At 41.9% G+C, this 144,179-nt stretch overlaps 2 protein-coding genes across 2 annotated transcripts; one reads left to right on the top strand and one right to left on the bottom strand.

Annotated features, from left to right (window-relative positions):
- Nucleotides 1–18,014: 18,014 nt before the first annotated feature.
- SGCB (sarcoglycan beta) lies at nucleotides 18,015–27,649 on the bottom strand. Its single transcript, XM_065405421.1, has 6 exons — nucleotides 27,584–27,649; nucleotides 23,314–23,523; nucleotides 21,839–22,024; nucleotides 21,518–21,709; nucleotides 18,879–19,010; nucleotides 18,015–18,215 (listed from the first exon to the last, which is right to left on the bottom strand). The coding sequence occupies exons 1-6, from the start codon at nucleotides 27,623–27,625 to the stop codon at nucleotides 18,015–18,017; spliced, it is 963 nt and encodes a 320-aa protein (XP_065261493.1). The 5' UTR covers nucleotides 27,626–27,649.
- Nucleotides 27,650–45,776: 18,127 nt separating this feature from the next.
- SPATA18 (spermatogenesis associated 18) lies at nucleotides 45,777–91,665 on the top strand. The gene is made up of 13 exons (XM_065405619.1): nucleotides 45,777–45,863; nucleotides 54,286–54,391; nucleotides 54,511–54,626; nucleotides 56,720–56,838; nucleotides 65,873–65,968; nucleotides 75,738–75,872; nucleotides 76,621–76,858; nucleotides 77,978–78,136; nucleotides 78,696–78,871; nucleotides 86,891–87,014; nucleotides 87,372–87,461; nucleotides 89,673–89,718; nucleotides 91,607–91,665. The coding sequence occupies exons 1-13, from the start codon at nucleotides 45,777–45,779 to the stop codon at nucleotides 91,663–91,665; spliced, it is 1,551 nt and encodes a 516-aa protein (XP_065261691.1).
- The last annotated feature ends 52,514 nt before the right edge of the window (nucleotides 91,666–144,179 follow it).

The raw sequence follows: 144,179 nt of genomic DNA, 5'->3' as shown, positions 1-144,179 counted from the left end.
TTCTAGTATTTTCTTCTTTACAATCAAACTCTTGAATACCAGCAGAATTTTTCTGTGTTTGGTAGGTGTTTGAATTCTCAATATTTATATCACTTTCACAGCTAGAAGGTAAAATAAAATTCTCACTGTTATTGAGCATATCTATGTTGTCATTTACATCAAGCTCTTTATCACTGTTATGCCTTTTGAGCATAAATTGTTGAGTATTCAGTGGCTGAGTGTGGGAAGTTATTTGTCTCGTATTCTCCTGAAGAGAGACTGCAATTTCAGACTGCAACAGATTAGATCTGTTGTTTACATCATTGTATTCAGAACTCTGTGCGTTTGTTTGTATTTGTGCTTCAGAAAATGGAAAGTTAGTTTCTCTTGCAAATGGTGAATTTAAATCTGAAGATTCAATGTGGAGTGAGTAAGAGTCCATGTTAAATCTATTCGCTATAGGAGAGAACCTGCTTTTTCCTGAATCCTCATTAAAAAGGTATTTTGAATCATCACATGATGAAATGTCATTATTTGATAATTCTCTTCGAAAGGCTTTATTGCTACACTGATGATCTGACATTGCAGAAAAAATGTCATTATTACCAATGTCTATATCTGCTTCACCAGCAGAATTAGTTGCTTGGCTATTCTGAGACACCTTTTCTTTCTTTACTTTGATATAGTTGCTGCTTTGATCTTGGTTTGCTTCTTCTGTATTTATTGCAAGTACTCTGTTATGAAGGGCAACTTTATGCAAGCTAGTAGCATCCACAATGTAAGAGCCTACATTTCTTGAAGAGTTTCCACTACAAAAAGACAAATTTTGCTGTACGCTTGTTTGTGTGTTTGAAGTGTTCTCTGTTGTCAGGGTTTCAGCTGAAAATCCTTGATTAGAAAATGTATTTTCTGAAGCTGAGCTTTTCTTTCTGCATATTTGTCTCCAGAGTCTGCCAATGTAAGGTCTAGTGAAAGCACCAAGACAAAAAGCACAAACAAACGTAATTAGAACTGAGAGACAGACTGCCAAGGTGAAGTCTCCTTCTGTTCTTCCTTGTCTAATAACAGCATTGATGTCTCTGGCATTTCTAACCAAGGATGGTGAATATTTTTGCTTCACATATATGTCATAGATGAGATATTTCGTCTTCATTCTGTTACAAATACATGCATATAGCTCTTCTGCAGTTTTCCCAATACTGTATATTATTAAGTTTTTCATTTCATACTGTCTAATATGAGGAAGACAGTTATCCTTGGAAATTCTGCCATGGAGTGTCCACCAATAGATATCTTCATTCCCTGAAATGAAAAAAGATAATGAAATACATATTTAAAAATGTAAATCTGTTGCTTCTTAAGGCTAAATAGTCTTCAGTGTGGTAGCCATTTTTATAGAGACACTATATCTGATATATCTTTAACAATTTTAGATGTCATTAATTCTTAAATAAATAAAGCCCATTTTCTACTTATCCCCCAACAGTACCCTAATACCCTGCCACCTTACTGTTAAACCACCATACCTCCTCATCCACACTTCCAATTTGGACCATAGTCTTTCAAACTTCCATACTGTAAATACTATAAAAATAGAGGGGGAAATTACTGGAGTTACATCAATATGCTTTTGGTTCATATTGGAAATACTTTACTATTGAATTATAGCAGTATCTTCCTGACAACCACTTGAAACTTCAACTGGTGCAGAATGTGGCTGCTTGTTAATTACTGGCATACCTTTCTGGGGACCTACTTATGCATCTGTTCCAGAACCTGTGTGGGCTTCTACTTTATCTTTGGGTGCAAGCCAATGTATTGATTTTGATCTATATACCCTTTATGGTTTGGTTTCTGCACATTTTAGAGATGGCCTTTCTCTTTGTATCCAACCCTGGAAGTAGATATTGGCTGGCATACCTGACAGTTCCTATCAGTCCATCCATCCATTTGGGGTAAAGCATTTCAAAAGGAGGGTCCAGAAGCCTTCAATTTACTTTTGCATTAATCTGTCAGAACCCATCTTTGTTGAACCTTCAGGACCATTGCAAAACTTGTTTGTTTATTGGGCCCTATCTTAGAGAGAGGGCTAAGTGGGAAAAGTCTTAGCCCTTATGGATGTCGTTAATATTGAGAGGGGTTAGTGTTGATTAATGGGTCAAGAATAATTTGTTTACAACGTGAATTATTATGCGTTAAAGCCTTGGGTAGCCACACTTATAAAATAAATAAAAATAACCCTTTCCCCTTCACACACGTTACAGACCCAAATAAAAACCCTCTTTCACTTTACCTAGTGAGAACAAAAAACACCACTACAGTGTTACCTCTCATTTCTCTACAAACAGTCCAGAAACATTATTCTGCCTCCACCATCCTCCAAAATATGAACTGATTTATAATTCACCACCTGTTCTTAACTTCCAGGTATGACTGATTCTGCACCATACATTTGTTGGATGAAGAGGTCGAATATGACATCAATATTTTAAAATAACTTCAAATGTTTGAAAGTCAAGTTCCCCCCAAAAATTTTAATCACAACATTCTAATGTTTTAATGTATCTGAAATCTATTTATTGTACAACTATTCTTAATGAAGATTTTTTATCTGAGGAATTGTTCCCTTTATTGTGAATTAAGCTTGATTATCATCCTACATGTATTTTACAGGAACTTAAAATGTTGGATGGCTATAGTAATTATTACACATACCCCAGGTTTTATCCAAGCCACAGTCTAGCACAGCTGTTTCTCCTATTGGGACAGCAATTTTCTTAAATGAAACGTTGTCTATACGCATTTCACAGTTTAAATGAAACCTTTTGAGAGACAGCAGAGGTTGACCAGAGTTGCTGACCGGTTCACTGCATAAGATACTCCACTTTTTCCTCAAGGATTCAGAAAGAAAACTAATGAAATGTTTGAAAGCAATGAGCCTGCAGTCACATATCCAGGGATTGTTTGATAAATCCACTTCAGATTGAAGTATGTTCAAGTCAATGAATATCGCTGGTAGAAGGGTTGTCATAGCATTGTTGCTGAGGTTCACAACTTATTTGAAAATAAGTTACTCAAAATTTAATTTATAAAGAGCTGTATAGAGCAGAGGTTCTCAAACTGTGGTCCGTGGACCACCAGTGATCTGCGAGCTCCATTCATGTGGTCTGCGGATAGTTCCCTCTAAGATGTGTGCCTGGGCGGCAGCACACAAGAGAATGAAGGGCCACCCTCCTAATTAGTGGAGCCGCGCAGGCGTGGCTCCACTAATTAGGTGCCTGGACCCTAGAGAAGACGCACATGTAAGGTGAGGTGGTGGCGTTGGGGGGAATAGGGGGTAGGTGGGAGGGGGCAGTGGGGTGAAAAGAGGGGGTGGGGGGAATTTGGGGTGTGCAGGGCTGCAACAGCTAGAGAAAGAGGCGACGTTCCCCAGCTTCAGGGCTGCGGCTGCTGTGGAGAGACCTCCCTCCTTCCCAGCCCCAGCTTGGGGGCTGCCATGGCAGGGGAGAGAGAGCACATCCATCGCATTAGAAAGATAAGACTACTGATATTAAAATACGAGTTGTGTGGTTTTATTTGTAGAACCAAAAAATGTTAATTATTATTAAGGGTTTTTTTTATATAGTGCTTTTATCCAAAGTGCTTTACAATAGTTAGCTAATGGTACAAGCAACATTTGGAAAGATCATTAAGTGGTCCGCCGAGACCCTCAGCAATTTTCAAGTGGTCCGCGGAAAAAAAAGTTTGAGAACCACTGGTATAGAGCGAATGGTGTCTAACTTATGCATCATTAGCAATAACATTTATTTTAATAAATCAGTTTTTATGTGTTAAGCATTTTTAAGGAAGAAAGGAAAAAATACCTTCCAAATGTTCCAGATGTAACTGTACTACAGCATTGTTTATTAAGTGATTCAAAGATATGGAAAATTCCAACATTAAATTAAGAATGAAGGTTTTTGCCCACAAAATATGACGACAGTATCTTTAGAACTGTTTCATCCTCGATGTGACTACTCCTGCACAGGGGCCTGGAAGCTTCATGGGGTTCTCTCCGTGAAGTTTCCTCCATAATGTAGAATTGTATCCCTCCTTTGGCAGGGAGGAGTCCTGTCCCTTCAGTGGTGTTAATTTCAGATGCTCCAAAGGAAGGTAATTCTGCAGTATTTTCAAATATCTTCCTGCCTGATCCAACTGATGAACAGTTTATGCTCTGAAGAATGTGTGTTAAATAGCTAGGATTAAACTTATAAGGGTAACTGTATATTAAAAATAATTCATCTCTGTTTTCAGTGTACTGTTTTTAATTTCAGAGTGCTTCTTTGCTGTTATGTTAGGGAGGGAAATAAGTAACACACCTTAGCTAACCATCCCCACCCTACATAACCATGGGCTGATTATTTTATATATTTCCGTCATAGCTCTTTCTACTCGTCTCCTTTCCAAAATAAATAATCTTGGTCTTTTTAATTTCTTTATCTGTTCATGAAGCAGACGTTGACAGGAAAAAAAATCCTGAGATATATATGCACTGAACTGAGGGCTTAATTCTGGAAATACATGGGTTGACCACTAAGATGGGTGCGCGTGTACATACGCTGTAAAAGCAGTGTTAAAATACATCTATATTCTGGTCAATACTAGGCCCATGCACATTGCTTGTGCTTTTAATCTGCACCTGTGTGTGTGTGTGTGTGTGTGTGTGTGTGTGTGTGTGTGTGTATATACAGGCCTTTGCCATGGTGTTCATGTAGCCTAAGCAATGCCTAGTGAGGGATCCATATAGCAGGGAACCGGGACTAGGAGATCTGCTCTGCATGCCCCCTGCTGTGCACAAAGTGCCCAAAGCACTTTGCCTCCTGTTAAATTTGGTCCAAATTGCAAGTGAACCCATAAAGGGCTCTGTTCTGATACTTGTTTTCCACTTAATTTAAAAGGAGCTGTGTAACACGCACACTTATTTAAATTATGCAATTATTGATTTTCTATCACCTTGAAATTGGTGTGTAAGCACATGTCCTAATAAGGGTTAGGAAATATATAAAGAGTGGAGTTAGCCCAAAAGAGAAGATGAAAGGCTTGCCCTTAAAAACTAGAACATTTATGAAGGTTTACAAGAAAAAATAATCTGTACATTTTACAACTTCCCCCAGATAGCTATGGTTTAAAGCTGTTGTCACAAGACTGTTTGAGGATTTTTTCAGATATACCCCATTTCCTTTAGATTAATTTTTACACTTGTATATTGATGATTGTGGATTAATATCTTATTGCTTAAGAGTTATGACACTTAATGTCCTTAATAAGTGTTCTATGCACACCATTTTCATTTGGAAAATCATAATGCCACATTTACAACCTGCAAGTTTTTGAGATTCTTGAAGGCATCAGGATGAATTTTGGTTATCTTGTTGGTCTGTAAGTAGATGTTCTTTAGTTGGGAACAGTTCTGAAAATCACTCTGATCAATCTACGATATCTCACTGGATGACAGATGCAGACTTTGTAAAGATTGCAGCTTCCCTAGTCCTGAAAATACAAACAAATTGTCTAACGTACTTGGTTAACATACACGTAAAGCCCAAAGTGCTTTCTCCATGTTTCACCAATTTTGTCTGGTAAAAATGGTTTTCTGTTTTCTTGACAACAAAGTTTGTTTTAATTACTGGATATTACAAATGGTTGCTATAGTTTTTGGTTTTTCATGCATATTCTATTGAGCATTATTGTCTTATTTTTAAAAGGGTACAGAGTATCAATACCATCATTTTAATCTTTTGGCAAATCAATAACATCTGAAATGTTCTTTCCAATGTGCGAGTTCATTAAAGTAGTAACATTCCTTAGTGCTGTCAAAAACATGCATATTTCCCATCTGCTGCCTGCTGTAGCTTCATGCAATTTATAATTTTTAATTTACCTAGTAAAACATAACTAGTTCTGGACCACCTGAGCTCCAGAAAAAACCCCAAAACAACTTTTGTGATATCAGTCTTAAATTTGTGAGAGTGTGAATAGGTTACATGAGTATCTCTGGCTTCAAAGAATAAGCACTATGTGGCTTCAAAGGGATGCTTAAGTTAAGATGTACTTCCCTGCTTGGGGCACAGAAGGGATTTAGCTCAGGGGTAAAACTTTCCAAAACATTAAGTCCAATTCTCAAAAGTGACTTAAACACTTAAAAGCCTAAGGGAAAGTCTACACTGGAGCCGGAGGTGTAATTCCCAGCTCAGATATACATACCTGCGCTAGCTTTGATCCTAGCATGCTAAAACTAGAAGTATAGCAGCTATGGCAGGAGTGGCAGGACAAGTTAGTGGCTCGAGTATGAACCTGAGGTTACAGATGGGATTGTACTTGAGGCAGCTATACTCTATTTTTAGTGCGCTAGCTGCATCAGAGGTAGATGGGTATGTCTACCTGATCTGGAAATTACACCTCCATCTGCAGTGTAGAGACACCCTAAGTCTCACTGAAAGTCACCAGAACTTAGGCTCTCCTACATGCCTGAGTAACTTTTGAAAAATTTACCCCAGAGCTCATACAGCTCATTGGATCCCTACATGAGAAAACCCTTGGGCTGAATGAACAGTTGCTCAATCCCATCCTCTGGAACCATTGTGAAAAATAGTTCCATTCCTACCCAGGTACTGACTTGTCCATTCCTACAGTAAAGTCAACCAAATCTTGTCATTGGTATCAAAGGCTCTGTCTTATTTATAATAATTAACATGAACCTTTGAACCTTTGTCCTTTTGACAAGAAGAGATATTCAAACAGAAACGTACATAGTCTCCTTCCTGTACTCAGGTCAGAAATGCAAGGCTTCCAGAAATGCTGCCTCACTGTCACTTTCAGTAATGTCCCTATAGGGCAGATTAGAATCAGGGCAATAACTTATGTGTTTTCTTGAACAAGACAAGAGATAGTGGGAGGTTTTCCTGAACAGAGCCTAACAGCTTTTAATTAAGCTGGCACCCTGCCTTCCTAAACGGAAGCATTAATGATGTCTCTAGCAGTAGACACTATAGCTCCTTGCTCATGTCCACTAACCATGAGGGACATGTGTCAGACTTACAGGCAGTGGCCTCTAAAGGGATTTTCAGCAGTGCTTAGGGTTGGCCTAACTCTGCTCCCAGTGAAGCTAATGGAAATTTTACCATTCATTTTATCATTGACTTCAATGAGAGCACAGTTAGGCCAATCCTAAGCACTGTTGAAAATCCCACCCGGAAGCTGTCCTATCACTTCTAGAACCTGGTTGGATGAAACTGGCCAAAACTCAACCAGAGAGATTTGAAAAAACAAAAACTATAGCAACCATTTGTCCCCACCAGATATGGTAGGGTGCCTCAACTGAAATGGCCAAATCAGTCTGATTATTATTTTAACTGGGAAGATAGAAAACTGTTCAGAGTAAGAAATGTTCACAATATGTTTCAAGGCAAAAGCAGCTCTGCGATTTCAGAATGTGCATCACTTGAAATAGTTCGGTTGAGCAAGATCCTCTGGATCAGTGGTTCTCAATCTTTTTTTTTTTTTTTTTTTTTTTTGCAGACCACTTGAAAATTGCTGAGGGTCTTGGCTGACCACTTAATGATCTTTCCAAATGTTGTTTGTACCGTTAGCTAACTATTGTAAAGCTGGGGCTGGGAAGGAGGGGGGTCGCTCCCTCGCTCCCCTACTGCAGCAGCCCCCGAGCTGGAGCTGGGAAGGAGGGTGGTATCTCCCCCACTACAGCAGCCACAGAGCTGAGGCTGGGCAGGAGGGCCGTCTCTCCCCGGCAGCCACAGCCCTGGAGCTGGGGAAAGTCACCTCTTTCTCTGGCTACTGCAGCCCTGCATGTCCCAAATTCCCCCCAACCCCTCTTCTCACCCCACTGCCCCCTCCCACCTACCCCCTGTTCCTCCCAACACCACCACCTCACCTTACATGTGTGTCTTCTCCAGGGTCCAGACATCTAATTAGTGGAGCCACACCTGCGCGGCTCACTAATTAGATGGGTGGCCCGTCATTCTCTTGTTTGTGGCCGCCCAGACACACATCTTAGAGGGAACTATCTGCGGACCACCTGAATGGAGCTCGCGGACCACTGGTGGTCCACGGACCACAGTTTGAGAACCTCTGCTCTGGATGATATATTGAAGGAGAAGAAAACTTTCTTTGCCTCGATGACAGCCACAGCACAGAATTTAAAATATCCATTCAAAAAGTATTTATCCTCTGAACCGCAAACCCTGATGACACTAGTGTTCTGAATTCCATCTGCTACATTGTTGTTACTATGCCAAATTGTAACGTCACTGCACATTCAGTGCAAAGGGTGTCAACCTGCAGCCAACCTCTTATCAGTTTCTATCCAGAAGATCTGTAGGACAGTCACTTGGAATTCTCTGAACAACTTTATGAAGAACTTTATTGTTTGGCTACCTCCTTGAAGCTATGGCTACCTTAGAAACTATTCCCAGTATAGCACATGTCAGTTGGGGGTGCCATTTTTGTGTGTGTCTTTGACATTGATGTGCCTACAAAAGCCCTACTGTAGATGCAGTTATACTGGCATAAAAGTGCATTTGCTGATATATGCACTTTTATGCTGATATATGCACTAAACTAGGGAGGCTTTGGCAAAGCTTTTCTAGTGTATACCAGACCTCTAACAAGAATTAACGCTTAGCCTCTCCTACTGCAAAATCTACTTATGAGGTGAGAGATCCCTAGGTCTACCCTCCCCCATTCACCAATTTTATTTTATTTTTAGGATGCCTTTATTTTGTTTTCTGTTTATTGAGAAGTTCCTTGGTCTTCTCTATAATTAAAAATCAATTTTTAATGCTTGTCTTTTTAAAAAAGAAGTTGTTTCTGTTTATGGTATATTTACTTTGTATCCCCTGCTATTTCCAGTGATATTTTGAATGTTCCAATATTGCTATTGTTCGGATGTTTATATTTACAGAGAAAGATGGTGGAGCAATTCAGGCTCCAGGCTAGTCAAGGCTCTTAAAGTATTTCTCTTTGGAGAAAAAAATGCCTGTAATTGGTTCACTGATCACCACGTGCCCACCTATCTCTCCTTCAAGCTGAAGGTTCCATACCCACTTTTTGTTGCATCTTTTTAAACAAAGATTTTATTTAGTTTGTATCCACCGTTTAGCTTGAAAGGAACTGATGACAGCATGCAGTGTCCCCGGCTGAAGCTACTAGCTCAGAGATGAGCTATGGGACTTCCCTATCCAATCTGTAGCATATTGGCCAAATAGCAATCTGCTACAGTTAGGTATTTTTGGAGAAAAACAATTAAAGGCAAGTAATTATTTCTTCTTGATGTCTTAAATATCAAACTTTAATGCAACATTGTTACTGCACATTTATTATTTAATTATTTGTATTGCAGTAGCACGCAGAGGCCCTATTGTGCATTCACTTTGCACACACACAATGAAGACAATTGCTGCCCCAAAGAGTTTACAATCTGTGTACATTCATATTTATGCATTTATTCATGTGGAGAGACTTGTAACTTCCACATGCTTAGCTGAAGGACTTGGGCACAATTCCCCTTCACATCACATGATTCAAGCAAGAGCCATGTGTGACAAACCACCGTATAGCCACATTCTTCCAGGGAGTGTAATGTTAAGTATTCTATTTAGGTAGAAGGCACCACCACTGTGCTCATTAAGTAAGTGTGTGCTAGCTGCCATTCACTGCTGCTGTCTCATTGTTAGGACTGGAGAGTTAGGAAAGGGGCGAGGACTGAGGAGCTGCTGATAAAGTGTGAGTTACTTGTTGCAAAAGTTGCAGAAAAGAGGTAATCACCCTCCATCTGTCCATAAACTAACAATGATGAGTATTAAATTTGTACTAGGACAGGTCTAGTAGCAGATCAGAAATACAAAACTATAGTTACACAGCCCTCTTGCTAGTGGTTATGTATGAGACGGAATTGTTTTATCATTTATAATTTATGATCCTAAAAAGGATTTTCAGACAATAGAATAGAAACAAGTACATTTGGTTAGCCCATATGCCAAACTCTGGCGCTCTACCATCAGTAATGTACTAGACATGGTCAAATTTTACTCTCAGGTTTGCATGCATAACTTCTATTGAAGTCAAGGGTAGCTGCATGCATATATCTAAGGGTATAATTAGTCAACATTTACCTAGCTGTAACTTCCAACCACTAATAAATTGCACAATCCTGTCCTTATGTAAGTATCATTAATTTCAATAGTTTTTGCAAATATCCCAGAAGTGCAAAACTACATTATATTCATGTAAATCATGACAAAGTTCCTCTACTGGGCGTTTGCATTTACCATACACTAAGAACCCAGTATGATCTAATTCAGCGGTTCTCAACCTGTGGGGTTTCAATGGGGGTCACCAGAGCTTGTGTTAGACTTGCTGGAGCCTGGGGCTGAAGCCTGAGCCCCACCGCCTGCAGTGTAGAGACACCCTAAGTCTCACTGAAAGTCACTGTAGCTTCAGCCCTGGTGGCAGGGCTCAGGTAACAGCCCCCCCATTTGGGGCTGAAGCCTTTGGACTTTGGCCCCCCAGCCCAGGACGATGGGGCTTGGGTGGGCTCAGGCTTCAGTCCCCCTTCCTAGGGTCATGTAGTAATTTTTGTTGTCAGAAGGGGGTCGCGGTGCAATGAAGTTTGAGAACCCTGATCTAATTTATATATGTTCTACATTGTAATTCTATGCTAGTGAGTTTTAATACTGCATGCCAATATTTTCATCAAACCAGTGTTCCTCTGTGATAGGGACAGCCAGATCCTCTCTCCCATTTATGACATCTTATCAAGCATAAGATTATGTTTATCTAGCAAAACAATCAGTAAATAAACCCAACAATGCATGTTCTAACACAAGCTGTGGCTACAGCCTTCACAGAAAAGCCTGATTGGTCCAACAAGATAACAAGGCAAAACATCTTACCACATGCTATAGAACTGTTTGGAGACAAAAGGGCAGATTAGTGGGGTGAAAATTAACACACTTGCTGCTGAGTAGTTGCTTCTTCATGTGCTGAAGGATTTGTATGACTTTAGGCTTGTTTAGCCTTCTGTACAGGGACTTTTCCCTATGCACGTAAATCTTTTTCTCTGCAGACCATACACTGATTGTGTCTAAACTGCATGCTTCTTTCAGCCGCTGTGGTGTACATCCCTGGGTAGGCCCCTTCCCTTGCATGGGTGTGATTAGCAGTGTAGCTTGAGGCATGGCTTTGGCAGTGAAGACGAACCTGAAGGGTATGGGTATTTATTTGAGTACATACTGTATGCAACTCTGGATTTGCCCAAGCCAGGTCTCCCTGTCTACAGTATTTTTAGTAGTGTGGTGTCCTACTGCCTCCTCGCTGCTGGAGTCTTTCCCTGGAAAGACTGGCAGTGGGGAGGCATCAGGAAAAGGCTTCAATAGCTCTTCATGATTGGAGCCCTTCCCTGCTGCAGGGGCTCCTCAGCAACAAGAAAAGCTCTAGCAGCAGGGAAACGTTCGGGGGAGGAGGAGACGAAGGAAGCTGCTGAAGCCTTTCCCTGCTTCCTAGCCTCTGCCAGAGCGTTTCGCTGAAATGAGTAGCTACACACCACAGCATGGACGCAGTGCACTTTTCACTGCAGCGTGTAGCTACCTGTATCCTATACTCTGCCAAAAGTGTTGTGAAGTGTAGAGATAGCCTTAGACACTAAAGTTTGTGAATCTGATAGCATGATCAGAAAATTCTGTCCAAAAGACACGCAAATTAATTTTCCCTTTTCTTCAACACACCAGGAGCATCATGAACAACAATACATATATATATATTCTTCTTGGTTACTTGCTCTTGGCTTAAATTTAAATTGTGGGCTCTTTAGGGTAGGGGTTATTTTTGTGTCTGTATGGTGCCTAGCATATTTGAGTGCTCGGTGACTAAATATAGCTGCAGTAAGTATCTGAGCCTTAAATCCTTTCCCTCCTAACCACAGTTAGGTTGAACTTTTTATTGAACTGCATTAATATACAGCTAAGTGTTTGGCCAAATATTTGTTTTGAAAAAAAAAAAAAATCTCACACTTTGCTTGTTTTTAAATTTGTGAAACTTTGAAATTACTGAACTATTTCATGCAAATTTTTCTCCATCTCTTAAAGTACTGTATTATAAAATTCCTCACCTTTCTCCACTGATGTTCTTGTGAATAAGGTACTGGACTGGGACTCAGGAGATCTGCATATTTTCCCCAATTTTCCCAAAAGCTTGCCTCAGTTCCCTATCTATAAAATAGGGGACAATAATACTTCTGAACCTCACAGGGTATTGAGGATAAATTCATTAATGTTTGAGGCATTTAGCTACTACAGTGACAAGGATCATAGAAAAGCCTGTAAATCTTGTTCTGATCTCTTTGTGGATGAATCTTTCATGTCCACTATGTATAAGACAGAATTAAATGAGATTCAGATTTAAATAACACAATCAATTAATAAAAACAATCTATAAAATTATATATTTGAAGTCAACTCTCTTAGGTACTACTCACCTCTTGGAATTGCAGTTAAGATTATTTCTCTCAATGGACAAGACTTTTAAAGAAGGAAGGAGATCATAAGTATGAACCTTTCTATGTTTATCAGTCCAGTGTGCAGGTTTATGTATATCCAGTGTGACGTAATGGATGGTATTACCACTGAGATTTAGAGTTTCCAAAAGTGGTCAATTTCTAAAGCTATTTAAAGATAGCTCAGAAATCAGGTTATTACTAAGATTCAGATATTTGATATTCCATTTTTCATCTCAGACCACAGTAAGGTAGTAATATTATTATAACTTAAATCAACTATTGTTACTGTTTGTGATATGTCTGTGGGGATAGTAGATTTTCCAGTGAAAGAACAATTCATCAAGAACTTCCCATCCCACCAGCAGTCAGAATTGTAATAGATACCAACACCAGTCTGCTGTGATTTGGTCTCTGACAATCCGGTAAAATTCAGGCAAAGGACCACAACTATGACTTTCACATAAGGCTTTGCCATAATATCTAGAAATAAATATGCAAAATTATAATAATTAAGGACCAAAGAGAAATCAGAAAAACCTTAAACGTGTTTCTTTAAAGTAAAGGAAAAAAAACTCACTGCCAGATCATATTAAACGTATTTCATTAACAGAGTCACAATTACTTTGAAAAATGCACATTTAGTCTGAAGTTGCTAAAAACTTATTTTCAAATTTTCTTACTTTTCTCACAGATGATCAGTCCATAGCGCAGCCACTCAGAAACTTGTGAACTACTAACATCAGGGACTTTTGAACTCCAATTTCCTCTATTGTACATACTTATCAGGGAGCAAAGTCTACGAGTCATAATATGACACATAGATGTGGAATGATTCTCATGTTTTTAGTTAATAAAATACTTGTATCATCAGTAAACCAACAACATATTTTAAACTACATTTAGTACATACTGTACTTCCAAAACAATTTAAAGCAGAGTCTAGATTTTTAGAATTTATTTGTTTCACTTCAAAAACATATGGATTAAAAACTCAACACTCTGTTTTACATATTGAAACAACAATCAATACAAATGCTGAGAATAACTTTTTTCAAGAACAAGAGGTTTTGGAAGTACATAACACTATCTTACACAGAGGCATGTAGTGTGTACTTCAATATTCCTAGAATCTCAAATGTATCTAGTAGTTAAATAAATACAGGAGCACACAAGAAATCTTCTACTTTAAACAAAAACATCCAGAAAATATAAAGGGATGCAGTTAGAAGTTAAACCACAAATAAATGCACAACATAGGGTGTATATGGCATCAATATTTTTTCAATCTCTGTAAAGTTTATGGAAGGCAACCAAATATATTAAGAAAATTTACAAATAATTAGCAAGCACCATACATATTAATCCTTATATGAATAAGGATTATTTTTGCTAACTTTAAATTACAAATGGACATTTTAAACAAATCCAAAGACATAATTTAACACTATTACAGGTTTTTGAGACAAGTTCTTTCAAACACCGTTTGCATTTAGTACCTCAGTGAGAAGAACTCAACATCCAGGTACTGTATGCAGTCATGTGGTCATGCACATAACTAGCCAAAGTTATCAATATTAACCATATAATGGCCACAATGCGCCCGTACAGATTTTATATATATCTTTGATAGAAAGTGCTGCTGAAAACTTTTTAAAATGAAACTTCTATAAATTGAAGCCCACAAAGTATCAATCTGCCATTAGTAATATGGAGTGAAAATACAAAAAGCTTTTCATTTTGTTTCTTTGCCATGTTGAGCATGTTGAGAACACACAAGTTCTATATACCAATACCTAACACAGCAAAGGAATTTGTATATTTCAGGGGAATTTGTATGTTTCAGGGAAATGTATATTTTAAAGAATATTAATAAGGATAACAAATATCCACCTCTGTAAAGCAATTTAAGCTCCATGAATGAAATGTGCTGTGTATGTGCAAAATGTTATCAACATTTATTCCATGTCTAAAGTGAGTGAGACAATTACTTTCATTTTTTTTTTTTAAACTAAACAACTGGAGTAAAAATCATCTTGCTGTTGCCATCATTCATCTTAACACCATCTCCTCCCTCCTGTTTGACACACTCAGTTGTTGCATCATGTCTAAACTAAGGCCCCAATCCTGCAATCAGCTCCATGTAGGCAGGGCCGGCTCTGGCTTTTTGGCCACCCCAAGCAAAAAAAACCCAAAAAACAAAAAACAACCTGCGCGGCCGGAGCCAGGATGCAGGGACTCCCTGCGCTTCAGATGTGCCCCAGCTAGCGGGGGGAGGGGAAGGAAGGAAGGAAGCGGGGGGAGAGAGAGAAGGGGGGTGGCCAGGGCTTCAGCAGGGCACTGCCACGCGGCCCCTCCCGCCACACCCCCTGCCGGGAGGGCTCCGCGCTGCTCCAGTCGGCTGGGAGGGAAGGATGCGGACTGCCCTGCCGGGCTTGCTGCAGTGCGCTCCCGTCCTCCGTGCCGCCGCCCCCTACAGGGCGGCTGGAGCGGAACAAAACACACAAAAAACAAAAAAACAAAAGTGGCCGTGCCGCCCTAGGATTGGGCGGAATGCCGCCTCCTACAATCTGCTGCCCCAAGCACCAGCTTGCTTGGCTGGTGCCTCGAGCCGGCCCTGCATGTAGGTACACTCCTGCATTCATGCAGAGTCCCACTGACATCAGCAGGGCCCAGTGCAGGACTGTGACGGTCTTTTGTGACGTGCCTACCACACCTTTGGGCACTGTCAGCTAATAAAACTAGATTAGACTTTATTTATCTTTTCATAAGTACCACATTCAGTGGGGAAGTTAATGTGTAACATTTGTAAACCTATTAGTACTAGAAATTTATTGTCTAGTACAGCCTGTTAATAACCATTCCCAGGAAATCACTTACATGGCCTCCATTATTAAGATCACTAGTGGCTATTAGAAAACAACACTATTCCTCACTAACGGTAACAAGTATAAAAGCCTTATAATTAGCAAGTTTTACATTGTAATACATTATTCTCTCTCCAGAAACAGTTAAGAGGGTTTTAATAAAAGCTGCCATCATTCTCAAAGTGCAAAGGTTTCATTAAGACCCCAATTCATCACGATACATAAGAACATGCATAACTTTTAAGCATGTATTAATTCTATTGATGTTAAATTTAGGCAGATGCTTCCATACAGTGCAGAATTGGGACCTAGATTACTGTCATGTTTAGAACTACAGAACATTTTAGAATTTAAATACCAGTTTACTTAGTAACAAATTTATATTTCTAGTCATTGTAAATAGCTACACTTTTTTTTTTATTTAGAAAAGTAATGGTCTCAATCACTATGGCCTACAGTAGTGTTATTACAGTGTTTTGAATCCTCACCTGTAGAATACCATAGAATATCTTTTATTAAGGTACCCAAGAAAAAACTGTGTTCCCCTAATATAGTAGAGGAAAGCTAGTATCAATACACCTTTGAAACACCTCACTTCAGCAACATAAATAAAATATATTATAAATACCTTATATAATTTAAAAATGTAGCATAACTAGGCTGGTACTTAGATATTATAATGCTGGGAGTTCAAGAAATACTTCTGATAAATTCCAGATTTCAGTATTGCCAACTAAACATTTCAAACATGAAAAAAATGAATAATTCTGCTGAAACAATAACTGTGAACTAATGTTGAAGTATGGAAATATATTTCCACAATAATTCTGAATCTAGAGAATTTTTCTTTTTTTAAAAAACACATCGAAATGCATAGCAGAAGCAATTGGAAATTAAATAGGATTCTGTTGTAGGCGCTTTCATTCACATATGGTAGGACTGCATATCACATAAATGTTTTGGGAAATGGTCAAAATGCAAGCTAGTATGATATGGGATTTTCCCATACATCTACATCCATTGGCCTGCTATTGATACTGCTATTCCCAGTAGCAGAATTGATTCCATCCACAATTTTTTTTTAATAGCTACTTAATGGCTTTCTATTGCTTCCTAAAAGTTTAATTCCCAATTTCTTCTCTAAGCTTCTGGTTGAATAAAGTATGGCACATCCTTACAAAGAAGCAACTTATTCTCCTAAAGAAAAAAAATACATATCTTAACAGTTGGGCAGCAGCTGCCATCTTTACTGAGTCAAATTATAGATGTGCTCTGAAACCAGAAAATGTATTATCCTTTGATTCCCATTAAGAATTTGTTACTTTTGTTTCTATCTATGTGAATAGTTATTGTTCAGCTTTCTGCATTAATTTTATATTTACTACTACATGATCATGTATTTGAATACATGCTGTTTTGCTACCCTCCAAAAAAAATAAAAAATAAAAAATGGGTTTTCAAAGTAGAATACAAGCTTCTAAATATCAAAGCAGATACAGTACAATAATTGACTGTTCCAGTTCTGCCTAAAATGTTGGGCACAGATTTTTCTTAATGTCTTAAGGATCAAATAAGTCAGCGTATGCTTGTCTCTAATTAATTGAAAATAATCAAAAGAAAATTGTCAAGAGTTCATATTAGATTCCAACAGTCAATATGCATCAACTGCAAATAAAAACTGAATCTATTTGAATAAAGATTTCACTGCATTTACAGGGCTACAGTTTTGAAAACTAGCCTCTGTTTTTGCATCCAAAGTGTGAGTATGGCTATTTGGAGATGAAGAAATGGTTACCTGGATGTCAGGTACAGATTGTCGCTACAAAGCAGTTATTTAGATGACTGACCTTTGCTGCACTCTAAATAATTAGTTGCAATAATGAAGGTCTGGCTGAGGGTGGGCTGAAAATCAGCACATAACACATCTGTATAAAAGAAGCCAGATTGCCTTTTGGCCCCTTCCTGTAGGGTTTATCTCTAAAGAACTGGAAAGCCCAATTATTCCTTTGTGATTGGTTTCCTACCACTGCCACAAAGCATGACTCCAATGTTGCCAGAGAGTCCCTCTTACCACAGTTATCCCAAAGTCCGCTTCTTAAAGAATGATCCGCACAACAAAAAAGAGGCTCTATGGAACAAGTAACAGAGCTGCAAACTGTATTGCTTTTTCCAAGGAATCTCTGCAGAGCCAAAGGTGGAACAATGTGCATCCTCCCAACTCTACACCTCACTCCATGCAGATTCCAGCAACTTCTCAGAGTCTTGAGGTGAGAGGACGTAAAACAGCACTTCAGAGGCAAGGAGGTGCTCAGTATCTTGTAGGATCAGTCCCCCAGTAAATCTCTCTTACTGGCCTCAATTCAGCAAGGTACTTGACAAGTGTGCATGTTGAAGCATGTGCTTAAGTATCTTGCTAAATCAGACCCATTATTATGGTAAATACTCTATTGTAAATACTGAAATTATGCAACAGACATAATACTGCTGTGCTAAAAATGTTATGTAATAAATATTATAATAAACTGTTGTAAAAACAGAAATAATTGGCATGCAATTGTTTTATACACACAAATGTAAAAACGTAAATGAACTCTCATGATTGCTCTTGTCCCAGTACTTTGCGTTTAGTGTGTGGTTCCACACGGGTTGACTGAGGTTTGACAACCCATGTTGCGGGTCTTTACTTCAACTCGAAATAGAGTTCCATCTGCACACATACAGAGCTTATAGCGCAGCCAGTCAACATTATTAAACTTTTCCCCATAAGAACTTGGTAGTCGAGACGTGCTGAGCATCACGGTTCCATTTAAGATAATGCTGTTTTCCTAATAAAAGAATAATTATACAATGTATTACTTAACAGAAGTAGGATGTTTATTTCCAAAAGAATGTAAACCAATAGCTTATTTTCAAAGCTACCCTAAAGATAATAACAGGTTATTAATTTTGTTTACATCTTAAGTCTTTTCATAAGAACTTTATTTAAAAAAAATCACGAGTGAATGTAGTGCTCATACATCTCAGTTCTGACCCGCCGCATACCTTGCTATTCCACTCATAGGCCAATACCGAGCACACTACTCATTCTGTGGTAGTTAGATGTGGATGCACAATACAATGAGCCCACCAAGCTTATCTTCACTTGTGAACCAGAACAAATTAGACTTTAAACATCAATCTTCTAAAATCTACTATTTTTCCCTCTTCCCCACTTCAGACTGTCCACATCATTACATAACATCAAAAAGCATACAGTATGAAATAATTACTAACTCAAAGTTTTTGAGACACCATTTCAAAAGATGAATAATTAAATTATTACATTTGCTTTTATAGTGCTACAAATTAATTGAACTGCTATTAAACTATATTTTTATACTGAACTTACAATTTTGAATCCATCCACAAAAATGAAGAAGCCTAATTTTTTTCTTCTTGGTTTTAACATGGAACTATTAGAAATAATTTTGTCAATTTAAAATACTTACTGCCTTTAGTTCCATATCACCACCCATGCGAAACTCAATGGTTTTGCCCATGATGAAAACACCTTCATTTCCACGAACAATGGCACGTCCGTCAACCTTTATATTTAGGTCACTGGTAGCATTGCTGGTAATCTTAAAGGGAAAAAAATATGCAAGAAGAATGAAATAATGGTAGATACAGTTTTAAAAGTTCCATTTTTGCTTGTCTTTAAGTAGTTTTGTTAAAAATTTGAATATAACACTGTCAATGCATGTTGCATATCCCTCTCCCTATGCCTCTAAAGTTTCTACAATTTTTTACTACTCTGAACAATCAGTCATGTCTAGAAACAAGGATTACCTATCCTGGAAAATTTCTGTGTCGCAGTAAAAAGTTAAACTTTCTAGACTGTCAGCTGACTAACACTTGCGTATCACTTGGCAAGGATTAAGTACAATAAGAATTTCAACCATTAATACTTTTAATAGAGCATGGATTCCCAAACTTGGTTTGCGGCTTGTTCAGGGTAAGCCCCTGGCGGCCTGCGAGACGCTTTGTTTACCAGAGCGTGTGCAGGTACGGCCACTTGCAGCTCCCAGTGGCCGCGAACGGTGAACCGTGGCCACTGGGAGCTGCGAGCGGCCGTACCTGCGGACACTCTGGTAAACAAAACCCCCACCAGGGGCTTACCCTGAACAAGCTGCGAACCAAGTTTGGGAACCCCTGTGCTAGAGAATTTAGAGGAACATATAAGTAGTTTAGGTGCCAAATTTAATCTACCTTGTAAGTCTCTCTTATTCTGAAGAGTGATTATATAAAAATGATTCCTCCTAACCCATCAGATCCGTTCCTTGTGTGTATTCAGAGTTATAGTTGTTTACTTAGGTACAAAAATAAGTTTACTTTTTATTCCTGTTAGTTCTGCAGAGTAAACATCACAGAGAGAGTGAGCTGGATTCTGTTCATTCTTGTACATCATCAACAATTGTTCACTAAATTATAAGTACATAGCCAGTTACCTGTGTAAACCTACTGAAGGCAATGGGGTTGTATAGTTGTGACTAAGGTCTTAATGTGGCCTGCAGAATCTTTATTACAAATGGTGATGTGCAAGAAAGAAACCTCAGAGCTTGATTTTCAGATCCCATGTTGAATTTGTAATGGTGGCAGTTGGAAAACATCATCTTTTTTACTAATAAATGAGGCACATTTGATCTGGAAGTCAAACTGACAAACATGGAACCCTGCAATGCCATTGTTGTTCACTTTTCAGTTTAACTGCACATAAAGAATTGTTATAATGTGCTGGATAATGTCATCTGATTATTACAAATCTATCACCAAGGAAAAGAAAGCAATAGGTACAGCAGGGGCGGGCAAACTTTTTGGCCTGAGGGCCGCATTGGGTTTCAGAAATTGTATGGAGGGCTGGTTAAGGGAGGGGGTCATGGCCTGGCCCCCACCCCTTATCCGCCCCTCCCCCCGGGACTCCTGCCCCATTCAACCCCCCCGTTCCCTGACGGCCCCCCCAGGACCCCTGAATGCCCCCCGCTAGCCCATCCACCCCCCCTCCCCCATTACTGACAGCCACCTCTGGGACTCCTGCCCCATCCAACCACCCCTTCTCCCTGTCCCCTGACAGCCCCGGGAACCCCTGCCCCTGACTGCCCCCCGCTGCCCCATCCAACCCCCCCTCTCCTTCCTGACTGTCCCCCCCCGGGACCCCTGCCCCCATTCAACTCCCCTGTTCCCCGTCCTCTGGCCACCCCGACCCCTACTCACACCCCCTCCCCCTGATCACCCCCCCGAACTCCCCTGCCCTCTATCCAACCCCCCCTCCCCCGCTCCCTGCCCCCTTACCACGCTGCCTGGAGCACCGGTGACTAGCGGCGTTACAGCCACACCGTCTGGCTGGAGCCAGCCACATCGTCACCACCGCGCAGCACAGAGCACCGGGTCAGGCCGGGCTCTGCAGCTGCGCTGCCCAGGAGCTCACAGTCCTGACGCCCAGAGCATTGCACCGGCGGCGGGGCGAGCTGAGGCTGTGGGGGAGGGGGAACAGCAGGGGAGGGGCCGGGGGTAGCCTCCCGGGCCAGGAGCTCAGGGGCCGGGCAGGAGGGTCCCACGAGCCGTAGTTTGCCCACCTCTGAGGTATAGGTTGTGTGTTATGTGCACTCACGTGTGTGTGTGTGTGGTATTTTTAAAGAACTGAGTTTTTTAAAAAAATCTGAATTTCCCACAACCTCTGAACAGTAATAATTATACAACAAGCTATTTCTGGACCACTTAGCTGTAAAAATCAATAATGCTAGCGCATGAACAAACAGGAAAACTCCAATGGCAAACAGAAAAATAAATTTGGATATTCTGGTCCTGAAATGTTAGGATGATTAATTAAAGCATTTTAGTTTATCTTAACTTATTCTCTACTTGCAACAGTGTACAATAAAAGAACATAGTTATTACGACTTTTCAGGATTTTACTGTTTACATTTTGTGACAGTTACTTCATGACAAAATACTTTTTTGGTTATACTTCTGTATTTACTTGAATATGACCAAGTCACAACACAAACTGCATTCCTACTTTGCAATAACAAACAATTCCATAATCAGCCTTTATATAAAAGAAAAAGTGAGCTATTAAAATAGTTCATACCCTCTCCGTAGATGCCTTCTGTACATTCAAAATTTTCACTCCATTTGGCAAATGAAACTCATGAGTCTCATAGTCTGTGCTGAACAAAGTATTTTGTGTCCTTGGGTCAATGAATTCCATACCAATATCACTGGTAATGGAGGTTTTGTCCTTTTCAACACTAAGTTTTGTTGTTCCTTGCTGAAATACAATCTGCAGAAACAAATAATTAAAATTATTTTAAAACATGACAAAAACGTTTCTACTATAGTTATGATTAATAATAATAACAACGCAATTCCCCATATTGTTCACCACGTATGTTCAACTCATGTAACTTACAGGCTGGTTATTTCCAGTGATAACCAAATCTTCATTACGCCTCCCTCCTACTGTACTTTTATATAATGGATGTATAACTCCCATGTCGGATACTTGTTTAAATCGCAGTAAGCCGCTCTCGTGAAACTCCATGCTGTCACAACCATTGGGCCCAATACGAATCACAGCCCAGATGACAAGTGTGATCTAAAACAGTAACACAAACAAAGTTTAATATTTATTGTAATACTACAGATGCAGGAAAAACAGAGTGGTCAAAATACTTTTTTTTAAAGGAGTGTTTAATTAGTTATTACATTTGAAATAACTCCAAGCATACAAATTATTTAAGTGCTAGAGATTTTTACAATGGGTGTGTGAAAGGAAGTTTGTTTTAAAGAAAATATTTTCCTTTGCTTTACTATGTTTATGCTTTCTTTCCACTGAAAACATAGAAATGCAGTTAATCACAATATATGGTTATTTGTAAGCCATCTGAAATATGATCTAAAATAGTTTGTAAAATATTATAAAAACCTACATTCTCCTTACACTTGAACATTTTGAAATTAAGTAATGTGGCTTGAGACATCTTCCTGTTTGAGGTACTGTCTATATCCTAAGCTAAATAAACTCAAGGGGAAAGGTGTTTGTTAATCCAGGACAGGACACACTCAATCTTGAGTTAAAAGAAAGGACCCCTCAGTGTTGATGGTATACTGAAATGCCTAACTATGAGGAGATGAGAAGCAAAGGTGGGTATTAAAATAGTGAATTGCAGTGGCAAATCAGAGTGCAGATTGTACAGGATGAATTCTGAAAACTAATGTACAGTTCAGTTAGTAACTATACAACATTCCTGTGATCTGATGGGTTGAGAGCACTTCATTGCATACATTAGTTAAGAATAATTGTATTGAACGTTGCACTGGTAATACTTTGCATTGTTTGTCATGTACAGCTCTGGGTGTGGGAATAACCAGAAGATTCCTGATCCTGATTAATATTAGGGACATAGGCTCGGTTGTGGCAGTGATACATGTGGCCTCTTAGATGAGAGGATGTAAAAATAAGATTTAGCGTTTAAGCTCTTTTTGGAAGGAACTGTCTTTTTAATCTCTGCAAAACATCTTGCAATGTTATGATGCTATTTTTAAAAACAACAGAGAACTTTGGGGAAAAAATCGAGAAAAAATCATTGGTCTGTTTAGTCACACTAAGAAAAAGACCCCCCCCCCCCAAAAAAAAAAGATTGGGGACTTCTTGCTAATAAAAAACCCATAACAAAACACCTTGAAATAATATTTTTGAGACTAAAAATAAGCAGGAAAGGTAGGACAAAAATTAAAGTAATCCCCCTTAATACACTTTAAGACTGTGCTTTCCAAAGTATTCTGATCTATGCTGGAGAAGGTTTATATTTATTTAATAAATACTCAATAAAAAGTAAAACAAGCATGCCCAAATATCACTTGCAGCCTAAGTGTTATACTCACAATCAAATTGATGACAGCCAAAATAAAAAGGAGAACAATCACACAAATAGCCAAGTTGCCTTTCCTGCCTCGTAAGCCTGTTTTATGGAGACGGTCTTCATCAATTGGGATATATCCAGCCTTAAAGTTACTGTTGTGTTCTTTATTAACGTTTCTCCGTTCCACAGCCTTCTCACGCATAGATTTCTTCACAGGGCCATTAGAACTTTGCTACAGCATGACACAAAGCATGGATAAATGGTTATTTTGCAGGTAATCAAAATTTATAACAAAAGTAAGAGTTTGAACCAGTGGAATATTTGTCTGCTATCCCAATGTATAGTTTATCTATTTTTAAGTAACACCAATACAGAGGTACTTTAAAACCAATTATAAAGAATTTCTCGATTTTTTTATAACTATCTATAAATCAGTGATGCTGTTGCAGTAACTAATTAAATTTCAGTTGTAAAGAATTTCATTATGTATTTACATTTTGGGACTGATACAAGATGTGCTCCTTATATCTAACTGGACTATTTACAGGCACCCAAACATTTATTTTTTAGTTCCCTGTGAACTACAGTATGAGTCTCTCAGTGGGTTTACCTAAGAATGTAGAAAAGAGTAATGGTACAAGCCATAAAGTTATCTCACTGGTTGTCCCTAAGACAGAAATCCAAAAATATTTAAAAATAAAAAATGTAAAGGGACACCATCAATTTAAAAAATCAGAATATTTGTCTATTTGTTTACTAATTATATGTAACAAATAAGATTGCTCTAACTGAAAGAATACAGAAACAAATCTTTCAGGATTTTTATTGTGTGCATTTGACAGCATTTTGTGCATAGTCAGTTTTCTCTGTTTCTGGGGGTCTTTCACTTCAGGAACCAGGGAAGAGAAAAAACATTATAAAACCACAAAAAACTGGTAGGGAAACTCGTGGGCATGTATAACTAAAAATAGTTTTAACTTATTGTTTTGAACTGATTATATCTCAAGGTGACAGTATCACTTTCATTGATATTACTGGAGGGCAAATTAACAGGTAGAAAATGCTTTCATATAAAGTATTCTCAGGGATAGAAAGTGGAAGGGTTATAAGACTCCCATATTTTTAGAGCTTTGTACAAAACCTTATGGTACCTTGTTCTTTCTTGCTATTTTTCTTCTCTTTCAATACAGCAAGATGCTATTTTGAGGTCTAATCCTCCAAACATTCTGCAGATCAATTTTACTCACATGAGCAGTCTAACTTAAACATAATAAATGTTTTACTCCCGGGAGCATTCTGCGCCTAAAAATTCTATGCCAAAAATAAATAAAAATTCTGCACACAATATTTTAAAATTCTGCAAAATTCTGCAAATGGTATTTGTCAAAATAACACTACATAATCACACCAGTTTCAATTATTTTGGTAATTTATTTCAAAATACTTGTCAGCAAGTATGTCTGTAACATTACAGACACACACACAAATTCCCCCAGGAGTAGAGAGTTAAAGAAACCCCTATGACAACCCTGTTCCTATTTCTCTGCCCCCTTCCCTACCCCCCTCCAGAGCCCAGCCAGGGGGGGTCAGATGCTCACAACCCCTCCCCCTAGAGCCCAGCCACAATGCCCAGCCAATACACCCACATCCCCTCCCCTCCAGAGCCCAGCCCAGATACCCTCACCCTCTCCCCCCTCAGCCCAGCCGTGGGCCTCCCCCTTGCCCAGATACCCACACCTCCCCCCCCCAGAGCTAAGCCATGCCCCCCCCCCCCCCCCCCCAGCTCAGACACCTGCCTCCCTCCTCCCCAGAGCCCAGGGAACCAGAGGGAGAAACAGCCTGATGCTTGGTCCCAGGTTTGCATGGAGTGTCTTGCACACCATTGTCTCCTTCCCTCAGGACGTGCTGGGAACTGCAGCTGCCAGGAACCCTCTAGCTCCCTCTCCCTCCCACCAGCCATGTCTTCTATGTGCGAGCTGGGCTCTGCTGGGTCCAGCACATTTCTGTGGGGGAAAGGAAATTCTGCGTGTACAATGTTAATTTCTGCAAAATGCTGCATTGCGCAGTGACACAAAATTCTCCCAAGAGTAATGTTGCAAGTCTGGGCACATAGTGACTCCTTTTTCTTTTCAGGCCACATTTAATGTTACTTCCATGGATGATGAACTATGAGGGCATGTTCCTCTCTCCTCCCTCATCCCCTTTACCTCTCAGAGACAGATGATGACACTCCTTTGATCATTTTAGCCTCCACTACTCTAAGCGAGAATTCAGATAACCAGACTGAAACTTAGCCTAAGTCATATTTAAACACTGTCAACAAACCATCACACTGGTACAAATTAAATAAAATGAAGCATATGATCACAATTCTATTTACAATAAACTACACTACATAGCTGTATACTGATTTATAAACTGAGACTGAAAGACATTTACTCATATGCTGAGATGTTACAACAAATGTACAATTTTACAAAATTCAGACTGTGAATGGGAAAACCTCCTTTCCCTATTATATAAATATATAGACACCGTTCCTATAGGTGAATCTGTATTCCAATGTACATTTTTAATGAGTATCTAAATTTCTGTCATTTACCCCTACCAACAGCTGGCACTATATATAACGAAGTTCTATTCTAGCATGGCAAAAAGCTATTATTTTTCTTGGCTGAACACACTGTGAATGGTCATCCTTAATTTTTCAAACAAATGTAATGTGAGAGGCTTGATACAAAATGTAGTTCTTTCACTACATTTTACATCAGTCTTGCCTGTGCAAGTAGATGGGGACCTTAGAGAACTCAGTAATCCAACTGCACAATGATAATCAAAACTTTTCAAAGAATCAAGATAAATTAAAAATAGAAATGAAAAATTAAAAATGTGTAGTCCTTTGAAGAATATTTTACTACAAACTGGAGTCCCTTCATAAAAAATCTTGTATTTCTAATATTTTTTTAGATGTATTTAAACAAGGTGAGGTGAGGTGCGGGGTGGGGTGATGTTCAAAAACTTTCCAGATCTTTACACATAATAAAGCAGCAAAAATACCATTAAAAAAAAAAAAACACTGCTGCCAACTGCAAGCATTCAAAAATCAAGAATCAGGTCCTGTAAAATCATGAAATTTAAAAAATCTAATGATTTTTAAGCCAATCATTTTTTCATTATTTCATTTGTCTTCTGAGATCAGGTTTCCAAGCTATTCTCTGAAACCATAAGGACTAGAAACTTAGTTTAAAAAGAAAAAAAAAGATGAGATGCTCAAGAAATCAGAGGACTCCAGAAGCTTGGGCTTTTACCAAACCCCCCAAATATGGCAAGTTTGCCGTGTTATAACCCTACTGATTCCAGTATATGAAAGAGGTGTCATGGTTTTCAAGATTGAAAGGCAAACTTGTCCCTTCCATCAACAGGAAAAAGATTTTACCTCACCCACCCTCACAACTCTGAAACCTTTTCAGATCATCTTGAAAGGAAAAGGCAACTGTGAAAGGGTTAGCTTGCAATGAAACTCATCATAAATCAGGCACTCTGAATTTTTGTTTGATTTTACTATTTGAGTAACAGAAAATCAATGTGCAAAGAAAAACAACACCCCCCCCCATCCAACCCAAACCATAAAACACAACCTCGCCACCACCCATTAATCAAATGCCAAGGGCAGCAACTTTAAATACAGACAACTGTCTAGGCTGTAATTAGCTTCTCCCCCCGAGCAGGGAAGAGCCGGTTTTCGTTATCCCAGCCCTGGTTTTTAACACCCGCGGGAGGGGAGAGCACTGTGCAGACGGGTTTCGCCCGCACGGCTTTCAGGCGGCCCGGCGCAGAGCGTGGGGACAGACAGTCGCTCCGCGCCCAGCGCTGGCTCTTCGGCTCCCGCAGGCGCCAGGGCTGGGCCGGGTGTTCGGAACGCTGCGGGGGCGGGCCGGGCTCTCACAGCCCGCGGGCGGAGCAGGGGCTGGCTAGAGTCCGGCCTGGGGCAGGCTCGGGACCAGGCTCTACGGGGCCGGGCGCTCCTCTGCGGCCCATGGGGCAGGCTCCGGGCCAGGCTGCATCGGCCTTGGGGGTGTTTCTGCCGCTGGGGCTCGCGCGGCCGAGCTGAGAGCTCGGGTCCCCGAGGAGCCACGGCTGGGGGCGGTGCCGGCACAGCCGCCTGGGAGGGGCTCGTCCACGGCCGCTTTCCCTGGGGCCCGGGCTCCGCTGGGGCTGTTCCGCCCATGGCGAGGGAGCCCTGGAGGCGGCTGTCCCCCGCGCGCCCCGCCGTTTGGGGACCGGGCACAGACCTGGTCCGAGGCGGCTGCTGCAGCTGCTGCTGCCGCCGCCATCTTCCTCTCCTGCCGCTATGCTGTTGTCCCGCCCAGGCGGGGGGGAGACTAGCGCCGCGCCAGCCGCCTGTCACCGCTCCCTGTCCTGGCCTCGGCACTTCCCGCCGGGCTGGGCTCCCCGCGCTGCTCGTGTCCGGCCTGAGCTCTAGGGAGCAGGGTCGGGAATTCACCCTGCCGCTCCCCCCGGGGTGACCCTGGCCCAGAGCAGCCTCAGCCTGGCGGGGAGTGTCTGGATGAGTCTGGCACACACCCTGGCACCCCGAAATGCAGGCCCCCGGCCAGTGACAGGGAAGAAGCATGAGCTTGTGCTGAAGGTCTTGTGGAGATTGGGAGTCAGGAAGTCTGGGCCAAATTCCTTGGTCTGCCACAGACTTTGGGTCACTTTCCCTCTTTGAGCCTCAGTTCCTCATGAGTAACCTGAAGATAATGATATTTCTTCTTGGAGTAGTGTCCCTGTGGGTGCTCCACTTCAGGTGCCGGTGCGTCCCTGCACCACAGATGGGAGATTTTCTGTGGCAGTGCTCAGTTGGGGCCCGCGTGCGCAGTAGTTGTCTCAAGATGCCATTGGCACCTCATGTAGCACCTGCACCACCCAACCCATTCAGTTCCTTCTCAACCATCCTCGGCTGTAGACGGAGCTCAGTGGCAGTGCTGCCTCTTCCTTTTTTCTCTCTATAGAAATATTTAGATTAGTTTTTAGGCAGCAGGAAAAAAGGGAGGAGACATAGGATAGCATAGCATGGCAGCGAAACCTCTGCTAATGGGCGTGCTCGGTCTTCCAAATCATCAAGGAAGCAAGCCACGACCTTCCCTCATAAGGACACTCAGAAAAAGAAGAGATCCCTGGGGAGGTTGCTATACTCAATGCCGAGCTTGACTAAAGTTAGCATCTTTGAGGCTCCGGGTACCTAAGGCTCCGGGTACCTCCGGCACCGTCCTTCCATGGACCTCTGCCGAGCCCCCCTGCACCAGCACGGAGTCGAGATGCCACTCCTCCTCCATGGCACCGACCACCCTGGTGCAGGACTTGGCACCGAGACCTGTGCCACTAGCAATGCTGGCACCAACTCAATCATTGGCACCGATGGACAGACTGAAAATGGCACTGACCGTCTTGACCAAGGCTGACCGCAAAGCAGACTACATCTGCAACAACAGCACCGCCACCACAGAAACAAGCTGCTCTGCAACAGTTTCTACACCACAAAGGCGTAGAGGTCTCTTCAGTGCCGCGGTTGTCGTTGCTTGGCACTGAGGGATCTCTGGGCCAACTAGCAGAGCAGCTACCCACTCCACCTGCTCCCCAGCCGGTCTCCAATGATGAAGGAGGACAGGGATAGCTCAGTGGTTTGAGCATTGACCTGCTAAACCTAGGGTTGTGAGTTCAATCCATGAGGGGGCCATTTAGGAAACTGGGGTAAAAATCTGTCTGGGGATTGGTCCTGCTTTGAGCACGGAGTTGGACTAGATGACCTCCTGAGGTCCCTTCCAACCCTCATATCCTATTCTATTCTTACATGGGAGCCATTTCTCTTCCCAGCACTCTTCACCCACAGAGCAGAGACCTCCATGGGATGCCATTAAGACCAAGTCCCGCCAACCTCGTGAGATGCAACAGTACTACAGGCAACCCTGGATTTGTTCCCCGATGCCCTTTCCTATGCAGTGGCCCCCCTGGTACCCCAGGCAGCGTATAGGACTCACTACACTAAACCCTCGACTCCAGCCTGAGGGAAAATTTGCTCTCCTCCACCTTCCCTGAGAGCAGGGACACGTCGGATGCACCCGAGAGCGTGGCAGATGAGAAGGAAGAAGGTTCGGACCACGAAGGTATTTTGCCAGCCCACAACTCATCTTCCTCTCCTGATGAGGCAGTCATACCACCGCCTCCAACCACAGTAGATGACCGGAGACGATTCCATTCCACTCAAGGAGGTGCAAGAAAACCAGCACAAGCTGCTACAAATCTTACAGACATCCATTTAATCCAAAATTGCTCTGCCCATCAACAATGCAATAATGGAGCCGGCGGAGAATATTTGGCAGAACCCCACCACCATACCACCTTTAAAAGAGCTGACAGAAAGTACTTTATCCCAGCTAAAGGGATGGATTTTCTCTTCTCTCACCCACAACCCAACCCTCTGGTTGTGGAAGCTGCCAACCATCGCAGCAAACAACCCCAATTCCGGTCCACCCCACAAGATAAAGAACACAAACAATTAGATCTTTTTGGTTGAAAGATGTATTTGTCGACAACACTCCAATTCCAGGTTGCCAATTATTCAGCCCTTCTCGCAAAGTACAACTTTGACAACTATGGTAAGCTGCAAGAATTCCTTAAGGCTCTGCTGGAGGACAGACATCCCCAGTTCGCTGCCATTACGAATGAGGGACACCTAATTGCCCATGCAGCCCTACAGATCTCAATGGACGTAGTGAACATTGTTGCAAAACGACAGCGACAGCTGTCGTAATGCGGAGGGCCTCGTGGTTTCAGTCATCCGGTACCCCAAAAGATCTCCAACTCAAGGTGGAGGATCTCCCCTTCAATCAGGAGAAGTTCTTCTCTGCAAAAACAGATGACGTTTTTCACACTATGAAGGACTCTCGGGCCACCTTGCGCACATTAGGCATTTACACGCCACCTAACAAAAGGTATCAGTACCAACCATACCAAAAGGGCAGAGACACCTCTTCCCACTGCCTGCAACAACAGCATTTTGACCAGAACAGAAATAAACAACGGTCACAGAGATACAGAGCTCCTCAATCACAGTCCTCGTCTTCACAACCATCTACCACCAAGCCACAGTTTTGAAGTTTTGGTCAAGGGTGTGAACAACCTCCCTTGCAATACAGCGCTTTCAGATACTGCTACCCAACCCAATAACAACGGATTAATGGGTACTGGAGATTATAAAATTGGCATAAGCCATCCCCTTCCTCTCCCTCCTCCATACCCTACCCCTGCCCCATCCCTTTTCAGGGACCCTTCTCACGAGCACCTTTTACAACATGAAGTAAACCACCTCCTACAATTGGGTGCCATGGAGCAAGTTCTAACTCAATACAAGGGAAAGGGGTTTTGTTCACATTATTTTCTCACCAAAAAGAAAAATGGCGGATGGAGACCCATCTTACACCTTCGGAAGCTCAACAAATTTGTGCGGAATCACAGATTCAAAATGGTCACACTGGCCACAATTATACTAGTTCTAGACAAGGGGGACTGGTTTTTAGCCCTCGACCTCCAAGATGTTTATTTTCATATTACCATACACCCAGCGCACTCACGATTCCTATGATTCATGGTGGGGCTCAATCATTACCAGTACAGAGTACTACCCTTTGGCCTTTCCACTGCCCCTCAAGTTTTTTCCAAAACCCACGCAGTAGTGGCAGCCCACTTGCGAAAAGAGGAATGATGCTCTTTCCGTACCTAGATGACTGTCTCCTGAAAAGTACAACTCAGAAAGAAGCGACAGGCATGGTGCAGACCACCATCGCTTTGTTCCAGACACTGGGATTGTGAATGAATGTTCTGAAATCCACACTGACCCCAGTGCAACAACTGGAATTCATGGGGGCCTACCTCAATTCCACACAGGCCAGAGCATTGTTGCTCAGCCACAGATTCATAACACTAACTAACCTCATCTCAACAGTCACCAGCAGTCCTCAAATGTCCACCAGAACTTGTCTGCAACCATTAGGTCATATGGTGGCTACAACATTTGTCATGTGACAAGACTGTATATGCATTGCCTACAGAGCTGGCTGAGCACAGTGTACGTTCCCCTCAAACACAGTCTAAACAAAAGAGTGACGGTATCTCCAAAGGTCATTACATCACTACATTGGTGGACGAAGCCAGAAAACATATGCACAGGGATCCCTTTCCAACAGAACCCATCATCATTAATAATCACGACCAACTGATAGGCTGGGGCGCTCACTTGGACCAGCACAATGTACAAGGCAGATGGTCAGCAATGGAAAGCCAGCTTCACATCAATCTCTTGGAGCTTTGTGCGGTATACAATGCATGCAGACACTTCCTTCTGATCATACAAAATGAGTCAATCCGCATACTGACAGACAACATAGCATGCATGTTCTATATCAATCACCAAGGAGGAGCTCGCTCCCATTCGCTCTGCACCGAGGCCATGAAACTATGGAACTGGTGCATCCACCACAACATAACCATCTCGGTATCTTACCTCCTGGGGTGCCAAAACATGACGGCAGACACACTAAGCAGACATTCTTCCCAGGACCATGAATGGGAAATGCATGACAGTGTTCTCCAATCAATATTCCAGGAATGGGACTTTCCATCAGTGGATCTGTTTGCATCAGCAACAAACCACCCATGCCCACTCTTTTGCTCCAAGGCGGGTCTAGCACCTAGGCCTTAGGGCAGTGGTTTTCAACCTCGGGTCCGGGGCAGGTTTCAGTGGGGCCGCCAAGCAGGACCAGTGTTAGACTTGCTGGAGCCCAGGGCAGAAAGCCGAAACCCCACCGCATGGGGCTGAATTCCAGGGCCCTGAACCACGCCACCTGGGGCTGAAGGCGAAGCCTGAGCAACTTAGTTTCATGGGGCCCTCTGTGGTGTGCGGCCCCACACAATTGCCCTGCTTGCTACCCCTTGACACCGGCCCTGGCTTTTATGTGGAAGCATGTGACCGTAAGAAGCAGGCCAAGGAAAAGGAGGGCTAGTGAGGGGGAAATAGAACTCAGGAACAGGTTTGGGTGTTTGGATAATGAGGAGGGAACGCAGCAGGTGGTAACTGATGGTGGGAGGCAGAGGAAGAAAAGAAGGGCAGCTAGTCCAATAGAGAGAGGGGAGGAGTTGATGGAGACAGCATCAATACTCAGCCCCAGGAGGATACAGGATGGCACTAGGGGGACTTTAAGGGAAAATAGAGACAGACAGGAGTTACGACTGCAGGGAACAGGGGATAGATTGGTAGATCGCACTGTCACCAGGCAAAGGCAGGTTTATGTGATTGGAGACTCCTTACTGAGGAGGTTAGACAGGCCTGTGACCAGGGCGGACCCAGAAAACAGAAGGGTGTGCTGTCTGCCGGGCGCTAAGATACGGGATGTGGACCTGCGATTGAAAAGGATCCTAAAAGGAGCAGGTAAGAAGCCCTTGATCATCCTTCACGTAGGAACGAATGACACGGCTAGGTTCTCGCTAGAGAGAATCAAGGGAGATTATGCCAGGCTGGGGAAGACACTTAAGGAAGTTGAGGCTCAGATTATCTTCAGTGGGATTCTGCCTGTTCCTAGAGAAGGACAGCAAAGGGCTGACAGAATTGTGAGGATAAATAGCTGGCTAAGGGAGTGGTGCTATAAGGAGGGCTTTGGGATGTATGGCCACTGGGAGGCTTTCAGGGAAAGACAGCTGTTCTCACGGGATGGACTTCACCTGAGTAGGGAAGGAAATAGACTTCTGGGAGGGAGGCTGGCTCATCTCATCAAAAGGGCTTTAAACTAGGAAATTGGGGGAGACGGTTGGGAGATGTCCAGTTAATCTCCACGCCAGATTCCAACACTGAAAAGGAGGGTGAAGAGATAAGCACAGATATAGGTAGGGGTAGGGGATTGGACATGAGAAGGAGGGGGCGGTTGGACAGTACGGGGTCCGTACCAAATTGCCTAACTAATGGGAGAAAGGATAGACAGCATACAGTAAGATGCTTATACACCAATGCGAGAAGCCTAGGTAACAAAATGGAGGAATTGGAGCTCCTGGTCCAAAAAATGAAACCTGATATCGTAGGAATAACCGAAACGTGGTGGAACGGTAGTCATGACTGGAGTACAGGTATGGAAGGGTATGTGCTGTTTAGGAATGACCGGAAGAAAGGTAAAGGTGGGGGAGTGGCATTGTATGTCAGTAATGAGGTTAAATGTAAAGAAATAATAAGTGATGGAATGGATAAGACGGAGTCTGTCTGGGCAATAATTACACTGGGTAAAAGAACTACTAGAGCCTCCCCTGAGATACTGCTTGGGGTGTGCTATAGACCGCCGGGATCTAGCCTGGATGCGGACAGAGAACTATTTAATGTTTTTAGGGAAGTAAAAACTAATAAGAACTGTGTAATCATGGGGGACTTTAACTTCCCAGATATAGACTGGGGTACAAATGCTAGTAACAATAATAGGGCTCAGATGTTCCTAGACGTGGTAGCAGATGAATTCCTTCATCAAGTAGTAACTGAACCGACGAGGGGGGATGCAATTCTAGATTTGGTGCTGGTGAGTAGTGAGGACCTCATTGAGGAAATGGTTGTAGGGGACAACCTTGGCTCGAGTGACCATGAGCTAATTCGGTTTAAACTAAATGGAAGGATTAACAGAAATAAAACTGTGACTAAGGTTTACGATTTCAAAAAGGCCAACTTTAATAAATTAAGGCAACTACTTAGGGAAGTGCATTGGGCTAACATACTTAGGGATCTAAAGGCAGATGACGCCTGGGATTATTTCAAATTGAAGTTGCACGAGCTGTCCGAGGCCTGTATCCTGAGAAAGGGAAAACGGATAGTAGGCAGGAGATTTAGACCTAGCTGGATGAGCGGGCGTCTCAAAGGGGCGATTAAGAAAAAACAGAAAGTGTACAAAGAATGGAAGAGGGGAGGGATCAGCAAGGAAACCTACCTTATTGAGGTCAGAGCATGTAGGGATGCAGTGAGAAAGGCCAAAAGCCGTGTAGAGTTGGACCTTGCGAGGGGAATTAAATCCAATAGTAAGAGGTTTTATAGCCATATAAATAGGAAGAAAACAAAGAAAGAGGAAGTGGGACCGCTGAAGAATGTAGATGGAGTGGAGATTAAGGATAATCTAGGCATGGCACAATATCTAAATGAATATTTTGCGTCGGTCTTTAATAAGGCTAATGAAGGGCTTAGAAATAGAGTGAGCAGGACAGAGGGGAATAAAGGAGGGGGGATTGACATTACAGCATCAGAGGTGGAAGCCAAACTTGACCAGCTAAACGGGACTAAATCGGGCGGACCGGATGATCTTCATCCAAGAATATTGAAGGAACTGGCACGAGAAATTGCAAGCCCCTTAACGATAATTTTTAATGAATCTGTAAACTCGGGGGTGGTACCGTTGGACTGGAAAATAGCTAATGTGGTTCCTATTTTCAAGAAGGGGAAAAAAAGTGACCCGGGTAACTACAGGCCTGTTAGTTTAACATCTGTAGTATGCAAAGTCTTGGAAAAATTTTTGAAGGAGAAAGTAGTTAAGGACCTTGAGGCGAATGGCAATTGGGACAAATTACAACATGGATTTACGAAAGGCAGATCGTGCCAAACCAACCTGATCTCCTTCTTTGAGAAAGTAACAGACCTTCTAGATAAAGGAAATGCGGTGGATCTAATATACCTCGATTTTAGTAAAGCGTTTGATACTGTGCCGCATGAGGAATTATTGGTTAAATTGGAAAAAATGGGGATCGATATGAAAATCCAGAGGTGGATAAAGAACTGGTTAAAGGGTAGACTGCAGCGGGTAGTACTGAAAGGTGAACTGTCAGGTTGGAGGGAGGTCACCAGTGGGGTTCCTCAAGGTTCGGTTTTGGGTCCGATTTTATTTAATCTGTTTATTACTGACCTCGGAACCGAATGTAGGAGTGGGCTGATAAAAGTTTGCGGATGACACAAAGTTGGGAGGTATTGCCAATTCGGAGAAGGATCGGGATATTCTGCAGGGAGACTTGGATGACCTTTTAAATTGGAGTAATAGTAATAGGATGAGATTTAATAGTGAGAAGTGTAAGGTGATGCATTTAGGGTTGACTAACAAGAATTTTAGTTATAAGCTGGGGACGCATAGGTTGGAAGTGACGGAGGAGGAGAAGGACCTCGGAGTCCTGGTTGATCGCAGGATGACTATGAGTCGGCAATGTGACGTGGCTGTGAAAAAAGCTAATGCGATCTTGGGATGCGTTAGGCGAGGTATTTCTAGTAGGGACAAGGAGGTGCTGCTTCCGTTATACAAGGCGCTGGTGAGACCTCATTTGGAGTACTGTGTGCAGTTCTGGTCTCCTATGTTTAAAAAGGACGAACTCAAACTGGAACGGGTACAGAGAAGGGCCACTAGGATGATCCGAGGAATGGAAAACCTTTCCTATGAAAGGAGACTCGAGGAGCTCGGTTTGTTTAGCCTAACCAAAAGAAGGCTGAGGGGGGATATGATTGCTCTCTTTAAATATATCAGAGGGATAAATACCAGGGAGGGAGAGGAATTATTTCTGCTCAGTACTAATGTGGACACGAGAACGAATGGATATAAACTGGCCGTGGGGAAGTTTAGGCTTGAAATTAGACGAAGGTTTCTAACCGTCAGAGGGGTGAAATTTTGGAACAGCCTTCCGAGGGAAACGGTGGGGGCGAAAGACCTCCCTGGCTTCAAGATTAGGCTAGATAAGTTCATGGAGGGAATGGTTTGATGGGATAACGTGATTTTAGTCAATTAGGCAATAACGTGCCATCGCTGGTAAAATGAGGGTCCGGCTGGAGATTCTTGCCTGTATGCTCGGGGTTCTACTGATCGCCATATTTGGGGTCGGGAAGGAATTTTCCTCCAGGGTAGATTGGCAGAGGCCCTGGAGGTTTTTCGCCTTCCTCCGCAGCATAGGGCAGGGGTCGCAAGCTGGAGGATTCTCTGCGACTTGAAGTCTTTAAATCACGATCTGGAGACTTCAACAGCTGAGTTAAGGGAAAGTGGGTGGGTCAGCTTTTGTGGCCTGCATCATGCGGGAGGTCAGACTAGATGACCACAATGGTCCCTTCTGACCTTAGAGTCTATGAGTCTATGAGTCTATGTGCAGAAAACTAGTTGTTGTGGCACAGGTGGGCCATGGAGTTTTTATAGCATGTTGTGGGTGGGGAGACGTACAGAATATGTACCCAGGAATCCATTAACCTACACCTCCATGGGACTTGAACCTTGTACTTAAATGCCTCACCAGAATGCCCTTTGAACCTTTAGCGACCTGCTCACCCCTTCATCTGTCTATGAAAGTAGTGTTCTTGGTTGCAATCACCTCTGCTAGATGAGTCAGCGAGATTGGGGCATTCATGGTCGAGCCCCCTTTCACTGTGTTCAGTAAAGACAAGGTTACATTGAGGCCATACCCAAAATTTTTGCCTAATGTGTCGACATCCTTCCATATAAACCAACCTATACACCTTCCCATATTTTACCCTAAACTGCATGGGAACCTACAAGAGGCCATCCTACATGCACTTGATGTCAGATGAGCCATAGCGTTTTATTTAGACAGAACCAAACCCTTCCAGAAGTCCGCAACACTGTTTATTTCCACAGCTGAGTGCTCTAAGGGATGTGCAATATCAACCCAGAGACTCTCTAAATGGATCTCGACATGTATCCAACTTTGCTACCGATTGCATAACAAGGAACTTCCACAAGGGATCCGATCCCACTCTACACGTGACAAGGCTATGTCTATAGCCTTCCCGAACAATGTCCTTCTAATAAACATATGCAGGATTGCCACAAGAGCCTCACAGCACACCTTTGCAAAACACTACGCCATCACTCAATGCTCTATGTCAGATGCTATTTTAGGCCTTATCGTGCTCTCTACAACAACACACACGACTCCAAAGCCCCTACCGTCCACAGTGGGGCACTGCTGTACAGACACCTGAAGTGGAGCACAGGGACACTACTTGAAGAAGAAGAGGAAGTTACTCACCTTGTGCAGTAATGAGGGTTCTTTGAGATGTGTGTCCCTGTGGGTGCTCCACTACCTGTCCTTCTCCCCTCTGCTTTGGAGTTCTGCTGTAAAGAAGGAACTGAACAGGTCGGGTCGTGCATGCGCTACATGAGGTGCCAATGGCATCGTGAGACAACTACTGTGCACGCACGCCCCTACCGAGCAGTGCTACCGAAAATCTCCAATCTGCGGCCCAGGGACACACATCTTGAAGAACCCTCATTACTGCACAAGGTGAGTAACTTCCTCTTCCCTATCTCTCAGGGCTGTTGCGAGGATAAATTCATCATTAATGTTTGTGAAGTGCTCAGATAGCACCCAGAGAGAGTGCATACATACCAGGGTGAGGCTGAGCCACAGCTCCCACTCTCTCCCACCTGCAGCACCCATGGTGAGTATGACATGCAAACTACCCTTCTTCCCCAGCCATCTCCCCATGGTGAGTGGGACACTCAACTAGTCCTCCTCTATGACACACAACAAATGAGTTTGACACCATCCGTTTCAAACCTGCACCCCCAATGAGTCTGACATGTAAATTCACTTAAAATTCTGTACTGGCTCCTGTGGTGAGTCTTCCATGTGAATCTCCACTGGCATGAGGGGTCTGACACAAATCTTCCTATCTCAGTACTCTGATCCCAGGTGAATCTGACACATAGATTCCCCTTTAACCCTCTTTATTGTCTTGACAAGCTATACAGGTGTTGCTAAAGTGTACAAGAAACAGACTATTCAGGCATCTGCCAGAGGTAGGTACGAATTGCACCTGAATGGGGCTGATGCACAAATTCCACACATCCCACAACACCCAGCTGAGACTAAATTCTGCACAACACTCCCCCCTGCTGAGTTTGATCTGTGATTCTATGCAGAAAAGGGTCTCATCGCTTTTATAAATTGTAGAAGGTTTTCTGTATTTTAAAAGTTAATTTACTGCTCATTAAAATTACTGGGATTGATAGTTATAAACCACAATAAAAAGTGCATTATAAATTCCTACGAGACAACCTTTGCCATTTCACAAAAGACTGCATCCATGGATTTGGGGAATGTAAAGGAGAATCTCAGCTGTCTTTCTTTCTTTGTAAATGTTAGCCCTTTTCCTTGTGATACTAGTTTTGAAAATCATAAACCAATGGAAGCCAATCATGAGGTTTGAAAATTTATAATTTATCCTTCCTAAAATTCATAGATTATTGACAGATCCCTCAATCCACGCAGGGCTCAATTTTGGGGTCCAGAAAATAACATAGGTATAGGTCTCTTGTTTTTTGAGAAGATCTCAGATCGACTTAAAGTTCCAGTCAGAGTTACTTGTCTTGTCTCGAGTTAGCCTAGCTTGAGTGAGAATGGTCATGCTGTGGGATAACATATGAGTTGCTGCATTCAGTTGTGTGTGGCAGTAAGACTTTGGTGGGCACATCCCATGATTCTTAGCATGATTCTTAGTGAAATGAGCAGTACCATGAATTCTTTCCCTGTGAATTCTGTGAGAACTTTTCTGTGTTTTATGGGCATACAGGGGAATTTTGGGAAGGGGTTGGAGGATTAGTAGCACTCAAGGGGTTGTGTTAGCAGCTGACAAGTTGCACTCCCTGAGATTTAGTCCATACCCCCTCAAGCCAGCCAGCTTTGGTTAAAAACACCACTACACTGGAGTTAAGGATTCTTGTGTGTGAATGGGATTCAAGATAGGGACAACACTCAAGTGATAACTCTAACTTTCCAACTTGGAGGCAAGTTTATGTAGTACTTTGAAGAACAAGAAAAGGAGCTTGAATTTGATTTGTAAGGGCTTGTTTACATGGGGAATTGACCTGCATAACCACAGTGCAATATTTCTATATGGACACTTTATTCTGGAATAATTACTCCTCTCTCAAAGCGGGGTATATAATTTTTCCACTATAACTATGTTGGCCAATTTCCCCATCTAGACAAGCCCTACAAGATGGGAAACCAGTGAAGAGGTTCAAGGAAGGGCACAATGTGGTTGGAATATCAGGAAAGGAAGTTTACTTTGACAATAGAATTTTGCATAGACTGAAAGGAGGAGAAATGAAGAACATAGGAATTACCACACTGTATCCAACCTGTGGTCCATCTAATCCAGTATCCTGTCTCCGACAATGACACCAGATTCTTCAGAGGAAGGTCAAAGAAGCCTACAATAGGCAGATGTGGAATAATCTGCTTCGCATGAAAGTCTCATCCTAATCCCTAATTGGTAGAAATTGGCTTAAACCCTGAAGCATGAGGTTTTATATCCCTTTCAACACTCTTTTAACATTAATTAACGTAAAACTGGTTATTCTTGTTATTCATCTAAATGTCCAATCCATCTTTGAACTTTGCTAAGTCTTTGGCAGCAAGGACCACAGTCTAACTATGTGTTGCGTAAAAAAGTTTTGAATTTTCAACTTTTCAGTTTCATTGAATGTCCCCTTATTCCTGTATTGTGAAATAAGGGGAAATATAAGCTCCCATCTACCTTCTTTATATCATTCATTACTTTATATACTTTTACCATGTCTCCATTTACTTGTCTCTTTTCTAAGGTAAAAAATCTCAACCTTTTTCAGATGAGAGTTTTTCCTTGTCTCTAACCATTCTCGTTACCTTCCATTGAACTCCCTCTAATACTGCAATATCTTTTTTGAGATGGGGTTACCACTACTGCACAGTATTCCAAATGAAAGGATACCATTGATTTATATAACAACATTATAATTTTTCCCATATTATTCTCCATCCTGTTCTTTATGCATCCTAACATCTTTTTAGATCACAGCTGTACACTAAGTAGTGGTAGAATCCTGAGAGGTGTATGAGGACAAGAAGTTTACAGTAATCAATGTGAAAGAAGACTAAGAGCTTGTCTACATGAGGAAATTTATTGACATAATTATACTAGTATACCTCCCTGTGTAGATGCTTTTATTCTAGAATAAAAGTGCCGTTCCCTGGTTTTGCTAATGTTGCTTTGCAAGCAGTATAAGATAAACCAGAAAAAGGCACTCTTATACCAAAATAAGTTTTGTTTTACTTAAGTGAAAGAAGCAGCTAGTTTTAGGGCAAGACTAGAGATGGGTGGTGAAGGAGCGAGTAAAGTAAACATTGACGTTAAAATTGCAAGCCAGAGAGACAGGAAGGATAGGGTAGTTCTTAATAGAGAGAGATTCAATACATGACTCAACATCAAGCAGGCCCACACTTCTCTGCTCAGATGGTCCACAAATTATCAGTTATGGTGATGATTTTGTGATATGACATATGTTCCACTAGGAAGTCATTGCAGTACTTTAATCACGCTGCAACTGACAGGGAAAATTAAGGGTATCTTTAGAGCATTGTTATGGGCATGTATGTTTTTTTACCTCTGGGCACAAACATAATTCCATTTAAACAATAATACAGTACTTGACAAGAAATTTTCTAGCACTTCTGCTGTGAAGTCTATATGAAATTAGGCAACTGAACTACTCATTAGGAAAATAAAATAAATTTAAAAAGCTTCATTATTACATTAGGCTGTGCATTAGCTCTCAATGAACTGAACAACCATAATAATCATATTGATGTTACCCCTCTCCTGCTCTCACCCCCACTCCTCTCTGCTATATTGCTTTCCTTTTGTTACTTCATGTTTAATTTATATCCCAGTCTTTCAAACATGTATGCATATATTTTCATTTTAAACATGTGAGTAGTCCCATTCACTTTACTGAGACTACACATATGAGTAAAGTTAAGCATGTATATAAGAGTTTGCAGGATCAGAACCTTAGTTGATAAGCACCTTGGGGCAGGGATCATACATTCTGTCTGATTTGAAGACATCTAGCATACCATTAAATTAAATAATAATAATACAATTTCATAACTTGCTGGAGATCTCTTATGTCTTGGTCTTTTAGCCTAGCTAATCATTAACTGCTAGACAATATCTAACATCAAAGTAATGATTTATTTTATAAGTGATTTATATTGAAAAGGGGCATAGGTTAAAATAATATATTTAAAAAAATGCCCTTTTCCATGTAACTAATATTTTAGAGGATTAAAAGTGAAATAATTTTAAACAATCTAAATTGCTATTCCCAGTCAATACTGTTAGCTCGCTTTTTGTACTTCACTTTGGACAATGAAAATTAGTCAACCCTTCAAACAGCTCACTGATGGTTGGCTGACTTGGGACATCAGAGGTGTATCTTCTGCTTCAATTCCATGAATATCTCATTGGACAGTGGGATTGTGACATCAGAGGTAAGTCAACCAACCATCACTCTTCTCTCCTTTTGTCTCACTCTCCCCAGTGAGATTGTGGTAGCAGAGATAACAAGACAACATCTTCCTTTCTCTTCTCTTTTCTATATTATTTATCCTTCTCTAGCTCTTCCCTTAATACATTTGCATAGTGATCAGCCTGCATGCCTCATTTGCCTGCTTCTTCCACAGCCATCTCAGGTCTTTCTTCCATAGCCCTCTCTATGCCTGGATTGCCCTTCCTGAGCTGGTTCACCAAGCCACTTCTCCTAATTTAGATCTAGTCTTCCTCATTCTGTCCATTTATCAGAAAAAAAATTGTTCCAGCATGCTGTGCAATAGTTTTCTGAGCAACTGTGATGTTGTCCCGATTCACCAAGTCAGTGCATAAAGGCCACCAAATAGTAAATAGTAAGTTTTGGTCATTACCAACTTGGATCTGATTTGAAATAGTTGCCTAGAGATGCCATTCTGCCCTTTTTGAAAAAAGAAGTGTATAAAGCTAAACTGTTGTCTGTCTGCATGTGCTCTGCTGGCAGTTGGGTTCAGAAACTTTGGGTCACATGCTGTCCTCCTAGGAATAAGTCCATGGGAGTGTAAAACATGCCCCAAACTCTGATTTAGCACCCACAGAGTTAAAGGGACATCTTAGCCTTTGGGGAAGGATGTGGGTCAGGGCAAGGGAAAATGGGTGCCTGTAAAACCAATAGATCCATTAGAATGATGATACTCAGACTGAGGCTCCAGAGCTTCAAGTGGTTCTTTTATGTGTCTCCTGCAGCTCCTTGCAGCACATGATATTAAAACACTGTGTGATTGGTTAATAATTAAATCAGGATGCTTTTACTGCATTGTTAACCAATTGCAGTTGATAAAATAATAATATTTGGTCAGTCATTTTGCTGTGAGAATTATATATATAAATAGTAAATGAAACAATGAATTCACTCTACTATGGCTATTTTGGGTAACGTTGATTGCTAATTTGGCTCCTGAACCACTGAGATCTGAGTATCACTACATTAGAACTACTGGGAAATCTATGCAGACCCACCAGGATCTTGGCCCATCCCTGTAGTAGACCATTTAGGGCCAGAATTCCCTTCCCTTTAGCAGTATATAGCTGTTAGCCAATGAGAGCACAGTTTGACTCTTGCACTTTACTCTCTTTTCAGAGAGTGGTTTCAGATACAGAAGAGAATCACACAGAGACAATTCCTATGTACATTTCTGCTGGAAAATCCATGCCCTACAAAGGGCAGCATATTATGTCCATTCCCTTTTAGACCTCATAGATCTTGTGCAAACCAGTTTAGGAGGCAGGGGGCACATGTTTTGGAGATACAGATTACCGGTACTCTCTTTTTACACAATGAAGGCTTTTCTCCCCCTTTTTACTCCCTTCCACATCCCGTAACAGCAAGAAGCATATGGATCTTTATTTTCATATACATTACATTTTATTACTGCTCATAAGTGCTTATCTTTTTTAACTTTCTTGGGGCTGAGCAAAATGGATAGTTTTTTAAGTAATATGAAATTTAGTGGAACAACATTGTGTGTCACAGATTAAAATCAAGTAATATTTATCTCTATTTTTAATCCCATTCATTGCTGTTTGTATCCAAATTCTCCAATAAATGTCCCAAATCTGTATGATACAGTACATTTGTCCTGTCTCTGTTACCATTTGCATGTGAATAGCTGAATTAGTTGAAAGATAAGTAAAATCACCTCCCAATTGACTACACATCTATAGAGACTTGAGAATGCTAGTAATTACCTCCAACGTGTGGAATAAATTACACTTAAAAAGTGTGCTCTAGATATTTTGCAGGTGGAAAAATAGATATAATTTTTTGTGAATGCGGTGCCAAAATCTCCCACACCCTGTTTTTAAGCTATTCCATTGCAATGACAGTACACATAGTTCTGTGCTAGCACACTTTTTGAAGGATAACAGGATTCTGGCAGAACAATAGTTTAATGCAGAGGCTACTCTAAGTTATAATAATAATAAATATAAATATAATTAGGAAAGCACACATTCTTCCATTTCTTGGATCTTTAATGTGAAGATCTCAAAACAGAATCTGGCTCAATAGAATAGCATTCAACTTGATTTAAATGGACAATTGATTTGCTTCTTATGCTACTCTGCTCTCCCAAATACACACACATACTGATTCTTTGGTGAAGGCACACCGATTGTGGAAGTATGCCATTCCAAGTGCAAATCTACTCTTTATTGTTCGTGAACAGGAAAATGCTGTCTGATGTAAGGCCATAAAACATATTTCATTCTTCCAAATGTTGAAGATTTGCAGTGTGGTTCTCAGGGATGAATTTGGTTCTTGAAATAGACTTATTAAAAGCTCAGTTTTGTTTCATTTAAACCTGTACATGTATAAAATGAATGGAGAAGATGGAAATTTACACATGAGCCCTTGTTTTCTAGCCCCTTCATAACAGAAGTCTTTCATTTACATGTACAGAATCAAAGACTATGAGTTTTCAAACTTTTTCATATTGTAGACCACAATTTAGAGAGATTGTTACATGGAGGATATTACATACATTTTCAATTGTGGATCACTTCCTGTCTCATTCAGGCTCCTGTGACTTTCCAATGGCAACTACAATAATTGTGTATATAGGGAAGTAATATTAAGAAAATAATTAGCTATTTTAGCTGTCTTTAAGTGCAGTAGGATCTTGTCCTTTCTGAAGAGAGTTAATCACAGGTTTACTTTTGCTCTTCATTTCATTTCCCCCTCCCATCTGCTCTGTTTTGGGTTTTTTTCCCCTGGTGGAAATAGGGAGGAGATCCATTAACACTGTGACCAGAAGTGCTTTGCAGACCACTAGTGGTCCACTGACTACAGGTGTGTGTGTGTGTGTGTGTGTGTGTGGGCTCTGTTATATCCTGTCTGCTTAATCTGTGATCCATTACCTGTGTGTCTGAGCTCAGTTTTAAGCATCAAAGGCACAAGGGAGGAAAGTTTTGCAGAAAATTTTCTTTGCTATGAGAGGCAATTTCACAGTGTTCAGAAAGCCACCAGCAAAGAGTTCTGATACTTTTCAGACAGCAAGTCAGTCAAGTCCTGTCTGGAACACTTTTTGAATGAGCTGATCCCTTTACTCTCAGTCTCAGGAGATCACAGTTTAGGTTAGGGAGATAAATCCTGAAATCCGTTGGTGAAGTTAGAGCGACTTCAGGGCAATTGAAGTGCCAGGCAGCGGGAGCAAAGGCAGCAGCAGCTGCTCGCTTACTCGGTCCCGCGGACATACACATAATTGACCAGAATTCATCCTTTGGGAAATATTCTTGCCGTTGCCGGATCATCCAGGCTGGGCGTGAATGGGCGATCTGCTAGCGGAACAAGGTAGAATACGCCCATTAAAAAAAAAGCCCCAATAGGGGTTTGTTTATCAAAATGAAATTGCATCTCTTATGCGTAATAAAGGCTACTTTGTTGTCTTGCTGCGCCTTAAAGGCGCCTTGAACTGAAACAAGCGAGAGTGTCTCCACGGGGGAAAAGAGGCGAGGAGACAGGCTGGGGAGGGAATGGCGGTATCGGGTGGGTCCTGAGGAAACTCCTCGCCTGCACGTCTTTGACCTGCCCCTTCCCCAGTTGAAAACATCCTCCTCCTCCCGGCGCGGAGTAAGTGATTAGCTGGAGCCCTCCCGCCTCCCGAGTTAAAGCTTCTCCGCGGGAGGGGCGAGGGCTGGGCAGAGGGAGGCGGGTTCACCGCGTTGCTACAACTAAAAAGTGCCCCCTTCGCGCAGTCGTGGCGTCCCTGGCATCCGAGCACAGCAAACGTCAGTTTGTTTAACAATCGCGGAGTATAAATGCTCAAATTAGCGAGGCGGCTGCAGGAGGAAGCAGCGCTGAGCCTTGGCCGGAGGCGGTGGCACCAGCAGCCGCGGGGATCCCCTCGCTGACCTCTCCCTGGTTAGTGCCCTGGGGCTGCTGATGTAGAGTACCCAGGGGGAGGATCCATCTATGCTGTTAGTCCCGTACGAAAAGAAACAACAGCTTCCCCTTCCCCTCGCTAACCCAGCCCCAGCCACGGTCAACCTCGGCTCTCCGTCGCTGTGTGACCATGGCCGACAGCTTGCGGAGATTAATCAACAACGAGAGCTGCAGGATTTTGCAGGAGAAGCTGGAGAACTGGTATAAAGATTACCACGTGAGTATGTGTGTGATTCCTCACAAACGTCTTCTCTTCGTTCGCCGCCGCGATGCTGTAAAGCGATTCGATTTACGGGGGGTGGTTTTGGGAGTCTAAAGATGCTGCTCAAGCCTTATATCATTTACTCGCCTAATGTTCTACCAACGGTGTTTTGCCATGAAAAAAATATCTTCCACCCACCCCAGGCAGTAGGGTGAAAACGTACTTCTTCTTGTCTCTACTTTTGTGTTTGCAAAGGGACTTTGTAGAGTGAGACAACTCAGGAATTAACATTTCTATTTTGTCAAATTAATGGGGGAAGAATACACAGTATAATAGTGGCTGTTTCAGAGTGTACATTTGGGCTACTGGAGAAAGACTGAATTTGTGTGAAGGGGGCTCCGCTAAGTGTTGGATACCTCGAGTGATTTCCCGGGAAAGCAGTAACCAAGGACGCTGGTTTCCAGACAGTGTTGTGGTTGCTATAGTTACTGACACCCATTGACACTATAAATGCAACATATCAGGCCAGAAACAACTTGCAGCAGAGACTGCTGATTTCCCTCTCATCTCCTCTTGGTGTTCTGATACACAGATCTGATCAGAGTAAAGTAAAAATCAGTTGCCAAAATGCAAGTTCACATCTCTTTGCAAACTCACCAGGGCCACTTACACTCTTTCACAGTGAATAATACTCCATCAAAAATATGTTTTCCCAGAAAGGATAACAGTGGCCTCCATTTGATTTCATAACTTCTTATATGTGTAAATATTTTTGAAAACACTTTGTGTTAGATATCCAAGCACAATAGCTGCACTGGAAAGTGCTGAGTATCATAAACTTCAAGGAATATAAGAAGACCTTTAAATACAGAGAAAAGTTAGACAAGAACTATTTTATTGCTTGCAACCAGACTGTGCACCAAGATAATATAGCTTGTTCTGCTAAGGTTCTCAAAGGCCTCTGGTGAGAATCTCCCCATCTCCAGTTGCTGCGGTGGAAATGGAATATGATTTTTTTTTTTAGTTGTCTTTAAAATTTCTAGATATTTTTCACTGTACCTGATTATAGTGTCACACATTTGAGGCATATCAGTTTGAGAACTATGAATTCACATTTAAAAAAAAATCAGACCCATTAATAATTGTTAGAAATTCAAAACTAGAACAAATGACTTGTTTTCTGAAAGCAAATTCAATTTACAGCTATTTCATGTTTGAAACATTTTTGTTAAACTGCTTTTGTTGTATAACTGAAAAGATACTGCAATTATAACTTAGCACCAAAATGAAGTTATACCTTGCAGATAACATAACTATTGAACATGGTACTGAATGTTCTTTGTAACTGTTCTATTAAATGTTACCTGTGGTACTATGACAAGTTTTGCGTGTGGGTGGGGGAAAATAAGATAAACCACAAGAAACAGTTCTTTTGTTGACCTGCATGGCTTTTTCTTTTTTCTTCCTATAACTTCTTTTTATTTTTATCTTGAATGAAGCCATAATATTTGTGGTTTTATTTTATTTCAATATTGTGCATTCTATTTTATTATAGTATTGTCTGTGCAGTGCCCTGCCTGCCTTGTCTGTCTGAGAATGGAGTGACTTAGAGGGTTGCTTTATTTTATTTTATTAGTACAGAACTGTTATTACTCCATAGTGTTTGAAAGCTGACTCCGTAAAATAAACACAGCTGACTGAAGTAGCTTACTTTGGGGGGCAAGGGATTTGACTTGGTCTCTGGTCACTTAAAGTGTGTGCAATTTCTTTTATCAAATAGAAACAATTAACCTAAAATATGTTACACATCAGCAGAAGAGCAAAGAAACCACTAATCAAGCTCAAATATTGAAATACAGAAGTTTTTGCCCTTAATGTACTGCAACATCTGATCTTGCAACATTACAAGATATTCTAATTGTAAAGTTACATATGTTACCCAAACTAAGAGGAATATGTGTGCCTGAGTAAAGGTGGTGTGACTAAGGCCTGGTCCACACTAACCCCCCACTTCGAACTAAGATACGCAACTTCAGCTACGTTAATAACGTAGCTGAAGTCGAAGTACCTTAGTTCGAACTTACCGCGGGTCCAGACGCGGCAGGCAGGCTCCCCCATCGACTCCGCGTACTCCTCTCGCGGAGCAGGAGTACCGGCGTCGACGGCGAGCACTTCCGGGATCGATCCGGGATCGATTTATTGCGTCTAGACAAGACGCGATAAATCGATCCCAGAAGATCGATTGCTTACCGCCGGACCCGGAGGTAAGTATAGACGTACCCATAGTAGATTTGCACAATTGCTCTCCTAACTGGCTTAAATCTCCCAAACTGTTGACTGGCTGGCTGGCTTGCCATTGGCAGAGATGGGGCAATTAAAACTATGATATAAACTACAGAAACCTTAGCAGATGGTAACTGCTGTTTGTAGCACATTTGAGATAAAAACACATTTTCAAGGAAATAGTCAATATAGGGTGAAATACATTTTCCTCGCTGCTAGTGTTCTATATTCTAATCTCTGGTCTATTTGTCTGAAAACCATTTATTTATAATTTGTTTGGGGGAGGAAATATTTATACATACACCTCTACCCCGATACAACACGACCCGATATAACACGAATTCGGATATAACACAGTAAAGCAGTACTCCGGGGGCGGGGATGCGCACTCCGGTGGATCAAAGCAAGTTCGATATAACGTGGTTTCACCTATAACACGGTAAGATTTTTTGGCTCCCGAGGACAGCGTTATATCAGGATAGAGGTGTACCATAATGTAGTGCTTACGTACCAAAGTGATATATATGAGTTTAAAACAGATAAATGCATGGTGTGGTACAGACATTAAAAAGGCAAATTAGACAAACATAGAACATGAAAGTAAGACAAAGGAGGTGGACAGAGAAAGTAGGGCTGAGAGTTAAAACAAATACAAATAACATGAATTATTATAGATTTTTTGTAAGGTCTAATATTTTAAAATATAGACTTGAGAAAAGAGGGAAGAAGCAGATAGCTCATGAGTTAACAGTGAAAAAGCAACGTCAAAGAGATTATAGCATGATTTTGAGATAGATTTGAAGGAGGAGAGTGAGGATACTTGGTGCACAGGAAGTAGGATGTCATTCCAGGTGCTGGAAATTGTTCATTATGACTGAGCCCAGATAATGTGCTCAATACAGAACACAAAAATGAAGACAATCCCTGCCCCAAAAATGTGCAAATCTTAGACAGATGCAGAGAAGTAATGTTGCTTTGGGAAACGCAAAGAAGAGGGTGAATTCCCCCCCTTCCCCATTTAATTAATAACTTACTTTTTTGTGGGCCTTATAGAAGGAAGTGAGTTTTTAGGAATTTGGGGAAATGCTACAGGGTAGTAGATTGGTGAATCATGATTGGGAAGATATTCAATGCATAGGGGGCTGTGTGAAAAAAGATATGGAAATAGTGGCAGGAGACAAATGAGGCTGGTGTGGTTGGCAGAACAGAGGATGGGTGGGCATGTTTTAAGAGACAAGGCCGGGATGTATATTGCAATAGATTTGAAGGGAAGAATGAGAAATTCAAACTTAAGGTGGTGGACAAGTTGAGGACACTGAGGAAGAGGAAGGCTGCTCAGGGAATCAAAATCAAAGAAGGAGAAGGGAGGATTTGGGTAGGGGACAATAACATCCACATAGAGGAAGAGGGGGTGAATAGAGTCTAACAATGCAGTGTGAAGAAGGCAGTGAAGTTGGCAGGGAGTGAAGTTGGAAGGCAGGGAGGGAGGGCTGGAAGTAGGAGGAATATGAAAATAGGATGACCGTGCATTAGAACTTTTCTAAATGGTATGCCAAACAATCTTTCTGGGCCATTTCTGAGTGGGATGTGTTAGAGAAAGAGAGACCACCATGAGGGAGTGCAGTTTTGGAGGGAGGTTTAGAAGGAGAGATCCAGGTTTCAATCAGAACAGAGAGTTCTTTAGAAATGGAGCAGGTGAAGAATGGAGAGGGGCAGTGTGAGAGGACAGACAGAGGAGATAATGGGAGGAGGAAGAGAGAACGGATAGGGAGAGGAGAGTGGGTAAAGTACAGCGTCAAGGTGGGGAGCAAAGGGGAGATGAGATTTAGATAAAAGGCAGAGCTATGAAGAGCCTTAAAAGTGAGGACAATTTGTTTGAACTTTCCCTAAATATGCTGTCATTGCAAGATTCTTATTCCTGGGCCTTAGCTTTTTAACATGGGACTGGCAGAGATCCCAGGCATTTAAGGATTTTTAACCCTTGAGGGGAGTGATAGTGGATAGTAGAAAAATATACAAAGATCATGTACTTTCTGAGCTGAGAATAAATGCAGCCCTTTGAACACTAGCCAGTTCCTTTTTGACCTTGGTCACTGAAGGAGCTCCCTACAGAAGATTACACCTCATTAGCCATTGCTCCAGCTCCTTTGAAATCCCAACAGTCTCCAGGGATCTTTTACCATACCTTCTCTGACTTCCTGTCAGGTCTTGTTCATTGGTGCTATGTATTGAGGCTCTTGCCTTGACCACTTCAACACACATCTGTTGATCTTCTACTCCCACTTTTTGTGCCTGTTTTTTCTCAGCTTTTGGCACTTGCCTCTGTGCATAGGTGCAGAGAAAGTTTTGATGTTTGCCATTTTTTTGCTTTGATGTTCTCAGTGCCTCAGCACTTTCTAAACAACACTTGGGTTCCTTTTTCCTTGGTGCCTCAGCATCAGCACTGTTCTTTGAGCACCAACACCTCAGTTAGGGTGCCACCGTTTCTCATTAGGGTACCTAGCAACTTTCATGGTGCTTGTTTTTTCCACTTGTTCTGGCACTTCCTTCAACACATACCCACGCTGGCAAGTATGGCATCTAAAATGGGAGGAAACTGTTTGTTGTGCTGACAAAGTTTGAAACCACGATGTCAAAGACTGACAATTTGTATATCTATTATGTTGACAATGATGTGCAGGGGTGCCAGACTGCCTGCATGTGTCACCACATGCCCTGATGTGGAAAGTGTCTCTAAGTCTTCCTGGAGGTACGCAATAGAGACTCCTGTAAGTCTGGCATGACGCTGGCTAGGATGGAGTGATTCAAAGGGTAAATCCTTGAAGCTAAAGCTGAGTTTTTCTACAACTGCTCAACACTGGAACACGGTGCCAGGGACAGCTGCGTTTGCTCAGACCTGCTCCTCACTCCAGTAATCCCAGTCAGACCGCTTCAATTCAGAAGTCTCCTGCAGCATCATCACCAGTGTAGCCAAAGGATGAGGCGGTACTGAGTTCAGGCTAATGGGATGGGACAGAACCTCTAGGCAGGAGTCTGAGACAGAAGGCACCACAACAGTCAGCAGTTCCCTGACATGCCTTTGCCAAAGCCCCTGACTCGTGATTGCTCCACATCTCTGTATTTTTTCACTCCTGCATTCAGATGAATGAAGAGGAGAAGGAGGTCATGATTCCAGGTATCCATGTATGCTTGGCAATCTGGTCTGATCACTTCTGGCTTCAAAGCATTCTTTGTCTTGGATGTTATTGGGTGCAAGAAATTTCAGTACAGTTGGAACTCTGTTTGCACCAAAATCTACTCTTGCATCCCAAGAGTCAGTGCTCCTTGGGCAAGTAGCTCTGGCCTTTACACTGACACCTCTTGCATTGGGAACTCTAGTGCCACCAGTGTCCATGCTTCTCAGAACCCTGATGATACTCCAGGCTTCCTGATTACCTGCATAGTTCCAGCTATTGGGGCAGAATCAAGCTGAGGATCAGGGTGATGAGGGCTGGTCTTTGCATTTAGATTAGAGGACTCTCCTGATGCCAAATACATCTCCACTATGAGAATACCAAGACAGTGACTTTGCGGCAGAGGATCCTACTTTTTTCTTAACTTTTACAGAAGTTTTCCATGACCACTGATTATTTCTGACCTGGTTTTAACTGAAAAATATACAAAGATCATGGTTAGGCGGTAACTAGACAGGAAACCACATCCATCCAGTAGTGTTGCTGTACCCTTGCACCCTATTTTTGACAAGTTAGTGATAAAGCTGTGGCAGATCCCTTACAGAGCTGTCCCAGCCTTGAAGAAAGTTAAGTAAAAAGTACACCCTTCCCTAAGACTGCCCCAGGCTATGTCTTCCCCACTCCTACCCTCATGCCTCCTGGAGCTTGGTGATGGAGGCTGGACACACTTATGGTATTGTACCCAGAATCCTCAGCTGCAGTGCTGGGATTCATTTACAGAGAAGGTTTATCAGTGTGACTGCAATCCTCCAAGTCATTCACTACCAGTCCTTCATGACCAAGAGTCAGGAGGAACAATGGAAGAAGCCTCTATTTTGGTTGATTTTTCTTCCTCAGTAGAAATGCCAGAAGCTTAAGAAGCTGATCATAAGGGCATCAGATATCGGCAACTTTTGATGCAGATGATGCAATGGTGAGGGCCACTTCTTTCAATAGTGGATGCCTGGAGATCCAGAGAGCTTAAGGACCTGTCTTACTTTATAGACAACTTGTTTGGGAGAAGATAGCGGCTTCTATACAGAAGGCAAAGGAGACAAAGGCCACACTGCATTATCTTGGGCCTTTGTCTTGTTCCTTGGGTCCCTCTTTCGAGGGAGGGAACTGAAAGTCTCCATTTCAAAGGCTGGCTTTCATGTCAAGAGCTAGCTTTAAGGGAGCTCAGTACCCACCTTGCACTTGGTGTTTGGCCTCAGCACCCCAAGAAGCTAAAAGTCCTAAGCTGCCTTTCAGCAAACACCAAAAACTGAAGGATTTGAAAGGTTAATTAAAATCAAGAACATTTCAGTTATCATAAAAATCCATATAATCAATTTTGGTAATTAATTCAGCTGACTGGTGTCCAACTTTTAATTTCGGTTCACAGACCCCTACCCCAATCTCCTACCTCCACGCTAATTGCCATGGAGATGGGAAACCTGCACGACAGAACTTATGGATATGAACATGGAGAATTTTAGGCAACATTCATATCTACAGTCATACCACCCCAAGGCGACATCTTATCAGATCTGAAAATATAGGTTGGATCAGTCCAGGTAATTAATTGGTTGGGAAACGCCTGGAGAAAGCCCTTGCACTATAAAAAGGGAGGATTCTCCTTTGAATGATTGTGCACACATACATTCTACAGCAGGTGTAGGTTGCAGCTTGCATGCATTGGGCACGCATACACCTGCAGAGGAATGTATATATGTGCAACACATCTCAAAGAAGAACAGTTAATACAGGGGTCAGCAACCTTTCAGAAGTGGTGTGCCGAGTCTTCATTTATTCACTCTAATTTAAGGTTTTGCGTGCCAGTAATACATTTTAACATTTTTAGAAGGTCTCTTTCTATAACTCTATAATATATAACTAAACTATTGTTGTATGTAAAGTAAATAAGGTTTTAAAAATGTTTAAGAAGCTTCATTTAAAATTAAATTAAAATGCAGAGCCCCCCGGATGGGTGGCCAGGACCTGGGCAGTGTGAGTGCCACTGAAAATCAGCTCGCGTGCCGCCTTCGGCACACGTGCCATAGGTTTCCTACCCCTGAGTTAATACATAGGTGAGTAACCATTTTTTTCTAGTACATTGTAGTCATCTTTCTGAGGCAGTACTGTACCAGTACACCAGTATAATGTTAGGGGCACTGTACTCCTGGAGGTACAGTTATTTCAGATGTGATATGTAAACAGAAATTCTGACCACTTGTCATTGTCGGTAAAGACGTTTTGGAGCTCTTCCTGACAGATGTAGCATTAGCAGTAATGTCCTGGACAAATTCCAACTCCAGTAATTTCATGAGATAGCTGATAGCTTTCCATAATTTTTTTTCTGCTTTTTGTATCAAGAACATAATGCTAGTTTCTTCCTGTTCTTGAACACTGTTTGTTTCAATATGTATTACAAACAGATAAAATCATATGTAAGCTATGTGTAACTATTGACGGTGCAACAAAGTAACCTTATAAGTGTGGTTTATTTCAGCTAGTCTGTAGAAATATATTTTGCACTTATATTGGACTTTTCATCCAATGATTTTATATCACCTTTTAAACATTAATGAAGTTTCATGCCACTTCCATGAGATAGGTAAGTGTTATTGCATCTATTTTATTAATGGGGAAAGCTGAGGCATAGAGAGGGTGAATGATTTCTTTTACCTAGTAAGTCAATGATAGAGTTGAAATTAGGACCTTGAATTCCTGACTCCCAGCCCTTGGTGTAACTGTTAACATCATGTGTTATTTTTTCACCCCTTGGAAGTATCTGAACATTCCAATGGCGGTCTAGGAAGCTGTAATGAAGTCATAGACACAATTATAGAAAAAGCTCTTATATCATGTTCAGTGTACATCATAAACATAATTATTTAGAAAAGTCAAAACAAAATAAAACAAAACCCCCAAACATATGTTTTAATTCTTCTGATTTACAGATTAACTCATGTGATCAGAATCTGAACCAATGTTGTGAAATCGTAGAAATGAACTCCATGATTCAGGGGCAACTCTTCACAATCCTCAATCAAACCGCTCGAGAAGGTGAGAATTTTCCATGTCTCTATGGTTTGTACGTATCACCTCCATTTTCTTTATAAGTGCAGACTAAGGATTTATCTCTGCCTTTTTCTCACATATACCTGGTTTATGTATTCTCTTAGGTGGGCATTATGCAGGTGTAGAGACAATAAAATCTCGTCTCCTGCCATGGCTGGGGACATGTTTTTCCAGTACTACTTCGGGAAGGCCCTTTGAAACCAGTCTTTCTCTCATTCAGGTATGCTGAATGTTTATTTTTAAGATGATAAAAATATATAAATCAAAGACTTCCTGCAATTAAAAATCAATGTTGGTTTTTTTTTTTCTAACTAAAACAGTGTTTTCTCACCGTTTGCCTTCTGAACTATTTCCATCATTGTTAACTTGGACAGTTATGTCATTTAAAAAAAAAAAAAAAGCTTTAAAAGGGGAATGAAAGAAGTCATTGAAGTTAATTTGACTAAATTAGCTTAGCAAGCCTAAGATCTTTTATCTTGTCCAATAAATTAGTTTCTTATATACATTTTTACATCAAGGTAAAGAAATTTGCTAATTATAAGTTTGCTGTGATATCATCCTAAGACTTTACGCCAGGGGTTGGCAACCTTTCAGAAGCGGTGTGCCAAGTCTTCATTTATTCACTCTGATTTAAGGTTTTGCGTGCCAGTAATACATTTTAATGTTTTTAGAAGGTCTCTTTCTATAAGTCTATAATCTATAACTAAACTATTGTTGTATATAAAGTAAACAAGGTTTTAAAAATGTTTAAGAAGCTTCATTTAAAATTAAATTAAAATGCAGAGCCCCCCGGATGGGTGGCCAGGACCCGGGCAGTGTGAGTGCCACTGAAAATCAGCTCGCGTGCCGCCTTCGGCACACATGCCATAGGTTGCCTACCCCTGCTTTACGCCATACCTGTATTGTAAGCAACTTAGTGTTTTGTGAAACTCTTCATATGAACTGAGGGGCGCGCATAAGGTCCCATGCCCTCTAACTGTTAGTTTTCGTTCTTCTGAAGGTTGGGCTCTAATACGTGTGTTGTGAGAATTTTTTTTACAGGAAATAAATATAAATCATGATACCACCATGCACCTAACTTTGAGGACTAGGATAGCAGTGGTGTGTGTTCCTTTTCTCTTCCACTGCATGATTCATAAGTTTTACAGAAGGTGCTGTTTACAATACTTCAGCTGGAGATGCAGATCTTCTGTGGCACTCTTGTATGTTTTGGGAGAAAACAGTAGTGTTAGCTAGTGGGGAGATGAGAGCAAATGTCTTCATGCTGTCCCTGATTTCTCACTTTACATTTCCCCCCACCCCCAAAATCACTGTTAAACTGTTTACAGTTTAAATAAGCTATTTCCCCTGGGTAAAATGACATCTGACCATATGGACTAGGATTAATCTGGCTAGGGTCTGTACTTGGTACAGGGAATAGAGCAGTTTTCTCTTAATTTGTTTTTACAAATGACAACATTTAAAAAGGTGTAGTGAAAGAAATAATCTATGTGATAATTTATGGGTTTTCAACTGCATGTGCAAATGAAAGGAAAGCCTTCAAACAGAGAATTGAAACCCAGCGCACAATTACTAGTTTATTTACAGTTTTATAAGGGTATGCAATGTGGTATTAAAAGCAGAGTTGCTTGTGCAAGGGTGTATCCTTTTCAGTTATACTAGTTGATTAATTTGCTCTTATGATTTCCCCCCATTATTTTGCATGCCCAGTAATGTGTAGAAAGTTAATTAATACAGGAAGAATTGTTGGCATATTTAGTTCTAAGAGTTTACTAGAAAGGAAAAAATATGGACAAAAAGTAGTGTGTATATTTGTGCGCATATCCATATGTATATCTATCTAATATCTATCTATCTTACAATGAAATAGTAAAGCACCACTATATGTAACTTTTCCCACAGTGTAATTTAATCTCTCTCTGGCTGTTTTGTGCTCTCTCTCTATTTGAACAAGTACAATGTTTTCTTTGTTTAAGATCAATTTAGAATTATTCTTTACTGCATCATTTCAGAAATGCACAGCCTGTCATGAGACATTCTAAGGCAGTGGTTTTCAACCTTTTTTTCATTTGTGGACCCCAAAACATTTTGAATGGAGGTGTGACCCCTTTGGAAATCTTAGACTTAGTCTGCAGACCCCAAGTTGAAAACTACCATTCTATGGTAATGACAACCTTCCACAGACTCCTTAGACATAGTCTGCGCACCCTCAGGGGTTTGCGGACCACGGGTTGAAAACCACTGTTCTAAAGAAATGTTGTATAACTTTCGGGCATAACATTCAAAAAGTGTGATATTTGTATTTCACTGTAGGAGTCAATTGAGAAAGAAAGGCAGCTGAGGGAATTTGCCAGCACTCGGAACCATGAACTACAACAGTTGGAGAAAGAACTGAACTCAACTCGTTTACAACTCACCTTAGTGCAACAAGAGTAGGAGAATTAACTGTGTATTTTTTCAATAACAAATTCATTTTTCTTCTCACACCTCACTTCTAATAGAGATTTGCAAAATGTTTCATTTCTGCTTTGAAATAAGAATTTAAAATGTATCTAGACTCTGGATTTTCTGAATTTGAATGATGTGGGACTGTATACCCAAGGCATTAAAAGTCATCTAGTAAGTAACTTAAATCTTGGTTGGTTGGTTTGTTTGTAAAATTAAAATTAAAATAATTTTTAAAATCATCGGCTGCCTGAAAGACAATAGGCCTGGCAGAAATTAAACATTTTGCCCCAAAAACTTTTGATCATAATACCGGTAGCTTATTTAATACAGATTCTGTACTGCAAGTTGCACAGAGGGAAATTTTCATGCCACGTATGACATTTGGCACATTTTGGATATATCCAAATATGGTTTTTTGTTTGCAGTGTTGTTGTAGTTGTGTTGGTTTCAGGATATGCGAGACACAAGGTAAGTATGGTAATATCTTTTATTGGACCAACTTCTGTTGGTGGAAGTAAACTTTCGAACTACACAGAGTTCTCCAGGTCTGGAGAAAGAAATCAGAGTGCCTGAGCTAAATATAAGTTGGGACAGATAATTAAGCAGATCCACAGGATCTCTGCTGTGTCCCAGCTTTTAAATAGTCTTTTGGAGGAACCACTCTGGTGTGACAGACCTCCAGGGAGCCCTTCTTTTTAGCTTCAGGGTAGGCCACCCAGCCTCACCGTCTTCTAGACTGAACCCCTGGGCTCCAGCACTCCTGCTTCATATTGTGAGATTTGTCTAGTGAGTCCAATTGAGATAGATTCGTAGTAGAGACTTGTACACTTTTCAGGGACTAATGCACCTCAGCAAGTATTTGCAGTGACTTCAAAGCACAGTAGGATTTATTACACAGCATTGGAAGTCCTTAGGCTAGCATAGTGAAATAAAGGTTGAAGCATAGTTCATTCTGGTCAAGCCAGAGTAAACCACTAGTCAAACTGTAGTGGATTCCATCTTAGGCTCTGTCTCTTTCTGACACCTTAAGAGAGCTTAGCTATCTGTCCCTACTTCTATTTAGTTTAGACATTCTGATTTCTTTCCACAAATGTGAAGAACTTGGTATAGTTCGAAAGCTTGTACCTTCCACCAATTATAACAGGGTTCAAAAAGAACTAGATAAGTTCATGGAGGATAGGTCCATCAATGGCTATTAGCTAAGATGGTCTGGGATGCAACCCCATGCTCTGAGTGTCCCTAGCCTCTGCTTACCAGAAGCTGGGAGTGGATGACAGGCGATGGATCACTCGTTGATTCCCTGTTCTGTTCATTCCCTCTGAAGCATCTGACATTGGCCACTGTCAGAAGAGAAGATGCTGGGCTAGATGGACCATTGGCCTGATCCAGTATGGCCGTTTTTATGTTCTAACAGAAGTTGGTCCAATAAAAGATCTCATATTACCTACCTTGTCTCTCTCATAATCCAAAATATGACATTTCATAGAAAAGGTATGGTTGAAAAGAATGCCCAATATTCTTATCCTTCCAACTACTTATAAATATGCTTCTCAACAGCTAGGAACAGGTAGGTCTAGCTAGCAATCAGAGGTATGACTGCAGCATGTGTAGATGTACCAGAGCTAGTTTTGATCTAGCTAGCTTGTATAACAACAGCAGTGAAGCATAGTTTATACAAACCCGTCTGGAGCCCTGGATATCTACTATTGAGCAGCTAGCTTGTGCTTCTGCTCATGGTGCCACAACTTCATTGCTATCATTATTAGAGGTAGCCAGATCAAAGCTAGCTCAGGTACGTCTACACATGCTGTAATCACACCTCTGACTGCAATGTAGTCATACCCAAAGAAAGGGAGAAAAACCTTGCATAATTGTGATCTTTATCTATTAGAAAGATTTCTGTCTTCCTTAAGTATTGAATGAGGCTGCTCCTGTGCATCCAGTGAGCTATAGCATGCAAGCACTCTTCTGGGGTAGATGCTGAGGTAGCGGGTTCTGCAGGGCAAGAGATGTATAGTTATATATCAGCACACTAATACTCTAGTGTTCAGAAATTATGACTGCAATCCTGCTCCCATTGAAGTCAGTTCCAAAACTCCCATTGATTTCAGTGGGACCAGGATATGGTCCTGTCTCACCCAGGGCCTCCTTGTATGTATCAAACAGCATATGGGTAGCAAAATAGATGCTTGAGGGACACCATATATTAGTTCCCTTAGTAATGACATGTAACCGTCTATTACCTCCAGTTGTCTCCTGCTTGTGAGTGGGGGACAGTCATAACAGTAACATATTTGGATAATTAAATTAAGCAAATAAATAAAGGTAGTAAATGAAGATTAATATCTTAGTGTTAGCTAAAACTAAGCTATTATATTTGCTATATTATTTAAAAAGAAAACAGCAATGAGATGTGTGCAGGAACAGCGATATATTTCCTGTAATGTTTTCATTGTTGTCATAGGCAACTAAAACTTTAAAAATGGCTGCTAGGAGTGAAACTCTCTGCGCATTTACGTTTTAACCGCTTAAAAGATTTTGTTCCCTTTAACCTGAAAGTCTGTATTTCACTATAAGTTGTGCTCAAATAGCCATTTTCAAGAAGAAAACCCTCAATATTAAAAGCAGCTGAGGCTTGAATTGGAAGGAGGGGGGTAGATAGTTGGTTATTCTAACCCCCAACTTCTTGCCACTGCTTGGGGGAAGGGGGGCAAAGGAAGAGGGACTTGGGGAAAAAAATTCAGGGATATCATCATGTTTTTCCTCAATTCAAGCTATGTATCTGTCCACAACTGTTGCTCTCAGGAGCCATTCTGTCAGCTTTATAAAAAGTCTAAAGTCAGTACATCATCAGAAATGTAAGTATTCCTTTGTGTGTAAGGTCAGGTCTACCCTACAGTCTTCTGCTGGTGTAGCTATGTTAGTTCGGAGTATGCAGACCTGTGATCTCTGACCCACAGAGCTGTTTAGAAGATGTCCCTAGTGCAGGTGCAATGTAGCAGTTACCACTTAGGCTTTAGACACCTGCGTTTTAGACACTCAGCTTATATCTTAGCAGGGTTCTTCCTTAGATCATCATGGTAAACTACAAAATTTATGCTTGTCTGGTTTGTAATGTCATCAAACTATTGAGGTTACGTGTGTATAAAGTCTTAGTCATAGTTTGCTTTTGTGTTTTATGCATTTTAAGGACACCACATGGAAACATTTTAATAACAAAAATGTTGTTTATAGAACATGTATGCAAAAGGTTTCTCTGCTCTAGAGCTGATGAAAATATACTTAGAATGGTTCTTTGTGTTAAAGTAAAATAACATTATTTTTTTTAGATTTTGCTTAAAACTTAGTTTGCTTTCAAGCCAGATATGAATAGTTTATTGCTTGAGAGACCTATGAAGTCAGCAATAATTCAGCTAATTATCTTATAGATTATTTATGAAGGTGTGCATCATCCCTGCACTTGCATGTGGAGCTCCCATGGACAAGTTTAATTTGAAACAAAAGGTTGGATATGAGAGATTTTCCATGAAAGGCTGATTTACCAAAGAACCCTGTTTTGGGAGAACTGAAAGGGAATTTTTTTGAAAATGTCTGGTCATGGTTTCCCATTAGCTCAGCAGATGGGCTGTCAAAGAGCTGTGAGCCTGAAAGCCCAGAGAATCCCAGTTTAGCATGCTGCCAAGGAGTTTAGGAGGCTAGTAAGCTGGCAGGAAATAAGGGAGATTTCCATCTAAATTTAATCAAAATCAACACCTTTCTGTTGAACATTTCAATTTTGACAAATTGGGATTTTTGGGGAAAATGTTCTGTTGGGACATAATGGACCAGCTCTGTTTACATATATTTCATTAATTAAAACAAACCCAACGCTTACAAAAATAGGTCTTTCCAAACCACTATATAAAATCTTTCTTGCTATGCTCTGATGTGGTCCCATTATCAATTAGACGCTTGGTGACCATGACCTATCAGGTAAGTCTTTTATATTTATTCTGGGAGTGTGCCAGAATCTCATGGATCACTAGATGGAGCAAAGTCCAAAGGTATATAGCCACTATTGAGAGTGCCCTGCTGCCAGGAACCAGTGGCGGATTAAGATTTCATGGGGCCCTGGGCCAGAGCAAATGGGGGGGCCCCTTCCCACCCCTTCTACCTGTGGTCCTGCCCCCCTTCTTCCTCTTCTGTCTGTGGCCCTGCCCACAGCCCAACCCCATTCTGTCCCTTCCCCCGTGATCCCACCCCTGTTCCACCCACAGTCCTGCCCCATTTTGGCCCCCCACTGCGGCCCCACAACCCGTTTGCTCCTTTCTGCCCCCCGCACTATGGCCCCAAGATCAGAGAAGCTCTGTCCCTCCCGCCATGGATCTGGGGCCGCAGCGGGGAGTGAGAGTTACCCCTGCCCTAAGGCCATGGCAGGGAGTGAGAGCTCCTCCAGTCCCGGGGTTGCAGCGGGAGTCCAGACACTGGGGCTTTCCCTGCTGCCCCACGCTTCTGCCAGGGAGTGGGGTCGGGTGCGGGGGCTTCCCCCACCCCACCCACCTGGGCACTTCTGTGGTGGATTTCTGCTGGGGGCAGGGTGCCCATTTTTTCGGGGCCCACAATTGGCTGGGCCCCTGGGGACGGGCCCCATCAGCCCATTGGATAATCTGCCACTGACAGGAACCAATAATATGAGCATCTCAGCAGATCATAGTCACTGTGAAAGGACAGAGGAAGAGATACAGTCTCTCAAATAACTAGTTAGGACTGAAGAGCTGGCAACTAACACTTTGAACTGCACACAATAGCCTGTGTGTAGCATTGAGCACTGGAGTTATCAGATCAAAATGACTTACCCTATTCGACAAGCAAATCACAGCACACTGTACTTGCTGAAACTTCCAAGTGCTTTTCAACAGTAGCCCCAGTATAGTATGTTGCACTGTTCTGGACTGTTTAGAAAAATATTGTTAACTGTGGCAAGGATCATAACAGCAAGAAATGGTCTCAGACTTTGAGCCAAAGCATTATATATAATTGCTTTCATCTGGAATTCCAAGAATGGCAATAAACTCAAGATGGTAAGCCATATTGGTGAAATCAGACATAACAGCTTCAATAAATGGCATAGTCACAATTATGGCCCATTCCTCTAAATGTTTTCTATCTGCATATCAGCATCATTCTGTCTCATCTTGGTTGGATATAAACTAGTTTGATCCTGTGTGCATCTCCTCTATCAAACTCTTAGTAAGCAAAGACTATGGTATCCATGTTGGATGAAAAGAAGATGTAGATCTGAGTGTCTTCTGCATGTTGATGACACTGTAGGACAAAACATCTCACAATCTCCTCGTGCTGCCAAATGTCTACATTGAACCTGAGAGGAGATAAAATGGAATGCTGGAGGACTCCATATGAGAGCCCCTTGGGAAAGAAAAAGTGTTTTTGCCACCTTTTGGGATCTTTTAGAAGAAAGAACGAATTGTCTGTACAGATCTATCTAAACCTTTGGTCAATAGAATCAAAGGTTGATGAAAAGCCTAACTAAATCACCTCTCTTCGTTGTTTGAAGGAGATAGATGGTATTGTTATCCTTGGGTGACTATCAAAAACTAGAGTTGCAGGGATTGAAGAAAGAGGGAAATTATTGATTTATGGTAATCACTAAGGCTGTTAACATCAAAACAGTCTCTTGAGTGTGAGGCACTTAGTACTGGATGTTAAAGGGTGGCTGGCAGCCTTTCATCTTGAAAGGAGGCATTAGCAAGTGTCACTAATAATGGGTTTTAAAGCTCCTTGTTGATGCTGGGATGCATCTCCCCTAAAATACCTCAGATACATACCTTAGACCATGTCCACACTAGAGACCTTACAGCGGCACTGCTGTACCAATGCAGCTGCGCCACTGTAAGATCTCCTGTGTAGCCGCTCTATACCAACGGGAGAGCATCTTCTGCAGACATAATGTGTCCACACGAGCACTTCTGTTGGTGTAACTTATGTCACTTGGGGGATATTTTTTTTCACACCCCATAGTAACATAAGTTATACCAACAAAATTGCTAGTGTAGACATAGCCTTAGTAAAATTGATGACTGTAGTTTGCATAATGCAAACATAAACTCTCCGGAAATGAAAATGAATCTTCTTGGTAGTGGCTTGGGGGACTTGTATTTAATCAGAGCTAAATCTACATCATACAGCTGATATTAGTTAAATATGAAGAGTGTTTGGGCATGCAAGGAAGGGAAAGAATGGCTTGCACTGCTCTCCAGTGATGATGCCTTCCAATTCATTTGTGGCAGTGAGGGCTTCTGGGACTATCTATAACTGGCCTTCCTCACCTGGAAGGGTGGTCTGCCAGAGTGGGGTTAAAGATCAAGTTGTTAAGGCTGTACTCAGCAGACCAAATGAAGAGAAGTAAACATGTATTTTGTGTATGTTTTTTGTTCTTTTTTTTCATAACTTCATAACTTCTCTTGAAAGTTACATGCTCAGCTTTTCAAGTTGCTTATGACATTTCATGACTCATGAGTATGTCTCATTAGTGGAGCAAAGTAAAATAGTGTGTGAAAGACAAAACAGTGTTCTCCTCAGTCAGGACTTTGGGGGTTTGTCTGCTAAGCAACACCAAGAGAGTACTGAATATTTAGGAGTTTTCTAAACATCATAGGGTGTATCATCCCCAGGTACAGGAAAACCCCAAGAATGTGAACCTTCAGAGTTTACCTCATAAAGTTCCTTTCTCATTGTCCCTATAGTATATCAGAAATGTTTCATAGGCCTGTCAAGATCAAGTGGCAGGAGGAGATGAAACTACACAGATTTTCTTAGAATTACGTGGTTGTGAGACCCCTTTGTGTTATACCTCATGCCCCCTTTCACTTCTGGCAGTACAGTAACTCCTCAGTTAAAGTCATCCTGGTTAACGTTGTTTTGTTGTTATGTTGCTGATCAATTAGAGAACATGCTCGTTTAAAGTTGTGCAATGCTCCCTTATAACATCGTTTGGCAGCCGCCTGTTTTGTCCACTGCGTGCAGGAAGAGCAGCCCGTTGGAGCTAGTTGGTGGGGGCTTGGAACCAGGGTGGACTGGCAGCCCCCCATCAGCTCCCCACTCCCCTAAGTTCCCTGTGTGGCAGCCACCCAACAGCCTATCAATTGCCGGCAGTTCAACTGTCCTGCCCCGCACTACCATGTGCTGCTCCTGCCCTCTGCCTTGGAGCTGCTCCCGGGAGCCTCCTGCTTGCTTTACAAGGGTGGGGGGGAAGACGGGGGCTAATGTCAGGGTGTCCCCCTCCCCTCTGCTCCTGCACCCTGCTTACCCCATCTCCATAGAGCGGGGGGGGGGAGGAAGGACACAACAGGGCTCAGGACCGAGGGAGCTTGCCGACAGCAGCTGCTGTCTCAACTTGCTGATCTACTTAAAAAGGCAGTGTACTTAGAGTGGGGTCAGCGTACTGAAAGGGGCAATGCACGTCTCTCTCTCTCTCACACACGGTGTGTGTCTCTGTCTCTCTTTGCCATGCTGTCTCCCCTCCCTCCATTCCTGCTGCCTTGTAGAGTGTGAGGCTACATTAACAACAATGGGTTAACCCTTGAGGGTTCAGCTGATTGCTAATTCATCATTTAGCAGCAAGGCATTCCCTGGGAAATATCCCACCCTCTGACTTCATCACCGCAACCAAGCTTCACAGTCATCATCGCTGTGTACCTGTTACTGTGTGTGTGTGTGTGTGTGTGTATATATATATATATATATATATATGTCTTTTTGTCTGTTGAAAAAAATTTCCCTGGAACCTATTTCCCCCCCCCCTTACGTTAATTTATGGGGAAATTGGATTCACTTAACATTGTTTTGCTTAAAGTCGCATTTTTCAGGAACATAACTACAACGTTAAGCGAGGAGTTACTGTACAGCTCACTAAAGAGTTGTGCTGACTTCCTGTGGGCTGACCCCAACACTGAATAACAGAGGGGATTAATGCTGAAACTGTCAGCATTGATTCTTGTGGGTTTGCAGGGGGATGATGCCAATTAGAGTAGTTAGCCTCCATTTTTGCGCCCTCAATCCTCAGGCTCATATGCCCACCCCTTATCACACTACTGAGCACAGTGATTAGAGATGGTCAACATTTTTCATCCAGAACTTTTTCTCCCCAAAAAAGGCAGATTTGAATCAACCAAAACATTTAGGGAAATTGTGGAGATTTTGGTGAATTGTTTCAGTCAAAACAAACAAAGAAAAAAAGTTGGAAATGTTGAAACAAACTACTTTTCAACCAATTTTCAATTATGGTAGACAGTGAGGCATAGACATAGGGAGGCCAGATAACAGGCATTTCAGCAAAGGCTTCGGTATGAACAGGAAGAGATTGTTTAATTGGACTGAGAGGAGGAAGTGCTAGATGAGAAGGGAGTGAAGTACAAAGAAAGGCCCATTATGTAGGCTGGAGCAAATCTGCAGAAGACTTTAATACAAAAGAAGGCAATTTTGAGCTGGACCCTGTAATAAATGGGGAATCATTGGTAATGATACAGGATGATGGTGGCGTAGTTGCATTTCTTTGTACCATACACATATGAAAGTGGGCAGCAATATTTTGCACATGTAGGAGTCTAAAGAGCAGGGACTTGGGGACAGAGATGTGCTAATTAAGTTAAGAAGAAAAATTAAGGAAGATTTTGGCAGTGATGCTATGAAGGCAGTGGAAAACAGGCAGTGTTGTGGAGCTAGAGATGCGCAGGTTTGCAGATGGAGTGCTCATGTTCAGAGATTATGCCAGATTATGATTAATGGAGACAAATTGGGGCATCTAAATTAGGGACGGAGATGGAGTAACTGGAGCTGTATAAGTAATTCTGTTAGTATAGTTTAGTCAGATATGACTTTTGCAGACTATGCATGCAGGTGACCTGCAAAAAAAGAAAAAAAAAAGTCTGCTAAAATATTTGCTTTGTCATGCAAAATTCAATGTGAGAATCTGTACCTTTAATTTAAAGGTATATTTCTGGTTATTAATTTCTCTTGCAGTCTGGCAGAAGCCCAGATGGCTCTTGAAGACACAAAGACCAAATCAGCCACTACCCTTTTGGCAGCAGAGGATGAAATTGTTCATCTAAAAGCAGCGTAAGAAAAATGTGATGTACTGTAGGGCTATTTGTGGCAGTAAGGCAGCATGCAAAGACACAGTTTGTGATTTGTTTGTGTTTTGTTTACATTTTTATAATGCTCAATTCCCCACTGTCCTATGCTACTCCAAATAAAGGGGAATAATTCCTCCTACTAACACATGAGACCAGGTAAAGCTTTTGTCATGTGTTGTTCCCCTTTATAAAGTTGACTGACTGATCCTGATCAGTTGTCTTCTAGACTCTAGCAGTTGGATACAGCTCTTTTGGCTGGATAGGCTTTGAGGTTTTTTTCCCCCCTCTGTGTTCCTCTCTCCAGTTGTCTGGGTTTAGTTACAGTTATTTATGCAGGGGTACTTTACTAATAATCTCTCTCTTTTCTTTTTTTTTTTTTACCTCACTTTTCTTTGGAGCATTTAAAAAAGCATGGTTTGGACACATCTGGCTTTCTCTTAACAGCCAGTTGGTTAGAGCTTTGGCTCTGTGTATAGAGAGGCCCTGTGACTTAGTGGAAGTAGATCCAGGGTGCGAGGTCCCATGTTGGTTGTATGTCCAGTGTGAGTAAATCATGTGTGAGAGGTCCCAGGAGTGTCATATGCAAAACCTGAGGTGTATTAACAGGAGTGTTGTATGAAAGACTTGGTAGATAATTGTTCCCCTCTACTTGTATGGGTGAGGTCCCAGCTGGAATACTGTGTGCAGTTCTGGGCGCCACAAACTTAGAAATATGTGAACAAATTGGAGAGAATGTCCAGAGGAGAGCAGTAAAAATTATAAGATGTTTAGAAAGCATGACCTCTGAGAGAAGTTTGAAAAAATAGAGACAAGAAGGGACATAGGATCACAGATTATATGGAAGGGAACCTCGAGAGGTCATATAACCTATTCCTGTGCACTTAGGCAGGTCAAGTATACCTAGATTATCCTGACAGGTGTTTATCTAACCTGTTCCTAAAAACCTACAATGAAGGGGATTTCACAGCCTCCCTTGGTAACCTATTCTAGTACTTATCTATCCTAATAGTTAGAAATATTTTTCTAATGTCTGACCTAAGTCTCTCTTGATATGGATTAAGCCAATTCTTGTCCTGTGAACGCAGAGAACAATTGATCACCATCCTCTTTATAACAGTCCTTAACATATTTGAAGACCATTATCAGGTCCCCCTTCAGTTTTCTTTTCTTAAGACTAAACATTCACAGGGTTTTTAAAAAAACTTTTCCTCATAGGTCAGGTTTTCTAAACCTTTTATCATTTTTATTGCTCTCCTCTGGACTCTCTCCAATTTGTCCACATCTTTCATAAAGTGTGGCTCCCAAAATTAGACACAGACTCCAGCTGAGGCCTCAGCAGTGCCAAGCAGAGCGGAACAGTTACCTTCCACATCTTCCATATGACAATATACTCCAGAATGATATTAGCCTTTTTCACAACTGCATCACATTGTTGACTCATATTCAATTTGTGATCCACTATAACCCCCAGATCCTTTTCTGTAATACTACTGCCTAGCCAATAATTTCCCTTTTGGTGTTTGATTTTTTCCTTCATAGGCATAGTAACTTTGCACTTGCCTTTATTGAATTTCATACTGTTGATTTCAGATCAATTCCCCAATTTGTGGAGGTAATTTTGAATTCCAATCCTGTCCACCAAAGTGCTTGTAACCCCTCCCAACTTGCTGTCATCCACAGATTCTATAAGCATACTCTTCACTCATTATCCAAGTCATTAACGCAAATGTTGAAATGTACCAGACCCAGAACAGACACCTGTGGGATCCCACTAGATACCTCATCCTAGTTTGACAGCAGAGCACTGATAATTACTCTGAGTTTGGTTATTTCATCCAGACCACATTTCCTTAGAGGTGACAGTTTAGTTGACTAGTCAATTCATCCTTCTTATCTCCAGGTCAATGCTATCTTTTCACTAGCAGAAAAGAAGTTTTGATCTAACAGGATGTAAGATTATTCTGATATTTGGCTTTTCAAAAGAGGTGATTTAGTCATGCTTGTTAAGCAAGATGCCTGCACTTTAAATGTAAATGGAAGTGCTCCACTGCTTGAAAATAATGGGGACCTTATATGCCTAATAACACTGTAGGAAATGGTGTAACTTTTCTTCAGTTCCCCTTTTCATTCAGGACATTTAAGACAGAGAGTGGACTGTTCCTGACAAGAAACCAGGTCATAAAAGCTTTTAAATCATGCCCTGCTCCCTCAGAAGAAAAGCCTGGTGCGGTTTCTTGCAGCCCAAAGAATTGATCCCAGTATTTCAGGGATGATTAAGAAGTCCATTCTTCCAGTTAGCTGGTCCTTGTGCAACTGATGTACTGGGGAAAAAAGTAGCATTCTTGATCTTATGAACATTCCAACATTTCCATGCTTGGGTAGGTAAGGTTTACCCATACATCTTAGATAATTATAAGACACCTATCAGTATGGTATGTAAGTACCAAGAGGGACAAAGGTGTTCTTTCCTAATCAATGGATTGTGAGGCTGAGAATCATGTTTCTGCCTTAATCCAGTTGGCTCTGGTTACACCGTGGGTGTGCCTGCCAGTCTGGAATCCATGACAACATGTCTGGATATCGAGTTCTGAATGCATTATCCTAAGTGTCTCTCTAACTGCGGTTGCTTAATCATTGATCACCTCAGTTTGAGCTCTGTCTGGCTGTTCTTGTCCCTGGATCTAATATATAATCTCACCTGATGCTTGCAGGATAACAGTAATTGGCAGAACTCAGTGATGGATTCCCAAATAGGTTCTGGGAATAGATTCTCAGATACTAGCCTTTTGAATGCCAACTTGGGGCACAAAGGGACCCATACTTATGGTCTTTCATAAAGATGGGCTCCCTTCATCTATTGGGTAGAGTCTAGATCAGGCAACTCATTGCTTCAACCTGGAGTTTAAAGGCCAGGTAGTAGGGATCCAGATATAGCATACCAGCATAAATTGAGGTTTGTGGACGGAAAGCATAAAGATGAATGCGTGAGGACCTAGCCCACCAAATCTTCTTATAGCAAGAGAGGAATTTTCTACCATTCTCAGTCATTCATGGGTATAGTAGCCCTGAATTTCATGGCAGTCTGGCTCAGTGAGTCAGATCTAGCTAGAGGAATTGGAACTGCATGAGTCCTTATTCTTAGTATGTTTTAAATGACCGTATAGATTTCTAAATAAAGTGCAAAGTAGTGAGAGTACTGTTTTTCATATTCTGAGAATCATTGCCTCTGAGGCTGAATACTTTCATCTATAGATACTTCCCTCACCTATGAAAGGATAGCCTATTCAGCAGTCATCTCAGTTGGTCACATATATACACTCTGAGACAGATCCTCTGTTCCATAAACCTGATAGTCAAAGGTGACCAGGAGCCTTATGACTATCAGCCTGGTTCTTGAGCAGGTGCACATGAGGAGTTTTTTAGAATGGTTATCTTGCTGTTCCCCTATGTGTAAGCAGGTTATATGTTCCACATCTTAGGTTCTGTGGCTCTTTGATCAAGGCTTACTCCACAAAAAAAAATCAACCTCCTGATCTCTAACAGGTGATACTTGTATATCTTTCGGATCATTACAGATTTGAGCATTCCTCCTTTGAAAGTCAGGTCCTATATGCTGTAGTTCATCCATTTTCTCAGTTTTTCTTAACTATACCCTCTGTTCTGGTACTGGGTACTTGAAGTTCCCATTTGTCTAGGAGGACACAGAAGGATCTTGGAGACTGGTAATTTCTTATCTGTTAATCTGATTTCTCCAAATCCTGTACATAGAAACCCAGGCATCCATTTGCTGTTATTGTTGTGTCTGGATTTCAGATAGTTGTCCTGTATTTTTTCTTAATTTTCTTTGTAGGTTTTTTTAAGCTGAAGTCTTATTGCTCAAGAAGATCCTAACTGATCAGAGCCAGGCAGCCCATTTTTAGAGAGAGTGATGTCATAGAATATCAGGGTTGGAAGGGACCTCAGGAAGTCATCTAGTCCAACCCCCTGTTCAAAGCAGGACCAATCCCCAACTAAATCATCCCAGCCAGGGCTTTGTCAAGCCTGACCTTAAAAACCTCTAAGGAAGGAGATTCCACCACCTCCCTAGGTAACCCATTCCAGTGCTTCACCACCCTCCTAGTGAAAAAGTTTTTCCTAATATCCAACCTAAACCTCCCCCACTCCAACCTAAACCTCCCCCCAAAAAAACTTTGCCTTTTTTCTTTCTCCATCTGCTAGAAGGAAGTACTTGTATCCACTTATCTGGTTTGGTATAGTGGAACTTAAACAGGATAGAACCCCAACTGAAATCAATGGGAGTCTTTCCACTGACTTGAGTGGGAGCTGTATCATGTCCTGAGACAAATACATGATTGCCTCCTTTCTTTCCTGCCTTCACTGCACTGTGGGTTAGTTTTTTTGTTTTTGTTCTGTTTTTGTTTTTTAAGGATATTGAGAAATTATGCATAAAAGAACAAGAGAAATTTGTTCTTTGGTTTTATGGCCCACAACAGTTGAACACATTCAGCAACTGAACATTTTCTAATACATTCATATATGGTATATTACTCTATGTGTCTGTTTTTTTCTTTAAAAGAAAAATGCCAGAATATTTTTGAAAGGACTTAATTTTTAATGTATATTTTCAACCCTATGAAATAACTGAAACTGCTCTGATCTCAGCATGCTTTCATCAAAATTTTTCTCCAAATACCCTCTTATTATCACTGTGCTTCTATGTCAGTAGAGCAATAATTAATCTGGATTCTGGCATTGTGTGTCTCTTTTTTGGGGGCTTCTAAAACTGTATTTTAATCCTATTCAGTCTGTTATTCTTTTCTTGAAATTTTATTGCAGGGTTATTTATTATTTTGTTGAATTGATCATAGTTAAGGCTATTGACTGTTTAATTTGGCCTCTTTTTTCTAATTGTATTCCTTTTTTATTTAAAAAAATCTGATTATTTCATAGTACAACTTTTAGTTTTTAATGACCACTCATTCTCCCACTCCAGAATTACCTCTCATGCTGTAATCAGCCAGGCACCATTAGTATGAGTCTTAAAAACTCCCTCACTCGCTGATGCACTTCTGGAAATGACAGAATTTGAATGGGTCATTTGATGAGAGTGGAACATCAATACAGAAAAAGTAAAAATCTTACAAATGAAGATGAAATGGTCAGCTGGAACAATTTACAATAAGCAGAACAAACAAAGGAGCAGAGGACATGCATCCATTAGTTAGAGGTAGAGGCTACCTAGTGTGCTCCATCTAAATAGAGGGGAGTCAAGGTTGGTTAAAAGATTAATGGGTTTACCTTAACAGGCTTGAATAAAACTGAATGAAGGAACAAAGTGCCAGCCTTTATAATATGCTGTATTTTTATATAATAATTAATCATTGATTTAAATAATTAATTTGTAAGATTTTTAACTTTTTCTGTATTGATGTTGCACGATTCTCCTCAAATGACCAATTCAAATTCAGTCATTTCCAGAAATGCATTGGTAAGTGCTGGAGTTTTTGACTCATATTGATGGTGCCTGGCTGATTACAGTATGAGACGTAATTCTGGAGTGTGAGAAAAGAAAATTCACAACATTCTTTACAAACTAATTTATGTGAAAACTTAAAGCTTGAAGGAAGCTAAATACCAACAAAGTGTTAAGGGGCCAAAAAACTGATGAGGTATTATGAGTGATTAAACCATGATGATGATGAAGATGAACTATTTGTAATGCGGAAGCACCAAGAGGCCTCATCCCAATGGTGCTAGGGGCTGTATAAACATATAAAGAAAGATGATTGCACCCACATACACCAGTGCTGAATTTGGGCTACTGATACTACAACAGAGCATGTTTGAACTGCTGAAATTGACATTCTGTGGCCCTTTTGATTAAACACTAGTTTTCCCGGTCTTATAGCTCTGGTGTTGTAATTTGCATTAGCTTTAGAAATTTCACACAGAATTTCTTAGGTTGTGAATTTTTTTTTAAATTAACTTCCATCAGTTTAAGTTATCCATTTTATTTTTAAATAATATATAGAAAAGTTTAAGAATCTATGGTAATTTTTTTTACCCTTTAACTGAAAAGTTCTTAAAAACTGCAAATTAATCAGCAAGTAAGCATGAATGTGTGGTAAACTGGTACCTTTTTTAAACAGATGAATTTTTAAGGCATGCACGTGAACATCCATAGCTGCTTTTCAGAATGTTGTTGTGATTTTTCACAGAACACATTATTTACCACCATTTGTTCCTATTAATGATTTAGGAACACCCACAGACCCAATATCTCCTACAATCCCCATAATGTTCAGACCTCTTTAGTGTCAGTGGGAAAACTGATAATGTTCTACTAATTTTGGATCAGTAGTTTTATAGAGACTGTATAATATTTATTAAATAGAAAATTTAAAACAACTTAATTCTCACTCATGCTAGACTAGCATTGAAAGGGGATAATGTCAAGGCTTTCAAAGACTAGAGGTTGGTCTACTGTATATGTCCCATAAAGAGGGTCTTTCCTTCTAGTGCTTTGTTTTGCTTTTCTATATCTTTAAAAAATTAATCCAATATGTGGTGGCTGCTCTTTTAAATTTGTGATTTAGTGTGGGATTAGCAGTGAACATAGCAGGGTACATGTACTCTAACTGGCTTTAAGCTATAACACATGTGACACTGTTTTTCTTATGAGTAAGGCAGGCACCTTTTTAAGTAGGTCTCTGAAGGTACAATAATTATTTGCAATTATTATCTGCAGTTGCGATAGTTATTTCAGATAAAAAAAGAGGAAACTCTTCAGATCTATATAGAACTACAGATGAGGATCATCTCATTTTGTGCTTAAACATCTTGACGGGTGTGCTTATGAATAGTACTAATTGACAAAAGGCAGGAAATACTGAATTACTTTTTTCTTGTCTGATTTTGTTGTTATTGCAGACACCCTGTCCTTCTGACACCCTGCATTGCCTAGTCATAATAATTGTTAAGGACACTGTGGCAGATGAACTGCATGGCACTGTGTTCCTTTTTACTACTTTCTTATCAGAACATAAAAATGGCCTTACTGAGTCAGACAAATGGTTCACCTAGCCCAATATCCCATCTTCCAACAGTGGCCAGTGCCACATGGTTCAGAGGGAATGAACAGAACAGGGCAATTATTGAGTGATCCATCACCTGTTGTCCACTCTCAGCTCCTGGAGTCAGAGGGTTAGGGACACCTGGAGCATGGGGTTGCGTCCCTGACAGTCCTGATGAATGGACCTTGATGGACCTATCCTCCATGAATTTATCTAATTCTTTTTTGAACCCAGTTATACTTCTGGCCTTCACAATATCCCCTGGCAACAAGTTCCCCAGGTTGACTGTGTGCTGCGTGAGGAAGTACTTCCTTATGTTTGTTTTAAACATTCTGCCTATTAATTTCATTGGTTGGCCCCTGTCCTTGAATTACGTGAAGGGGTAAATAATACTTTCCTATTTGCTTTCTCCACACCAGTCATGATTCTACAGACCTCTATTGTACTCCTCCTTAGTTGTCTCTTTTCTAAGCTGAACAGTCCCAGTCTTTTTATTTTCCCCTCATATGGAAGCTATTCCATACCCGAGTTCCTAATACACCTGAATCTTCCCTCCCAGAACCATTGTCTCATTCATGCAATGAGACCCTGCAGTTCTAATTGGCCCTGCATGTGGAACTGGGTGCATTTCAGAGGATGCTACCATGAAGGTCCTGGACTTTAGTCTCTTACCTAGTAGCCAAAATTTGGCCTCCAGGACCCCTCTCCTACCTTCTCAATGTCATTGGTACCTACATGTACCATGACTAGGATTCCATGACTTTCTGTGACCTTTGTGACTTCTGCAGTGGCCAGTGTGGCTGACCCCAGGGCCGCCCAAGCAGCTGGCTCCGGGGACAGCTGCTCACGTGGCCCTGGGGACAGCCACACCAGCTGCTGCTGGAGTGGCCCCAGGGATGGCTGGAGCAGCCACGGTCCACAGCCCCCGGGCAGCGGTCCCTGGGCGGCCGGACGGCATGTCCGCGGCCCCCGGGCAGTGGTCCCCGGGCGGCTGGCCGGAGCAGCCGTGGTCCACAGTTCTGGATGGCCAGCCAGAGCAGCCCTGGTCCACAGCCCCCAGCAGCGGTCCCCAGACGTCATCCCCCAGCAACCGCCCCCCTCCTAGCAGCAGGCCCCCTCACCCCCCAAGATTTAGTCACAAGTATTTTTAGTATAAGTCATGGACAGGTCATGGCTGTGAATTTCTGTTTATTGCCCGTGACCTGTCCATGACTTTTCACTAAAAATACCTATAACTAAAACATAGCCTTAACCATGACCCACTGGCTCCTCCCTGGCACTGCACATAAGTCTATCTTGATGTCTTGAGAGGTCTGTACCTTTGCACCCAGCAGGCAATTAACCATGTGGTTGTCCCAGGCATCACAAACCCAGCAATATATATTTCTAATAATTGAATCCCCCATCACTATTATCTGTCTTTTCCTAATAACTGGAGTCCCCTTCTCTGGAGGGGTATCCTCAGAGTGAGAGGATACCCTGATGTCATATTGGCCTAAGTTAGGAGCATGTTTGTTAGGCGTATCTGCCTCTCGCATGCCCTTGCAAAACTCCCTGGTTTGCTGCTCCTGTTTGTTAGCTCCTTTGGTCACTTATTAGCTGGCTTTTTAAACCCCTTTTCCCTCTGAGTTAGCCATTCCCCCTTGTCAAGGGATTATGATGCATAAAAGTTTTCCTCCCCCGCCCATCTCCAGAAAAAAACCCACTAGTTTTCTTTCCTGATTATTTATTTCATTAGAAATATCTGCTCCCCTCTTGCCTCTCTTTGCTGGAATTCCTTGCTGTAGGAATTGGAGGACTAGACTAGTGATGTCACAGGAAACTAACACTATGGGCAACTTGTCCTCATTTGAGGCAGGAAATTCCCTTGCCCTTGCCACAGTGGCCATTCTTACATTACATGTAGATCTTTCCTCCCTCCAGTGGAGGGAGAAAGATCTGCAGCTTAGGTGGCAGCCTCATTTGGTATCGCTAGTCAAGCCCTCCAAAGATCTCACCAGTAAAGAAAGGGAAGGAAGGACATAGAAAACATTCAGAGTTTTATTTGTTTTTTGGAGTGGGGAGAAGCAAAGGGGGAAACTTTGAGACATCTCTTTTATATATATATATAGTAAAGAAGCAGTAAAGGGCAATATAAATGTGTATAAAATTGCTTTGCAGGGCATCTAACAATGTTTAAGAATCATCATTATCTCTCCCTCTTTTGGGGTGAGGGAGAGCTTCAGTAAGGTTACAGCCTCATGTGACATCATTATTCAGGGCCTCCAAAAATCTTGCCAGGGTACTCCTGCAGAGAGAGGAAAAGGAGGACCTGATGTAAAAAAATAAAAGAACCCCAAACTCCTTTTTTAAAAAGTTTGAGACTCTAATTAATTTGTGACACACAGGAAAGAGACTGACCTTGTTCACCTGACATGGTCCTGGAATACATAAGGGTAATTAATATCCCCTGTCACATGACAAGAGTCTGTATACACAGAGTAGCAATTAAGGGGGAAAAAACAATTTTGGGTTGGTTTTGCAGTTCATTGCTAACTATGGAGTTCCCTGTGTTTCTCTCTAGAAGTTAACCTCTCCATTATTTTTACAAAGCTTTTTGTATTTAATATGGATTAATAAATAGGTCATTTAGATTGGTAGAAGGGCCCCTTGTCACCAGTTTTATGTTGTTTGATTAAGTCTGAAGGCTTCCCAAGCACAGGAAGAGAGCGCTTTGAGGAATCTGGATCGTCTGAATGATTATGAGCAACAGGTTCAAATACTAAAGGATGAGATTGCCATCCTGGGTGCCCAAAAATCTGTTCTTCACAGCAGGTATGGACCCTAATTTGACAAATCTTTAAAACATACACAGGAAGCAAACCAAAAACTGAATTTATGATCTCCCAAGCTAGGATAACATATGTTGAGCTGCTACTGAAGAGGAAGAGAAATTGCAGATACATAGTTTTAGATTGAAAAGAAAACATAAACTAAACCTCCCCATCCTATAATGAAGCAACATAAACGTTTCCACCAAATTTATTTTGAAGGAAGAAAGGGGGGGTAATATTTTCATTTCAGCCTGTTATGTTGAGCTTCAGGAAATGTACCAAAAGGACAGCCTTGCAGAATGTACTGAGAAACTTCTTATGGACAGAAGAATGCGTTATTTCTTGCTGTAAGGCTTTTGGAGCACCATACCATTCCAGTACAAGACTGTTTGCTAAATGTGCCATTTAGTCACTGTACATTGGTAATGGAAGAGGTACAAATTCCAGAAGTTTTACTTTTTAAAATTCTGTTTCTCTGGTACAAACTGCTTACCTCCACACACTTTTGGAACTGCTTTAACTATATTGCTTTAGAAACCAGTTTATGGGAATAAGCTATACTGGGATACACAATTTTATACTGGTATAACAGCATCCATACTGGGGCTTGTACATCTTTAACTATATCAGTATAAAACCACACCCTAAAGTAAAATAGTTAAATTGGTATAAAAATTGTGTGTAGACCAGACCAAAACTTTCTAAAGGTAATGAGATGACCTTAAAACTACTTTTCATCACACTTTCAGACTTGCACGGAGTCGCTCTCCTTCTCCAAGGCCCTGCCGAAGTAGATCATCTAGTCCTCTTCCACTCAGGAGCTGCTCACCTGGCCGGGCCAGGCTTACGAATGCTGCACGTCATGCCCACCTGGTGGCTCGCTTTAGTGAGATTTATACTCAAGAACGCTTGGATGCACAGAACCTTCTGAGGACTTATATCGATGATCTGGAGATAGTGCAGAGGATAATATATGTTGCAGCTGTGGTATGAAATGTTTACAGTATTTTTTTCCATTACAGTTTGTGCACATACTTTATGTAAAAATAATATGACCTGGCTGGATTACAACTTGCTTCACTTGATACATTTGTTGTTGTTCCTATTTTTCATTTCAATTCCCTCAATTTAGTATCCTTTTGATCTTTTCTCTAAAACATGGCAGTTCCTGGCTGCGGGGCTCACACCACTTCATTTAAACTAGTTTTAAAAACGAATATTTACAAGCCACTAAGGCCTGTCCATATGATGCTTCACATTAAGTCACAGGAGATATCTAGATGCATGTTTTCTGAATGTTCTGGGTATCATATAAGAACCTAGGTAGGTAGATAGAGTAGGAGACTGGGAGTCAAGAGGAGTCCTTAATTCTATTCATGGCTTTGCCACAGCTCACTTTATGGCCTGTGGCAGGTTGTTTTACTTTTCTGTGCTTCATTTTCTCCCTCTATAAAATTGATGTAGTACTTAGCCATAGCAGAAAGATATTGTGAATCTTAATGGATATGGTCCTGAGAGGCGTTGAGCACCTGCAGCTTCCACAGATGTCACTGGGACTTGTGAATGCTCAGCACCAAGACTTGATGGCAAGCATTGCTGTGTAAATGCAAAGTGTTGTTTTTCCCTAAACTAGCAATTTTCAACCAAATTACACAATCAAACTACAAATCCTCTTACTAACAGACAACGTGTACTGCTGTAGACATGTTATGCTATAGAGCTTAAGATTCTAAGTACAACATCCTGTCCACTGACATCTTTGAATGTGTTAAACTGCAGTACTTGATTTTGCAAGTGTTGGAATCTTATGGAAAAATAGAACGTTCTAGCTGGAAAGTCTGAAGCATTCTAATCTGATTTGTCACCTGGAATTTAAAAACAAGTGTGATGTATCTGAGAATACCCTCTCTAAGGTGTATTGTTTCTAAACACCACCATTTTAATATGAGAATTTTTCTCCCCAGGAAACTATAAAGACATTTGGCCAAATTTATCTCTTGATATCAGTGAGGTTACTCTGGGAATGTGTCTGGACCATTGTTTGAAAATCAAACCTATTTTCTTGCTCAGAGTTATAAATATAACTGGTTGTTTTAACATTTGCAGGAGTCTTTCCATGCAGCGAAGATGGCCTTCAGACAATTCAAAATGCGTGTGAGAAAGACTCTGTCTCTAACTTACTCAGGGCCTGAATCACTTGAAGACACTGTCCTGGATTATATAGTTCGCCATGAGGATCTATATGATGTTCAAGCCAGTGTCAACGTAAGTCAGAGGCAATGTGAAGCCAGACTATTAATATTTTGTACAAACCTGAAATTCATCTTACTTTGAAGTAGTTTTACTAGGGAGAAGTTAACAGCATTAATTTCATCAATAAGTTTTCTCATACAGTAATATAACAAGCTAGTGTTTGTATCTGTTTGATATACTTTTATTTGTGACTGTAGTGTCTGTTTTTGCAAAAGTAATGCCATTTGCAAAATAAAATCTAGCTACAGTAAATAAAACAATTGTATGATGCTTTCAGTGGTAGTCTAGGAAGCACTGTACTGCACTCGAATCAGTATACCAGTCCTAGGACTGATGTCAGCATTAATGCTGATATTGTGATGTCATTTCAGAAATAGAGGCAATAGTCCCTGAAATAACATAAGGCAGCATCTTTGGTGTTCTGTGTACCTTTTATTTAAGGGGGTTTTGTGGTAGTGAAAGTTAGGAGGGTCAAGTGTTTCAGTATCGGCCTGTCTGTAATTACAAAGCTTTGGTAAGCTCAAATTCGTCATCACTAGTGAGTAACTAGATATCTTATGTTTATTTTCAGGAAGTAATTCGTGCCATGAATATCAATCCTAAAATTTCATTCCCACCAGAAGTTGACTTCATCATGATCAGCAGTTTGATTCGGGAGTTGTGCCGTGTAGCTTTTTCAATGCAGACCTTGGTTCCTCCCCTCGATATTGCATTTGGTGCAGATGGAGAACTTTTTAATGAGAGCAAGTAAGAACTCTGAAATATTCAGTAATAGACTCCTACCATAGAAATTAGAGATGGAAAAGACCCATCAGGACACATAGTCCATCCTTCAGCCAGTTCAGCCTATTTAAATTACGGTTTAAGATTGCTGGTAAACTTTACTTGTTTAGTTTGAGTTCTATTTCCCTACTATGTAGCACATTTGGTAGATAATTCAAGGGTTGTAGTGGAATATGTATGCAAAGTATGTAAACTTTGGGCAAAATATTTCACTTATTAGTCACTTTTTCAACCAACAGGGCAACAATTTTATCTATAAACTCCAGTCTCATGTGTATATTTGATTATAAAACCTTTACTAAAAATATTAAGAACAATCTTCCTCTCACTGCCAAATTCCCCTCTGCTGCCAGCGTTTTAAAAAGATTCTTCTTGCTACTTCCTCCATTGTTACTTGCCCAGTTCATTAGAAGCAAAGTTCCAGTGAGCTCTGACAGATAGTGCCTGCCTTCAAGGGTCTCACAAATCTCAGGATTCTCTGCACATCCTTTCTGGCAGCTGTTCTGTGGATTCTGAGCTCTTTGGTGCCCCATCATCACTTGTTGCCACAGCTCAGTATGGAAGGAGAAGCCACTTCTTAGGGTATGTCTACACTACGAGAGTAGTTCGATTTTACTTAAATCGAATATGTGGAATCGATATTACAAAGTCGAACGTGTGTGTCCACACTAAGGACAGTAATTCGACTTTGTGAGTCCACACTAACGGGGCAAGCGTCGACATTGGAAGCGGTGCACTGTGGGCAGCTATCCCACAGTTCCCGCAGTCCCCGCTGCCCATTGGAATTCTGGGTCGAGCCGCCAATGCCTTCTGGGTAAAAAAATGTGTCGAGGGTGCTTTTGGGTAACTGTCGTCATCCAACCGTCACTCCCGCCCTCCCTCCCTGAAAGCGCCGGCGGGAAATCAGTTCGCGCACTTTTCTGGTCAGTGACAGTGCGGACGAGCATGGAGCCCGCTGCGACCATCGCTGCAGTTATGGCTGTTGTCAACACCTCGCACCTTATCATCCACCTTTCCCAGAGGCAGATGCTGAGAAATCGGGCGAGGAGGCTACGGCAGCGCGGTGAGGACCTGAAGTCTGAGAGTGGCACAGACCTGTCACAAAGCACGGGACCCCGTGCCGAGGACATCATGGTGGCAATGGGTCATGTGGATGTTGTGGAACGGCGATTCAGGGCCCGGGAAACAAGCACGGACTGGTGGGACCGCATAGTGCTGCAGGTCTGGGATGAATCCCAGTGGCTGCGAAACTTTCGCATGCGGAAGGGGACTTTCCTTGAACTTTGTGAGTTGCTGTCCCCTGCCCTGAAGCGCAATGACACCCGGATGCGAGCAGCCCTGAGTGTCCAGAAGCGAGTGACCAGAGCCCTCTGGAAGCTTGCAACGCCGGACAGCTACCGGTCAGTCGCGAACCACTTTGGCGTGGGCAAATCTACCGTGGGGGTTGTTGTCATGCAAGTAGCCAACGCAATTGTTGAGCTACTGCTCTCAAAGGTAGTGACCCTGGGAAACGCGCAGGTCATCATAGATGGCTTCGCCGTGATGGGATTCCCAAACTGCGGTGGGGCTATAGATGGAACTCACATCCCTATCCTGGGACCGGACCACCAGGCCAGCCAGTACATTAACCGAAAGGGCTACTTTTCAATGGTGCTGCAAGCACTGGTGGACCATAGGGGACATTTTACAAACATCAATGTCGGATGGCTGGGCAAGGTTCATGACGCTCGTGTTTTCAGGAACTCTGGTCTGTTTAGACGGCTGCAGGAAGGTATTTACTTCCCGGACCACAAAATAACTCTTGGGGATGTGGAGATGCCTACAGTGATCCTCGGGGACCCAGCCTACCCGCTAATGCCCTGGCTCATGAAGCCCTATACTGGCGCCCTGGACACTGAAAAAGAACTCTTCAACTACCGGCTGAGCAAGTGCAGAATGGTGGTGGAGTGTGCTTTTGGCCGTCTCAAGGGGAGATGGAGAACCTTACTGACTCGCTGTGATCTCAGCGAAACCAATATCCCCATTGTTATTGCAGCTTGCTGTGTGCTCCACAATCTCTGTGAGAGCAAGGGGGAGACCTTTATGGCGGGGTGGGAGGTTGAGGCAAATAGCCTGGCTGCTGATTACGCCCAGCCAGACAGCCGGGCGATTAGAAGAGCCTAGCGGGATGCGCTGTGCATCCGGGAGGCTTTGAAAGCTAGGTTCCTGAGTGAGCAGGGTAACCTGTGACTATTAAGTTTGTTTACAGAGAAGCTGAACCTGCCCTTGTTTCTTTACCCAGTAAATGTTCACTATCCTCTCCAGTTACATACCCCGTTCACCCCGTTCCCCCCCTTCCAACACACGTTTAAAAATAAAATCACTTGAATTTTGTTAATGAACACCGTTTTCTTTATTACTGTTTTCTCGGTAAAGTGTTGAACCTGGGACGCAGACTGTGGTGGGGAGCGGGTGTACTGTAGTGATGCAAAGGACGCTTCTAAACTCCAGGAATGACACGCTCCGCAGTGGTGGACTGGTTGTTTCAACGGAGCCTGCCACCCCTCCTGTTCGGGACTCTGTGTGTGGGGGCTATGTGACTTTGTGGCAGGGGGAGGACGGTTACAGATCCCCTGCTGTGTGGCTCTGTGATCCAGGATAAGGACCGCTGCATAAGATCTCTAACCGCCCTCCCCCGCCACAAAGTCACATAGCCCCCCCACACACACACATAACATGAAAACCACCTCCCAGACTGACCAGGGTAACTAGTGACTGCAATGTGTGTGTGCCCTGCTGCTGAACCTGCCCCCGCCTCTGTACCCTGGTAAAGGTGACTGTCCTGTCCAATTACCAACCCCCTTCCCCCCTTCAGACAGACTCTCCTCTAAAAGAACATGATGGAAACAGTAATTAACAGAAACGTCTTTTTTATTAGCAACTACACATGAAACTGGGGGATGAAACTTGGACGGGGGCTTGGGTGAGGCGGGAAGGAAAGGACTTATCAAATTTTGGGGAATGAGAGCCTTCTGGTACTTGAGCAGTCTGCAGGGGTGGAGTGAGAGTTTTCACGGACTCTGCCGCCCCTCCTTCTTGGGACTTTGGGTGAGGGGGGTATGGGACTTGGTGGCGGGGGAGGGCGGTTACAGATAGACTGCAGCGGGGCTCTGTCCTCCTGCCTCCGGTCCTGCAGAACATCCACAAGGCGCCGGAGCATGTCCGTTTGCTCCCTCATTAGTCCAAGCAGCATTTGAGTCACCTGCTGGTCTTCCTGCCGCCACCTCTCCTCCTGTTCCATGTGTGATCGGTGCATTTGGGACAAGTTCTCCCTCCACTGGGTCTGCTGGGCTGCCTGGGCTCGGGAGCAGCCCATAAGTTCCGAGAACATGTCCTCCCGTGTCCTCTTCTTCCTACGCCTAATCTGCGCTAGCCTCTGGGAGTGTGATGCCAGGCTAGGTCGGGAGACAGTCGCAGCTGTGGGATGGGAAAAAGGGAGTGAATTCCTCAGAAAGATAAATTTAGTTGTGAACAAAGAACATAGTCTTTCTCTGTGAACAAGACCATGCACAGCACCTATCACATGCGCACTCAGGACAAGGTAGAATTTTCGGCCTTCGCATTCAGTGCCTGGGGTCTTGCAGTGCAGATCAGAGAAGCGGGGCAGGACAGCGGAATTTGTGTAGCAGGCCGACATGGTAAGCCATAGACTTGTGGCTGCTTAAAACTTTAATAATAGCACTGGCCTCCTTTCACGTTGAAAGCAATGCCAGTCCCTGCTGCCAGCAATCCGGCAAGCATGAACTCTGCCCCTGTCCCACCCCCTCGCGGCTGTCCCAGGGAAAGATCCCTGTATGCTGCCCTTCTCCCGCCTCCACCGCGTGGCTGTAAACCGCCGGTTACTGTTCTGTAAAGGAACAGGCAAGCAGTCCCAATACTAACATTCCCCTACCTAATTCAAAGCAGGTCACCATGAGCGACATCACTCTGATGAGGATTTCAGAGACGGAGAAAGAAAGGATGCTTCGGGAAAGCCTGCAAAGACCAGGGCCGTATGCCGCCATGCTCTGCAAGGCAATGATCCCCGAGTACTTGCTTGTCTCCTGGCGCGGAAACGTTTCCTACCACGGAGGACCCAATAAGGCCGCTCTCCCCAGGAACCTGATGCAAAGGCTTTCCAATTACCTCCAGGAGAGCTTCGTGGAGATGTCCCTGGAGGATTTCAGCTCTATCCCCGGACATATAGACCGGATTTTACTGTAGCTGCACTGGCAGGGACTAAACAGTAGAGCGGCTAGGACAGAACAATCATGCTAAACCGGACATTGTTAGATTTTTTTTCAGTAGTTGCACTGCCAAGGACTGAAACGTTAAGCGCCTAGGGCAAAGTAATCATGCACAACCCATTGTTAATATTGTTAATATTCCTGTTCTGTTAAAAATAAATGTTTACATGTTTAAAACACTTACTGGCTGATCCTTCCCCTGATTCTGTGTCCGGGTTAACGCCTGGGGACGGTTGGTAGGGGATCTCTGTAAGGGTGATGAAGAGATCCTGGCTGTCGGGGAAATCAGCGTTGTAAGCGCTGTCGACTGCCTCGTCCTCCTCATCTCCTTCCTCATCTTCCCCGTCCGCTAACATGTCCGAGGAAGTGGCCGTCGACAATATCCCATTCTCAGAGTCCACGGTCAGTGGTGGGGTAGTGTTGGCGGCCGCACCTAGGATGGAATGCAGTGCCTCGTAGAAACGGGATGTCTGGGGCTGGGATCCGGAGCGTCCGTTTGCCTCTTTGGTCTTCTGGTAGCCTTGTCTCAGCTCCTTGATTTTCACACGGCACTGCGTTGCATCCCAGCTGTATCCTCTCTCTGCCATGGCTTTAGAGATCTTCTCGTAGATCTTTGCATTCCGTCTTTTCGATCGCAGCTCGGAAAGCACGGACTCATTGCCCCACACAGCGATCAGATCCAAGACTTCCCGATCAGTCCATGCTGGGGCCCTCTTTCTATTCTGAGATTGCATGGCCATCTCTGCTGGAGAGCTCTGCATCGTTGCCAGTGCTGCTGAGCTCGCCACGATGTCCAAACAGGAAATGAGATTCAAACTGGCCAGACAGGAAAAGGAATTCAAATTTTCCCGGGGCTTTTCCTGTGTGGCTGGTCAGAGCATCCAAGCTCGGACTGCTGTCCAGAGCGTCAACAGAGTGGTGCACTGTGGGATAGCTCCCGGAGCTATTACCGTCGATTTCCATCCACACCTAGCCTAATTCGACATGGCCATGTCGAATTTAGCGCTACTCCCCTCATTGGGGAGGAGTACAGAAGTCGAATTTAAGAGACCTCTATGTCGAACTAAATAGCTTCGTGGTGTGGACGGGTGCAGAGTTAATTTGATGTAACGGTGCTAAATTCGACATAAACTCCTAGTGTAGACCAGGCCTTAGAGAAGTGAAAATCCTTTGTAGAAATGGGATTTTCTTTAACATTTTGTGAACTAGGGTTTAAAGGCTCTTTCAAGGCTCAAAGTTGGCTGCTGTGTGAACTGATAGAGAATCCTAGAGCACTTCTGAGGCCTTCCAAGCAAGCACCAGAGGCCACAGCGCAAAGTAAATTTGCTTTCAAGGAGAAAGAAGTTAAATAAGGGGGAGAAAAGAAAGGCAACAACAGCAAGAAGGCTTAAAATAATTACTTTAAAACTGGAGGGAGGCAGAGGGGAACAGGTGAATTAGTCAGGGAGAGAGAGGAGGAATGAGAGGAAGCTTCAATGGGACAAAAGCAAAATCAGGCATGATCAGAAGACATGGCTTTAGCCAGTTGCTGACCAGCCAGCAGTTTTGGCTATATTAGAAGGGCAATGGCCCCTAACTATTTTTAGTGTTATCACCCTTTCTCAGTCAACTAGATGTGTTTGGCCTTCAAAAGACCAGGGAGTGAGACAGAAGATAGAACCAATACATTTAAAAAAACCCTAAAAAGTCCAAAAATAGTTTTTCTAGACTTAAAAATATCACTGTTTTATAGGCCATTATCCTGGGATCTTTAAGGGCAGGGAACAAGTCATGTGTCCCACAGGAAAGGTGGAACTCTCCAGTGCCTAAGGGTAGATAGCTCCTGTTTCTAGCCCTCATGAATCATGAGATACCAGACCTTAAATATGTTTTTAGTCAGGACTGACCATTGCCCATCCTACACCTAAGACTAGGGTAACTTTGGGAGTGGAAATGTTAAAATTTAAATTATTTAAAAAGGAAGAATTGCAGCAGTTTGAAAGTACTCAGGTTTCAGAGTAGCAGCCGTGTTAGTCTGTATCCGCAAAAAGAACAGGAGTACTTGTGGCACCTTAGAGACTAACAAATTTATTAGAGCATAAGCTTTCATGGGCTACAGCCCACTTCTTCGGATGCATATAGAGTGAAACATATATTGAGGAGCAATGCCCCTCTGCCATGTACATTGGCCAAACCGGACAGTCTCTACGCAAAAGAATTAATGGACACAAATCTGACATCAGGAATCATAATACTCAAAAACCAGTGGGAGAACACTTTAACCTGTCTGGCCATTCAATGACAGACCTGCGGGTGGCTCTCTTACAACAGAAAAACTTCAAAAACAGACTCCAACGAGAGACTGCTGAGCTGGAATTGATATGCAAACTAGATACGATCAACTCAGGATTGAATAAGGACTGGGAATGGCTGAGCCATTACAAACATTGAATTTATCTCCCCTTGTAAGTATTCTCACACTTCTTATCAAACTGTCTGTACTGAGCTATCTTGATTATCACTTCAAAAGTTTTTTTCTCTTACTTAATTGACCTCTCAGAGTTGGTAAGGCAACTCCCACCTGTTCATGCTCTCTGTATGTGTGTATATATATCTCCTCAATATATGTTTCACTCTATATGCATCCGAAGAAGTGGGCTGTAGCCCACGAAAGCTTATGCTCTAATAAATTTGTTAGTCTCTAAGGTGCCACAAGTACTCCTGTTCTTTTTGAAAGAACTCAGAGGTTTTAAGGTACATGAAAAGTGCAATTTATAACATGGCCCTGCAATTTATTATATGGATATCACCAATAGACATGTGATGTAGATAGCTTTGTGTATATGTGTTTATATAATATGCAAGTATCAATAAACAAGTGTGCTGACAAAACTGTTTTAACACAATGATAAATTTTCTCTTGTGGCATAAAATGAACAGCTTATTGTTGCCATCTGTGGCTTCTGACAAAACTAAATATGGAGGGTAACTTTATGATGCTACTGTGACTGACCTACTGAAACCCATGACGTCGGGGAGACTTTTGGTTCATAGAAGAAGGCCTCAAATTGAGGGAAAGTCCTATGTTTAACATGGAACTGTGGGGAACTGACTGTGGGCATTGGTCAGGGAGGGAGAAAAAAGATGGAGAGGATTTGTGGGGGATGTGCAAAAGAGCAGCATTTACGGGGAGGAGGAGAGATTGAAAGGATTGGTGTCTCCCAAGGTAACTTTGCTGGGCCCCCAGAATCCTAAATCTGGCCTTGCTAACTAGTTTGCCCAAAATCCTTTAAACTGGTTTCTTTGAAGGAAACTGATATTGTCCATTTAATATTTATTCCTAATTCATTTTTATTGTTGTATCTTTTATCTAATCATTTTTTGACAAGCAGTCCCAGGAAGATGTAATATGCATTGATTATCCAAACTCTGCACTTCATGTTGCCTGTCAGTGATGAAAGGGCTCTTGCTTACACCTGGGCTAAGCAGGTGTGCATCTGATGTGAGAGATTATTGTAACAAAATTTCTATTGGCACTGGCAGACCACATATGCCTATGTTAGATGAGTTTCACACAAGTACATTCCTTTTTTATACTTTATTTTTACATGTACCATTGAAATATTGTTAAGAAACATATTTACAAGCTATAATAAATATTCTGGCCTTATCAAGCGCAGCCATCACTGGTTTCTTTTAGCATTAACATGGTAATATCCTCTTTGCTGTGTTTGAACAGATACCGTCGCAGCTATGACTCTGATTTTACGGCTCCCTTGGTGGTCTATCATGTGTGGCCTGCTCTGATGGAAAATGATTCTATTATTGTGAAGGGAGAGGCAGTCTCAAAGAGAGGTGCTCTGGTACGTACCCTTGGACTTGCTAAGGAAAGTCCTCCTATTTAAATTCTCATGCAACTCTACTACAGGCAGGATTATTGTGTATCAAATCTCGATATTTATTTAGGGCCTGATCTTGTCAACACTTTCCATGCATTTAATTTTGCACATATGAGTAGCTCCATTGGCTTCAACATGCTGCTCATGTGCTTAAAGGTTAGCATGTGAAGTGTTTGCAGGATCACGGCCTTAGTTTGGGAAATATTCTTCTATTCATATAGTTAAGCCTTGACTTCAGCAAAGTAAGGCTGCTCCCAAATTTAGTTTGAATGAATGTACTTTTCTTAATATAGATCTGTGTCATACTGTGTTTTATTGTAGTGGTCTCGCAGGAGCAGGAGTAAAAGCAGAAGCAGAAGCCGCAGCATGAGCCCTATTCTGTCTCATTCTGCAAGCCCCAGCCGCACCTTGGTACAGTATAACATATCAATCATTTTACACTCAATATCATTAACAGAATCTAGGCATTCAGTAACATTACAAGCCATACGCACATGTTGAACCTGGGAAATAAGCATGCATATTGACAATCTTGCGTGGAATAAGATGAAGCATTATACTTACAAATAGGTACTTACGTACATCTGCTTCTGCATGGTGCAAAATAGGTGTTGAGTGTTACCATTTTAGTCAAATATGTAAAATTTGTTGATAAATAATGTGGTCAATTGCTTGACCACACTTTGGTTTGTTATGAAATATATTCAAGTGGCCAAAATAATTAATGTCAGTCAGGTTTATTGCTCTAAGCCAATAATGACAGAGTAAAGGAAAATGGTTCTATGTGATACCATTCTCCGGGAAGTCGTCTTGTGCAGCAATGTTACATTCACCTTATGCAGAAGGTGGGCTTCCAAAGTTCCATGTTTCTGCTGGCATTATTTATATGATGATTTTACAAGTTACACATCTCTTGATGTATCACTGAAATCCAACCCATATGTTCCAGGTCCTTCACTTTTTGTTCTGTTCCTTCCTTATCTTTGTTTTGGATACTAGCATTTGAGGTACTGGTCCATGAAGGTACTTCCCTGGCTTGTACTAAGACACACAATAAATGTATCTTGATTTTGACAAATTTCCTATTTGCTTATGCCAAATGCTTACTTTAGCAAATGCAAGGAGTTATGGGATACTTACCATATACTTCACTTATGCTATAGGCGAGTTTAGGCTACCTCACTATTACAATATTTGTGCATAATGTTATTGGTGCTTTATACATACTTATATGGTGTGGTGTGTGTGTCTATGTGTATATATATTGGGGGCCCACCTTCTGCATAAGGTAAATGTAAAATTGCTGCACAAGATGATTTCCCAGAGAATGGTATTATGTAGAACCATTTTCCTTTACTATGTTTACCAGTATCGTACATGGCGTGTGTGTGTGTGTGTGTGTGTGTGTGTGTGTATGAAAAACTGTATGGTAAACTATCCTTACTGCAGATCAAGTGTAGACTAATGAAAGTATTGATAGATTGTTGGTCTTACGTATATTATTTGCTGTCCTCCCTGTCCAGTTCTGCAAGTCTCCACCTTCTCTGACTTCCAGTCTCTCCTAAATTATCAAGTACAACCACCCAGAAGAATTTTAGGGCTCTCACTATATATAAATAGCACATTGTCCTTGCTTCTTAGAACTAGCAGTCTAAATTTACCCTCTAATGGAAGGCAGGAGCAACAAATCAGTGAGGTGGGGTTAGCAAGGAAGGACTGAGCTCACAATAATAAGATTATGGGAGTGTGCATAAAAACTTTTCTGTAATTTTTGAATGATATTTGAATAGTTACCTATATATATAATTTAAAATTGTTTAATCATACTATATATTTTGTGTGTGTATCTATTGTTAAGGTATTTATTTAATATAATATAAATGGAGTGTGTGGGGAGGTGGTTTATTTTTATATATAAATACACACATACACACTGTGTGTGTATAAAATATGTGTGGGAGCATATAATAAATAAATACCTTATCATTAACAATATCTTGGTAGACTCACTTCTTGTGGGTGTCACGAAAGAAGAATGAGAGGAGGTAATTTGCTGAATTAAGCTTGAAGGTGGTATAGAGAACCCTCCTTTTAGTTGCCTGGCTGGTGGGTCTTGCCCACATGCTCAGGGTCCCACTGATCACCAGATTTGGGACTTGGTGGTTTGTTTGCCTTCCTCTGCAGCATAAGGCAGAAGTCACCTGATAGGATCATCTGGGCTTATCCTACTTAATCAATTCCCCATCATTGAGGGGCTGCAGGCATTGGTAGCACCTCAGTCTCCCCTGTTCTCTGCCTGGGGCACACAACCATTTAGTCTTCTGAGGACTGAAATGCTTTAGTCTTACCCAAGTTACTGGGCTCAGTACAGGGTACCAGGGTGAAATTTAATGATCTATGACATACAGGAGATCAGACTAGATGATTTAGTGCTCCTTTCTGGCCTTAAACTCAATGAAATCTCTGAAATCCATGCCAGTGTAAGTTCCACTTTGCATCATTCGTGTAGTTACATCAGTGCAAATTTTCTGAATGTAGACAGACTCTGAGATGCTTCCCTGGAGTGTAATGCCTTTTATTGAACCTGGTCTGCTGACTTGCTCTTTGCTGTTTGCCTTGCAGTTACCTCGAAGTCGCAGCCCTTCCCCAATAAGGAGCGGAAGCCCAAGTAAGTGGGCGTATTCAGAATACAATGCCTCATGGTTTTCACATTAAGTGCTTGAAAGATTGAGTAAAGAGATCAAATAACACTGTGCACGTCTTTGTCTCCGACACACTTGTGTTGTTTTTAAAATGAGTGGCCCTTCACTTTTTCATTTTGTGAAAAGGCCAATGTTTCTGACTTTGGTAGGGCACCTTCTTTCTGATCCCTTCCAAACCATTATCACAATGTCTCTGACTGCTGGTTGCCTTTATGCTATGGCCAGCCAAGTACCCCCCACAGCTTCCTACAGAACTGTCCTATAGTAAGTACAATTTGGCCCCTCTTCCATGAGAGAAGCAGGCAACTCTATGACTACTGGCTCTATACCTACAAATTCCAAATGGACTGGCTAACTGACCAGGATGAAATGAGGAATTTTTCAAAATTTCAAATGAAGTCCCTTCTTGAATCCACTCAGTGTAGTTACTTAGAAAAATAGCCATACTGAAATGTGTATTTTTCTCCAATAGGACTTTAAATTAACTGGATATGTTTCTGTGATTCTGTACATCCGGATCAGTCAACTTCAGTGGTGCCTCCTCCTGTTCCAAGAGTACCTCAAACCTCACTTAAGATAATGTGAATGGCAGTTTTGTGTTACTCCAAAGGGAGGGTTAAATGTCATTTTTGCTTAGTGTGTTTTTATAAGTTTAGTAGGTTTTTTATCATTATAGAAATTAGTTGAACCAATTTGATAAAAAAATTGCATAGACATTTAGGATCATACTCCCTATGGCATAGAGTTTACACAGCTCTTAGCAACCCTTGCAGAAATAGAGCAGCAGATCTAAGGATCACATCTAGAACATTTTTACCTGAAACAAAAGGATGCCATTTATTTTGACAACATATTTAACATCACATGAACATTACAACTTGTTGAGATTAGCTGTTACTTGAAAACAATGTCACTAGATGGTGCTTATTTACATTTCTAGAAGGCAGCACTAATCTCAGGATGAAACTTTTAATTACGTGAATAGCATTGTTTTGTCACTGATGTATCAACTGACGGTGGTCTCTGTGGTCTGACTGATGAAATACCGATAGTTTATGACTGGCACAAGTGACTACAGCATTTCAGTCTCCAGGTCTTCAGTTACATTGATTTATGAAAGCACACAGCTAATGGGTTGTATGAAGTGTTGTGCTGGTTTTGGCATGGAATTCACTGTGCTTGTTAAATTCAGTCTGTTACTGAAGAAAGGAATCTCACTAGTGGTTGCGATTTGGACCTTATTGATATTTCAAAAGTGTGTCACTGAACATATTGAGGTTTGAAATACTTGCTTGGGATGCATTAACTATTCAGTATCTCCTCCACATACATACAGAACAAGATTTGAGCCTCCATTTGAACACAATCACAAAAGCTTGGCTATTAAAGACAGTAATTTGCTGCATTCTGAATTAAATAATTGATTATTTTGGTCTCAGAAGTATATTGGTTCTTCTGCCATTTAAAGGATTTCTTGTCCATTTGTAAAAAGTTCATGTTAATATCAGAATATTTGTTTCTAAGGCTTGGTCTACACTAAACCCCCAAATCGAACTAAGGTACGCAACTTCAGCTACGTGAATAACGTAGCTGAAGTTCGAAGTACCTTAGTTCGAACTTACCTCGGTCCACACGTGGCAGGCAGGCTCCCCCGTCGACTCCGCGGTACTCCTCTCGTCTAGCTGGAGTACCGCAGTCGACGGCGAGCACTTCCTGGTTCGACTTATCGCGTCCAGACAAGACGCGATAAGTCGAACCCAGAACTTCGATTGCCAGCCGCCGAACTAGCGGCTGGGTGTAGACATACCCTAAGAGAACTGATTTTCTTTTTTCTCTCCTGAACCTCATCTGTAGGGCCAGCCTTAAATACAAGCAACACAAGTGACTGCTTGGGGCCTTGTGCTTTTACATAGGAACCTAGGATGTGTAATAATGGATCTGACCATTAGTTCATCAAGTCCAGTATCTTGTTTCAGTCCAATACCTGATGCTTCAGAGGAAAGTGGAAATTTCCCATAACTCAGCTTCCTGGTTGTGGAATGTAAATGGCTGCAGGCAGGAGGAATTCCTTCCTGTCCCATGTTGCAATCAGCTTATGCCCCAAAACATGAGATGTCCTTACTTTCATTGTAACAAAATCCATAGTTGTACCCGCTGTTAGTCATGAAGTTATTTTACTCTTTAAAAATTCACCTACATTCATTAATTCCATGACCTCTCTTAGGGGGACTTGTGCAGACTTGGTACACTCCCTTCTTCCTCCCCACAACTGCAGGGCTGTTTGAGGCTCTACAAACTTTAAGACCAGACCAGCCCAACTTCATTATACACTACTGTAACTATAATGTCACAATTGGTGCCTGTATACACAAACTGTGGGCCTGATTCAGCTCTGACCCTGGTTTTATACATATGTAATGTAAAAGTTACTCCTGATTTACACCAGGGTGAGAGATCTGTGAGGGCTGGTATATGCAGAATCATTTCCACAGGTCCTCAGAATGAAGTGAGAGACACACTGAAATGGAAAAGGCACTCAAGTACGTGGTGGGCTCTCTTGTTGTCTGTGAAAATCAATGCACATATGGCCTCTGAAATGAACATTTAAAGAAGTTTGTTCCCTCTTATAAGCTCTTATATTGTTAGTTACAGCCAGGGAGCTGGGGTTATGGTTATTCTGTATACTTACACATCAACACCATTATTAATATCTCTAGATAAATGTCTTGATTTTGAGCACTTGCAGCACTGAAGTCAGTGATCATAAGAATGGCCATACTTGGTCAGACCAAAGGTCCATCTAGTTCAGCATCCTGTCTTCCAACAGTGGCCAATGCCAGGTGCCTCAGAGGGAATGAACAGAACAAGTAATCATTGAGTGAGCCATCCCCCGTCGCCTGAAATAATCAGGTCCCTTCTTCAGGTGTCTAAATATGGACTTAGGTGCCTAAGTAATCAATATCACAGAATCTAATAATTGTTTCGGGCCAAAGAGATATGTTTTGGTTATATTAGCGTTCAGGTTTGATATATTATTTGACTTCCACATGTTCACTACAAAGACACACTAGATCACAATCTCTGTCATTTGACACATATTGTTCTGACAAGAAGCAGATTTTCATAACCAATTATAAGAAAATTAAATATCTTACAAAAGAGGCACAAACGTATTTAATGGCCTGGGATCCATGATGGCCCCAGAGACACACCCCAGCAATACCTTTAGATGAAGTATCCCGCAAAGAACTAAAAATGCAAGTTCAGAAACAAAGATTTAAAACACTTGAGGACCACATCATATACAGAATTGACCAAATGAGCTAACTGAGCGCTCTGGTCACTTGTCTCAAGGTAATAGAAAAGTTTAAAAGAATTAAAGTGAGTGCACACTAGATTTTGCAGGGAGAAAGTGGCTTTGTAATACCTTGAAAAATGTAAAAGTTAAATAAAAAATAAGCTTGATAAACAGTTCTCACTCTCTACCATGTTGGTCTGTGGAGCCAATAGCATTTAGCAAGGTGCATGACGTCATTAAGAGAATGATGTTTTTAATTGGGCTTCAATTCAGCTCATTTATAGTCATTTAAATTAGTGAGTAGGTCGGACAAGGGATTTTTTTTTTAGTGATGAGTCAGACATTAACAGGCTATATACTGCCCTTTATCTACATGCACAACTCCTCCTGACAACAGTGCAATTTGTACATGCTGATCATTGTTGGTGTATGACCCTGTGTGATTGACAATAATGCACAGTGGCCTTATAAAAAGGGAGCTCTGTAATTTCTCTCAAGTGCTAAGTGGAAGAATCATCAAACAGGAATTGTATAGCACACATACATGTAAATAAAGTATTAAAAACCTTCAGGGAGAGCAAATGTATTATAACAAATCAGTGTAAATGCCACACAGGTAGTTGTAACAAAATAATACAGGTGGCATAAGTGCAGAAATGTTTGCTGACATGATTTATGTAAGCTGCAAAATGAATATGATCAGTGGGGTTTATGCTACAAGATTGTTCCAATACAGTGTTATTCATGATGTCAGTGATAATCCTGAAATGTTAGGCCAAATTCAGATCTGATCCAAGCCCTGTATAATCCCACTGAGATAAATGAGATTGCCTGGGATGTAAATCAGCACTTAATATGGACCAGTGCATTTGTGTGGACATAATGTATGTTTTATATAAACGTTGTAATAGCTGAAGAGTTTCCCCTGCATATCAGCACTGTCAAAGCTGATTTTGAATGGCTGAAGAAAAGATCATCCCATAGTCTAATCTAAATCTGATATCTTTTCTATTACCTATTTCTGAGGAGATACTGTGGCATCAACATATGGATTCTCCTTCACTTTCCCTTCTTCTCTATGAGCAAATGATTTTAATATATCCCAGAATATCACTATATACAATCAAGAGTTACCAAGATGGATTGCTCATCTTAGTACCACGCAGTGGGAGATCCAAGTTCAGAAGCAATCTTGTGCTGCTTTTCCACCTATCTTGGGGTGGGAGTTTGCGATGGTGATGCTGGGCCAGGGTAGTATACATCACTCTAGGAGGACCTGGAGGAGAAGTACTTTGCAGAGGAGGCAAAAGCTATCCAATTACCCAAGGTGGTAAACACCCTTCCATCTTCCTGGACCAGTTGGTGCCCTTTAATCCTTCTTTTGTGTCTGTTTTAAATGTATTGCAAAGAATGTCTTTATATAAAAGTGCCATCAACAATTAATTCTCTTTCTTAGCCTTAGATAACATGGCTTTGTCATAAGTCATTCATCTTCGATTGCAGTTGTCTAGAGAATTATGTTCTTAGTTTGGTTTGAAATAGCCTGGCTTTGCATTAAAGAAACTTGAAAAATGAATTAATTTTGTTTGCAAGTGTTTTAGCATATGGTACATTCAGGCTGAGTGCGCTTTCTGTGTTTCTGGATTGTACTGTATGTCTCGTTCATGCAGTATGGATCAATTACATTTAAACAGAAATATCTGCATCTTGTTTCATAGTTGAACTCAAATTTCCTGATATTGAAAAATGATGTGAGGAAATCTGTCAGCATTTTGCTGACACAGCATGTGTTATTTATTCAGGAAATACACATTTTACTCAGTACATTGTTATACCAGTTCTTGGCACTCTGCTTTTTGAAGTGAAAGTAGAAACACAAACAAGGTACATCTGAAAACTGGCTGTTGACTTTTAAGAGTGCTGATTGTGCAAGCAAGAAATGCTATAACAAAATTCTCTATGAAAATTAGAACTGATTTTAAACAAAAAAAGTCAGTACGCAGATGTTATTTAACTTTGTGTCACTTACTGTGAAATAGACCATCTTACAGGGCCTCATGCCCAATAACCTATATACTGACTTCTTTGTTTAAAAATAAACACTTCATAAAAAAGATGATTTTAAAACTAATTTGAAACTAAAGCTAGTTGTTCCTTTTCACAGCATTACATCTTAGAGGAAAATATTCAGTTTCCACACTTGTAAGATGAGTATAACTTACTTTTGTAAAATGCTTTGCGGGCTTTGGCTAAAGGATTATAGGTTAGATGATCAAAATATCTGGAGATTCCTATGATGCTGAAAAAATATTAGGTGAAGAATATTTTCTCTTTTATTATGAAAGTCTGTTTTCTGGAAAAGAAGGTGAAATGTCTGTATCACTGTGGGTTTTTTCTATCAATGGAAACAGACTGTGGAACAAAGAAAATTGAAAACCACGGAAGATAAACACAAATGGGAATGACTCAACTGTATCCAACTAGTTAGCACTGAGATGTTGAATAGAACTTTATTTACTTTCTGGAAATATTTATTTTAAAATTTTGCAACTCTCATAAGAAATGGCTTGCCACATAGTTTTGTAAGATCATAACAACAAATTATCAGAAACTAAAAATGTTTACCAATGAAAGGGATTTGCAGTAGTAGGAGATTCATTTGCATTTGTTAGGCCTTGGCTTTATGACATCACTCATGGTGGTATGAACATGTTGCAATGCCACATTTAGCAGGGTTGGGGGTGGACAGTTTCCTTTCCCTTAAGTTTTATGTATAATTCGTTATTGGCTTTACATTTCAATAATAAATTTAATTTCTTGAGACTCATGTATTGTACTAAACCAAACTTAAAAGCAGTTTCCAAATAAATAATACTTCTGGGGGAATTCTGCACCACTGCGCAATGCAGAATTTTGCAGAAATTAATGTTGTGTGTGCAGAATTTCCTTTCCCCCACAACAGAAATGGGCTGTAGAGATGTTGGCTGCCACTAGGGGCCGCTGCACTTGGCAGAACCCAGCTCATAAATAGAAGACAAGGCTGCAGGGAGGAGGAGGGAACTGGAGGCTTCCCAGCAGCTGCAGTTCCCAGCACGACCTGATTCCAGCACAGGAAACTCTGTGCAAGCCCAGAACCCAGGATCAGGCTTTTTTTCCCTCTGGATCCCTAGGATCTAGGAGGGTAGGGGATGCAAGTGTCTGGGCTGGGCGGGGAGGGGCGCAGCTGGGCACTGGGGAGGTGAGGGGGGTGTGAGTGTCTGGCCCCCCGGCTGGGTTCTGGCAGGAGGGGGCAGAGAAACTAGAATTGGGTTGTTGTAGGGCAGGGGTGGGCAAACTTTTTGGCCCGGGGGCCACATCTGGGTGGGGCAATTGCTTGCAGGGCCATGAATGTAGGGCTGGGGCAGGGGTGTGGGAGTGCAGTGTGCAGGAAGGTGCTCAGGGCAAGGGGTTGGGGCGCAGGAGGGGGGCGGGGTGTACAAGGGCTCAGGGCAGGGGATTGGGGTGCAGGAGGGGTGCAGCAGGGGGTTTGGGGAGCTCAGGGCAGGGGGTTGGAGTGCAGGGTGTGTGGCAGGGGGCTCAGGTCAGGGGGGTGGGGTGCAGGAGGTTAGGGGGCTCAGGGCAGGGGGTTGGGGTGTGGGGTGCAGGAGGGGTTCAGGGTGTAGGCTCCAGTCCGGAGCCGCTTACCTGGAGTGGCTCCAGGGTGGCAGCGGCACGCAGCCAGGCTAAGGCAGGCTCCCTGCCACCCCCATGGCCCCGTGCCACACTGCACCGCTCCCAGAAGTGGCTGGCACCATGACCCTGTGGCCCCTGGGGTGGGCAGAGGGCGCCGTGCACTGTCCTCACCTGTGGGTACCTCCCCTGAAGCTCCCATTGGCTGCGATTCCCTGTTCCCAGCCAATGGGAGCTGTGGGGGGTGGTGCCTGCAGGCGAGGGCAATGCACGGAGCCCTCTGCCCCCCCTCCCCTTTCCCCAGGGGCCGCAGGGATGTAGTGCTGGCCACTTCTGGTGGCGTCACGGGGCCCGCGGCACCACGGGGGTGGCAGTCCCGTGGGCCGGATCCAAAGCCCTGACAGGCCAGATCCAAAGCCCTGATGGGCTGGCTCTGGCGGGCGGGCCGTAGTTTGCCCACTCCTGTTGTAGGGGTTTCTTTAACTCTACCCCGGGGGAAATTTTTTGTGTCTCCATTTTTACAGACATACCTGCTGACAGGTATTTTGAAATAAATTACCAAAATAATAGAAATTGGCCTGATTATATAATGTTATTTTGTAGAATTGCAGAATTGTAAATTATTGTGCGCAGAAATTTTAATTTTTTGGGACAGAATTCCTCCAGAAGTAAAATAAATTCATAGCTTCCATTGAGCTTTGGAGACAACTAGATCAGGAAATGAGAGATACTATCAGGTATAACATAAAGTTCTCATAGGTGCACTGTCAAAGCCTTCAATTCCGACAAGAATACTTTGCCTTTGTAAGAAAGGAAAGTTTATTCTTCCTCTGTGCTAATGTAGGTCAGTCATGGACCTCTCTAAATTCAAAAGCATCAGATAGTGTCATGTTAAATCCTCTTTCTCTAAGGTTGTGCTGTAACCACTCCCATCTTATTATAGAAGGAGTATGACCAGTGTTCTTAGTGCATCCGGAGTTCCTGCTCTAAAGAGCTTACAGTTTAAATCAGCCTCTGAGTTCAAATTCTTCAAAATTTCAAATCAGTGGCGCTCACTTTTTGTGTGTGGGCCTGTAATGAAACTCTGTCTTTGGTTGATTAATACCACATAGGACCATATGTTTGTCTCATTCAGACTGGAATTTTACAGATGACTGACTATAGTTTAAATAATATGTCAATTCCAATTGTTCTTGGCAAAACACCAAGATTTCCATGTTTTCACTAGTACCTCTAAAATTGTCATTAAAAACACTAGATTATTTTGTTACAGAATCACTGACCACCTACCCAAAACAGTCCTCCTATCTTACACTACCAAGGTCTGATGTAAATTAAACTTTGTAAAAGAATAATGCATCTAGATTAAAATGCAAATCTAAACCACATTTCAGTCTACTGTTATTTTAAATGGACAACTGATTGTGACCCTCAAGAAAGAGGTTTATGAAGAGCAGATGACAACATTTATGCTCCCTCTTGGTGAAGCTGTGAATAGGCTGATCTCACTGATGCAAGAGTACACAGACCCCAAATTAAGGTCCAGTCTGACCCCTTTCCTGGCATGGACATATTGTTTGAGTTACCAGTAAAGCAACAACACAACATAAATATCAGGCTAAGCTTCTTCCCTGAACTTGGCTGTCCTTAGGCAGCAAAAGCAAACTAGCTAAGAACATGGGCTTCAATTCAGTTTCTATTTACAGCTAACTCAAAATACAGTCTTCATCTGAGGACCAAGAAGAAAAACTGCTTAGCTGTGCTGTGAATGACTCCAATGAATTATAGTATAATATGTTGGACTGCAGCCCAAATCTGGATTGTGGCCTGCTTTAATTTTGGCCCTGGAACACTTCCTCCATTTGGCCAGCCTTGCCTGTACAGCATGGTAGTAGCAGCAGAAGCATTGCTCCTCTAGTTCTTTATGCACACAGCAGGCTCCTGTGTAATATTTGCTTAATGTAAAGGAAAACTTACTCAGAACAATCAGTTACCTTGTACCTCAAGGGCCTTACGCATACAGTTAGCTGCAGTGCTTGATTTGTGCTAGGCTTGCCAGGGCTGAGCCCCAGCACCTCCGTTCTTCAGACAACAATGAAGGAAACAAATTAATCTTAGTCATTTCCCTCTGTACAATGAATGACATTTTAGACTGCAAAGGGTTCCAGAGCTCTCCTCTGTGTAAAGTGCTATTGTTCTTCTGCCTCCGTAGACATGAAGAAGGTAGCCAAGAGGTACTGAACAGGGGAAAAGAGGAAAATATACAAAACAGGTGCAAAAACAGGCAAAGGGATGAAAATCCCCCAAAAGGGGAAAGTGAGGAAATGGCAAAAGGTGGGTGGCACCTAGGGGTCCACCAGCAAATGAGTCAAAGAAAGATAATCCAAAGAGAAAAATTGGGAAGTGTGGACATGGAGTGGGAGGAAAAAACCTGATTATCAGATTCAGAAAATCATCTGCTTTCTAGAGCTATAGGTGTGTAGGCTTTTGCAGGGAGGGGGAGGTGAATGCAGATTGCATTTCCTGGGGTCCCACTCAAGTAGGTTGGTTTGAAGGAGACAAGGGTGTCTGCCCACACCCCAGTACAACTGAGAAATCTTACTACAGCACCCTGGAAAATTGTATCTGTGCATAATTTATGTTGCATATATGGCAGCTGAATCAATAGTTGCCTATAGAGAGGTGAGTAGTTCATGTGCTAACCAGAGGGAAGCAGTTTTTTGTGAGATAAGAAGTATGGGAGAAGAGGAGCATTGAAGGCAATAATCCCTCACAACCTTTCCTCTTGGATTTTGTTTGAACACTGCCCTCCAGTCACCATGACAAATATACATTTTAAAAGAAATTTTAGAGCACGGTACAAGGTTTGGGGCTGTGAGGTTAGATAATTGTGGTGAGGTTAGATAACTGTACTTTCTTACAGGGCCGCCCAAAGGATTCAGGGGGCCTGGGGCAAAGCGGGGGAGCTTGTACTCACCGGGCGGCGCTCTGAGTCTGCGGCGGCAGTGGTGGCATTTCGGTAGCAGGGGGCCCTTCAGTCGCTCCGCGTCTTTGGCAGCACTGAAGGGGCCCCCGCCGCTGAAATGCCGCCGAAGACCCGGAGCGACTGAAGGGCCCCCTGCCGCCGAAGACCCGGACCGCCGCCAGGTGAGGAAAGGGATTCTCGGCCAGGGCTCGCGGGGCCCCTGTGGGGCCCGGGGCCTGGGGCAAATTGCCCCTCTCCCCTCCCCCCCCCCCCCGCGGCCCTGCTTTCTTATAAACTTAGTCCCTCAAAAACTTGTCAAGAGATAGGCATACTGTTTCCCAGAAGATGGCACTGTTGCTTTATAAATGGAATTTGTGTGTGTGTGTAAGTAAAACTTCAGTGTAAAAAAAAGCCAATAAATGTTTGCAAATAAAGTTATAAATGTTACAAATGAAAGCAGTAAAAACAGGTGTGTATTCATATCTGAGTTTAACCAACAAATATAAAATCGGACAGCTGACTGATATGTTAAACATAGACCATGAGGAACAAGATAAAACATGAGGAACATTTAGGTACAACAGCAGCAACAAACCAGATGATTATTAGAAAGCTGGAAAGATATAATTGATAGCAAGTTGTCATTGACATTAGATTCTAGGTAATGCTCCTATTGCCTTTTCATTAAAGCTGGTCAAAATTGTTTTGTCAAAACTTTTTTTTTTTTTTTTCAATGAAAACTGGCCTTTTGATCAAAAGGTCATTTGTTGAAAATTGAATTTTGGCCATCATTTATGGAGTTTAATGAAAAAACACCTTTTTTTTTTAAGCTTTTGGTAAAATGTTCAGTTTTGAAAACCAAAATGTTAGATTTTGGATGAATTGTTTTTGTTGAAAAATCTAAAAATTTGTAATTGGAAATTTTTACAAATTTGCATTTTCAACCAGCTCTCCTTTTCATCACCAAAGATAATATCACAGCTTCCTAAGGAAAACACAGAGATTTGCTATAATGCCTGTCAGGTCTTTATCAGTTTCTAGGTTAAGAAAGTGGCAAGTTGCAGTATTGATCTAGTTCAGCTGCTTGCCTAATGCTGATTAAGAGCTGGATGATCAGTTTTCCATGTTTTCCCTTCTCCTATGATTTACAGAGGTATTTTCCCTAAAAAATATACAAAGGCTCTTTTCTTGCCTTTACCCTGCATGAACCTGAATAGCACACCCTGTTATGGAGCAATCTCTGTTTTTCACCTTCTGCTGATTTCTACCTCATGGACAAGGGCAAATGCACATTTTGAGTCATCTAACTTCTTTTTGTCTAAGGATGTCTTCTGCTGCTGCTGTGTACAATATGGCCCTTCAGTCATTTACAACTGTTTTTCTAGGTTGATCGTTCGTTTGGGAACATTGGTTGCCTCTCTAAACTTCTTTTAATTATGGATCTCATGGGTATCAGAGGAACCCTATGGCCCTCTTCCCTCCGATGTTTAGAGGGGGAGAGTTGGTACATGGAGGCATAACAACCATAATTAATTGTTAATAGGCGTCACCTCAGTTTCTGCAGAAGCAAATGACAATGCCATCCACGCAGAATTACATGTTATCAGGGTCCTGGTGTATTAAGAAATACCATGAGATGGCATCTTGTATGAAGAGCATAGAACAACCCTACTCATGGCAGCTCAGTAGCAGTAAAAGTAAATCCAGGATGTTTGAAATCATGCAGAACAATGTTCTCGTTGACATTTCTATTTTACATGCAGACTAGCCTTTGCCAGTAAAGGAAATAAGCCTGACTAAGAATGTTATCATAAAACTTGAAATACAAGGCATGGTACAATGAAAATATTGCATATAGCGTGGGCCAAACTTCTGGCCAGAAAACTGTGGATTTAGCATTTTTAGCGAGTTTGTAAAAGGCTACTTTATGATTTGTATATTAGTGTTAACATAAAATACTAGCCAAGCTACACCAAAATAATGTATGCTTGCCTATATGTTACCTGTGTGTGTTGTTAATACTTTGTTGCATGGCTCAGTGGTCAAATAAAATATCTTATTGCAAATCTAAAAATATTACCTTTTGTATGACTTATGGTATGACCTTCAGCTCCCGCTGGGACTGATTGCAAAAGCACTCGATAGTTTTTTCTCAAGAGTATCTGTTCCTGCTCCTTATTCACGCCTTAGACTCATCAGTTGTGTGAGATCATAATCATCTCCACAACACATATATAGGACTAATATCACAAAGAAAAAGGCCTCCATGCAAATGCCTTCTGCAAGTCCAGAGATCTGTGGGACCTCACTGTGGCTCTCAGGACACGCTGGGCTTTCAGAGCAATGTTCCCTGCCTATTCTGTGAAGGACATACCATGCCTCTGCATCCCACTTGATGGAGTAATTCAAAGGAAAATGACTATCAAATTCTGGAGTTTCAAAGCCCTTCCGTGGGGTTTCCCAGATGAGGGATGATTTGACTCTGTGACTTCAAGTGAGAAATATGCAACTGATAATGGCAAGGCAAGCAACCAGAAAGGATAGCTGGTGTCGTTATCTTTTGTTAATTTATATCTCTGTGCAACCACTTGTTCCTGTTACTGTTGCCTTCATTCTCTCCCTGACCACTCTCCCTCTGTGTATTTCTTACATCCACTCATTTCTTAATTTAGACTGTAAGATCTTCAGAGCAGGACTCTCTATTTGTACAGCACCATGGTGATCCACCTGAGTTTTAATACAATAATGATCATAACATGGGCAGTTAAACCAGAGTTTTAATGCATGTGTTCCTAGCAATAAAATACGAGGAGGGAGAAATACAATACTGAGGAGATCGTCTCTCAATAGAATGCTTTCCTAAGATTTCCATGAAGCCTCAGTGACCTTTAAGCATTCTTGCAAATAATCATATACATACCCATCAGCCTTTATTCTTCAATAGTCTGGGAGGCAACCCCCCCCCCCCCCCCCCCCAATATCAGTGAAACACATAGCACATTTAGCAAATGAAGCTGTTTGGGAGAGCTGAATGAGCAACTTCATAGGATAAGCTTCCCCCCCAGCTGCTGCCTAATACACTTTTCGGAGCTTGAATAAATGAGTTGTTCTCATCTTAAAAAACAAAACAACCCACTCCCCCACAACCCAAACCCAGTAATTATATCGAATAAATGAAGGCTTCAATGAATGGCAAAAGTTGCCTGAGAGAAATAGCTGTTGGCAACTGTTCCTTCTAATTAAAATGTATGTCTGAAAAGCCTCAGTCTTTGGGAATATTGAACAAAATGCCAGCACTAGATAAGGTACAGATAATGCTTTGTGTCCATTAACCGCCCCTTACAATTAGGAAATGTGGGTTCAGCCAAGCTAAGCTTGACTGTTTTATGGCATGAAGGACCATTTGGGGATTAAAAGTAACGTAGCACCTGTTGCTTGCCCTATTGAATAGGCTGGTTCTTTAAAACTTTAGAGTAATAATAATAATTAGTAAATAAAATATTAAAAACCCAAAGCCACCCCTGTTGCAAAAGTGAAAACACTCACCAGCAAACAAATCCTGCTTAATTAAGACAGATAAATAAGAGGAACTATAAAACTGATGCCAGGTTGGAAAGTTATACAGACTAAGTTTCAGACAATCAAATCTGTTGGTGGATAATAGTAAAAATTTTTCTTTACTGTACATTCAATCTCAGAGTCAATTATTATGTTTTTCAGTGAAGCAATGTTAAAAACCATACTCATTACAGAATTGTCAACCTCCAGTGTTCAAAAATCACGAGTCATGCATCAAAAATTATGAGAATGACTTATAAACATTAAAGTCATGATTTTTGGCTTTTTTTTTTTAGTTTCTTTTTATTTGCCTTCTAGTTTCTGAACCTTCAAGGTGCTCTTGGGTCCTGTTTTCAAGCTTTTCTCTTCCAGCATGAAGTCTAGAAACTTGCTTTAAAAAAAAATAAAAATAAACTGAGCTTTTAATTAAATCTCTTAATTCAGGAGCTGGAGCTTAAAGAAAACCATTAAATATTGTGAGACTCGCAATGAAATTGCAAGGATTGGCAATGCTGCTTTGAAAGCCTCTCTTTGACATCTTCAGGGAAGAATGGCTGGTCTGTTTCCGCCCCCTCTCCCACACATACATTCAGGGGCATCTCACTCTCCACAGGAGAATGGTGGGCCCCCAGGTTTCTCTTGTTTGTCTCTCTCTCTCGTTCTTCTATTTGTCTCACAGTGCATTTCCCACCTCCATGGTATCCCCCTCTCCATATCTGTGTCCCAGTGTGCTCCTCCATCATCCCACTCTTTGCCACCACAATGTGACCTCCTATGTCCCAATGTATGTGCCTCCCCCTCCCAGTGCCCACTTCTATTCTGTGTCTTCCCTAGTGCATGCCCCAATTAGTGCCATGGCTGAGGCAGGCAGAAGTCTGCTCAAGCAGCCTCGGGCCCACCGCCTGCTCTCTACAACAACACTTATTGGCAGGAAGCCTACATTGGTTTTTCATAAACTGATCTGGCTTTCTGGGACTGTGAGCAGCTAAACCAGGGGTTAAAATGCCAGGACTGTCCTAGCCAAACCCAGACATTTGGCATGTCTCATTAATTTAACTTCTCAACATCCCTGTCAGGTAGGTAGGTATTATTAGTCCTATTTTACAGAGGAGAAAACTGAAGAAGAGGGAGATTCTATCTAGCCAGGTACTTGTATGGCCTTCATCACTGAAGTATCTGAGCCTTCAATACATGTCCCATTGAAATCCAATGCCCAGATGCTGGGAACAGAACTCAGGTCGTGACTGCCAGTCCTGAGCCTTGACTGTAAGACCACCCCTCCTCTTTACTTTTTAATATGACTGCTATATACATACACTTCTATTAGTGAATATTTGTAAAGCATGTGGAGCTGTCTGGTTGGAAGGCACTATTTTCCAGAGTAGAGTGTTACTGTGAGGGCATTTTTTAAAAATGTAAAACATTGAAAGATTTTGTAAATTTTGGCATGTGGATGAAACAGGAACTAACACTGCAGTTGTAACACAAGTGAAAGCAGTATCATTTCCAGTCATGTGAGAAACATCACCTCAGTACATTAATGTATTTCAGTGACCCCATCAGTAAGAACTAGGATCAAGGGATTCTGATAATAATAGTTGGAACCTGTGTTTCAATCACTTCATCCCACTTGTTCCATCATTCCTCAATTAATTCAGTCATTAACTTAACACAGGGAGTCAATCTTTTCATTTCCCTTCAGGCTGGCTAACCGTTTTGCAAGAATAACATCTGATCTTGCGCCCAATGAAGTCCAGGGGAGTTTTGCTACTGACTACCATATGTCAGGGACCAGCCTGTGGAATTGAAATAAACAGAATGATTACAGTCACATGGAACTATCTCCATATCTTCTGGGAATGCCATAGTCCTCTCCTTAAAATGATTTCTCACACCAACATGGACCCAGAGGTCCTATTGATATTTGGAATTTGATTACATCATGTGCTCTGCTTCTAGCTCACCCATTGTGCAACCAGGAAACCCTTCCCCTACTGCTCAAAATACACCAGTTCCTCCTAGATTTTAGTTCCTTTTAAGTTTAGTAACTAAAGCTGTGAGAGTCGGGAAAACCTGCTTGGTGAGTAAATTCTCTCTTTATTAAAGTTTCTGCACCTCTGTTCACCTGGAGAGGACTTGCTTAAGTCAGCGGAGAAATCACAGTTAAATGAGCTCTTGAATTGTGTCAAAACATGCATGGAGCGGAGTTGTAGCTGCTACTGCAGCCTGGAGACTGCAGAGTGCCTGTGAAGCTACTCCACACTCTGGCTCAAGGCGGGGTGGAGCAAACCCACCCAACCCATAAGTTATGTCCGTTGAAAAAATTCTGTTTGTCTCAGCTTTGTGTGGAGGAGTGAGGATTTGGCCCCATGCCCCTCTCTGATTGAGAACAATCTCAGGACAACCTCCCCAAACAAAACAAAACTCTGATCAAATTTATAAACACTGGCAGATTTCAGGTTTACATTTCTTTCTGAACCTAATTTAAATGAACAGCAGACAATTTATGGGCTTTTCCAAGTGAACCCACAGGGCTTGTTTGCTAGAGTCTGACTCTCAGACAGTTCACTACAAGTCTAATCAAAACCAGACTTATTCTAATATGAAGCAGACTAATAAGTATTGATGGAGCTACAAAGGACCAGGTTTAATGTAGTAAACAATGAGCCACTAGCGTGGCAGCAGTCAGAGTCACTGCTATTTAGCACACTCAGATTTAGAATCAGCAAATTTGCTTTTGACTTCCCTCCATTGTACAAGGAAAGTTAAATTGCTTGGGGGCCAAGTAAAGAAGGGTTCTCGCTAGAAGATGCCTCACATCTGTTATGTGGAGTTTCTAGTCTTAACACTGAGGAGACTATGCCTCTGGTGTTGACCCCTCAGAGGGTGATGCAGAATAAAATGTTCCTCAACATTGGTATCCCCAGATTCTTCAGGAAAAGCTGCAAGAATCAGTCCCAGGCTGTGAGGAACGCTTCTTTCCCTTCTCGTTGGCCAGTGTGCACTCTAGGGCCTTGTAGAAATCAAACTCTATAAAGCAGGCTCTGGTTTTGATAAGATGAACTTGGACAGTTGAGATCCACTGACCTTGACTCAGAATTAATTCTGAGATGATGCCCATTGATAATCCCTAGGATTTCTATACTGTAGTGTTTTACATGTTCAAAGCAATGCACAAATATAAGCTTTTATAATAATTAATGGAGATATCCCATCTCCTAGAACTGGAAGGGACCTTGAAAGGTCATCAAGTCCAGCCCCCTGCCTTCACTAGCAGGACCAAGTACTGATTTTGCCCCAGATCCCCAAGTGGCCCCCTCAAGGATTGAACTCACAACCCTGGGTTTAGCAGGCCAATGCTCAAACCACTGAGCTATCCCTCCCCCCCCCCCATCTAATATTGCTAATATTCAACAACCCTCTGTTCCTCTTCTACAGATTGGAAAAATAAGGTAGAAATTAAATGATTGGTCCAAGGTCACACAGCAAATTAATGGTAGAGACAGAATTAGAACTGGAGAATCCCTGAGTCCCCCACACATGCTCTATCCATTAACTCAGGCTGCTTACTGATTTGACGGAAGTACGCCCACATACCCAGAGGGATCAGATACATTTGTGAGGTGGGCTATCAATGTGCAGTACATGATAGGCATTTAAGAAAGAGAGTGTAAGCACAATATGAGCAGGGGAACACTAGTACCCCAGTAGGAAAACACTCGATAATTGATCATACAAAAGCATGATTTGACCATTGTTACCTCCAACAGCTTTCAGTTTGATTGACTGGCCCTAATGGTGTATCCAGTTGAAGATTTAATTGGTAATGTCTGATGAAATGGGCCACTGGTGAACCCCTGGATCCTCCTTAAATTTTATTTTAACAACCAAAACAAGGTGCTAAATGACTGACAAGCAATAGATTGTGAACTGATGCTGGAGAAAAATCTGGCATTAAAAGTAGGTGTGATAAGGAAAAGCTTCCAGAGTCAGCAAAAGAAATAAGTAATCTACATCAGTGCAAGAGAGGCCAATCTCTGGAAGGTGAGAATACAAGCATATTTTACAGACACTACTTTCTTTTGTCAAGTATCAGGGGGTAGCCATGTTAGTCTGTATCTACAAAAACAACAAGGAGTCTGGTGGCACCTTAAAGGCTAACAGATTTATTTGGGCATAAGCTTTCGTGGGTAAAAACCTCACTTCTTCAGATGCATAGAGTGAAAGTTACAGATGCAGGCATTATATACTGACACATGGAGAGCAGGGAGTTACTTCGCAAGTGGAGAACCAGTGTTGACAGGGCCAATTCAATCAGGGTGGATGTAGTCCACTCCCAATAATAGATGAAGAGGTGTCAATTCCAGGAGAGGAAAAGCTGCTTCTGTAATGAGCCAGCCACTCCCAGTCCCTATTCAAGCCCAGATTAATGGTGTTAAATTTGCAAATGAATTTTAGTTCTGCTGTTTCTCTTTGAAGTCTGTTTCTGAAGTTTTTTTGTTCAATGATAGTGACTTTTAAATCTGTAATAGAATGACCAGGGAGATTGAAGTGTTCACTTACTGGCTTATGTATGTTACCATTCCTGATGTCCAATTTGTGTCCATTTATTCTTTTGTGGAGGGACTGTCTGGTTTGGCCAATGTACATGGCAGAGGGGCATTGCTGGCACATGATGGCATATATAACATTAGTGGATGTGCAGGTGAATGAGCCCTTGATGGTGTGGCTGATGTGGTTGGGTCCTCTGATGGTGTCGCCAGAGTAGATATGGGGACAGAGTAGGCAACGAGGTTTGCTACAGGGATTGGTTCCTGGGTTGGTGTTTCTGTGGTGTGGTGTGTAGTTGCTGGTGAGTATTTGCTTCAGGTTGGGGGGTTGTCTGTAAGCAAGGACTGGCCTGCCTCCCAAGGTCTGTGAGAGTGAAGGATCATTTTCCAGGATAGGTTGTAGATCGTGGATAATGCGCTGGAGAGGTTTTAGCTGGGGGCTGTATGTGATGGCCAGTGGTGTTCTGTTATTGTCCTTGTTGGGCCTGTCCTGTAGTAGGTGATTTCTGGGTACCGTCTTGCTCTGTCAATCTGTTTCCTCACTTCCCCAGGTGGGTATTGTAGTTTTACGAATGCTTGATAAAGATCTTGTAGGTGTTTGTCTCTGTCTGAGGGGTTGGAGCAAATTCGGTTGTATCTTAGGGCTTGGCTGTAGACAATGGATCGTGTGATGTGTCTTGGATGGAAGCTGGAGGCATGTAGGTACGTATAGCGGTCAGTAGGTTTCCGGTATAGGGTGGTGTTTATGCGCTTATTTGCACTGTAGTGTCCAGGAAGTGGATCTCTTGTGTGGACTGGTCCAGGCTGAGGTTGATGGTGGGGTGGAAATTGTTGAAGTCCAGGTGGAATTCTTCAAGGGCCTCATTTCCGTGGGTCCATATGATGAAGATGTCATCAATGTAGCGCAAGTAGAGGAGGGGCACTAGGGGACGAGAGCTGAGGAAGCGTTGTTCTAAGTCAGCCATAAAAATGTTGGCATACTGCGGGGCCATGCGGGTACCCATAGCAGTGCCACTGACTTGAAGGTATAAGTTGTCCCCAAATCTGAAGTGGTTGTGGGTGAGGACAAAGTCACAAAGCTCAGCCGCCAGGCGTGCTGTGGCCTCATCAGGGATACTAGTATCAGAGGGGTAGCCGTGTTAGTCTGAATCTGTAAAAAGCAACAGAGGGTCCTGTGGCACCTTTAAGACTAACAGAAGTATTGGGAGCATAAGCTTTCGTGGGTAAGAACCTCACTTCTTCAGATGCAAGTAATGGAAATCTCCAGAGGCAGGTATAAATCAGTGTGGAGATAACGAGGTTAGTTCAATCAGGGAGGGTGAGGTGCTCTGCTAGCAGTAGAGGTGTGAACACCAAGGGAGGAGAAACTGCTTCTGTAGTTGGATAGCCATTCACAGTCTTTGTTTAATCCTGATCTGATGGTGTCAAATTTGCAAATGAACTGGAGCTCAGCAGTTTCTCTTTGGAGTCTGGTCCTGAAGTTTTTTTGCTGTAAGATGGCTACCTTAACATCTGCTATTGTGTGGCCAGGGAGGTTAAAGTGTTCTCCTACAGGTTTTTGTATATTGCCATTCCTGATATCTGACTTGTGTCCATTTATCCTCTTGCGTAGTGACTGTCCAGTTTGGCCAATGTACATAGCAGAGGGGCATTGCTGGCACATGATGGCATATATAACATTGGTGGACGTGCAGGTGAATGAGCCGGTGATGTTGTAGCTGATCTGGTTAGGTCCTGTGATAGTGCTGCTGGTGTAGATATGTGGGCAGAGTTGGCATCGAGGTTTGTTGCATGGGTTGGTTCCTGAGTTAGAGTTGTTATGGTGCGGTGCGTGGTTGCTGGTGAGAATATGCTTAAGGTTGGCAGGTTGTCTGTGGGCGAGGACAGGCCTGCCTCCCAAGGTCTGTGAAAGTGAGGGGTCATTGTCCAGGATGGGTTGTAGATCACTGATGATGCGTTGGAGAGGTTTAAGCTGAGGGCTGTAGGTGATGGCCAGTGGAGTTCTGTATCCCCATCAGGGATACTGTTCCTGACAGCTTGTAGTCCATCCTCATATGCAATATTGGTGTAAAGAGCTTCTACATCCATGGTGGCCAGGATGGTGTTTTCAGGAAGAACACCAATGCATTGTAGTTTCCTCAGGAAGTCGGTGGTGTTTCGAAGATAGCTGGGAGTGCTGGTAGCGTAGGGTCTGAGGAAAGAGTCCAAATAGCCAGATAATCCTGCTGTAAGAGTGCCAATGCCTGAGATGATGGGGCGTCCAGGGTTTCCGGGTTTATGGATCTTGGGTAGCAGATAGAATACCCCTGGTCGGGGTTCTGGGGGTGTGTCCATGTAGATTTGTTCCCGTACTGTAGCTGGGAATTTCTTGAGCAGATGATGTAGTTTCTTTTGGTATTCCTCAGTGGGATCAGAGGATAGTGGCCTGTAGAATGTGGTCTTGGAGAGTTGCCTGGCAGCCTCCTGTTCATAATCCGACCTGTTCATTATGACTACAGCACCTCCTTTGTCAGCCCCTTTGATAATAATGTCAGAGTTGTTTCTGAGGCTGTGGATGGCATTGCGTTCTGTACGGCTGAGGTTATGGGACAAGTGATGTTGTTTGTCCACAATTTCAGCCTGTGCACGTCTGCGGAAGCACTCTATGTAGAGGTCCAGTCTGTCATTTCAACCGTCAGGATGAGTCCACGCAGAGTTCTTCTTCTTGTAGTGTTGGTAGGAGGGTTCCTGTGAGTCAGTGCACTGTTCAGTGGTGCATTGAAAATATTCCTTGAGTCGGAGATGACAAAAGTAGGCTTCCAGATCACCGCAGAACTGTATCGTGTTCGTGGGGATGGTGGGACAGAAAGAGAAGCTGTTGAGCTATACAGTAGATAGAGCTATCTTCTTCCTCTGTAAGGTTTTAGCAGGGGTTGTCATTAAAATCTTACCAATTTGTCATTTTCAGATACACTGCAGTATTCCCAATATTCCCTCTCTTTAAATAGGACAATATTGGAGTAGATACTTAGCACAGAGAATACTGTGATAACATTAATTACTTGCTAATGCATTTACAGATTGTAACAGTGACCACTAAATAGGCTTGTCTTTCTTTTTGCTAATGTTCCTAGTGCTTAGGCTTGAAATGTCATTATTTTGTGGTGTCCCTTCACATAATGTGCACTTAGTGCAAGGACCTGCCCCTTTGCAGTGCCTGCCGTCTGGAGCCGACTTTCTTGATCTCTCGCATGTGTTTTCAGCTTAAATGTGAAATGAGGCAGTGAGCTGATGAAACAGAGAGATACAATTGGGACGTTCCAGGTGGCAAGGAGATGCAAAGGAGAAAGCTCATTTGCCTCCAGTGATAAGACTGCATTGAAGAACAGAGAGGAAACCAGTACTAGATGAGCAGAGTGAACAGAGATAAAGGGTGAAATCCCAACCTGGCTGATTTCTTCACTGGGGCCAGGAATTCACCCAAAGTCTGTAAGATGGGCCAGATAAGTCCACATAGAGCTTCAAGGCAAGGAGAGTAATTTTGACTTGGCTCCTGAAATGAATGGGGGAGCTGTCTGAAGATAGGGCTGAGATGATTATGCTTATTTTTACGTGAGGTGGGCAGCAGCACCTCATACATTCTGGTGATCTGGCATTGAGAGAGGCCAGGGGAACAGAATTGCCCTGTGGAGAGGGAGGAATGAATGAGAATGTCCGCAAAGGTGGAATCTAGATAGCTTCAGACCTGGTCAAGGCTATAGAAATTGTGATAGGCAAATTTACAATCCTGTGGGATTATGGGAAAAGAAGAAAAGTTCACAGTCAAAGATGATGCCAAGGTTATGGACCGTGGGTAAAAATCCTGGCTCAACTGGAGTCTTGCCATTGACTGTAATGGAATCAGAGATTTGACCCAGTGAAGGCTTAAGCTAAGGAGAGAGAGGATACAATATAAATTTTCAGATGAGATTTTGACTACACCTCTTAATCTCTCTCTCTCTCTCTTCTCTAGTTCTGTAAAGCATTTTGAGATAAAGGGCTTGATTCTCCTCTCAATGGCCTTTACATCTGTGTAACTCCACTGACTCCGGTAAAGTTATTTCTTATGTACCAGTGTGAGTGAGGGGAGAGTCAGGCCTCTGGTTTGTGTCAAAAAGGTGTGTTCCTGCAGACCTCAATGTGAGTGCTGCATGCAGAGCAGCTCCAAGATTAGGCCCTGAAGTTGTACTGTCTGGGCATTGTAGTCATTTCTGTACTGCTTCTGGCAAGGTGTTATAAATATCCCCATCTTCTATGGCCTCCACCACCTCCGTATCCGAGCTCCTCACAATTTATAATGGAGTTATCCCCACAACACCCGGTGAGGTAGGGAAGTGCTATTAGTCCCATTTTTCAGATGGGGAACTGAAGCATAGAGCATCTAAGAGACTCGTGGCAGGTCACCCAGGAAGTCTGTGGTGGAGCTGGGAGCTGAACATAAGAATGGCCATACTGGGTCAGACCAAAGGTCCATCCAGCCCAGTATCCTGTCTACCGACAGTGACCAATGCCAAGTGTCCCAGAGGGAGTGAACCTAACAGGTAATGCTCAAGTGATCTCTCTCCTGCCATCCATCTTCACCCTCTGACAAACAGAGGCTAGGGACACCATTCCTTACCCATCCTGGCTAATAGCCATTAATGGACTTAACCTCCATGAATTTATCTAGTTCTCTTTTAAACCCTGTTGTAGTCCGAGCCTTCACAACCTCCTCAGGCAAGGAGTTCCACAGGTTGACTGTGCGCTGCGTGAAGAAGAACTTCCTTTTATTTGTTTTAAACCTGCTGCCCATTAATTTCATTTGGTGGCCCTTAGTTCTTATATTATGGGAACAAGTAAATAACTTTTCCTTATTCACTTTCTCCACACCACTCATGATTTTATATATCTCTATCATATCCCCCCCTTAGTCTCCTCTTTTCCAAGGTGAAAAGTCCTAGCCTCTTTAATCTCTCCTCATATGGGACCCGTTCCAAACCCCTAATCATTTTAGTTGCCCTTCTCTGAACCTTTTCTAATGCCAGTATATCTTTTTTGAGATGCGGAGACCACATCTGTACGCAGTATTCAAGATGTGGGCGTACCATGGATTTATATAAGGGCAATAAGATATTCTCCGTCTTATTCTCTATCCCTTTTTGAATGATTCCCAACATCCTGTTTGCTTTTTTGACTGCCACTGAACACTGCGTGGACGTCTTCAGAGAACTATCCACGATGACTCCAAGATCTCTTTCTTGATTAGTTGTAGCTAAATTAGCCCCCATCATATTGTATGTATAGTTGGGGTTATTTTTTCCAATGTGCATTACTTTACATTAATCCACATTAGATTTCATTTGCCATTTTGTTGTCCAATCACTTAGTTTTGTGAGATCTTTTTGTAGTTTTTCACAGTCTGCTTTGGTCTTAACTATCTTGAGCAGTCTAGTATCATCTGCAAACTTTGCCACCTCACTGTTTACCCCTTTCTCCAGATCATTTATGAATAAGTTGAATAGGATTGGTCCTGGGACTGACCCTTGGGGAACACCACTAGTTACCCCTCTCCATTCTGAAAATTTACCATTTATTCCTACCTTTTGTTCCCTGTCTTTTAACCAGTTCTCAATCCATGAAAGGATCTTCCCTCTTATCCCATGACAACTTAATTTACGTAAGAGCCTTTGGTGATGGACCTTGTCAAAGGCTTTCTGGAAATCTAAGTACACTATGTCCACTGGATCCCCCTTGTCCACATGTTTGTTGACCCCTTCAAAGAACTCTAATAGATTAGTAAGACATGATTTCTCTTTACAGAAACCATGTTGACTTTTGCTCAACAATTTATGTTCTTCTATGTGTCTGACAATTTTATTCTTTACTATTGTTTCAACTATTTTTCCCGGTACTGATGTTAGACTTACCGGTCTATAATTGCTGGGATCACCTCTAGAGCCCTTTTTAAATATTGGCGTTATATTAGCTATCTTCCAGTCATTGGGTCCAGAAGCTGATTTAAAGGACAGGTTACAAACCATAGTTAATAGTTCCGCAATTTCACATTTGAGTTCTTTCAACTCTTGGGTGAATGCCATCTGGTCCCGGTGACTTGTTACTGTTAAGTTTATCAATTAATTCCAAAACCTCCTCTAGTGACACTTCAATCTGTGACAATTCCTCAGATTTGTCACCTACAAAGGACGGCTCAGGTTTGGGAATCTCCCTAATGTCCTAAACCTTGAAGACTGAAGCAAAGAATTCATTTAGTTTCTCCGCAATGACTTTATCGTCTTTAAGTGCTCCTTTAGCATCTCGATCGTCCAGGGGCCCCACTGGTTGTTTAGTAGGCTTCCTGCTTCTGATGTACTTAAAAAACATTTTGTTATTACCTTTTGAGTTTTTAGCTAGCTGTTCTTCAAACTCCTTTTTGGCATATTACATTTTTACACTTAATTTGGCAGTGTTTATGCTCCTTTCTATAATCCTTTCAGGTTTCAGGATAGTACCCCAACCACGAGGCTAGCCTTCCTCTTTCCAGGTTATAAAACCATTATCATGTGCTGAGTTTATCCATAAAGGCAAAGCCCCTTTTAACTGTAATGCCTTCCTATGTCTTTCAAAAAATATGATATTCATTTTGTTTAAAGTTGGAGAGAATTCAAGCTGCTTTTGAATTGTGTGCCTGTTTTTCTTTCTAATGTAGTCTTCTTATGTTTCCTAATTCCCTGCTGAACTGTTGCATGACTATGGAGCTCTTACCAATGGAAGCCAGCCAGCACTGATCATAGTCTCTATAGTATGGTCCACCCTGTTTTCTTTAAATATTTGCCTTCCATTAAAGATCAGTCACTGGCTTTTCCATGCTGTACCCAGAATTCACCATTTCCTGTAACTCTTTAGTGATTCTAGGGTCAGAGGGTAATAATAGCTTCTGCTGTGTCCTAGAAACTTATTCACACTGACCTGCTGCAATTTCTCTTGAGCTGAATGTAACTTAATGTTTCCTTTCAAAGAAGAATTGAACTTTTTGTGTTCATCAGCCAGCTCTTGACCGAAAAAAAATGACTGTAAAAATGGCAATATGAGATTCCATGTTTATTGTGTCTCAGTGATTTTTGCAATCAGATGTGTTCATTTCTCAAGTAACAGCTGTTTTTATGAACTCTGAGCCCTGCAAACTCAACTCTGGTTCTGACAGTCAGATAAAGTTTTTTTTCTATAGCATGATAATCACCAGTGTCAAATGCATGTCAAATTGTACTGTTCTGATTGGGTAACATGTTACATCCATTTTGTACAGCTGTAAATAACAGCATAAAGTGTAAGGCAACTTGTAACGGACAATCAAGTCCATTATCATGTTGCCATTTATTACCTACTAATATCAAAGTGGTGTCACTTTTAAAGTACTGTATGTGCTATGGGCTCAGTTCTGTGGGATGGTAACTGGCTCCTGTGAGGTGCTACTGAGTGTCCTCCACTGCTACTGACTTCAGTGGTAGATAAGGGCACTCAGCCCCTGGCTGGATCACACCCTATCATTATAGGATCTAAATAACTAATAGTAAATATTGATTTTTGTTTGTTATTGTGAAACATATTCACTCATACTGGGTAGAAAGTGGAGATGAATTTGATCCATGTAGATTAGATCCTGATTTTGCCACCATGCTTCCAAATTTCAGGGTGTTCAGGTCTGGGGTTTGGATTCGTGCTGAGTTTCCTTGATTATCCTTTTACTTTGTGCAAAACCAAAAGAAGACAATGCCACCAATTTTATGTATCAGCTGTTTGACTTTGATATTATTTTTCACTGCTCTCTGTAGAGTGTTATCAGAAAATTTCTTCCTCTCCACATTTTAGCCAGGTTTTAGATCCAGTTGGACATCATTTGCAGCTTAGGTGTCTGTTGATACACTACATTACAACATGATGGCCATCTTCTTTTAGGAGGGCAGAGGCTAACAGATAAATTATTCTGTTTTGGAGACGTAGAAGTGATCTTTTGCTCTCATTTTGTGAGTAATATCTAACTTGGTGCTAGAGTGCCCCATCCAATATAAATCAAAATACTTACAGATACTTAAGCTTTTCATCTTCATCAAATATAGATGTGTTCACATTTTTTGAAATCATATTTAAAGAAAATTCCCTTTTGGATGGACTATTTATGCATCATCTTTTTTTAGTCTCTCTTTTTAATCTCTCAGCCTATAGGTTGTCCCGTAGCAGCACTGTGACTTTCAGAAATGGAAATTTCTGCTTCTATTCATGTTAGAAATGGACTGAAAGATTTTATTTCATTCCCTGACTGAAAAATATCAGAAATTCAGTAGATAGCCAAAGTAGGTGAGTTGGCATCTTTCATTGGACAACTCTGGTGAAAGAGACAAGCTTTTGAGCTTACACAGAGCTCTTTTTCAGGTCTGGGCATCAGCAGATGTTCTTATCCCTTATATGCAGAGGATGAAATAATTAGAAGCTTTCTGATCCAGATTTTAACAGGAATACTTTTCAGTTAGGCCAAGGAATGGACTTCACTGAAACTGATAGGCAGACCATAGTGCTATCTCTTTCATTCTGCAAACCTTCAAAAGCCTTGATGGTGGTTTGGTCTAATGCAGTGGATTAAAATTCAGTCCCTTTTCTATGAACCTGAGTCATTAACATTTTAATAACCTATTATGCAAGTATTTGGTATGTATTTGAAAGGTCTTGTCTGATCAGTCTTAACTGATCAGACAGTGATTCACATCCCAGCTCCCCATGCTCTACTAGCCACTTGAGTACCTTGGCATCTATGATGCACTGAAAGTCACATCACTGGGCCATTAACTGCAAAAGGCTTGCTTTTAAAAAAGTCGTGTTCCAAACATGTTGGAAGGGCGGCCTTCAATAGATTAATAGTTTGATTTACAAAAAGCCAGGTACCTGTGGCTGTGCACAGAGATGTGTGCACAACTGCATTTAATTTGTCCATGCAACTACGTACACAGAGGACCCAACTGAGTTTTGCCCTTGACTTCAATAAAAGCAGGAACAAGCCACAAATTGAGTATTTCACAAAGAAATGGCCAGGTAGGTCTTGCAGTGGCAAATGACTATTGAAAATACCTGATTTTACTTTTGTTAACCAAATACTCAAATTATATGTACAATTGCAGGAAACCCTAAATTCCTTTGAAAAAACAAGTCCTTAGGAAATAGAGGCATAATCTAAAATGTTAGTAATTAAAACAAATAATATTACAGCAAGTTACATGAAAAAAAAATCAGACTTGTATGTGTTGGGAATCTTACCAGGATCCAGCATTGACTACAGGTGTGAAGTTATTTCTAAGAGCCACATCATTCTCACCTCACTGGCAGGGGCAGTCTCACTGACTTCATTAGGCAAAGGGAGTCAGGCATATCAATTTACAATCTCAAATCAGTAAAACCACAATTGCATAGAGTGGGTCACATCATTCTCACCTTACTCACACTGGTAGTCCATTGAAAATGCTGATCCTATTGAAGACAGTGATACTAACCACATGAATAAGGTCTGAATGAATTGGCCCTCTGTGGTTGCTGATTTTATTTATTTTAGTTTGAGCCAGATTCTGATATGCTTATTGATGTTGATTAGTTTCTTATCCTGTGAGTGGTGCCATTGATTTCAATGGGACTGCAGGTGGAGTAAAGTACTAGTCAACCTTAGTAAGGATATCAGAATTGGGAGTTTTATTTTCTTGTAAATGAAGTGAATTAACATGTCTGACTCTGTTTATTTATAGTCATGTAAGTGCTGCTCGGATTCTATGTCGTGCTTTGACTCACAGTCTTTCAAATGACCTAATAGCTGAACTATATAAGGGAGACAGTTTGTAAAGAATTACTTTCCAGGAGAAAAATTTAAATTGGTCTTCAGTTTGAATGTAGACCGTTCTAAAACTATCAGTTAAAAAGTATAAAGTTAACGCAGATGATTCCTCTCTTTTCAATATTTATCACAAAACATCCTAAACTTGTTGGCCTCTGGTAGATGACCTTTGCATTCTTCTGTTAATACCATGAAAATGATAATGCACCAATTTCCTGTTTGAAAATAAGAAGAGAGGCAACGATGCCCTTTCTTTCTCTTAATAGTAAAAATGTCCGTCTCTTGCACCTTTTTAAAAGAAAGCACACAATCATACATATGCAAATATATTTTTGCAATTCTTTCTCATTGCCAGAAGATAACACTGAGGTTTAGTTTTCTTTTACACTATGTCTTTTGCAAAAGCCTGCATAGTGTGCCAAAAGACTTAAAACCACCCCTGAGAATATATGAAGAGGAAAATTCAAGTTCTCTGTGTTTCCATTTATTTCTTGCCAAGACTTTTCAGCTGCAGCATACAGCAAAGGCCAAATCGCTTGAAACTTATTAGGACTGTCAGGACAATCAAGGGGAATTGCATTTGTGATAAAGATATGGATCTGTGCCACAGAACCCTTATGTAATTATATATATATATATATATATATATATATATATAGATTTAAATTATATTTAGAAACCTCCCCTTCCCCTTTTGTCTAAATTCTTTGAAGGCAACATCTGCTCATAATGATGCAACCCCCAGGCAGATGTTCCAAAGCTGGAGTTAAAGATTTTACGCTACTATCAATTGATATTTGCTTTATATTTTGATAAGGCACTTTCAGAACATTATATATTTAACTTAGGAAAGATAAAATTTAACCACACTTATTTTTCAATGGGTTTTGACCCAAACAATTGTTTTCTCAAAGCAATGAATTCCAGCGTCTTCTTTTTGTAGCATCCAGGTTCTATGATATTGTCCAAGGTTCCCAGTGGAAGAAGGAAAGTGCAATACAAACCGTTTGTTCAGACTTGTGAATAGTTAGATTGTTTCACCACTAGATGCTATGTAAAAGGCATCTCAGTCCCTAAACAAACTCCCGCCAATGTTTTGAAGTTATCAGGATGAAGACGTAGTTGCAGCACAAACAAAACACTTAACATGATTCATACCCAAATCAGCTTTTGTTAAAATGATGTAAGAGGTCTCATTTGTATCAGAAAATGCCAGAACACTCCTGGTTAAGTCTGAAGCTCAGGGCTGCATTGTTTCCTTTGATTCCACAGAAGGGGATGAAAAGAAGGTAAAGCCACATGTGCGGGTGGTAAAGAGGGAATGCTGCCTCCATTAAATTAGTTTCCCTTCCACAATGGGAACCACCTTGTGGGAACATGTGGACACCAGACTTCATGCTGTGGAGAGGGGCAGACCAGGGACAGGACCGGGTTGACAGCTTCTTTCCATGGTGTTGTGCTCTCACCTTTGTCAGACATTAGCAAGTAAGTTATCGTTCTGCTCCAACATCATTAACTTACTTGCTTTTCTCTATAATGAAGAATGTCTCCACGAGCCCCAGATTCTGGGGCCAGTCACTAGAAAAGGAACCCACCATGCAGAAGCTGTGCTGCTGAGGGGTCTGGGGTCTGTGGAGCAGGAAACTAGTAATTAAGCATAGAGGCTGTGTGTGATTAGCTGGTTTCAGGGCAAATCTTTTGTTACTTCTTGGGGGAGGCATATCTGTGCTCCCCCAAAGGAAGAATTTTGAAGGAAATTCCTTGAATGTAAGGTCTCTGAGCTTCCTATCTCCTATGCAGGTTGCAGCTGTACCCTATACAGTGGATGAGATGGCCTCAGTCCTCAGCCTCCTTTGCCCCCATTGGTATTGCAGAGCTCTCTGGGCAGTGGATGATCACTGATTTATATATACTGTATGCCATGTTTTGGCAGGGCAGACTTTTATGACTTTGGGGCCTAGGTTCCCCTTTACTCAGCTCTGAGGAAAGCAAAGGAGCAGAATTTGTTAGCAAGTGCCCTAAACCCATTGAAGGGAGGTGCTGGACCAGTGAGGCAGGATCTGCCTCTTTCCACAGGTCTCCAGAACCCAATGTGCCTACTCTGCTCTACAGATCTTTAGGGCTGGAGTGGAGTTGGTGATCGAACAGGGTGAAACTAGGGAGCAGCTTCACTTACTGGTTTGCTCCACTCAGGACCCAAGAGATTCCCAAGTGGACATCTTTGTGGGAGTCAATGCTACAGTGTTCCCTCTATGGCTTCTATTGCATGGGACCAGAGGAGTGTGGAGGGAAAAACCCTCTGCACAAAGACCCTGGGATCTGAGGAGTTGATAATAGGGATCTGACTCCACACGTTTAAAGAGCACCTCCATGGCCCTCCCCCAAAAAGGAGGATTTGTTGGACTGAAGCTCAGTTTCCTGGGCTCTCATTTGCCTTCACTTCAGGTTTATCTTGGGAGGATGTAATATAGTCCCAGATTATCATCACCCCTTCAGAACAGGGAGTTATTGCAGAAAGGCTGATAAATTCTAGTTTGTTGCATAAAACTATTGTGCTTCTCTTTTGAAGTTTGACTTAAAATGTAATCCACAGAAAAATTTGACATTGCTACTTTAGAGCTGTTAGAAGTCACTAGTGCTCTATAAATTAAAGTGTGTATATGGCTATAAGGTCTCAATTTTACAGCCACAGGCTTTTACAGAGTACTGTACAATGGACCCTATTTATCTGGGTTAGGTCCAAAGTGACATTTTATTTCTTATTGGTAATTAAGTTTGCTGTAGACTATACTAAAAACAAAAACCAAACCCGGTGAACTTACCACCCTGGGAGGTTTGTTCATAGTTAAACTAAAGATATATAGAGCCATTAGATTGTTCAAACAAATACCTCAGAAGTTGGTGTAGAAGCAAGTGAAATCAGCTGCTGCTGAACTGAATTTCCAACTGCCCTAACTATTGGTCTATGTGTTAATGGGTAAACATACTGCTTTCTGCCATCAAAAATATCATTGAATTCCGGACAGTTATGTCAGTCTCCTTGATCTAAATGGTGGATATTAATAATTCAAGGATGCAATATGAAACCGTTGAAGACTTATCAGATTCTATCAATGAGAAGAGCAATTCCATTGACCTTGATGGACAGTTGTTCCAGCTGTGCTTTAGGGGTGAGGATGTTTTGGTGGCAGTTTGAAAGAGGAAGAGAAGGGTGAACAGAGGGCCAAGGAGCAGGGAGAAGAGATAGAAGAGGAGGTGGAGAGAGAAGAAAAAAGGGGAGAACAGAAATAGAGCCCATTTAACTGAGAAATGCAACTACAGTGGTGAATCAGTTAAAGGATAGTTATGTTGTGCAGCTGTTATTAGCTGTGTCCTTGAGCCATGCCAAAACCCATAGACGGCCCAGTTGTTTAGCATATCAGGTTCTATATTCACTAATCTGTCCCTTGAGAGGCAAGTTCTTGGACTGTTCAAGACCTCAGTATAGTTCAATGACACAGTTAACATAGTCTACAATGCAAAGTGAAACTGTGCTTTTATTGTATTGGAGACAACCGTACTGTATTTTTTGGTGTAAGCAGACCAAGAGTTATGTATGACATTACAGACAAAAACTGCATTAAAATAATATTAAAGTTGCGAAGTCAAGCACTGAAAATATAGGTGATGCCAGTATCACCTTAATTCAGCCTCTTTTTCAAAGATTTGTAACTTGGTCAGATTTGGGTTTTTTTAATGAGGATCTCAAACGGCTTTTCCCTAGCACCCGTGTCAAAGGAAGTCCAGCTTCCAAAGCCATGGGGGGGTGGGGGTGGGGGGGGAGAGCTAGAGCTTCTCAACAAAATAACTAAGAATTTTTTAGTATGGCAAAAATAATGTATTTTTTCCTAATCTCAGCTGAAACTGTTTTTTCTGAAGTTGGCCACCCAAAATTCAGCCTGAGGCAGACATCCAGCATAGAAAATTTCAGCTCAAATGGCTAAAGTTGGCAAAGTAATAAGCAACTGAAAACAGGGTCTTAGAATGGGAAGAGTCAGAAAAACCTTAATTACAATCATTGCTACCAGCGTCACATATAATAAAATTATAAACATGCATAGTTTGAATTAGGAAGCTATAATTCCATTTGGTACTTCTGGTGGCTGCAGAAAAATAGTGGAGTTTTGTTCTCATGAGATTATTAGCACCTTTCAGTGGAATTATAGTCCCAATCACAGTTGCCCATTTTATATATATTAAATGAGTAGAGCAAAAATTCCACTTCTAGCTAACAAAAGAAACTCTCTTAAGCAAACCCTCTTAACCCTCTTCTTGCATCTGAAGAAGTGAGGTTCTTACCCACGAAAGCTTATGCTCCCAATACTTCTGTTAGTCTTAAAGGTGCCACAGGACCCTCTGTTGCTTTTTACAGATTCAGACTAACACGGCTACCCCTCTGATACCTCTTAAGCAAAAAGCTTTCCAAAAGACGCAGTTCACTCTGAAGGCGCCTGTACTCAGTTGGTACCCTTCTTTCATGCTTATATTTAATTTAAATTTGTTGTCAAAATAGAAATACTTTTGAAACTATTGTAAAATACTTGGGTAGTTGACATCAAGACATTTCATTGCTCTGTGAATGTTACTAAGTCAGTCAGCACAGAGTGATATTTTATTTGCATACAGCAATCTTTTTGATTAAAATACTGAAAATATTATTTGGAGTTTTTCTTATGTTTAAATAATTACTGTTACATACACACACATTCCCTTTCTATGGCATCTGTGACAGACTGACCATTTCCTGCAATATCCTCAATGAACTGTGTTGAATTAGGTTTATACCTTTGGGGTCCATTGTATTAAAATGCAATTGTATATGTGTTGTTGTGGAATTGTCTGTCTGTATTTCCATGGGAAGAGTAAATAGGAGAACAGCAGAGGATGATTAGGTAAATTCGCTCCTGTTGAAACATCTCCAGTGAAGCCACCTCCCTGGAAAGGTCCACGTATAAGTCCAAACTGGATTCTCTGGGGATTAACAAAGAAAGGTTTTTTTGGATAAACTGGCTCATGGCCTTCTTCCTGATCCAGTAAACGGATAGGACTTCTGGTCCACAGAGGGCCCCAAGCCTTAGGAAAGGGTTGGAAGGACTTGGTCTACTGAGGCCACATAACACTGTGTGTTGTTCTGAGCTGAAGCTTTGATGACTGCTGCTGCAAGAGCCCATGTTGGAGTTGGGGGTGATCTCTGGTAAGTTTATTAGTGTGTGCGTGTTGTTTTTAACAGGTTTTCTCTGTAGTGCTTTTACCCCAAAAGTAAAATAGGCTTGCCCAGGAAGTGGTGTGATACCTTTTAACTGTAGCAATTACACCTGTTAACTATCTCTGAAGAGAAAGCAAGCAGATGTCCTTGGGCAACCCGTTTGGGCTGGAATAATGCAGTGAAAGTAGGGAACTGTGCAGCCTGGAAATACCCCTGTCAGAAGGGAGAGAGACAGGGGTTTCCACCCAAGAGAGGCAATGGCTGTGGAGCTGGCAGCCTGAGAGTGGGTGCCCTGGCTGGACCACAGAGGGAAAATACAGGTGCCATTGTCCTGATTGTGATGGTGTCTCTAAAAACACTTTACAAACAATGAGTTTAACCCACACAGCACTTCTGGGAGATCATTTTTATCCCCTACGCAGAGGCACAGAAAAGGTAAGGGCTTTTCTCCACAGGACATTACTGCACGGCAAGCCAGGGTATGAATCTACAGCCCTTTAGCTTGCCATGCCGTTATGGGCCATATGGACACTGCTACAGTGCACTGGACATTCTGTAGTGTGCTTTGATGTACTCCTATTTCAAACAGCCATACATCAAAGTATGTTACAGAACATCTAGCGTGCTGTAGCAGTGTCCCTGAGTAACGGTACTCTACGGCAAGCTAGTGTGCTGTGGATTCAGATTCTGGCTCACTGCCCAATAACATCCCATTTAGAAAAGCCCCAAGTGACCTGCTCGGGGTCTAACTGATTATCATATTCTGGGTCAGGCAAGAATTCTCTACCAAGTCAGATTGGCAGAGACCTTGTGGTTTTTTGCCTTCCGCAACAGCATGGGGTGTGGGTCACTTGCTAGGACCATCTGGGTATCTCACTGAATCAATTCTATGATGTTGCAGGGGTTTCAGGCATTGTTGCACCTGGTCCCTTCTATTCTCTGCTTGCGGCACACTACAGTTTAGTCTCTGAAGGCTGTAGTGTTTTGGTCTAATTCTGGTTGTTGGGCTTAGTGTTGGGTTGGGTGATGTTTACTGGCCCGTGATATACAGCAGGTCAGACTAGATGATCTGGAGGTCCGTTCTGGCCTTAAACTCTATGATATTCCCACAGTCATACAATGAGTCCATGACAGAGCCAGAAACCTTGACTTCCAGTCTCGGTTTTCAACCATTAGACCAGGCTATCTTTCTGCATATTCCCTGTATGGGGAGGACAGGCCTGTAACGTCACAACCTTGAACTCTAATGATGCTGTATCTAGCAGTCAGGGGTTCCCATTAAACATATTTCAGAAATGAAGAGTATTCAGAAGCTTTCATAACAAAAGATTCCACAGATGTCTTAAAAATATTTGGCTGCACAGTGCCTAAACATGGGGTAAAGGAGAAAAAAAGAAACCCTATTTAATCTCAGAGTCAGAAGTTTATTGCTGATATTTACACAGATGCCATGTAGCTGGAGCCACTGGACATGTAGGCGGCTAAATCTCCCTTCTAGTCTCTTACTGGAAGTACAGTCCGAGAAGGTCTCCCGACAGCCCTAATAAATCAACACGTTGTCCACAGGAAGCAAGCGATAGCTGGAATGATGCATGAATTCTGTAAGACTCACAAACAGACTATTTCATATCTTTTTGCAGGGTTACTGTAAATGCCTTTGCAGGAAAAACAAAATAAAAGGCTGCTCTGAGTGAGCCCTTATGAAGGATATTTTACTCACCTTAAAAAAAAAATCAATCAAGAGAGTGGTAGAACACAAATCTGCAAGGCTGTAGTATGGTATGTGTAGATACTGAAGTAAATTTCCTATCTAGCCACCTGAGAGGAAGACATCACTGAAACATCAGTTGAAGTGTTTAGCCATTTTTGAGTTTACAGGAATGTGGTTTCATCTCCTCTTTCACTGAAAAGTGACTTTGTCTTCTACATCAAACTTTGCAGGTGATGGGAATTAATGTACTACCATTTTTTGTTTCCATGGATAGTGTCCCCAAGCACTGTAGCCCTTTGAGAAAAGTGGAATTATTACTCTCGAATGGGTCAGTGGAGACTATTCAAACCCCACACTACATCAAAAAGATTTTTATTGCAAGCAGAAGCTTTGCCCCTAAGACAACCTACTTGCTTGTACCCAAGCATTGGGAGTGTTATGTTACACATGAGCTGTGTCTACACAAGGATTCAACTATTGGTAACTGAAGAGATGGGATAACACTGCTGTACATACCAACAGGGCAGTGTGTTGCAGTAATTATGCTGTGTCAGGTGCAGTTTTGTCCCACACCTACACTAGCAGTGTACTACAGTGTTGTGGTTGCTTCATGCAAACCTAGAAGAATTGTGGTTGAAGAGGTCAAACTCCCATCATTTACTGAGAAATTCTAAGAAGTCCCAGGGAATCAGGGCCATTTCAAAGTCCTTTTCCCAAAAGGAAAACCAGGGTAAATGCTCAACTCTCATTCCATGCTTAGCAAGAAAAGTTTCTGCTGGAGCTTCTCAAAACTAGTTGCAGGTTGAGATGATTGAGGGTGTTCTGCAATACCAAGGACTGCAATAAAAATAAGTTATGGTTCAGTTTTGAATGCCACCGGCTTCATGTAAGGTATCTTCCCCTTGGGTTAGCAAAGGACATATAATTAGATGGCCCACATAAAAGAAAAATGAAGGGAGAGGAAAACTGTGGGAATCAGAGCAATGAAGGGAAGCAGGTTGTGATCAGTTTCATCGGTCTAACAAAAGTTGCTCATTGTAGACAAACAGAATCCTTGGAAACATCTCTGTTTGGAGAAGGCCAGCAAGGGGAAGAAAAGCCTTTTTAAATGAGTGGAGGGAAGGCTGATAAGTTTGCACTAGAATGTGGGGTGTTAGTGAGAAGACTGTTCTCGCTGCTGGGGCTCCTATCCCAGTGATTCCCATTGCTGCTGGCACAGGACCAGTGAAAATTGGCACTTGGGAGGACCACACATCATTAGCCTCTCACAGAGCAAGTGTATTCCACATAGTAATGTGATCCCCCGTGCACCTTCAGGAGCGGATGTCTAGAGCGTTACAAGTGTGCTGGGAACCAAATGGTGGTGAGTATGCCAAGTTTTCCTAGTTTAGACAAGGCCTCAGCAGGTCCGAGCCTGCAGCCCTGATGCAGAGAAAACTCACTAGGAATTATGTCTGTCTCAGGATTACAAGCACAGGCCCCATATGTGCTGCTCTAGGAGTTGACTCACAGAAGGAGTTTCAGTCTTGTCCCTGACTCCCTTTTCATTACTGAGTTTAAGGCAAACTCTTAATATTACTTTTCTTTATCAAACATATATTTGGCTTGATGTGGTTAGTATATGGTGGTAACCATTCTGCTGCTGACTAAATCATTTGTGGTAGCTTCTTTGCTAGTATTTATGGTATTTTTCTTTCCTAGAAGTACAAATGAACAATAATTGCCCTATATACTAAGTTGCTTTGAGGCAATACACCACACCTAATGACTTTGCAGATCCCCAGGCTTTGTTTTCTTTAAGCAATCAGTTGCTCTTGTTCAATGTTTGGCCCAAATTCAACAACATACAGGCTAGAAGTTACGTTCTAATTACTCAGAACTTCCAAACTGAGATGCATATTTGCCTTTTCAACTCTGAACTTCCTTCCCATGAACACTATATTTTAATGAAAAAAAAAACCTTGATTTAGTCAGTGATTTTTTTTTCTTTTCTTGACCCATAGCGATAAGGTCAGTGGCATATGTTGTATATCAGAGAAGTACTTAAATGGTTAAGAGAAAGCCAGAAGACTGCAGTCAATCTGTTCCATGAGACTGTCTCATTATGACAATTTCTTTAGCAATAAGGGGGGAAAAAATAACTGACGTTAGCTGCAAGCTTTGCCAAAACCGACATTTGTTTCCCATTAGTTGCACATATCTTTTCTTACAGGCTTACTATGAATTGAGATACAATTCTGGGCATGGTCCTGGTTTATGTAATGCATCTTATGATAAGGATAAGAAAACCTCACATGCAAAACTGTTTTTCCTTCTGGGCTTCTTCTAACTCAGTATGGAATATCCCTGTTCTCAACACCCAAAGGTCTCGGAGTCTGTCCTGTGGTATGAGTCCAGACTAGGAAGGGCTGATGAAACGTGAAGTGCGTGGATAGTACTGGGACTGCAGTGGTCCTACACTACTCACACTTAAGAATAATAAACTCTTTGAGTCGTCAGCACAGTTCTGCAAACTTTAAGATGCAGCCCATCTGTGCTTCAGTGAAAAATAACACTTCAGAGGATCTGCTTCGAGCTCTGTAGCAAGGGGAAGGGAGGAAACTGTTCCAGTTATTCTTTATTTTTGATTGAGAAGTATATTGGAAGCACTTTGTTAGCCAGTCTATGTTATCAGCAACCGAGTGTGTCAGCTATAACTTACCTCCTTCTGGAATAAGACTATCATATGTTCAAGGCCCAAAATGTTGCTGATGTTAGCATAGAAGCTAGAGAGGGTGACAAGTTATTTTTATTTATAACATTACAAAAATTTAGCCTAGACTCTAGCAGCTTGTTTTTCTGCTGTGCTGAGCAACTATGGTTTCCACTGAAGCTAATAGGAACTCAGTATTTCTGAAAATCAGGGCGTTGGTGCTGTAGACATAACATTAAAAGCCTTAAAAATTCATACAAAAAAAGGAACCAGATTAAATGAAATCCAGCAGTATATCACTGCCATAAAAACGGCAATGAAAATTAATAGCCAGAACACTGTCATTCAAAAAATATCCCATTTAATACTCCCTCCCAGATCTCATCCTGTGCCCCTGTCCCCCAAAGCTAGAGAAAACAGATGGACATTGCAACATGCCCTGAAGGTCAACAGATTTGGACTTTTTTAGGCCAAGGGAAAGGGCTGATTTCTATGGCTGAGGGACCCTCACAGGCAATGCTGTGCTAGCAGCTCCCTCTCTATTATACCCAGACGTCTATAGCTCAAGCACCTCCCCTGATCAAAAGCAGGAAGGAAAAAAACAGACTTGGAATTGTATGGGTCAGAAGATCCTGTTTATCCCCACTGGGTTGTAATCACAGTCAAGGAGGTGCACCTGGCAAGGGATAATCGGAGCAGGCGTGACAATTTGAAGGAGAGGGAGCGAGAGCATACTTTACATGGATCAGACAAGAGACAAATCTTTAAAATCCAGCAAAGACAGAAACAGACAGTAAGAGGGGTAATCAAGGAGACAGTGCAAACACTTGAGGCATATCCATAGCAGAACAACAGGCAGGAAAGGAGCCATGCGTGCCTGAGACTCTGGCTGGGCCTGAGGAGTACCCAAGATAGCCAACATGCTGAGCAGGGAGTCTTGGTTTAATGAAGTCCCTGCTCTAGAAGTTAGTAAGTGAGGTCAATTTCATCAGGCATGACTAGCAAGGCTAATGAAGGAACATTTATCATTTCTGCCTCTGAGGTCTCTTAGACTTTGATTAGCCTTTCAGTGAGGATGCAGCTGAAGGGCAGGTACAGTATCTCAGATACATGCCATACAGAAACAGTGTGAGGAAATGTTGATGCAGTCAGAAGCACCCTGGTGCCTTTGAAGGAAGCATGGCAGGAGCAAAGGCAGGCTGGCTTATGGTCAGACCCTGAGAATCACAATGTGCAAGAAATGAGGAAAATGTGATTGGCGTAGGTGATAGGTTTTTCCCCTCAGGCCTGCATAAGAAGCAGCAGGTAGACATAAATCACCTTTTTGAGGAGAAGAGAGATCAAACCAGGAAATGTTTACCCAGAAAAGTGAAAAGCTGTAGCAAACTGTAGCTCAGATTTCATTATTTTGGCGAATATGGTATAGAAAATAATCCCTGGATGAGGATCTGTACTACTTAAAATATGAATGTAGTTAATATTTGGAATTCCCATGCTACGCATAGTATGGAGAAAGGGCCAGGTTAACCTTTTCACTGGTATACCCTAGGGTGACCAGACAGCAAATGTGAAAAATCGGGACAGGGGGTGGGGGGTAATAGGAGCCTATATAAGAAAAAGACCCCAAAATCGGGACTGTCCCTATAAAATTGGGACATCTGGTCACTCTAGCACCAGTCCATGGCCCATCACCTGATTTTAATTCATTCGGTGTTGTTTAACCCCAATTCTTTACCATCTGATTAGTTTTTAGCTTAAAGGATTTATTTTGTTTTTTACTGAGCTTTTTTTGGCAAATATGATTTGAATATGTAGCTCTTTCTTTCCCACACCCAGTTGCAAATAGAGACTCTTCTTTCCCAGGCAGTAACTCAGGCTATTATGCTGGGCTAAATGAGATCATGAAGTTTTTCATCTAGACCTTTATTCTGAGTTCTCATATTATTTCCTCTTCTAAAACAGGCTTCTTTTGAGACATTTGTGCCAACTTATTTTGTAACCAAAGAGCAGACAGGAAAGCTTGTTTTAAGGCTCAAACTTTTTTTTTTTTAACTTAAAATCCTACAGTTAAATACATAACAGCACAGTGAACACACTTACAAATCTTGTTCCCAGAGAAATCACATGTGCTGACTGGTTTTAGTCCCTCCACTCCAATCATTATAACCTCTTCCTGCTACCTTTTAGTAGATCTGTAGGGGCTCACTATTTGCTACAGGTAGCCCTTAAAAATATTAGGTGAAATCTTGGCCCCATTGAAACCAATGGCAAAAATCCCACTGACTTTAACGGGGCCACAATTTCACTCACTAGGTGTTTCAAATGTGCAACCTTCTGGTGAACTATACCAGGATTATTGTGACAACCAATTGTTTGCAGTGGGGAGTGGCCATGTTTGTCCATTGTCTGCTCTCCGACTACCAGGGTGACTTTTGTAAAATGGCATACCTCAATAGGTATGTGGTTATTCACTTTTTGTAGAATTTGTATCGGTGATGGTTTAAAAATATATTCCCCTGAGCACAGAAGGACGAATAAAATAATGGTTACTATCCTCATGGGGGGGGGGGGGGAGGGGAGGAGGGATTCCACATACCTAATTCTCAGTTACCCGAAAGAGTGAATGATTGCTTGAAGAAGGCATCCTGCTTTCAAATGCTGCTACTGTTCTTTAATTAGTCCAACACTGTATGAAATCAGTGCTGTTTATTGCTGTAGTCAGGTGAACTGACACTGCATCTCCTTGTGCTACACTGCAAGGATCTGCATGTTCCTGATCCTGCATGGTGCTGGGCACTTTGCCCCTGATCCAGAAAAGCAGTTAAGCATATGCTTAATGGTAAGCATGTGGGTAGTCTCACTGACTTCAAAGGACATGGCGGAGGCGTGGAGCTAGTAATGGCATTGCTAACAGATACAGAAGAAGGAAAGAAAGGAGCATTGCTGACATAGGACATTTCTCACGCCAGATAACCATATCGGCTGTTCTACCCCAGCTTTTCCTTTCTTCAAATTCCCCCTAGTGCTAGAAACAAGGGCATCTCCAGTGCAGACAAAGTGCTGGTGGCCATAGGTGTCTTTACCCTTGTGTCATCCAGACCTGCCCAAAGCAAGTGATTAAAACTGTGTATGTTAACGCCCCCACTCTTGCGGCTACTGAAGCTGCGCTGATAACAGAACCATGAGAAATTTGGAGAAAAATGCTATTGTGGACAAGACTTAGAGTCTTCATGACCTATGTTGTGATCACTGTTTGAGATGGGACACATGGATAGGAGCCAGCTTTAATCTGCAGGGTCAGCGTTGCACTAAAATGGAGAACCAAGTCAATCCAATTGTTGTTTACTTTGGCACTTAATGGGGTTTTCTACTGGCTGCTAATCTTGCTAATGAAATGTAAGACAAAAATAAAAAGGCTTGTGGTGGGGCACCCCTTTGGAGTGTCACCTAGGGTTCATGTGTAATGGCACCAGTATCCTCAGCTCCAGCACCTCCCACAGCCCATCTGCTCCTGCTTCCTGGTCTTCTGTGGCTCAACCCTCTGGCCACCTCAAGCACAGTTCAAAACCCTTCTGGGGTATCTAAAGGTCCAACTCAACGTCCAAAATTAGATACCCATATTAATAGTCCCTCTGCTCTTCTAGGCTCCACCAGACTCCTCTGTTTCTTGGCCCATTCTCCTGGCCTCTGCAGAGCTTGTCTCACGTTGCTGCCTCTCTCCCCCCAGGGATTCTGATGGCTTTCCTTAGGGATCTTTCCCCTGCAAAGCTGCTCTTATAACTCATAGCCCTTCTGCCCCTCCTGGGCACCTCTTCTATTCCCTTACCCTCACTGGCCCTAGCTCAGGGCTCTCCCAGAGGACTCTGCTCTGCTTCCTCTGAGGCTCTCAGCCTAACTTCCTCAGGCTCTTCCCACAGGGAACACCCCTTATTCCTCCCTCCAGGGCTTTCCTTTCTCTAAATTCCCAGCTCTATTTAAATAGGACTCCAGTGCTTCACCACCACAGCTGGGGTCAGTTTCTAATTAATCACCATTACACCCAGCTGGGGTCACTAATTAGCCTTTCTATTGCTAGCTCATCAGTGACGCTGAGGGACATCTGCTAAGTCATGGGCAAGGCTGAGCCCAGCTTGCCTCAAAGGGCCAGCCAGTCTATAACATGGCTACACAGGTGACGAGAAATGGATGTGAAAAGAAAATCAGAAATCTTGAATAAAGAAAGGATAGTCTACATACAGGAACAGTAACCAGTCACATGCCAAAGGCAGCTATAAAAAAAGAGAACATCTGGTGGAGGGTATACATATACCAAGGAGGCAAATATTTAATAATACCTGTGTAGAAATTGGTCAAAAAGGTGTTACACACAGTCCTTTGGCTGTAATCTAACTAAAAATTTGAATATATTTAGCTAAAAGATTGTAGTGAGAGCTCTCACTGAATTATGGCTGCCTTCCTATGACAATAATCTAGAGCGGAATTGATATTATTTTGTTAATACCTGCTGCGTTTGTCTATTCTTTAGTCTCCTCTCCCTCTCTTCCAGTTGCACCCCTGGATTACAACTATCTCTGCTTCCTGCATCCTCTCACTTCTGCTTTCTTCATCCTGTGCTTACTCTGAAATAACTTTGGCATCTGCATAAGCCTCTGACCTTGGAAATGAGGACGTACAGTAACTTTACTTATCTCCAGTCTCAGGGGATTGAGCACACTGTAAACCTTTGTGTTAGCAGAAACTGTTACTCTAGTTCAAGGGCCTTCCTTACTGAAGCACTCTTCTGTTTCCAGGCTTGCAAAGAAAGGGTCTCTTTATAAGGAGCTAGGTCACATTTATACTGCAGCATCAGGGGAATAAGTTAGGGACCAACCCTGCAAGGTACTGAACACTGCTTGACTTCAGTGGGGAGCTGAGGAGGCAATGTAAAACATTGTGCAAGTCTGACTAATGCAGCCAAAGTTACTTTATATTGCAAGACAGTAGCCTGCTAAGGAGGAAAGTTCATACCCCTTCCATGGTTTTTTTTTATAATTACTGTACATTGTATTTATATAATTGTACTGGGAAGGACGCTCCAGCCATTCAGAGTGCATATTGTAGTTATGATGGTACTGAACTACATCCATTAGGAAGTACAGTGCTTGATGTTTGCACCAAGGAAAAGAATGGCCTGAATCTTCATAAATGAATGAGTAGGAACATGGAACTTGAGGAGTATATATGATGGGAAGCTTGCCATTGATTACCAAAGATGTAAGATAGCAATAAGTGGAATCTTTGAGCTGCATTGGAAGGAGAGGGGTCATTTCATGATTATGGATGGATACACAATGTACTATTTAGGATCCTAGAGAATGAGAGAAAATGTGTTTGCTTTTTTCTTATCCAAGAAGACAAAGTGTGTGCTTGGATATAATCCAGTCAGTGATAGAATCATTACAATTTGCCTTTGAACAAAGCCAGTCAATATGTTGATCATATGGGTTTACACTCCTATGACTGCAGCCGAGGCTATGGCCATGATTGATGAGTTTTATGAATGACTTGAAGAGACACTCTCACTAAAAAAACAAGTAAAGGTATCACCCTTGGAATGGCGGTCCTGAATGCAGTAGTTGGAGCTGCAAGCTCTCATAAAGAAATAATGGGAAACAATGGTCTGGCTTCACAAAATGAGAGAGGAAGGCATTCAGTTGAATTCTACTGTTCTAATCACTGGGTTATTACATTTTATACCAGTTTCACTCAACATCTTATACTTTATACACATGGGGGTCAACTGATGGCATGACAAAGAACCAAATTGACTATGTAATGATACAGCAATGCTGGAGATAGAGGAAAGTGGGTCAGACCATCAGCTGTTAGCCTCATACATAAAATTAATACTTAAAAAGATATGATGTTTGACAGGTCCACTGCATTTGAACTAGTCCAGAGTAAATGAAAATTACTTAACTGTCAGGATCCTGACAAGGGCAGTTGGGACCAAGGGTCAGAGTAGGGTCAAACTGAGGCTGAGAGTAGCAGCTGAGTTCGTAGTCAAGTTCCAGGCTGAGGCTGATACCAAAGATCAGAGTCTGAGTTAGGTTTTGGGGTCCAGGTCAGAAGGAGAGGTCCAAATCAAGTCAAGGTCAAAGCCAGAAGTTCAAGACCAGGAATGGTCGTGGCAGCTTCAGGAGATCCATGCTGTTACCTGAACACTTCCTGGCAGGGCCGGCTCTAGGCACCAGCAAACCAAGCACATGCTTGGGACGACACAATTGTAGAGGCAGCATTCTGGGGGCGGCAGTTGCGCTCTCGGAGGTTTTTTGTTTTTGCTTCGGCATTTGCTTGGGGCGGCAAAAAACCTAGAGCTGGCCCTGCTTCCTGGAATGCTCCTGGTGGAGAGTCAGACAGGAGCCATGAGGTTGCTGCCTATCAGATCCCATTGGTGTGGGACTGCCCATGGTCTGTGTCCTGAGCAGGTCGTGGGTAGTGAAGCATGAGCTAGTTATAGCTGCTGCTGAGTGGCAGCATGGAGATGTCCACTATCTGGCAGGTCTGGGTTTGAGACCTGGTGGGCCTTACAATAAGTTCTGCCCAGAATGGGTTTGAGGCGTCACCACAGGTGAAAGAGGGGAACAACCTGAACACATTTTGGATTAAAATAAAAACTATTATGCTCAAAAATGCCAAAGCACATATTCCAAACAGTCAGTGGAAAAATGAGACAGAGTCAAAAAGAATGTCTTGGAGACAGAAGAACGCAGGAGAGAATATAAGGAACTGAGCAGACAGATTTAAAGGCAGACTAGACAAGATGAGTGAATATATTGAGAATAATAATATAAAAGGTACGTTCACAGTGGTCAGACTTCTTACTAAAAGGTTTTCTCTGTGATCAAGTATAATAAAAGATCAATGATACAGAGTTTTCATTGAATTTGATATTAAATGCAGGTGGAGAGATTACTGTGCCAATCTGTAGGCCTCACCAGAGCCACTCATAATAGAGGATGATAGAAAACAGAGTATGGAGCTGGAATCCTCAATCCTGTGAGAGGAAGTGGCATTTACTATTCAGAAAGTGAAGCCTGGGAAAGCACCAGGGGTAGATAACGTGTCGGCGGAATTGGTAAAAGCTATTGGTGAACAACGCGGTACTGATCATATGTGGAGAATTTGTAATGATGTATGGATGACTAGGAAGTGGCTGGAGAACTGAATGAAGGGAATCTTTCTGCTTTTACCAAAGAAGGGAAACATAACAGAGTGTAATAACTATCATACCATCTCCCTGATATCACAGGTGAGCAAAGTTCTGCTATACATAATCCAGGATCGCATGAAAAGAAGAATAGAAGCAGAACTACCACCACAACAAGCTGGTTTCAGAGAGGGCCAAGTTGCACCTGACCAAATCATGAATATCTGTCACATAATTGAAAAACACAGAAACTACAATCACCCATTGATTATGTGCTGCATTGACTATTCAAAAGCATTTGGTACCATCCAACATGACGGTCTTTGGAGGATACTCTCAGATGTGGGGAATCAAAGGCATCTCATTGAACTCATCACAAGTCTGTATTGCCAACCACATACTACAGTGCGACCAGTAATTGGCAACAATGAGAGGTTTTCCACGGGGCAGGTGTGAGACCAGGGTGTATTTTGTCCCCAAGCCTCTTTAACATATATGCAGAATTTATTATAAAACAAGCCTTGAAAGGTTTTGACAAAGTGGAAGGAGCTGGGATTTCCATTGGTGGCCACCTCTTAACTGACCTCAAATATGCAGATGATACAATGCTCTTTGCTACAGCCACTCATGCAATTCAACAAATGATGGAGTCTGTAAAAACACTTAGTGAGGAATATGGACTATTACTGAATGGGATGAAAAGAAAATGCATGTGTGCTTACATGACTAACAAAAACAGAATGCAAGCAGACATCATGATTAATGAACAAGCTGTAGAAGCAGTAGATGAATTTAATTATCTTATATATCCAACCAAGAAGACTGTTCCAAAGAAATTGGAAGAAGACTAGGAATCGCTCCCTCAATTTTGCCTCCCTTAAGAGAGCTTGAAAAAACCTTGGCATCTCAAAATGTGCCAAGGTATGACTGGTGAAAAGCTTATTTTTTTCCATAGAGATTTGTGGATGTAAATCATGGGAAGTTAATGCTGCTGACAAGAAGAAAATTGAAGCTTTTGAGTTATGATGCTAATGAAAACTCTTGATTATTTTGTCCCCAAGCTTCTTTTACACATATGCAAAATTTATTATAAGACAAACATTGGAAGGTTTTGACAAAGTGGAAGGAGCTGGGATTTCCATTGGTGGACATCTCTCAACTGACTTCATTCCCTCTGAAGCATCTGGCGCAGGCCGATGTCAGAAGAGAGGATATGGGGCTAGATGGACCATTGGTCTGTCCCAGTATGCCTGTTCTTATGTTCTTACGCATAACTCCTGGATGGAAAAAACCCAAATGCCTATGTTAGAAATATTATTGGAGAGAAGCAGCCCCTCCAGCTGGAAATCAACAGATATAAATATATGTACTTTGGTCACACTAGGCGTAGAGATGGAAATAACCTAAAGTAAGTTATCATGGAAGGAATGGTGGTGGGTCATTGTAATAGGGGATGAGTAGCTAAGAGATGGATAGATGGTGTACAGCAGATCACTGGAAGGTCAGCTGCCGAGTACTGGAAGTTAGCGATAGATCATGAAGGCTCCGTAAAATTCTGCTATGTTGTCACCGATATTCAGACATGAATAATTGGATTTACTTATATTGTTTTTTGCTGCAACAATTTATTAAGGTTTTGCATACATTAGTTTGTGAGCTGCCTGTGTCTGTGTTGTGAACTAAAATTCTTTACATTATAGGAATCAGGGTAGAGCAATGGTGGCTTTGGAAATAGAATCTGAGACATAAAGATGCAATACTGTAAGATGTTGATGGTCTCTTGGAAGGTTCTGAGCACCCACAATTCCTGTTGGCACTGAAGGCACTCAGCACTCACAGGGCCAGGTTATTAGTTCATATGAGCTGGATTGTTCCCTCGTATGAGCCTATGGAAAGTCTTCTCCATGAGCAGATCTCCTGCTTTCCATCCAGAAAAAGGTAAAGTAGCAATATGAGACATCTACAGTGTGTAACACCATCCACTATGTATCCCAAAGCAAGAAACTTTAATACACAGTGATCCAAATGATCAGTGCAAACATTGAAGTACTGCAGAGGTGGGGGTTACCCTTTACTAAAGATGAAGAAAAAAGGCTTTGTAAACTAGTCAGAAATCATCTCCCTCAATGCCTTACAAACATATATGTGCAGTAAAAAAAGAACCATAGGCTATCTGGTTTCTATGTCCTTGAATTCATTGTCATTCAGGCCCTGTCTAGAGTGGGAGTAGGGCCAGCTAGTTGTTGCTAATAGAGTTCTAACAGGGTTCACAATCTGTTTGTGGAGACAGACCAAAATAATCTCTATGCACAGTGATAAGGGAAACATTTAACACTGGAGTAGCAGATAGCTTTCTGTAGCGTATATGTGGCTTGTGTCTCAACTTGAATTCTGAAACAAGGTGGGACGCTTGGTTTGTCCATTTGTCTGTTGGTACTCTAAATGTTCTTCCGGTGTCTGAGCTCTGAGATCAAACAGGAAGGTCTGGATTTGTTTGTGGGAGCATCAAATGCCTTTCTGTATGTTCACCTAGATGTGCAACATCTCTTGAAAGTATGGAGCAAAATAACAAAACCTGGCACTCAAGGGGGTTGAAATTCATTATGCTGATACAGGACAGGGTAGTATGAAAGCATCTCACCTTTACAAACTCATGTTGACTGTGAGTATCTGTAAGGCAATGCTGTCCTGATCAGGGGCGCTGAAACAATTTGTATAGTGGGCAGTGCAGAGAGCCATTGAACCAAACTGTAAACCCTTTGTATGATGGAAAGCACTTCAAGCCAGGGTGTTGGCAACACCCCTGATTCCAGCACCTATGGTCCTGATCTGTGATAAGAGACCTATTTATTGGCTGTTGGCAGAATTGGAACATTTTAAAGGAAACTCCAAATCAATGAAAAGTAGCCTGTTTAGTTACTCTTATGAAAAAAAAAGAAAAAAAAACCCACCTCCATAGCTAATTCCTTAAAATTGCAGAGACTCTACAAGGCAGGAAAACAGGGTCCCATCGAATCCTCTGCTGCAATAGTTATTACTTTTCTATTGCTCCTTCTTATGGTTAGTCCAAAATGTATAGATTTAAGTGGACAGCATCTGGCATGCAGCCTTCAGTGAAATCGTAACTATAAAGTGCCTTATTTCCCTTAGGAATTCAATATGCTAATTAAACCTGTACTACTACAGTTGATTTGAGCCAGATGAAAACAAAGCCAGGAGTCTATACACCTTGATTTTCAATGGTTTGAATTCTCATAGGCTGGACCAATTTAAAAACTTCAGAAACCAGCTGTGGTTCCTTGGAAGCTATAAAAAGGTGAGATAAAATATGATTTAAATCTGTAGTACAACAGCAATAAACTGACTCACACTCTACCAGCTGTCATGCATTTTGAAGTTGTGTTTAAAGCACTGTACTGTAATTTGACCCCCTATACCAGCTCTCTTTCTTAGGACCATGTATTTTTCTTTTCATTTTATCAGTACTCTGTGTTCTGATCATTATGTATTGTAGGATGTGATTATCTCAGGGCTCTTTTTCCTCTTGTGAAGACCTGCAAGCAGAGGACAAAAAAGTAACTCTGGGCAGCAGGCACTATCAGGCAAGATGCTGTGCTCCACCTATGAGGTGCTGAGCACCTTGATTTCCTATTGAAGGTGCATTCAGTATCTTGCAGGATGATGTCCATCCTCTGCTTGAACCACTCTCACATCTTCAGTGAATAATTATGTTTGTACAATTCTTTGAAACTGTAAAGCACTATATGAGTGTTGTTATTGTTGAACAGTTGCTAATGAAATTACTGACAACAGCTGGACACATTTGGTTTTGAATATCAGATGTTTTTGTTGCGTCATGTCGCAGGTATAATCCAGTATAGGTGAAGAGTGATCTACCAGATTAAGACTTAAGAGTTCACCTTTTTATCATCATAGTGAGAGTACAAAACATTCGCTGGGGTTAGGGGAGATGGGTTCAAGCATGATGTGATATATGCTTTAAGGCTAAAAAAGGATTAAAAAGCTTATCTACCAGGGTATCAATTTTTTTTTTGGATGAGTATCGTAGAATCATAGACTTTAAGGTCAGAAGGGACCATTACGATCATCTAGTCTGACCTCCTGCACAACGCAGGCCACAGAATCTCACCCACCCACTCCTGTATCAAACCCCTAACCTATGTCTGAGCTATTGAAGTCCTCAAATCATGGTTTAAAGACTTCAAGGTGCAGAGAATCCTCCAGCAAGTGACCCGTGCCCCACGCTGCAGAGGAAGGCAAAAAAACCCCAGGGCCTCTCCCAATCTGCCCTGGAGGAAAATTCCTTCCTGACCCCAAATATGGCAATCAGCTAAACCCTGAGCATGTAGGCAAGACTCACCAGCCAGACATCCAGGAAAGAATTCTCTGTAGTAACTCAGATCCCACCCCATCTAACATCCCATCAAAGGCCATTGGGCATATTTACCACTAAATAGTCAAAGATCAATTAATTGCCAAAATTAGGCTATTCCATCATACCATCCCCTCCATAAATTTATCAAGCTTAGTCTTGAAGCCAGATATGTCTTTTGCCCCCACTGATCCCCTTGGAAGGCTGTTCCAGAACTTCACTCCTCTGATGGTTAGAAACCTTCGTCTAATTTCAAGGCTAAACTTCCTGATGGCCAGTTTATATCCATTTGTTCTTATGTCCACATTAGTACTGAGCTTAAATAATTCCTCTCCCTCCCTGGTATTTATCCCTCTGATATATTTATAGAGAGCAATTATATCTCCCCTCAGCCTTCTTTTGGTTAGGCTAAACAACAAGCTCTTTTCATAAGATAGGTCTCCTTTCATAAGACAGGTTTTCCATTCCTCAGATCATCCTAGTAGCCCTTCTCTGTACCTGTTCCAGTTTGAATTCATCCTTCTTAAACATGGGAGGCCAGAACTGCACACAGTATTCCAGATGGGGTCTCACCAGTGCCTTGTATAATGGTACTAACACCTACTTATCTCTACTGGAAATACCTCGCCTGATGTATCCCAAGATCGCATTAGCTTTTTTCACGGCCATATCACATTGGTGGCTCATAGTCATCCTGTGATCAACCAATACTCCGAGGTCCTTCTCCTCCTCTGTTAGTTCCAACTGATGCATCCCCATCTTATAACAAAAATTCTTGTTATTAATCCTTAAATGCATGACCTTGCACTTTTCACTATTAAATTTCATCCTATTACAAGGTCATCCAGATCTTTCTGTATGATATCCCAGTCCTTCTTTGTATTGGCAATACCTCCCAGCTTTGTGTCATCTGCAAACTTTATTAGCACATTCCCACTTTTTGTGCCAAGGTCAGTAATAAAAAGATTAAATAAGATTAAATAAACTGATCCCAGAGGAACTCCACTAGTAACCTGCCACCAGCCTGACAGTTCACCTTTCAGTATGACCCATTGTAGTCTCCCCTTTAACCAGTTTCTTATCCATCTTTCAATTTTCATATTGAGCCCCATCTTTTCCAATTTAGCTAATAATTTCCCACGTGGAACCGTATCAAATGCCTTACTGAAATCGAGGTGTAGAGAGGTTCGGCTGGGGCTCGTCCCCCTCCAGGGCAGCGGAGAGCCAGACCGCCTCGCTATTTGGGTCAGGTGTGTCGGGGAATTAGCTTGGCTGTGCGGCAAACAGTCAGCAGTTCTGACCCTCTGGCAGGGGCTGAGCAAACAGTTCAATAATACCAAGCCCCGGCCCTAGATCAGGGCGGGCAACAAACAGTCAGTAGCTCAGGCCCTCAGGCAGGGGCTGAGCAAACAGGTTCAATATGAGCAGGCCCAGGCCCTGAGTCAGGGCAGGGCAACAAACAGTCAGTAGCTCAGGCCCTCAGGCAGGTTCAACAGCAAATCCCCAGGCTCCTGGCTTTGAGCAGCCGGGGAGAGGGGGAGACTGCTACCCGCAAGGTGGGTGGCAGGGGGACACAGGCCCACCCACTCCACTGCATCTAGAGATACCTGGGTCCGGACGGCATCCTCCACGCGGTCACACACCATGGGCTCCTCGGGGTAGCTGGCGAGCGGTTGGTTTGGCACCTCCTCGGGGTAACTGGCAAACGGTAGGCCTGGCAGTTCCTCCGGGTAATGGGCGAGCGGTAGGCTTGGTAGCGTCGCTGGGCTTGGGCTAGCATCAGGCGTTGGCTGGTCTGGCCAGTCCTAGGTTCGGCTGCCGATCGCCATGGTCTCCCCACTGGGAGCTACACTACAGGCATCTGGTCTCTCCAGTAGCTGACCTTCAAGTGAGCTCTGGGCTTCTATACTTCCTGTCCTGCGCCTTGACCTCTGAGGGGCGGGCGCAGGGTTTGTTGGCTCCGCCCACTTTGGTGTCCAGGGAGGCTAGTCCCTCTCTGGGGCAGCGGGGAGCCAGACCGCCTTAAGACATGAGGTAAATTAGATCCACTGCATTTCCTTTGTCTAAGAAATCTATTACTTTCTCAAAGAAGGAGATCAGGTTGGTTTGGCATGATCTACTTTTTGTAAAACCATGTTGTATTTTGTCCCAATTACCATTGACCTCAATGTCCTTAACTACTTTCTCCTTCAAAAATTTTTCCAAGACCTTGCATACTACAAATGTCAAACTAACAGGCCTGTAGTTACCCAGATCACTTTTTTCCCCTTTCTTAAAAATAGGAACTACGTTAGCAATTCTCCAGTCATACGATACAACCACTGAGTTTACAGATTCATTAAAAATGAAAGGTCCAACTCTACATGGCTTTTGGCCTTTCTCACTTTATCCCATGTGCTGACCTCAATAAGGTAGCTTTCCTTGCTGATCACTCCCATCTTCCACTCCTTGTAGGCTTTCTGCTTTTTCTTAATTACCTCTCTGAGATGCTTGCTAATCCAGCTTGGTCTATAATTCCTGCCTATGAATTTTTTCCCCTTGCAAAAATGCAGGCTCCTGATAGTTTCTTCAACTTTGACTTGAAGTAATTCCAGGCCTCCTCCGCCTTTAGAGCCACAAGTTCTTCAGTCCAATCCACTTCCCTAACTATTTTTCTTAATTTTTTAAAGCTAGCCCTTTTGAAATCAAAAACCCTTGTCACAGATCTATTTTTGTTTATCCTTCCATTTAGTTTGAACTGAATTAGCTCATGATCGCTTGAACCAAGGTTGTCCCCTATAACCATTTCTTCTATGAGGTCCTCACTACTCACCAAAACCAAATCTAAAATGGCATCCCCTCTTGTTGGTTCAGCAACTACTTGAATGCATGGATAGGGGAGGATTCATATATGGAGTTTTCTTTATACTCATAGGTAAATGTTGAAAGACCCTTAACACAAGTTATTTGCTGAACTAATAATGGCATGATGTGTTTTCTAAATTATTTTTTAAAAAGAGGATGGAAATTAAGCCAAAATATATCAAACTGATAAGGATTGGAGCAGCAAGAATACATAGTTCTACTTGTTTTCAGTTTTACTGACATTAAATCAAGGGCAATAAACAAGAAAAAAACAGATTAGTACACAAAGAGCCAAAACTAACAGGAAGGAAAGTACAGCTAAACCTAGCACAAAGCTGAAATATGGTCTGATTTGGGGAGGTCTGCAGAAAGTTTACTTTTAGCTTCAGTTTGACACAAAATGATCTGAAGAGTATAACTTCTTCTTGGAGCATTTTCTGAACAAAAGTTGGTTTCAACAGCTGCCTTTTTGAATGGCCTCTTGAAGTGGTTAGAGCATGAGACTGGGAGTTGGGATTCCTGGGTTGTATTTCCAGTTCTGCAACTTACTAGTTGTGTGAACTTGGGCAAATCACTTCAGCTTTCTGTGCCTCCATTTCCTTATGTGTAAAATGGAATTAATTATCATATATTTTTACCTCATACAAATGTTGTGAGGAACATAAGAATTGTCGCATGGGATCAGACCTGAGTCCTTCTAGTCCAGTATCCTGCCTCCAGCAGTGGCAAGCACCAGATGTTTTACAGGAATGCATAAGAACCACACAGTAGGCAGCTGTAGGATAATCTGCCCCCCACATTAGGTCTCATCCTGGTGTCTTGTAACTAGAGACTGGCTTAAACTGTGAAGCATGAGAGTTAATATGCTTTCAAATTTTTGTTATGATTAATTATGATAGCTCTGGATAGTCTTCTTATCCATGTAAATGTCCAATATCTCTTTGAATCTTGCTGATTTCTTGACCTCCACAATCTCCTGTAGCAATGAGTTCTACAGTATAATTATGTGTTGTATGAAAAAGTATTTCCTTTCACCAATCAGTTTTGAATTTGCCACCATTTAATTTCATTAAATGTCCCCTTGTTCTGGTGTGTGTTCTTCTGTGATCCTCAGTTAAAATGTAGTATACCAGAATTTATTAATTATTTTGATTTACTATAAGAAGACAGAACTTAAAGTTCTCACTGAGATCTTTCCAGGTTTGCAGAATGATCTTTTGATAGCAGATTACTGACAAGCTGTGCTTAATTTGTAATGAAAGAGGTGCTGGGGCTTAAGCAATTAGGTGCTGAGGTTCAAGCAATTTTTTTACATTCATAACTGATGCAGCAAGCCCAGAGGTGCCTGGGCTATGAACCGCCAAGCCCAGAGGTGCTGGGGTTCAGCCCTGGCAAGCCCTAGCACAAATGAAGCATTGCTGACAAGTTTGTTCATCAATAATTCTTCTTTATAGGAAAAAGAGGTGGTTTGAGGATTATCAGCCTGATGTGCAATCCACAATGATATTGATTATCATTATTCCAAGGGCACATATCTGTTGCCAGAAACAGAGAGAGCTGGGGGCAATTTAAAAAAAAGGGGGTAGAAAAGGTCTCTGCTTTTGCTTACTGGTTCAACACAAATTATTATCCTTCAGTTGGGGAGCAACAGTTAAAAGGAGAACTGAATAATCACTTCTTAGTTACTCGATTTCTTCATACCGGACTAAGCATGAGGCCACTGATTCTGAAAAATAATGTCAGCTTTAAAGCCCCCCCCACCCCAAAATCATGGTGCTTAATTAATGAACATGTGATAATGATCTTACATTTAGTTAGTACCTTTCATCTTAGATTATCCCGAAGTGTTTTACAAACTATATAAAGATCACTTTATCTACCATTTAAAAATCAGCCAACACTGAGCACAGGAACTGTTTTACAGCATACAGCCACATTACAGTTTAGGACACCAAGTGGAGAAGACACTGCAGGGGAATTAGATAAGCAAAATCTAATGACCAAAGCTGGAATTTTCCAGAACATCAGAGTTAACATTTCTTCTCATACAAAGAGTGTCATTGACTATTTAAACATCACAAGCACTCAGGGTGTTAAGTTTATAACTCATGAACAATATAGAACCTCGATAAGCCTATTACCCTGTAGCGGGGTGGTCACCCGCTCCTGGCCTGAAAGGCTTAAAAGCCAGCCTTGGAGAGGGCTGGGAGCCAGCCTCAGCTGTGGCCATGCCCCAATCAGGGTCCAGCTGGCCCTATAAAGGCCAGTGGAGCAGGAGCTGACACAGTCTTCTCTAGCTGGAGAGGGAGATGGGCCTGGCTGCTGGGGCGCTAGATAAGGTACCTGGAGTGGAGCTGGGCTGGGGGAAGGCCAAGGGAGCTGGGGAGCTCCGGCCTGGAAACCCCCAGGCTGCGGCCTGGTATACGGCCAAATAGGTACTGGGGTTGC

Source organism: Emys orbicularis, chromosome 5 (assembly GCF_028017835.1).
Source record: "Emys orbicularis isolate rEmyOrb1 chromosome 5, rEmyOrb1.hap1, whole genome shotgun sequence".
NCBI classification, from domain to species: Eukaryota; Metazoa; Chordata; order Testudines; family Emydidae; genus Emys; species Emys orbicularis.
Note: the sequence above shows the minus strand (reverse complement) of the source record. Positions and strands in the feature narration are given on the sequence as shown.

What these genes read in the sequence shown, in the direction of transcription:
- SGCB (XM_065405421.1), bottom strand. Translation starts at nt 27,625, where the DNA reads ATGGCGGCGGCAGCAGCAGCTGCAGCAGCCGCCTCGGACCAG. An exon ending in TGGCTGTCATCAATTTGATT is followed by an intron (nt 22,025 to 23,313) that starts GTGAGTATAACA and finishes TTACTGTTTTAG; the next exon opens with ATCACACTTGTCATCTGGGC. An exon ending in TCACTGGAAATAACCAGCCT is followed by an intron (nt 21,710 to 21,838) that starts GTAAGTTACATG and finishes TTGTTTCTGCAG; the next exon opens with ATTGTATTTCAGCAAGGAAC.
- SPATA18 (XM_065405619.1), top strand. Translation starts at nt 45,777, where the DNA reads ATGGCCGACAGCTTGCGGAGATTAATCAACAACGAGAGCTGCAGGATT. An exon ending in CCAGTCTTTCTCTCATTCAG is followed by an intron (nt 54,627 to 56,719) that starts GTATGCTGAATG and finishes ATTTCACTGTAG; the next exon opens with GAGTCAATTGAGAAAGAAAG. An exon ending in AAATCTGTTCTTCACAGCAG is followed by an intron (nt 75,873 to 76,620) that starts GTATGGACCCTA and finishes TCACACTTTCAG; the next exon opens with ACTTGCACGGAGTCGCTCTC.